The sequence below is a fragment of the Natrix helvetica genome (genome assembly GCF_964273705.1).
Source record: "Natrix helvetica genome assembly, chromosome: Z".
In the NCBI taxonomy this organism is placed as follows: Eukaryota; Metazoa; Chordata; class Lepidosauria; order Squamata; family Natricidae; genus Natrix; species Natrix helvetica.
The window spans coordinates 98805319-98948674 of record NC_138554.1 but is presented as its reverse complement, the minus strand read 5'-3'; the positions used below and the strand labels follow the sequence as shown (position 1 = coordinate 98948674).

At 40.4% G+C, this 143356-nt stretch overlaps 10 protein-coding genes and 1 long non-coding RNA gene across 28 annotated transcripts; 1 reads left to right on the top strand and 10 right to left on the bottom strand.

Annotated features, from left to right (window-relative positions):
* Positions 1–24064: 24064 nt before the first annotated feature.
* On the bottom strand, positions 24065–27174 carry HOXA1 (homeobox A1; the record flags this gene model as incomplete). Its single annotated transcript, XM_081931978.1, has 2 exons — positions 24065–26026; positions 26523–27174. 2 exons carry the CDS (start codon positions 27172–27174, stop codon positions 25671–25673), a joined length of 1008 nt encoding a protein of 335 aa, XP_081788104.1. The 3' UTR covers positions 24065–25670.
* A 4868-nt stretch (positions 27175–32042) lies between these two features.
* HOXA2 (homeobox A2) lies at positions 32043–33941 on the bottom strand (the record flags this gene model as incomplete). Its single annotated transcript, XM_081933399.1, has 2 exons — positions 33529–33941; positions 32043–32815 (listed from the first exon to the last, which is right to left on the bottom strand). The coding sequence occupies exons 1-2, from the start codon at positions 33905–33907 to the stop codon at positions 32043–32045; spliced, it is 1152 nt and encodes a 383-aa protein (XP_081789525.1). The 5' UTR covers positions 33908–33941.
* Positions 33942–35351: 1410 nt separating this feature from the next.
* Positions 35352–38764, top strand: LOC309381996. The gene is made up of 2 exons (XR_014173609.1): positions 35352–37069; positions 37925–38764. It is a non-coding gene; the product is annotated as an uncharacterized lncRNA (long non-coding RNA).
* Positions 37077–61024, bottom strand: HOXA3 (homeobox A3). Of its 13 annotated transcripts, none has more exons than XM_081933388.1 (4): positions 60973–61024; positions 56071–56152; positions 42932–43538; positions 37077–40402 (listed from the first exon to the last, which is right to left on the bottom strand). In XM_081933388.1, the coding sequence occupies exons 3-4, from the start codon at positions 43419–43421 to the stop codon at positions 39639–39641; spliced, it is 1254 nt and encodes a 417-aa protein (XP_081789514.1). In that variant the 5' UTR covers positions 43422–43538; positions 56071–56152; positions 60973–61024; the 3' UTR covers positions 37077–39638. The 13 variants fall into 13 exon arrangements, with proteins under 13 accessions (XP_081789514.1, XP_081789516.1, XP_081789509.1 ...); XM_081933390.1 differs by lacking the exon at positions 60973–61024 and adding an exon at positions 58019–58076; XM_081933383.1 differs by lacking the exon at positions 60973–61024 and adding an exon at positions 57877–58055.
* Positions 61025–61066: 42 nt separating this feature from the next.
* Positions 61067–81208, bottom strand: HOXA5 (homeobox A5). 4 transcript variants are annotated; one of them, XM_081933407.1, is made up of 4 exons: positions 79467–81208; positions 78224–78314; positions 76175–76271; positions 61067–61151 (listed from the first exon to the last, which is right to left on the bottom strand). In XM_081933407.1, exons 1-3 carry the CDS (start codon positions 80128–80130, stop codon positions 76190–76192), a joined length of 837 nt encoding a protein of 278 aa, XP_081789533.1. In that variant the 5' UTR covers positions 80131–81208; the 3' UTR covers positions 61067–61151; positions 76175–76189. The 4 variants fall into 4 exon arrangements, with proteins under 4 accessions (XP_081789533.1, XP_081789532.1, XP_081789531.1 ...); XM_081933406.1 differs by lacking the exon at positions 61067–61151 and adding an exon at positions 69065–69190; XM_081933405.1 differs by lacking the exon at positions 61067–61151 and having other exon boundaries at positions 75620–76271.
* Positions 62287–65159, bottom strand: HOXA4 (homeobox A4). 2 transcript variants are annotated; one of them, XR_014173545.1, is made up of 3 exons: positions 64426–65159; positions 62778–63954; positions 62288–62730 (listed from the first exon to the last, which is right to left on the bottom strand). XR_014173545.1 is itself a non-coding variant. In XM_081932280.1 (2 exons), exons 1-2 carry the CDS (start codon positions 65036–65038, stop codon positions 63623–63625), a joined length of 945 nt encoding a protein of 314 aa, XP_081788406.1. In that variant the 5' UTR covers positions 65039–65159; the 3' UTR covers positions 62287–63622. The 2 variants fall into 2 exon arrangements, 1 of the variants encoding a protein (XP_081788406.1); XM_081932280.1 differs by having other exon boundaries at positions 62287–63954.
* Positions 81206–84931, bottom strand: HOXA6 (homeobox A6). The gene is made up of 2 exons (XM_081933411.1): positions 84051–84931; positions 81206–82638 (listed from the first exon to the last, which is right to left on the bottom strand). Exons 1-2 carry the CDS (start codon positions 84508–84510, stop codon positions 82379–82381), a joined length of 720 nt encoding a protein of 239 aa, XP_081789537.1. The 5' UTR covers positions 84511–84931; the 3' UTR covers positions 81206–82378.
* Positions 84932–91102: 6171 nt separating this feature from the next.
* Positions 91103–93610, bottom strand: HOXA7 (homeobox A7). The gene is given in 3 exon segments (XM_081933415.1): positions 91103–91957; positions 93131–93517; positions 93520–93610. Coding segments are annotated over 3 exon segments (750 nt in total). The 5' UTR covers positions 93584–93610; the 3' UTR covers positions 91103–91658.
* A 6907-nt stretch (positions 93611–100517) lies between these two features.
* Positions 100518–137552, bottom strand: HOXA9 (homeobox A9). Of its 2 annotated transcripts, none has more exons than XM_081933408.1 (3): positions 137518–137552; positions 103137–103723; positions 100518–102004 (listed from the first exon to the last, which is right to left on the bottom strand). In XM_081933408.1, exons 2-3 carry the CDS (start codon positions 103669–103671, stop codon positions 101766–101768), a joined length of 774 nt encoding a protein of 257 aa, XP_081789534.1. In that variant the 5' UTR covers positions 103672–103723; positions 137518–137552; the 3' UTR covers positions 100518–101765. The 2 variants fall into 2 exon arrangements, with proteins under 2 accessions (XP_081789534.1, XP_081789535.1); XM_081933409.1 differs by lacking the exon at positions 137518–137552 and adding an exon at positions 110250–110358 and having other exon boundaries at positions 103137–103706.
* On the bottom strand, positions 110711–114975 carry HOXA10 (homeobox A10; the record flags this gene model as incomplete). Its single annotated transcript, XM_081933398.1, has 2 exons — positions 110711–112358; positions 114003–114975. 2 exons carry the CDS (start codon positions 114973–114975, stop codon positions 112084–112086), a joined length of 1248 nt encoding a protein of 415 aa, XP_081789524.1. The 3' UTR covers positions 110711–112083.
* Positions 124986–129112, bottom strand: HOXA11 (homeobox A11). Its single transcript, XM_081932987.1, is given in 3 exon segments — positions 124986–126459; positions 128168–128895; positions 128897–129112. Coding segments are annotated over 3 exon segments (981 nt in total). The 5' UTR covers positions 128917–129112; the 3' UTR covers positions 124986–126226.
* Positions 137553–143356: the final 5804 nt, after the last annotated feature.

Here is a 143356-nt window from a genome sequence, read left to right as displayed (position 1 = left end):
GGTTTTTAAATATAACAGAAGACCGTGGATGCATAAATGAATGTTCCAATAAGGCAGTAAAACATGGCTTTGGGGAACCAGAATTACGTAGAGTTTTTGCAGCTGAAATGACCAGTTATGCATTTTCTTTGCTTTGGTGTATGAAAACAAGCAAAACAAAACTAATTCATATAAAATGATTTTTAAAAAGGAATTTTATTATTTCCATGGGTTGTTTCTAAATAGCTACTTCCTGACTTACTTTTCTATATTTGGGAAATGTCACGGTATGAAAAGGAAAAGAAAGAAAATCATTTGGTGATTGACAGACCTATCTTCTAATCACTGGGAATGGTTTACTAGCACATCTCCAGTTCCTGGCTTAAAGAAGGATGTGTAATCTCATAAACTGGTTTTGTGCATGCCTTTTGTTAATCTGACCTTATCTGAACATTTGTGTGATGTCAGTAAAACAAGAGATTAGAGTTTCAGTACTTGCCTGATTTTTTTTAATCTTCTCCATTAACTTGTTTGTCTTTTAGATGAAATTCCTCTTTTTCAAATCTAATAAACTGCTTCTTATCCTAATTCTTCCTATAGAAACTGTTCCAGTATTGTACACATTATATATTAGTCTATATTGCATCTTAATTTTATTATATCATAAATGCTAATTTTTATCACTTATTTAGGTATATTTAGGCTCTTATTCCTAATCTTAATCTTAATCCTTAGATTAAAGCTATTTTCTGAATCAAACCATGTTCATTCTTGTACATTTTAAACATTTACTATATTATATATATATTTGTTTTAGAGTCTTCTGTTTGTGTATAAACCTCATTTTATATTAATCATTAAATCAAACTTTATGTTCTTCAAATTAGCTCAGGCAATTTCCTAAATGATACAATTCTGTCAATCTTAATTGACAGAATATTTAGTATTCTAAAATTCTAATATTTAGAATTTTATTTCAATTGACAAGATACAATGTAAATTAGCTTCATACTATTTTGATTCTGCTGTATTATAGCAATAAGAAAAGCAACAATGTTAAACACAGGTATTCTTTCCAATATAAAGTATTAGTTTTCCATTACTGAATAAATTTTTAAAAGTAATGTTTTATTTATTTAACTGAATTAAAATAAAATAACATACGATCAGTGAGTGAGCTAATTAAGATATCAAGAATGCTTTAATCAGATATATATAGACTCACATAAACATATATGCTTGTTTAGTGGATCTGATTCAAATTGTGATCCAGGTTGGGCCATTGCAGCTAAAATATATGGACCAAGTTTAAAAAATCTTATTTTTATAACAAATTAAATATTAAATGTTTTGAAATAACATTTAATATTTAATTTGTTTATTTGCTTAATTTGAAATAAATAATCAAAAACATTTTGACAGATCACTCATAGATGTTTACTAGTAATAGCTATTGAAGTAATAACAATATTAAATACATTGCTCTTTTCCTTCTGTTGAATTTAGATTACCCCAAAAAAGTAGAGGCAAGCAAGGGACCATACTAAAATTGTGAATTATTGATAATTCATGTCTCTCTACTATGTTGCTAAACATGCTTACACCAAAAAAAAAACCATGTGGAAGATAGAGGCCCTGGATCATGTTGATCAATACCAATAAAACATTACTCACTCACTTTGAACCAGTCTTGATTTTCCTGTCTAACTTATTTCACAGTGTTTGAGAGGTTAGGATTTTGCTGATTAGATAGATTTGTTATAGAAATGGCTGGTTATTATATATTGTTATGTAAAAGTAAACAAATGGAAGCTGTATGTTATTATCTTACGCTACTAAAAGAATCGGAAGTCAATGCTTTTCCTCCCCCCTCCCCCCCACTTTTGTACTACACTTTCCCATTTTCCCATGTTGCAGTTTGATAAACTAATGAAAAATTTGGAACTGGAAAAAAAAGATAAGCAGGCATCTCAGCATTTAGAAGAAAAGTAGCATGGGTGGGAGGGAGGGAGAGAATAATAAATGACAGACAGAACATATCTTTGTATCTGAAATAAACTTGCACAAAATAAGAATCTAGAAGAGGGCTGGGTAACCTTTTGATGACTGGAGGCCATTCTCTATTATTGGAGGAGCTGAGGCAGCAACTGGGAAGGTGATGATACTTCACACCCTTGCCTGGAGCCTGGATGTTTTAGGGTTTTTCCAGGGTGATGGGTGAAGTAGTGAGGGAGGAGTGGGTGTTTATTTTTTATTTTTTTGATGCTGCTGCTGCTGCTATTTTTCACCCTCTTCAGTCTATTGGAGGCTTAGGCTGCAGTTCTCAATTCCCACTTAAATTATTTCTGGTGACATTCAGAAAAGCCATTTTGAAAATCTGATTTTCCAGCATGCCCCCACCCAAGAGTGATTAGCAACCCCATTTGCTGACTTCTTTATATGGTGTTATTGTTTCCCAATGTGGTCTATTTCTGCATTTCTGTTTTTTTTGGCTTCTTTTTCTGCATGCCATCTAGAACTGTTTTGGTAATTGAGGTAGCTGACAAATTGATTAAATAAAATATAAATAAATGAGGAAAGCATATTGCCCACTTCAGCAACTGTACTGATGAAATTGGATGGCACAATCAGAAGGAATTCTGTGGGTCATGCAAAAGAGTTGGGTGCCACATGAAAATGTGTCTGCACCAACTTCACCATTCTATGAGTATTTCCCTGAGGTCCGTATTGCTTAAGGCAGTGGTGTCCAAACTTGGGAACTTTAAGACTTGTGGACTTCCCAAGTTTGGACACCCCTGGCTTAAGGCATCATTATAAAACCAGGTGTTCTTACCTATACCACATGCATGGTGGCAACCACTCTAAACTAGAGGCAGTTTCTGTCAGTGTGTAACTCCAGTTATTTAAAATCAACATCTTTAATCAGGAATCGGATCCATACTCGCAGGCAGGCTTATATTTAACAGGTTATGATTCCCCAAAATTGCTCACCGTTTGGGGGAATATGTTCAACCCACGTTCTAAAACTATTGTATGTGGTAAAAAAAATTCCAAACTCTCCATAGGCTCACATTTATTTTCTATCTGTTCTTAAGGTTGTTATCCAACAAGCCCAAATAACAAAATAACAAATAACAAAAACAGTTTTACCTTTCCTTCTTTTTTTCCTCTTCATTTTTTTCATTTTTGTTCCTTTCCCCCCTTCCTTTTTTTCTTTTCCTTTCTTTTCTTGAAATACCGAGAGAATGCTTATATTCCAGAGATGGGTTTCTGCCGGTTCAGCCCAGATCGGACCAACTGGTAGTGGTGGCAGTGGTGGGAGGCTCCGCCCACCCACCTGGATACATGTGCAGAAGCGGCGCGCACACATGCACAAGTGAACCAGTAGTTAAAAAAAAAATAGAAACCCACCACTGTTATATTCCTTTTATTCTCTTAGAATATCTACAAAATATATTGTTGACAAAGTACCTGATCTAGACAAAATGATACATTTGTCCATATCCTTCTTAGTTGACCTGTGCATTTGATCTTTATAATACAGCTAGAAAGAAATCCTGTATGTTAGATTGATTATTCCTGAGACATAATGAAGAAGTTGGTTGACCTAATAAATGTGATGTTTATTAATAAAAAGATACTTGGCTGCAGACTGTAATGAATTTCTGAATTTCCTAGATCAAAGTTTGATTGGCAGATTAATATGGTCTTCTTAGGAAGCTAATTAATTTTAAAGCAGAAGGCAACAGTTTTTCCAATAGCCTTTATTACATGGGTGCATTTTACTAAAACAAAGCAGTAGACAAGTCCTGCAGCTGTCTTCTCTTGCTCCTTGTTTTTGTGTGGTGTCTCTAAAAACAAGTTCCACTGCAATTTTAGCAGGACTCTGGCATGTTCATTAATATAAGTGATAAATTTCTGCATGGGCTTTGCGTTTTATGAGTACATGGCAGTAATGGTGTAATAAAGATTAATTATGGTAAGTTATGGTGCCTAAAATGTGTACCTTCAAGCTGTTAAATGTGTGAAAGGAGATCCATTATGACAACAATGGGCATATTACTCTCAATAGGGATTATCATTATTTGCCTGTTAAAATGTGTGCCCATATTATTACGATAAAGGCACTAAAAAATCCATTTTAAGCACTCATTAAAATGGGATCTTTGCTTAGAAAGATGCTCTATGCCTGCCTGTTGTAAGTACTAGTTTTGTGAGATGTTCTTATATATTTCTTGTTACTTTTAACATAAAATTCAATAAATGCTTGGATCAAACACAGTGTTAAAAATAAGTTCTTAATAATTTTTAATACAGAAAAATTCCAAATGCCATGATTTAAATCTAATCTCTAAGACTATGTCAAATATAATTAAAAACAAACAGACTATGATACATTTATTTCAAGATTACGCCATTTTGACATAACAAGCTAATTCTTGTAGATCAATCAGTAAGATAATCATACTAAAATTAGTTTTGAAATCAAAACTAATGTTTAAGATAGTTTAATTTGAGTCCAATTTATCATGTAATCCTTATTTATTTGAAAAAAGTCCCACTGAATTCAGTAGAGCTTAATTCTGGGTAAGTGGCAATAGGATTGTATCAGAGATGTGATATGGAACTGTTACTAAAGATATGTCAAGCCATTTGAAGAAATGTTTCATAACATGAGCAAATAGGCCTATCAAAAGGTTTAGTACACCCCTAGGTTTTTTTTACATAACATATGTTAAAAGGACTATTGATACTCATCTCCAAGAATCCTAAAAGTTAGGAGATTCTTTACACTTTAAGTATACCAAGTAAAGTAGTATATAAGTCTGAAATCTGAAACAATTTCTATTTTACTAAAAAGTGAGCATGGTCTTGTACCTAGAGTTCAATGCAAAGCATGTTCCATAAGAATGAATATGCTATGTTTTCTTCGCAGGGAGTCACATTTGGCCTCAAAGAGTATGCCACAATGCATTATCAAAAGTAGCAAATGAGTCTAGAACAAAAATAAATTGAATTTTATTTCAGTACCCTGGAAATGAAATTAAAAGTAAATCCATTATATATGATTTAATAATTTCTCTTTCTGAGATGATAGATAGATAGATAGATAGATAGATAGATAGATAGATAGATAGATAGATAGATAGATAGATAGATAGATAGATAGGTGAGTGGGTGGGTGGGTTGGGTGGGTGGGTGGGTGGACGGATGGACTGATGGACGTACGTACGTATTCATATACAATTTAATAACAATTTATAATATTCTCTGTGGCAGATAATTAAGGCTTTTCAGGACCACATTTAGTGCAAGATTGTGTGTTTATATAGCAATAGACAGTTGGGGAATAGTAATATGGAAAAATTAGATTAAAATGAGGCTTTGACTTTGGACTAATTGATAGGTGATGGAATGTATTTTTAACATGTTTTTATTGAGACAAATATCATCTATAGATGTAACTCAGTGGCAATATTTACAGCTACAATATTTATTAATAACATTGTTGGACTAGCAGCATTTTCGGCTTCTGAGATACTCAAAATACTAGAGCCACTAGTTAACATCTTTAATAAAACAAAACAAAAACTGATCTATTTGATATGCAAAAGTTAAGAGCTGAATGGAATAAAGAATTATAATATGCACTATGGGTATCATTTAAACAACATATACTGATAGCAGAATTTTTAGAAAGCATAATAGTTATATAATTGTATTAGAAATGAATGTGTGTGTTCATTACACACACACACACTTGCAAAGTGTTTGCCGTAACTAATTATATATACAATTATCACTGTTTAGTATAGCAACATATCATACTTTGTTTTTTTCTATTGTACTTTTTAACTTATTTGTAAGCAGTTGGTTTGCATTTTTATTACGTATGTGTTTTGATGTTTTATATCTTTTTTCTTTTTCTGTTATTATTTTAAAAGGCAATTTTAAAAACTAATCACTTTTATACTAGCTAGATTTGCAGGACACAGGGAGCTCTTTGCAGATTTTTTTTTTTCCATTTAGCTTGAAGAAAATGTTGACTTCTTTATATTAAGCTATTGTTTTTGGCACTATCTATAAGTTAAAAATTAGCTTCACTATTCAAGGAGAGGGGATACATTTCTGCAGCAAACCATGGCAAGATTTTAATGCTACCCACACGTCTGCATTTGACACAATTGTTATCCTCTCAAAGCTGTTCTAATGGCTCACATTCATTTCACAGTGTGAACCTATTTAATAAAGTCATTTTGATTTACTTCATATCTTTTTCTCTTTGGAAACAACTGGACCAAATCAAAATTAGCCTTACATACAGTATAAAGAAATCTTATCATACAAAGTTCTGGAAAAAAAAGGAAGGTGAACCAATCCCGATTTTTAATTATATTAATTATGAATGAAGGCAAATATATGTGTTCCAAGATAATAATGTGACATCAAAATTGGGCCAGTGACTGACCCAGATTCGATCTTGTATTAATTATGTACATGCTTGGGCATGCAGGATGAAGGATGTTACAGTTTTTAAATATGCGGTACAGATACATTTTTAAAGGCCTATTGTATTCATACTAGATTAAAAGAATATGAATTACACAAAAGAATGTATACATCAACCATTATAATCATGCTGCTTTATAGGGTGGGAGAATTATCATCAAATCAGGATAGACTTTGCAGGTATGTACTTAATCTTTTCCAACGATATGTAGTTCATCTTCCATAAACTACCAGAGCAAAGAGATTTGGAAGTTAAGTGAGGTTCCCATGTAAAGAGTTTTACATGATTTCCATCAGTATCTCTCTTGGAGTGGAAGAGAAATTTCTCTGTTTTCATATATTGTACACGTGAATATTCACAATTACACAATTATCTCTTATATAGTAATCAGTTATACGACTAAAAGAAAAGCCAGAGGTAAACCTCAATACAAAAAGGGAAAAGGAAATTTGGCCTGAGCTCTGGGCCATCCAGATTAAGGCAACAGTTTAAATTTAATAAATAAATAATTATTATTATTATTTTGTTATGCTTGTTTGGTAATTCAGAAGGGTATTTTGGGTTTTTTTTTAAAGAAATGATGTGTTGCTGCAATTCTATTACTTAACTATAAATTTAGCCCCATTTAATTCAATATATTCTTTGAGTAAACCTGCGTAGGACTAAAGTGAAGTCTTCTATGTGGATTGACAAGAAATTTGGTGGATCTCTTTGGACAATAAACATGGAGAATATTAGGCTGCAGGACAAAATGTTATAGGTTGATAAGACACAAACCATGGAAATAACAGAGAAAAGGAGGGGGTTTTTTTCACACTCATTTTCAGGGAATTCACATATGGATGCAGTAGTTAACGACAGGCATCTAGCCAAATCATGCCCTTGCTAATACTGCTGGCTTCAAAATGTAATTTTTATGTCACCTTCAAAAATTGTAGTACAGGACATATAAATATATATTTGGGACAAACTGCAGAGACTGACTGCGTTAATAGACCCTGATAACTAGTCAAAGCCACATGGGAAGGGAGAAGCCAAATGACAGATGTATGTCCATGTTAATTTATCATTGTGCATTATCCTGCTTATATACAATTGGGACTGAGATCCTTTGGTTTGGTCTAAGGTTTAAAATAAACACTTAACAATTGAGAATGTCTTCCGCATTTGGGAGGAAGAATACTTATTGTTAAATGAACTAAAGCAAAATAAATAAATAAAGCTGTGCCATTTGCTAGTCAAAATGAAATGAGATTCTGCCTTGTAGTCTTTCTCAGCTGTGATTGAATAATGTGTCTCTGCCTCCTGTCAGACATATGATACTTTATCCCATAATAGACCGAACTATCTTCTCACCAGCTGAGCTCAGGGTCATTCCCAGGTCAAGCTGGTTAAAGATGGCTGTCAACTCATTGCCAGAGTCACAAATGCACTTTAAATCACCTTTATCTCACTTAAAATGTTGATGCTTTCCAGCGATGACTATAGCCATTATCATAACATGGAGATGCAATTTAGAAGAACATTTCATGGAACCCCTGAAATCCTATGCTGAAGTCTGTTTATATAAAGTTCAGTATACCTCATGTTAGAGAAAATGCATGATAATATAAGTGCCAGTATCACTAACAAAACAGCTTATAGTACTTGCAGTATGCCAGAAAGAAGAGTGGGGGGAGGGAGATCCATTACAGTTTCTAGGTACATTATAAATGGCAAAGATGATTTTAAGAGGGAACAATGAGAGAAATCCATCTTTTTAAAGTGGAAAGTTAATTATTATTCCGACAAACATATGTGGTGGAAAGAATCATGGGAAGAGAAGACATTATTATCTCACTACTTTCACGGAATGTTTTCATTGTGATAAATTCTCTTTAGAACTGTGACTTCTCCAAACTCTATTTCTTAATTATAAATTTATGCATGCTTTATTGATATGTTTCTTGTCATTTTTGTTAGCAGTGTTAATTTGACATTTATTTATTGTATGTAAGAGCATCTAGGTTCCTGTACACATTTTGAAGTCCAGCTTACTGAATTCCATAGAAGCTGGCACAGGGTATAGTAGTGTCCACAGGTACAGTTAAAAAAATATCTCAAAATGCCGGTTATTATAGTGCAGTTGAAATTGTGTCCATTTTTTGTGTACATCAAAAACTTACTTTTTCAGTGGTAGTACTACACTCACCATTGCATGAGGGTACCACCCATAGGGAACTTGCTGGAGAATATACAGTATTCTAGAGAAATTCAGAGAAATATAAAGAAATCTTTTATCCAATTTTTGTCAACAAATTCACATGTTTTGAAAAGGTATTTCTGCCCAGCAAATATGCAGATATGTATATCTATACATGTAAATAGACACATTTACCTTTAAAAATGGGTAGGGCCAAGGCAAAACTTTAAATTGTTTTAAGAATTTAATATAATTTAATTAGAGTATACAGTAGTGTATATAATTTTGTGATATTTAATAATGTAATAGTAATAAATAATAATTTTAAATCAATGTGCAAATTCAGCCCTTGTCCTCTCATCCCCATTAGGGTTTCTGAAACAAAAGATTGCAATGACCATAGGAGCATCATGTGAATAAACAATCTGCCAGATTTACATCAGGAACATATAAACTAGCAACTCCTGGAGTTATTATTATGTACATTTTTATAGTCCCAATCAATACAAGCAAAGAGCAAGGCTTATGATATCTGTAGTCCAAAGGGAATGGGATCTCTATATTATCTGTTCCAGGTCTAAAAGACAGAAAAGTAAGTCCTGCAAGGTCCTAGATTAATTAATTATAACTTTCTTACCTATTTTATCCCTACCAGTAAAATATCATTCTATAATCCAACTTCTTTTTTAAAAATTGGACAAATACATTGATTTCAAATGCAAGCCTAGAATTAGGAAAACTCCAGTAAAAGTTTCTTCTTGGCTAGCCATTGTCTTTTAACTAAGAGAGTTTTGTGAAAATGAAGTGAAGAGAAAGCCAGAGAAATACCTCTGAGCTACTTCAAAGAAATGTTGGAAACATTCAACAAAATGTTGGAAAAAATAACAAAAATTGAAATAAATTGTTCCAATCTAAGTTTCTTTTCTATTTTATATTTCTTCTATCAGTTGTTTCCTAATGTCTTTTATTTTTTGTTTTGGTTCCATTGCTTAATTTAGCCTTTCCAATGCAGTTTCCTGTGTATATATGCACACATAAGATCGACCCAGAAACATTGCAAAATGTATATGCAGAGGTGGTATTCAGCAGGTTCTGACCAGTTCTGGAGAACCAGTAATGGAAATTTTGAGTAGTTCGGAGAACCAATAAATGCCACCTCTGACTGGCCCTGCCCCCATCTATTCTCTGCCTCCTGAGTCCCAGGTGATCAGAAGGAAATGAGGATTTTGCAGTAACCTTCCCTTGAAGTGAGGAGGGAATGGAGATTTTACAGTATCCGTCTCCTGGAGTGGGGTAGGAATGGAGATTTTACAGTATTCTTCCCCTGCCATGCCCACCAAGCCACAGCTATCAAGCCAAGCTCACTAAGCCACACCCATAGTAATAAAAATTCCACCTTTGTGTTCATGATATCTCAACTTTTTGAGAGAAAGAAGAAAATAGCACTTACAGTGTCCACTAACTTGCTTGTTCAACAAATTAATCCTATTCCATTTGATAACTGCCTTTTAAATCTTTTCAACAACAGTTTTCAATGACAATCTTTTCAACAATAACACATTAGAAAGGTCTTATTTAGACTACTGAAGATTCTTGGGCAAATACCAGTATCATGTTTACAACTGGACCCCAAAATTGGTCCTATATTATTAACAGCTTGATATTTTTTTGAGTTTCTTTTAATCATTTCTGTGTTTGCGTATTGGTCAGTGATGGCGAACCTTTTTCTTACGGTGTGCCAAAATTGTGCTATCGCGCCTGCATGTGTGCCCACACCAATTCAATCCTCCCTGCCCACCTGCATGTCCCCCCCCACTACATGCATGCACAACCCCTCCCCAGGCTCCAGAGGCTTTCCTGAAGCCTGGGGAGGGTAAAAACGGCCTCACCAGCCCTCTAGAGCGCTCCGGAAGCTGGAAACGGATCATTTCCAAACGTTTGGTTGGCCTGTTGAGGCCGTTTTTTGCCCTCCCCAGCCTCCGAAGGCTTTTCTAAAAAGCCAGAAGCAAAAACGGCCCTCTGAAAGGCCAAAAATCAGCTGGCAAGTACGCACATGTGCATCGGAACTGACTGCTGGAGTGCCAGCAAATATGGCTGCGTGTGCCACCTGTGGCATACATCATTGGTATACGTCCATTCCAAGGTTCAGAAATAGCAACAGCAATATTGTATAATTTAAAAAAAACAGGCTCAGAGCCTAGCTCAATGTCTGAAAATTTGGACAAAGATGTTCAGTCGGAAACTGAAAACAAAATACAAGCAAGACTATAACTGCCGTTCTCTCCATTTTTTTAACTGGCTTTCACACAAAGGCTGCAGAAGACTCCACCCAAACTCAGCTGGCATTAATTACTTTGTAGGAAGCAAGTTCTAGTCAGCAGGAATTCCTACCTTTTGATTAATCTCTATCCTCAAAAGTCTATCTCCTGAAGCTTTGCACTTCTCATTATTCAGAAATAATGTTGTTCTCATTGCCTTGAGGATTGAGGCTATCTTCAGGAAAGAAGCCTGTTTTTGAGGTTTTTTACTATTTCTGACGCTTTAAGAGAAATAGTCTATGGTTCCATAGGCTCCTCTTTCAGCCTGCCACCCCTCCTGCAATTTTCCTCTAAAAGGATTCATCTGATGAAGTCATAACACTGTACCTCAACCTGGTTGCTAAAATTTTCTTTCCTTCCCCAAAATGTATAGCATCCCTGCCCCTTGATTAATAATGGGCCTCCCTTTGAGCTATTCATTTTTTCTCCTTTATGTTAATTCCCCAGCTTATTGTTTTTACTGACATAACCTTGCTTCTGGGTTTCCTGTCCTTCAGAGGGCTGACATCAACTTCCATTCAATCCTCATCATGCTTTCCATTTCAAAAGATGACCCAAGAAACTTGAATAGTTCTGTCATTGGCCAAAAGTTTCATGCCACCATATTAGCTTCACTCATGAGTGGCAGGATCTCTATGCAGCACAGGCACAGCTGCATATAGAATGCTAGTCCTTGATGCGTTATGTTTTTATATAAGGGCAATGCATACATAAAGGAGTGCTGAACTATACCTGATTATTTATTATTTAGTCATTCATTCAATTATTCATTCATTCATTCATTCAATCCATATCAGTAAATGACTCGAGGAGCCTTACAATTCAAAAATTCATTACGTGTGTGTGTGTGTGTGTGTGTTACAAAAACTAAAAGCATTTTAAAACAATAAAAACATCCAGGATAAATATACATAGCAGCAAAGATACTTGGCCAGTTAGCAATTCAACCAGGAAACCAGGCCTTAACACACTTAGCACCCCAAGCACTGGAGCACAGCCAAGTTATTAGGGCCTTACAAAAGACTAACAAGTTTAGGGACATTCTAATCTCTGAAGGGTGGATGCTACATAGAGCAAGAACCACTGTGGAAAAAGTCTGTATTTTCATCCCTACTAGCCAACATTCTTTAGCTGAGGAGATCTGCAGCATGCTCATTCTGCTCTATCTAGTTGGATGGATACAGACTCTTGGACTCACGATTTTACACTAATGTGTCTTTTTATTTGTTTGTTTGATTGATTGATTTTTATCCTGCATTTGTTACCTAATAAGTAACTCGAGGCAATAAATACACCTAATACTCCTTCCTCCTCCTTTTTTCCCTACAACAACAATCCTATTCGGTGAGAGTGACTGGCCTAAAGTCACTCAGCCAGCTTTAATACCTAAGGAGGGACTAGAACTCACAGATTCCGGGTTTCTAGCCTGGTGCCTTAACCATTAGACAGAAGCACTTATGCATAGACTTCTTTATACAGATCTTTGCCTCAGATGTCAACACTAATGCGTGGATAACAGACTTGGATTCCTCGGGGAGTGACTTATCCTTGCAGTCCACTTTTACATGCCTTTGTATTTCTTTTCCTTATAGAAGAAGATCACTATAACAATTCTAATAGTAATATAGGGTTTTGTAAAAGAAATCAGAGTAAGTGAATGGAAGGAATTGTGAGAGGTGTGACAGGAAGAAATTAAATCACAGATTAATTTCAGCAGGCATTTGTTATACTCTATTAATGCTTAGAAAATATGGCTACCTTCTCTGCAAATAAATTAATCTTCGCCAGTTTTGAGTAGTTGCCCCAACATGTGAACTATATGCATTTATCAGGAAGCTCTACTAAGTCAATGGTCATTTTCTTTCCTTGCATTAAATGTGAATAAGATGTTAGTCTCAAATCTTGGCAGATCTAGCTAAAAAGCATTGTTGCTAGCAATGAGCCCTTCACAAGGTACAGTGTATGGTTAGATTTTTAAAAGCAATACTATTTTGTTTTCTAACACTGCATGCTTATGCCACAATTAAAAATAAGATTTCAAGATGTTGGGTATAAAATATATCTGCATAAATATAACAACAATTTTAAAAAACTTCAAAAAGTGACATAGTATCTGTAAGCCATTTTTATTTCTAAAAAATCTCTAAAATTAATTTTAAGAATACATATTATATCAAAGTAATGGCTTCTATTATAAAACAAGTTTATGATTTCTTTTTTGTAGTAATCAATATATAAAATTCATCTCAGGCAAAACTATTTCAGATCTAACTCTTTTCTAATGCACATCTATTAAAATTTCTCAGTAATAGCTAAAATGAATGAAAAAAATATATTGCATGTACATGCTAAATGTCAAATTAATGTTTTGTATTTCTGTCTATGATTCTATTTACCATTCCGTACATCCATCAGTCAATCAATTATAGATACATATGGCATTTCCTCCTATATAATAGTACAGTTTACAATGGAATTTGTATTGACAGACTAGATGTCATTTGCAATTACAAAGCTAAAATGGCCGGTGCATATATATGTTTTTATATATTTGTTTTATTTTTTATTGCTGCCATAATAAAAGTATTCTTTGGGCAAATGAATAAAAAACTGGATTCATCAACCATTGTATAAAGTAGCAGGTCTTCAAGAAGCTTCAAGTTAACTGAATAGCATGTCAGCCAGGATACTATCCATTCTTAGAAAGTTCTTTACATTTTGAGAGGTTATTTTAAGATCAATCCCATGTATTGAGAAGCACATCTGAAAATCAAATCTAAACATTATTTTTGCTATTGTATGTTATATATGTTGAGGGATCCATTAATTAAATAAGCAGCAGCAGCAGCAATAAATAAATTGACTCCCTTAATTTCATGACACTTGTTCTGGAGTTCATCTTTCTGATTTCTTTGTAGGAGCCTGTCAACTCTCATTCCACTATCAGGATCACTATGTCTAGATCATGACCTCCTCCAGTAAAATATATCTCCAGGGTTTGTGCCCTGGAGATCAAGCCCAGTAATCTGTTAATATACTGAGAAAATGTTTCTTTTTTTATACTGAAATCCCCAAATATGCAAAATTATAGTCTCCTTGGAGACAAATCAAGATGTTGTGCCTTGGAATGGCAATGGTATAAAATGGCACTCTCATGTACAGCTGTATTAACAGTATATTAACTGGCTTTCCCTAAGGTTACTCATACATTTACACAAAAAGACTTTCTAGTCACAGAAAATAGCTAGTTACATAGTGACACTTCCCAAAGTAGACAACACTTATTAAATTCTTGTTAGTTTAGTATGGGAAGGAAAAGTTGTCATACATTCCTAGGTTTTGAAGTGCGTGTGAATCTATTATTGGTCACATTTGGCAGAAGTCAGGAGGAGGAGGAGGAGGAGGAGGAGGAGGAGGAGGAGGAGGAGGAGGAGGAGGAGGAGAGGAGGAGTGGAGAGGAAGAATGTGCAGTGACACTGTGGACAGAAGTTCTATGGACCAATTTTTAAAAGTAAATTCCACTAATGTTGATTAAATTTACTTAGGTCTAAGAGGGTTATTTTCTAGTTCAGATACCCCCCCAAAAAAAAACCAACAACAAACAACAACAACAACCCTTTTGTATACATGCATTCAACATGTATGTGAAAAGGAATATGTTTTCTTTTCTCTTATAATTTTATTTTAAAAATTTCCTGCTCTTATAAAGAAACCATGCAAAATTAATGTCTGCTTATGGAGATTCTAAATGTTTTGCAGTATAAAGTTTAATGAAAGGCCAGCTTTTGATGTTTTGGAATTCATGAACCTGGAATTTATGTGTTGGACATTTTCCCGTACTCATAATACTCAGTTGCTCTGAAATACTTACCAATAGCAAAAATACCCAACCATTCAGAGGTGGGTTTCTCCTGGTTGAGCCTGGTTCGGCTGAATTGGTAGTGGCAGCGGCAGGAGGTTCCGTCCACCTGCTCGGATGCTTCTGTGCATGCGCAGAAGTGTTGCATGCATGCACGAGCACAAGAGAACTGGTAGTAAACTGGTTAGCAACCCACCACTGCAACCATTGCCATTGTTAACCTAGTCCTACATCCATCATTGGCAACATGGGTTTGCATTTTTCTGTATTTTTTCAAGTATTCTCAGTTTCATGGAAAAGAAAGGAGTTCTTTTTCTTTCCTCCAAAAGACAAGAAACTTCTAACTGCACATTTTACAGATACCATATTGTCCAGGAGGTACATGAAAATACTCTGTTCTTCATCATACAATCATCTCACATCTCTATGCTTCAACTGAAAGTCAAGAGAAAATGTAACTAGGAAATTCTTCCCCGTGAGCTTATTTAGATCAGACAACAGGAATAATCAGTGAGATAACAGAGATAGAATGATAAAAACCTGAAGACAATAGTAACAACGCCTTCCACCATTCCACAAGAGTAAGCCATACACACACACTGTGTTTCTTACTGGAAGAGTCTCACATGTTTTATCTCCTTAACAAGAAGCATTAGAATTTATTAGAAATAAACAAACCATTAGAAATAAATTCTAATGCTACTTGATAAAGAAATAAAACATGAAACTTCTCCACAAGGAATGACAGTAATTGTGAATTTATGTGAGAATTCACTGCATTTTACTTTCATGCTATAGGTATATATCACTGAAGCTAAAGAAAATCAAAACAATCTGTGGATGCATAAGTTTGAGACATTATTTCATCTCATATTTAATGGGTAGGCATTTGTCTGCTAGGAAATATTTTGTGAAGGAATTATTTTCATTCCCTTATTTCTGCCATATTTATAAATGCCATCTAAGGACTATTATTAACATTTAGATTTTTGTTATACTCCAGAATATTGTTTCAATTAATGCCTGATTTTTTTTTACTCCAGAAATATATCTATCTGTAAAGTTTCAAATTTGTCAAATTTGTCTTAACAAAAGAAACAATATTTTAACATGAACTATTAATTCCTGTCATATAGTAGATGACAATGAGTGACCTTGGGCCAGTCACTCTCTCTTTCAGCTCAACCCATCTGAAAGGCTTGTTGTGGGGAAAATAGGAGGAGGTAAAAGTATTGGGTATATTTGCTGCTTTGAATTATTTATTTTTAAAATAATAATAATGGTGGGATAAAAATAAATGAATAAATTGAATATCACTGCTGTTCAAATTCAGGATCAGCTTCTCTGTGCACCATTTCAGTATTGGCAGACAGCAATATCAATATCTACTGATAGCGGAGTGAGAGATGGTCATGTTCCAAAAGTATTATAGATAGCTTTGCTGAATTGCTCCACCTGGCTTTTCTTAATTCATGCCCTGCCAGAGCTGGAAGAAGACTGAAAATGAAGGAAGATGAACTGTGTGAAGAGAGATGCATCTTTGTTTAGTTGTAGTTTGATAGGAAATGATGAAAAACATCTGGGGTTATGAAAATGTCCAGTCCAAGTCTCTGTTTACTGAACTCTCTACAAATACCAGCATCTGTCACCAAGGAATCACAGAAGGGGTTTCTATCCTATCACAAGATCTTGATGGCATGTCCAAGAGCTTCTCCCTAGGGTGTTCAATTGGCTAAAGTATTGGTGAAAGAGAGCAAGAAAAGTGACTCCAGTTTAAGCAAAAAATATATTAATAGGATAAAGAAATATGAGAGATTGAGTAAGATGCTTTTTAAGAAGCTGCCAAGATTTTGGATAAACAGGATTTTGAAGGGAAGAAGAAAAGAAATGAAATGGATGCATGAAATATATATGAGGCATTTCACAACTACCATTTAAGTCAATATAATTTATATTCCCACATTAGATTCAATGCTAGTGCACAATACTATGTTCATGCTATACAAATTGTGTCTGGAGCATAGGGTAAACTATTATCTTTTTTAAAAGTTAAAAACAAGTTGGTTACTTCATATTTCTTGAGGTTTAGCAAAAGTACTTCAATCTATTCTTTTGAAAAGGGAAGTTACAAGTTCATCCTGGACAGTGCAGAGACAGTTATACTTCAGACTGGAATCACTTATCCTTTTTAACAATAAACCAGGAACATAGTAATAATATATCACTGCACTTTTAAACACAAACTGTATAAAACTAAATATACCACACAATAATAAAAATGTCAATTTTTTCCCTACGTGCCCACTTATCGCTACATCTCTCTTTAGCTTGTCTTTCAATGAGTTTTATTTAAAATAAAATTTGAGGAACCTCTGGACTTCCTCAACCCATATGGTTGGACTACAGTTTCAAAACATTGTCAAGGAAAGGGGAATTGTAGTCCAAGAACATCTCAGTCCATTCTTGTCTCTCAGATATATAGGTCTGCAATGTCCTTCTAGGCTCACAGCTACTACCAGAAAGGCAGATGGAAATTATATCCAGCAGGGGAGGGGGAGTTGCCTACTCCAGCTGATGCATAGATGTGGCCCTTTTTGGAGCAGGAGTAACTTGGCTACAGTGACTCCCTCCTTTATGATCAAATAGACTACAGGAATAAATCCTCCATGGACTTGATTTTGAAGAGTACTTGGAAATTACATTGGGTCCCAATGCAGCAGTTTCCCTACTGATTGGCTTTATCACTAGCATCATATTACCCCTCTTTTCCTGGCTTTGTATTAGCTATCAAGAAATTTTTTGGGGTGCAATTCCAAGTCTTGATATGGTTCTGCACCTGGGAATTTTCAAGATTGCCTTCAGCAGCTGGATTCAATCCATCCAAGAAATCCTGGAAGAAGCTGCTCTCACAGTACCCCATGCCCATGAAGTGAAGGGTGCTGAGCCCAGGAAGCATTACTTTTTATCTCATAGTAATTACATGATGGAAAAGTTTCCTTCTAGAGTTTTACTGGCTTCTTCTCTGATGGCTTCCAGAAATGTAAAGGTCAGACTCTCCCTGAAGGGCTCATGAGAATGACTATTTGTCATCTTCATTCAGACATTATTTGTTTTGGTGTATTTTTTTTATTCTGTGACTTCTTCTGAATTTTAGTATTTGTTGTAAGGTACCCTGTTTATAGGAGATTCAGAGGTTCTTTACCATCACCACTATCACTAATAACAGTCTATTTGGCCACTGAAATTTCATACCCAAATAGTTTCATCCCATCTCTTTTTAATTAATAGCAGAATGATGCTATTCCGCCTTCTCTACATTTGCAATGTAGACCTATGTAACCTGGAGATTTTGAGAAAAAGTAGATGTGGTGAAGAAGGGATTTAAACAAAGGTTCTCTGGAGATTGGCTTGCAAATGGGATCTCTTCACTCTTGTCAAACTATTGAAATGGAGGGGAGCAATATGCTGAAATCACTTTTTCAATTCTTTGTCTCTTACCTTTTACAGAAGTAATGATGGGGTTATCCCAAGGGCATATCTCTGCATCTAGGATTGGAAACCTGGATTACGTTTTTCCCTGCTCTTAATCTAGATTGCTTTCTGTGCCTGCTAAATGAGAATAGCAGGAAGGTTTTGCTCATAAGGTTTTTGTCAAAACCAATGATATAAAAGTTTTTGAATAAGAGCTATTAGAGAAGGGGGAGTGGAAGGAGCGGAGGGAGGAAGGAAGGGAAGGAAAGGTAGGAAGAGAATTCAAGGAAATGAGGCTGTCTGCCTGCCAATCGCAGCTATTAAATTCAAGGGCATTTTGTATTGATTTCTATCAGGCATTGATCGTCAAATTGAAGTACTAGCACAAACATAACGTAGAGCCTCTTGGTTTGGGAATTGTATAATGAGATTAGTCTGGAAGATTAACTTGAAAAGAGCGCCCTATTTGGGGAGGAAGTTTTTCAATATATTTCTTGGTCCCTCTTTTTAAACTAAGGCTTATCAAAGCAATGTTGTTTTTGCAAAAATTATAAAGTAATATATCAATAGGTGTCAGGGCGCTGTCCTTTTCTTATCAATAAAGACAAAGGACACACTATTCATGGATGCTGGAGGTTGATATTTCCTATTTCAATAGAATATAACTAGCCCCATGGAAAGCAAAGATATTAACTTCAAGACTGTTGGAATGTCAGATGATACACAGGTACCTGTTTTTGGGCTAAGCAGTTTACCGTCTACTAACCGCAAAAAACCCGGATTTTACTCGCGCTGAAAGCTTGTAAAACTGGATTAAACAGCCAAACAAGGTGCTAATCCTATACAAGTGCTATGTGAAGAATGAAGATGTTAGCCTGTTATTTTTGAAACATTTCTTTATTAGTTTAAGGAATAAACGAGTACACTTAATTTACAAATCTACAATAGACAACTTGGAAAAATAATAGCTCAGTATTTCCTGTTATCTTCTTCTTTTTTGGGTTGGTATTTAACAATCACTACAACTGGTTTATTTCTCATCCACAAAACAGATACAGCCAAATCAATATTTTAAGCCATTTTCTTTCCTTTTCAGTTTCATTCTCAGGAATTCCATTATTTAAGCTTCTAAGATTTTATATATACCAATCCCCATATTTTTTCCTGCAGCAATATCATTTAAAAAGAAAAAAATAGCATGCCATTTCATTTTGACTAATTAGTATTCTTGAAAATTCTCAGTTCTGGATTATAGAGAGGGCAGGAAAAACTCGCTTTATTGGAAATCAAGAAGAAAGCAAAGAGCTTAGAAACGTTGCCTAAAAATTAGATACGTCCGTGGATAAGGAAGAGGGGGAGAATTCTGTAAAGTAGCGACATTTTTACGGCTTTAATGTTATAGTTTGGGATCTAATGAGTATTGCTGTGATAACACACCAGTTTGGAGCAGAATTTGGTCTTCCGGATTATTTCCGAGTCCAACTCTTGACATAATAGACTTGTTTTTTTTTTTTCCAGCCATATGAAATTGATTCTGCTGAGCCCCAAAGGCTAGCTAGTTGCAAGAAGAAAGGTGAGAAACCGATTTCGTTCCGTGACAGTAAGGCGTTGGATAGTCGGGTGGTCAGCCTGGGTTAAAGATTTTAGGCATGCACTCTTTAGAGGCGTCGCACCAATCAAGCGTTTAGATATTATTTTGGGTCTTCTCCCGCTTCACTTTTCTCATCCCGCTTTTCCCCCCGCTTTCTCTAACACGCACGAACACACCCCATGCAATTTTCTTCTTTTCTATAGAAGGAGCCCCTTCCAATATTTTCCAGCGAAAGGAGCGTGATGGGTTCTACTTTTTTTTTTTTAATTTCCATTGCCTTGCCGAAATGTCCGTGTCGGTTCAGGCAGTTTTTTCCATCATGGAAACAAGCCCCAAGATAGTCAGACCTGGGTTAAATTAAATCCGGGCGTTAAAGATTTGGGCAAAGAGAGACTAAAGGCAGACCTCTATAACCGACAGAACTGACAGCGGCTCTACTCCCAATCCCTCGCCTCGCTTTCCCTCGGCCGCTCCCGAGCAAACGGAGCAGCTGGGCGGAATTAAAAAGCCAAAGATGGGCCTCGCAAGCAACTTGGAAGCCCCGATTCCAGTAGGCAGACCAACCTTCATCGGCGGAGCCCAAGTTTTTCCACCGAAGTCCTGCTTTTGAGATCAGGGAAAAGAGGACCTGGGAGAAATTCGGGTGCAAACCAGCTCTAGACTAAAAAAATTGAGATTTGAACCAAGGAAAACAGCTGCGGAGTATTAGACCACTGGAATGCTGGACGGACTGGAGGAAGACAATGGGAAAGTTACAGAGCTGTTGTTGATTTAATTGTACGACATACCCAGGCATGCTTACTCACCATTTAGTCATGTATATATTCTGTTCTTTTAAAAATACATCCAGATTCTCTGCTTATGTTATTGTTCCTTGTATTTTATTTTTATTCTTAAGGAGCTATTATTTTATAGATGAGTATTTATGTAAACAATTCACCCACCCACCCAAATATATTTGGTTAGTAACATAAATTTTGAAAACAACCTGTTTGAGACATTTTAGATCTGCCTCTGATTTTTAAGCTTAGAAACCAGGGAATGCTCCTCTCAAATAAGCATGCAAAGAAATATATTTATCTGTCTATCTCTTACCTGTTTATCTTGTAGATAGGTGTTTATTCTCTGGAGACTTTAAGCATTACTAGACCATTAGAATAAACATAACAATTAAATAATGTCAGAAAATGCAAAACACCAAGCTAAAATCTGATCATTTCTAGAAACTAATATGCTATAATAAAAGTTAGTCCCCCTCAAACGTGATCTGCCACTAGAAAGAGGCTAATAAATTCCAATTAAGAATGCATTTATGCAGTGATTAGCTGACCTCTGACCTCTGAAGAGTTGTTGCAATTAGCCACAACGTGCAGCACCTTCAAATGTTCGGTTTTTGTGGAATCCCACGGTCCCTTCCTCTAAGCTTCAGAACTCAAATTTGCTGGTGCGTGCATACACATACACACATTGTCCTGAACCCAGTCAAGCCAATGCACTTTAAGCACTAAAACATGAAAAACAAACAATTTCATATTCACAGGGTTGCAGATCCTGGTAGAAATGTTAAATTAAAAATAAAACTGCTTTAAGGCAACATTCTGCTAACATCAACGGGACTTTCTCTTCCCAGGAAAATAGTTTGCATTACATTGTTTATCTTTTTAAAAGATTCTGATGTAAAGAAATGGTGCGTCTTTCTCTTTCCCTCATTTTGAAAACTGCCATTTATTTTCACTAACACTGAGCCAAAACAAGAATACTGAGGAAAAAGACAAAAGAGAAGAGTAAGAAAGATGTTAGTTGAAGAGGATTTTTTTTGATGGTATTAAAATAAAGGTACAGTGAAACTGTTATATTAATGAAGGAAGAAAAAAAAACTGTGGAGGCACACATCTATATCTTTTCTGTGTATAAATAATTGTTGCCTTTAGCAGTGAGTGAGATAAACTGCTGGGATTCATTCTAAAGTGACCCATCACTGAATTCATTTCTGCTTGAACTTTCGGTGAACCTGAGATTAAACAGGGTGATCAGCTAAGCAGTTTGTTGTTTGCTGCTTTTTCAACAACGCTTTTCAGACTGAGTAAATATTGATTACTTTCAATCTGATTGCCTAGAGAAAAACATCTTTGTGCAGCATCTAAAACCAAATTTTTAGGATGAAAATCAAAAATAGGCTTCAGGTTTTCCTTTTAAGTAGCCACATTACCCAAAAGAAAGCCAAACCTAATTCATCCCAGTTGGATGAGCAAAGACAATTTTTTAAAAGAACTTCTCTCAATTTATTTACTGGAATACCATGGAAAGGTGAATGTGGATCTATCCCAAATTCTATCATCAATGAAGAAGAGGTGTAAATCAATTCATGAGTATTGATCAATTAATGGTTGAGACTAATCCATCAATTAACTGTATTACATGAATTCAGTTGTGTGGATTTCTATAAGCAGCAATGGACACTGAAAAGACCACTGACAAAAATTACACAAGTTCGGTTTTAGGTAAAATACACTTCCTACTTAGTCTAAAGGAAACTATTATCTTTATTGTCTAATGGATCAATTTTCTGACTCTCCACAGTCATATTAATGATTAGTCAATTAAATTCCTACACATTTCCTTGGGAGTAATATTGTGTGTGTGTGTGAGAGAGAGAGAGAGAGAGAGAGGGAGGGAGGGAGGGAGAGAGAGAGAGATGTCAGATATTCAAGTTGATTGATGGACTTTTTGATCAATAATCTCTAGAACAAACTTTGAAGATATCTGTGCCATTTTTTGGTGAAGATATTTTTTCTTCTTCTTCTATGGTTAATTGGCTTTCAGTCAGTTACATTAAAAGTTATGTATTTCAGATTTATTACTTATTTTCTGGAAAATTATACTCGGAGATTACTCAGAAATAAATGCCTTTAGGTGTACCTGGAAATGAATTATTTTAGTTTTCAAAGTAGACTTCATATAAAATGGCATTTGTTCCAATAAGTATTCTGGCTATTAACATCCTTCTACCAACCCCTCCTCCCCACCCTCACAGGACACCTCTGGAGCTGCTGAAAGGAGTTTTAAACCAGCTGATACCAAGCCCTTGATCTTCTCTTCCTGTCCTCTAGCTACCTTCAGAAAAGGCTGGAAAGAATCAGATGGTCCCTGAATTTTGCTATTCCCAGCCTTGAAAGGTTTCATTCACCCTCCCCATTGGCATGTAGATGCCACTTGAAAGCTTTTGGCAAATGCCATTTGTTTAGCTTTGAGGCCTTATCCTAATCAACAAAAGGGAAAAGTATAAGACAAGCAAGGAGGCCAAGAGGAGCTGAGGGGGAGGGGAGAGATAGAAGAGCCAAAGGTGAAAGGAGCTCCGGTCTCTTGCCTGCTTTGAAGTTGCCCAAAGTGGTAGAAGGCCTTGAGAAAAGGGGCTCAGCAAACCCTGGTTTTCCTCTTGCCCTGGCAATAGGCCTGAAGTGGCTGCAGATCAAGGCTTGCTTATGCTGATGTTGTGGGAGAAAGACAACCATTGGTGCTTGGGCCAGCCAAAATCTTATCTTCGGACTTCCAACCTCTCCTGCTTTATCTCTGGGGCAGGACTCCTAAAAGCCTCTTTAAGAAGCTGCAAGGCTTTTCCAATTAAATTCTAGCAACACATCTTTTTCAAACCAAAAGCAGCTACTGTAAAATGAAAACGATGTTTTGCACTCTTTCCATTTATGATTACCCCATACTTTTTAATGCTGCTAGTGACAGAAATCACAAAGAAAGGAAGGAAGTCCCTCCAGTGAATCAGCTCTACAGGTTTTTAATAAAAGGCCTGTTTTTTTTCCCCAGAGAGCACTTGACATCTTCACAAATAGTTTTTTCCCCAATGGCTGGGGGAATTTGGCCGGGGTTATAGGACCCCCCTGAGATGACACTCCCTGGGAAGAGTTTCTCTGCAAGAGGAGCAGCTCTTCAGCCGGCTGTTTTTGCCTGTTCCCAGCTTGTCCTCCAGTTTGTGCCTGGAAGATTGTTCTGGTAATTTAGAAAAAAGGAGGAGAAAGCTTTGCTTCTTGGGGTCCTCAGAGACAAGGAAATATAAATCCCTTCACTAGTTGCTTGGGATGCCAGGCAAGACCAGCTGAAGACAGCTTTGGCTTTTGAAGAGGACTTAGTTTACACATAGGTCAATATGCAGTTCGGGGTGAAAAGGTTAGCACTTGACCCAGGAAGCTCCCACCAGAGTGTTTCCAAAAAAGCTGAGATTTGGTTTATTGCCCTTCTTTTTCCTAGTAAAAGATCAGCCAATTCTCTCTAGGGTCTCCACTGATCTGGCTGGGTTTAATTTTGGGGGCGTGGAAGCTCGAAATGGCAAGAATTTGGCTTGCACCAAACATGGGAGAGAACTGATTGGTTAGCCTTCTCTTCCTAAGAAAGAACCAAAGCAAATAAGAGCCTGCTATAGGAGTATATTTATTACAGAGATTTCTAGGACCCGTAAAATCCTGCTCTGGATTCCATTCTCTTCCCCTCCCCCCAAACAGAATCTCAGAACCTTGAATGATTGTACAGAAAATATTAGAAGCACTCAATCACAAAAGACAACTGATAAAACTCAGTGTTAACGTAGTACACCAAAACTTTGTGCATCATGCAAAGTTCCGTACACAAATCACATGAACTATACATTCGTTTGGGCAAATTACCACATTCAGAAGTTCAGCTGAAAAATCTAAGGAAGGATAAATGGGAAATCGGGAGCAGGCCTGGTCTCTCCATTTTCTGCATAAGTTTTGGGTCAAGAATAATTCCATAGAGATTTTGGGAAAGAAAATAGTGGGCAGACCTTAATAAGCAAGGTTCCTTTTTTAAAAATCTAGTGCAATTTCAACATTCTTATCTAACTATTTTGAAGGAAGAATACTAGTCTATGATTTTTTTTTTGAGGTATCTGATTGAGTTGAACACATCTTTGATTATGACAACTTCACTTTTTGCTATAAAATCGAATCAAGTTTTGAGAACGCAACCACCCTGTTTTAAATTTATAATCAATCTAAACATTTCTAGAAAATCTGTAAAAAGATAAATCTCTTGAACAAAATATTTACAACCAACAACTCATACACACACGAAAAAAACCCCAAGTATATTAAATTAAAGCATGAACTTTTTAGAAGTCATGTAAACGCTTTCAATAGTGCATCTCTTTTTGGAACTGCGAACCTCTTTGCTTCTGCCATGGAGGAGAGCCTACATAAATGTTCTTTGGCAACTTCATTCTAGTCTATCAACATTTATCATTGTGGTAATCACTTTTTGACTTTTCTAGAGATGAGAGACACCTACATAAATCCTTGTACTGAGGAGAAAAAAGCCTGATGCTGAATTAAGGACACCCTAGGTCTCGAAATAAGACTGTGATCCTGAACTGTTGGGGCCTATTCCAGCCAAAATTAGCTTTTAGCTAAATCTCAGTGATATTATGCCACAAAGTCCCTTTCTATTATTTCTCTATCCCCTAACTCAGTAGTCCTGGATTATGCCCACTAATTTGGAAGAAGTTCCTGGGAAAACCAGTGAGATTTGCTTCCAACAAGTTTCAGTATGGGATGTCAATTGCTTGAGGGATGCAGTAAGAAAAGATTTGATCTGGAACACAATATGACAAGAGAAGGATGGGATGGAGGAGGGTCCCCCCTTCAGTCTTTACAAAAGTAGGGTTGGGACATTATCAACTACTCTAGGGCTGAACATAGGGGGCGGGAGTGAAGAATGAATAACTGTGGAGCTCAATTTGAGGTAGTCAGTGTATCTGAGGTAGAAGAAGTAGGAGAGGGGGTACATGGGGATGAGCTGGACTTTTCAGAGGAGTCCTCTGCCTTCTCTTCACTTCCTGTTGGAGTGGCTGGAGAGATGGGCAGCAAGCCCTCTTTCTCCCTCTTCTTCTGCTTCATCCTGCGGTTCTGGAACCAGATCTTGACCTGGGTTTCATTGAGTTGCAAAGAGGCTGCTATCTCTACCCTGCGTGCTCTTGTAAGATATTTGTTGAAGTGGAATTCTTTCTCCAGTTCCGTCAACTGCTTGGTGGTGAAATTGGTGCGAACTGTGTTGGGTTGACCAACATAACCATACTCTCCAGCTTTTCCTGAAGGAAAAAAAAAAGCAACAGCAGCCATAAGTCACACAAGCACATCTTGCTGCATAGAAGCTTGGATTCAAAGGCCTTAACTGAAAGGTGGTATTTATCAAGGCACGACTCCAGTAGTGGCTAGGGATAAAGGAAGATGCTTTCTGGGCCAATTCTATGCATGTTTACTCCAAAGCAAGGTCTATTTGAATCACTAGGAAATAACTTCATCATGCTTGGCTTCTGCATATCATCCTGCAAACCTTGCCTGAGCCATTTAGATAGGCCAGGCAAACCAGGTTGATCCAAAACCAATACGGGGCACATTCCTTTATCAGAGTCGCTCGCATTTAATAATTTAACATGGTGCGATGGCAGAATGTAATGTCCACCTGTTGCCTTTTGGACCCAAGTACCCCTTTCATTCTGATACCTAGGACAGCCAGGCCAGTCTGCAAAACAGCAGCTATTCAAAGTCTAGAGTGCCTTAACCACCCAGAAAATGAGGACTAACCTGTTTTAGGAGGGTTTCTCTTCACTTTCATCCAGTCGAAAGTCTGGGCTGGTGGAGAAACTTCCGAAGAAGGAGAAGTGCAGCTTTCTGGATGGGCGGAGTGGAGAGGAGACAAGGGGTGGCTGAAATTAGTGAGGGTTAAATTCTGCTGCTCCTCTCCGAAAGAGGGATGAATGTACTGAGTAGAACTGGTTGTGCCCCCACCATAACTCTGGGGATGCTGGACCATGGAGGAAGAGACATTTCCCGAGTAGAGAGTAGGAGCGCACGGGGAGTAGCCCCCGCTGATTTCCGCCTCTTGACTGAGTGGGTAATGGCCATAGCCTCCCGCAGTGAAGTTTTGCGCGCCATAGCCGGACCCGCAACTGGGGTGCGAGAAGGACATCCCCAAATTGGGGTGATGTTGATAGGTGGTACCAGCCTGGTGGTGGTGGGGATGGGGGCTTATCTGAACTCCCCTGCCCACCAGAAAGCGATCGTCCCCGTTGCAGCTGTTGGTGCTGACAGCGCACGACTGAAAAGTGGTTGTAATCCCATGGTCGGGGTGGTGGTGGTGGTGGTGGCGGTGATAGGCACGGGAGGCGCAAGTGGTGGGCTCGCCGTTGAGGATGGGCGGATAATCGAGGAAGGAATTCATCCTTGCCGTGTCCATCTATCACCGATTGACCGGCTCTTCGAAGTCCTGGGTGACCGTGCCAACTTTCTCACTTCCTCCATGGGGGCCAAAAGAAAAATGATATGAATGTACAGTGAGGCGGTGACCACGTGAGGGCGGCAGCCAATGATTGCTGCGGCTGCCAAAGTTGCCCTGTTCCTTCCTGGTGATGGATCACCCTGGCTGTGGCATTTAAATTCTGAGCGCCCCTTCATCAAGGTGACGCGCAGACACCGCCGCCGCCGCCTCCCTCCCTCCCACACTCTTCTCAGCCAGCGTGTTGGGTTTGGAGAGCTGGGCCGTCGAGCCAGTGTGCGCCCAAGCGCTCAACCTGGAGCAGCCGCCGCGGGAACAACAGCAGTAAGAACAGAAAGCACTGAGCGGCCGCCGGAGGGGGCTGCTCCAGCGTGGATTGAAGGACACAGAGACTGCAGGTAAGTAAAGGCGCTCGCCATCAAATCGGTTGCCGCTACTCCGGCACCTTCTCCTAGGTGTAGAACACCCGAGCTGGGGGCAACCTAAAGGCCCGGCTTTACAGGGAGAAGGCGGTTATCCGGGCAAGGGGCATCCGGCATCCGTTTCTCTTCGCTCGGGACGGTCCGAACCTGAGGCGAGCCAGCAAGAGTTAATGGCGCTTAGTCCAACCTCCCGCGGCTATTTGCATGGAAATAAGGCGCAACGCCATTGTTGTTGCCGCGGACGCGAGCTCTGAATACCTAAGAAGGGCGGCGACTGTGGGGAAGTAGGTGACTGAATTAAAAAGTTAAGGCTCTGGGCTTAGGCTGCGGGCTTCTGCTGATGTTTGACGCCGTTTGGTGCGGAAAGGAAGCGCTTACAAAGGCTGCCATTGGCAGCTATCTTCAGTTCAGCCCAGCTCAGCAGCTGAAGAGGCAGAGCGCCTGTGCAAACACTCGGCCTCCCCCCCCCCCCGCATCTCTTTCCCAGTTTTCGACTGCCTCTCTCTGCCAATCAAGCGCAGTCTCGCCTGCCTCTTCCTTCCCTCCTTTTCCCTCCCCATTGGCTGCACACTCGGTTTGAAAACACGAGACAGTGCAGGATGTTCTGTGAAATACCAACACTGATTAAAAGAAAAGAGACCGAGGGAAAGGGCTGAGAGGCGACAACGGGGGTCTGAGATTCATTTTCACTTAAGCTGATGTACATCTTTCGTTGTGGCAGAAGACGAGGAAAGCAAAAAGTCCATGCTCTACTTCTGTTTCCCATCCAACCGCACAAGTTTCTTCTTGGAAAGGTGCCATTAAAGTCACCGATATTTTTTTTCTGACTTTAGAACTGGGCCGAAGAGCTTAGCTATTTACTAAGTGGTTTGATAGGACTTTACTTTTATTTTATTTCTTTGTTTCTTTTTTGAAGAAAGAAGTTCTCACAGAGATTTTATATTATACAGAAAGGGACAAATTTAAGTGATAAAACAAGCATGAAAAAGGCCCTGGAACTTTTGCTTGGAAGAGACCGGCTGAAAGTATTAATGTTTGTGTGTATCTCTTTTCTAACTTCTGATAGTCTTATGAACAACTTACATTTATTAGCAACTCACTATTGTGCCAATTCTAAACAGTTAATGAGGTGGTATTACTTCACTTACATACCAGATTCCGTTCTAGTCATTATCTAATTAGATTGCTATTTTCTTTCCTTAAAAGCTATATCTCTAGGTTAGCTCTTCGGGTAACTTAATATTCCAATTTTGATCATTATGAAAGTTAGGACCCAGGAGATGTTGATCAAAATGTGAAGCTTATGCTAAAATCTAGCTATAAATCATATAAAGACACAATGTTTTTAGAAGAAGGTCTCTGGCATTTTTGCAAACAAGTAAATTCTGATATGCAGCCAGTTTTTTTTTTTTAAATCTCCTCTTTGATTGGAAGTTTATTGTCTACACTCAGTTCTCTTTCTTTTAGGAACAGAAGAACAAAGAAATATCACTTTAGAGTTTAGCAAACCATTTTCATAATTCACATTCACAGATCAATTATCAAAAGTTGCAAGCACATTCAGTGGATAATAACCAGATCAGTGAAGTTGGCATACAGTGTTGTTTACACTGTACGGTAACTGAAAAAAAGAAAATAGATATACAGAGATTTTATGTTTCCTGCTTAGAAAAACACAACCTTTGCTAATCAACTTTGAAAATAAAAACAATCTGTTTACTGTTTTCTGTTACACCAAATGACTGTTGGGACAGTTTTATTCTTGGCCCGATTTCTATCTACCCATCTGTTCTCTTCAGACGTTCTCTCCCTCCCTCCCTCTCCCCCCACTCCCTCCTTTCTATCCTTTCCTCTGCTTGCTGCTTGCTCCCTTCAATCCTCTCCCCTCTATTTCTCCGCCATTGTTCCAAAGAACTTTCTCCCTTTGTCAGGCTGTCTTTGCCCGAAAGCTTTGCATTCTGAGGCCAACACTACCGCCCCCCCCCCCCCACTTGCTTGCCAGAGTGCAGAAGGGGGCGAATTTAGAGAAAAGAAGCAGCTTGTCCCTTGCTGGGTTTCCAATTTGACTTTCGAACACGCGAGTTCCCTCCAAAACTTTCACTTCTCGGGACTTTTCCCAAGGTCCGATCCTTCTCCCCCCTTCGTCCCCATAGTTCCCTTTGTTGCGAGGCTGTTCTCCGTATTCTGAACGGAGCAAAGCCGTTTGTTGCGTTTATCGGATAGCTAAGGCACTCAAGAATTTCCCCGAAAACCTTTACATTCCGGAGTCACTGTTAGGATTTCTTTCCTCCCCTCTATCCCCCTTTTTGTGTATGTGAGAACTGTATGTCTCAGCATAGTTCTGGTCCCAAGGGAAAATCTGCTTAGGCTCTGGAGGCAATTGATTTGTGTCGAAAGCTTCTTTGTCAGTAGCATTGGAGGCTCCCCAAACTAACAGACCTGCTGGTCTATAAACTAAAACGAAAACACGATTCTTCAAAGAAAATGTTCTGCCCCGAAAGAGCGATCTTCGATCTTCGTGCTAGCTAGGCGGAGGAGGGAGGAGAGAGAAAGGGAAAGAAAGGGGATTCCCTGCCGCACCTGAAGCTTAGCCAAGCAGTTGTTTTAACAGAGCAATAAAAAATGAATTATGACTAGCCGCTTCCAAGCTTAATGGTTTTAGACGGGGATCCCCTACTCCAGCAAATACGTAAGAGGATTTTTATTTGTGCATGTGTTCCTGCAATTGATCTCTTTGATGACATTTTCATTCACAAAAAGCCTTTGATTTATGAGTTTAGGAAGAATTGCATCCAGTCCTTCCAGCTATTACCCACGCGGTTTTGCGTCACCCCACATAGATGGGTTGCAAAACAGGGAAGCAATCTGCCACCAAAATAAATGCAGCCGGAGCAGAAGGACTAGCAAATGCAAGCCTGTAAAGCCTGAATCATCCCCCCACCCTCTCTCCATATGCCTGTGTACCTACATAAACACACATACACATTCTTACCAAAAGGGAGAAAAAACGGGATAGTTCTTCATACATGCACACACACCAAGAAAAACAAACCCCATCTGCTAACACAGGCTCCTATCTTGTAGGACACAAAAGAACGCACATCAACCTGTATGAATGAATTAAATTAATCTGCACTAGAGGATGGACACACACACACACACACAACCACCACCACCACCACTTTCAATTTAAAGCACTTTTCGATTAGCCACTTCCATTTTTATGTGCTTTGGCAGGATAGAATAGCCGAAAGATCTTCTGAAATGTACACTTGTTAACCTAGTTCACTCAGACTGAGATTTGGTGAGAATGCCTTTTTCCCCACCTTCAGCGTGAGCTTTTGTCCTTTGAACCCAAATTTGAATCCATAATTTATATGCCTTGCAACAGTTTAATAACTAGCTTTTATCAAATGGCTTTTCTGATTTCCTCTCTCTTTTAGATTTCTTTTCTTGGGACCTTTGGAACACTGGGACTGAAATCCACCAGAAGTGTACCTTTTCTTGGTTTCTCCACACCAACATTTCTTTCCAAGACATGGTTCGCAAAAAGAATAAAGACAGTGACTTAATATAAATATACATTTTTATCTGTCTGCATAACTGCAGCAATCCTCCTAAGGAGCCCTTGCTTTTTTTCCTTTTGCAGAATATTTTTCTTTCATATATATATATATATGCGTGCAAGAGACAAACTCACAGTGTTTTTAATAGCTTTTAATAGCACTAAAGCAGTATTTTTGTGTATTTTAATTCTAGTATATGGTATGTATTAAACGGAGGAAATGCTTACTTTCTTTTTTAATAAGGTTCAAAGATATTCTAAATTATGGGAAGAATTGTAACAATGCCATTTTGGGGGATGGGGGACAAAAGGAGGTAAAAGATTTCAGCAGCTTCTTCCAATAAATGTTTTTCTCAAGAAAAAAAGAAGAGAGGTCTGTAACCAAATTTCTTGGCTTTATTTCAGACCAAAGGAGGGGAGGGGGCAACTTCTTGTGCTATACATGAAGAGAGAGAGAGAGAGAGAAAGAGAAAGAGAGATAAAATGGTGCTTGTAGTAAACAAGAATTTATTCTACCAAAAATACTTATGACAACGCACCCTAATGTAATACAAAAATAAAAAGAAAGTGAAGATATACATTTTATATGATCACTTTCTTTTACAGGCCATATATATTGCTTTCATAGTATGCTTTACCTAGTCACTTAGTATGTGACTAGGTAAAACTAAAATGCCATAGGGAAACGGCAAAGTAGTTCTCCAACATCAGATAGGAAAATACTAGCAAAGAGAAAGAAATCAGATCAAAGGGGGGGGGGAAGAGAAAATAAAAATTAAGGAGGGGGGGGCAAAAAGAAAAAAAGAAGGTATAACCCTTGGCGCATGAAGGTCTGTGCTTTCTCAGTAATTCAGGTGCTGCAAGTCAATTGTGGTGAGCGTATCTGAGAAAAAATCAAAGCTGTCGGCTGAAATATCTACAGGACTGTCGAGGGATCCTGGCAAACTGGGGGAGACAGCAGCGTCAGAAAGCTGTAGGCAGGAATCTGCAGAGAAAACGCTGAAGTCCTGCAAAGAAGGGACTTCCAGGGCCTCCGGACTGCCATTGTTCAGGGCAGCTGCACAGTTCTGGCCCATTGTTGAGAGGCAATTGGGAACAGTGGGTGACTGGTGCTGAAAATGTTTGAGATTTTTCTCATTGCTGGTTAAAGGCGAAACTGGAAAAGTTTGGGACCCTCCATTGTGGAGGCTTGGAGGCGCCTGCGGCTGAGCCAGGGCGTTCTGTTGAAAAGGGTAGCTTTCCCTGTCCAAAAGAGCGCCGGAGACATTGTTGAGGGCATGCTCAAAAAGAGATTTCTCCTCTTCCTCCTCCTCTTCCTCCTCTTCCTCCTCCTCTTCGGCTTTTTCGGGGTCCTCCAAGCCTTTACATTTCCCTTCGCTGTTCTGATTCTCCTTGCATTGGGTCTGTCTCTTGTGCTTCATCCGCCTATTTTGAAACCAGACTTTGACTTGCCTTTCGGTCAGATCTAGGAGAGCGGCGATCTCCACCCTCCTTGGTCTACAGAGGTACTTGTTGAAATGAAATTCCTTCTCCAGCTCCAAAAGCTGTGTGTTGGTGTACGCAGTTCTTAGTCTCCTGGAGCCCCCATTACCATTTTCTGAGCTCTCCAGAGATTCTGTTGACGAAGAAAACAACCACAGTTAGAAAGGACGTGTGTCATAGAGAGGGTGAGAGGTGGAAAATTTGCCCCAGCTGGTCCTTTTGAGGACACTCGAGTCTGGAAAGTGCTAGAGTGGTGCTGGTGGTGGGAAATCTCTGCCTCTCGCTCTCCTCTCCAGAGCGTAAAAATATCTCAACTGCAACAAAATGGCCGCTCCGCGAATGCAGTAAAGCCATTGTGTTGCCCCCTTGTGCGCCCGCTCTCCGGCACCCCTTTTCCCCTCAGCTCGAGGAACTGCTTCATCTCCATCTCCCAAACCTTCCCCTAGCCGAGCAAACGTTGATATTAGTCATACCACAAATTATAATTAATGCATCAGCTGCTTAGCTGAGCAAGAGTAATCTATCACTCTTCATTACTGTCAAGGATCCCAACTCTAGGACAGCGAGACAAGAGGAGGTCACCTCCAACTCAAATAAATCATCCCACGCTAAACAAGTTAGGGGGAAAGAAACTTTGCTTGGGGTGGGGGCGAAGGAGGGTTGGTGTTTCTGATGCTTTTGCCTGTGGATCCCACCGCCGGCTTCCTTCCTCAGGGTTCAGTGCCTGAGTTAGGAAGCCAACGCTCCAACAGAGAAGGCGAAGGCAGTGGGGAGGGTGGGGGAGAACAAACAAATCGTGGGGAAGCCTTGGGAAGCGGAATGGTGCAGCAAAGTCTTTCAACTGACCTTTGTGGCTCAGGCAAGCTGGTCCAGGGGCGGAGGCCGAAGCAGGCGGCGGCAGGGCGGTTTTCTTGGACGCCTTTTTCTCTTTCATCCAGGGGTACTCCGGAGGCTGGAGGGCGCCGGCTGGCACTGGGCTGCCGTTGTTGCCATTGGGGCTGTGCTTGGGGCGGCTGCCGCTGCTGTGGCGAGGGTGGCTGCCCGGTTTCAGGCTGGGGATGGTCTGCTCAAAAGGAGGAGGAATCAGTGTCGAGTGTGAAAGCGCCGAGTTCTTGATTGATGAACTTTGAAATGTATCACCGACAGGGGGAAAAGATGTCAGGCACTCAGCGAGCGATGGCTGACTATTGATAAAGCCAATCTCTCGCTCAAATTCGAAATTCATGGCCTTCAACTCGCAGCCCCCTTGGAGAAAAAGTTCCCTCTTATTTAGCGCTTCTGGGAGGGGGAGGGGGGAGCAAGGCCCAGGAAGGGGAGGGGGGGGAACCGAGAAAGAAAGAGAGAGAGAAAAAGGGGGAGACAGAAAGAAGGGAGAAAAAAATCATAGAAGATCGCTCGTGGGGTGTTTTTTTTCTAATTCACTGATTACAGCCGTATGGGGACCGTGCTACTATTAAACTATTGAATTCATGGAGACAAGGTTGAAATTGGACCGAATTGGCTGTCACATGATTGCCTCTGCCCAATGACAATTTGGGCTTTAATCAAAAGAAGCCACTGTCTGTTTGATTGATCCAAAAAAGTCGAGAAGGAACGCCTCATTGGGGCCGGAGAGGCATTATTTACACTTTTTTTTTTTTAGGAGGAGGCTTATCTCCGCTGCTCGTTCGCTCCCCTTTTGCCTCCTAATCTGAAATAATATCTGGGGCGAGTGGCTGTGCTTGTGTGAGTGTTTGTGTGCCTGCCTCTCTTGCGGTCGCCGCTTGGCCGTTCGTTCCTACCACCGCCGCTGCTCCTCTAGCCTCCGCGGCTCTGCTCACACTGTAGGGCTTCTGCCCCCTGCGCCCTCCCCTCTCATTGTTTGGAACTGTCAGGCAAGCGCTTCGCACCTCACAAATCATTTAAGCACCTCCAATCTGACGCCTTGAGTCATTAACAAAGTAATCCATTAATCTTCAAAGTTTTGACATTGCCGGCTCCGCATCTCAACCGCATCAGAAAGTTGCACCCGGCCTGGGTTGCCAAGCGTTGAGCCCTGCTTCAGATTTGCATTTTATTTGTATTTCTTCCCTTCACCACCAGTCCTAAAGAAATAAATAATTACTTCCTAAAATTAAAAACAAGCACCAGGACAAGGTGGGTTTTCCCACCCCTCCTCAAGACCTGGCATCTTTCTGCATTTCTCAGGGGGTGGGGGTGCTCCACTTTTATGAACGGTACAGTACAGAGAACAATTGGGGACCGATTTTGGCATGTATCCATTGTGTGGAAAGAATTTTCTCCAGGAACTTCGCTTCCATATGCAGAAGAGTAGAAGTCAGTCCAGCTGTGTCATGTACATATCTTGAGTTGGCTGGGCAGAACTGGATAGTACAATCATAGGCATTTCCATCAAACACCTAAATCATAGAAGTATGTTTCACAGAAATGCAGTCGATTTCAAGAACAAATCAAAGTATTAACACAAACGACATTGGAATCAGCTGACCCTGACTCACTGTTTCTCCTTAACCACAATAAAAATGGGTCAGGTAAGGAAGTAATCTTGATGGCGAAAGAAATTTAATATCAGTTTTAAAAATTATTATCAATCCTGTAGGAAAGAACTATAAAACGGATCCCCTTTCCAAATAAGATTGTTTGACCGACACCATTTTTGTTTGCTTTTCTTTCGATTTGCTCATTCAACAACGCTGAAGACTTGGACAGAATGATTCTTCAATCGCCTCAAATAAAACGGGAAATGAAAGGAGGGGGGCTGGAAACAATGGAAGGAACAGGGGGATTCAGTAACAAGGAACAGAAAAGGGTATTTCCTCTCCTCCAAAGCAAAAGATGCCAGGGAGAGAAGAGAAGAGAAGAGAAGAGAAGAGAAGAGAAGGGAAGGGAAGGGAAGGGAAGGGAAGAGAAGAGAAGAGAGAAGTATTCCTACGCATTTCAAGGACTCCCTATATGTCCCCCATTTTGAGATTTCGAGTTAGTGCTGAGAATTATTTACGATGGTTCAAATAATAAACTGATTGCTTCATCTTCTGATGAAGCACATCTGAGCAGAAGGAAAAGGAACAGCAGGCCTTTTCGTTTTTGAGTGAATCAGTCATCCCCCCCCCCACCTTCTCCAATATGGAAGGAAAGCTGGTGAGGGGGAGGGGTGAGATACTGTAATAATCTTAACATAAAATTCAGATGGAAATTGTTTAAGAATAGAGGGGGAGGAAAGAGGGTATATATGTTGTTGGGTTTGGGTTTTTTTTTTTAAAAAAAAATCTTGCTTTACTCCAAACAAAGCTCTGCTGAAATCTAGGCGTGATCAATCTTCTCGGCCAAAATGCCTTGACAGCTTCTGGCCCTTAAGAACACATTTCGAGCTTCATGCCCTTTCCTAGATGAAATGTGACTGAGCAAAGAAGAAGAAAGGTTGTTGAGGGGGAGGAAGAAACTCTAGTAAATAAGCAAGAGAGATGCTGCTGCATATTTTTTCCAAACGGATCCCACCTTACTCTACCCTCTCAATGAAGGGTAGAAACTTCAGCTTAACTCGCCTGGAAGACAGCCACAGGCCTAAGGATATTATTTCATTATTTATTTATGGAATATTGATGGTAACAGCAAGGCGTTGCTGGTGTGTGTGTGTGTGTGTGTGTGTGTCTGCGCGCGCCTGTGTGCGCCCCAGCTTCTGTATGTTATACCTAAAAGAACCCCATAAAGGAGGTAAGGCGAGCAAGGGAGGCGGCTGGGGCAATTCGGTTCACTGAGGCTTTGTTTGTTGAATTGGTGTGGGAAGGGATATTGGGAAGATTTTTGTTTTTATTTTCTGTAGGCTGGATTGTGGGTTTTCTTTTCTTTTCCAGTAGGCAATCTAATAGAAAAACTACCCGGAACAAAGAGCTTTTCTTCTCGGTTGTCTTTTTTAAAGTAGCAATTTTTATTCTTTTCTTACTTCTGTGTTTTCTGTAAGAACACACATTTTCTTCGTGCAGCTAAACTATATGCAGGATGAAGGGAAGGGATAAATAATTGTCTTTGAAATCAGATTGGAACACGGGGATGGGGGTGGTAACCCACTTCCTTTGTCTTATATACCTTCTTAAGGGTCAGTTTTTCTGTCCTCATAGCAGAGTTTTCTCTCTTTCTTTCCCCGTCAATGCCATAAATTCATGTAATGCATTTTTCCCTTCAATTAATTTTGAAAGGGGGGGGTTAACCCTTCAGTCCCTTTCTATTTAATCTTTTCCCAAAAGATAGAAGTTTCAAACTGATTCCTCCACTCTAATAATTATCTTTTAAATAGTTTTGCTTTTTCAATAGATTTGATTATTTCCTATTCAGCCTGGAGCCACACAGCTGCTAAGTATAGAGAAAAATGGTTCAGCGAAGATAAAATGCAGTAAGTATAGAATGCAAAATTAGAACGAGGAATTTATTATATTGCACAATCACTGGGCCCAGTTTTTCAGATACAGAGGAGAAGAAAGAAGAAAAATACCAGAGATATTTTATTTAGCGAAAAAATAAAGACCGATATAATATTTTAGAAAGGGAAACCAATATGATGGCAAATTTATTGAGATTAAACAAAATAACCAGATCATACGGTGGCATATCCCCCATATACATATACATATACATACTGAGGTCTTCCTAAACAAATTCAAGACAGGCGATGAACCCCATGTTAAAATTACATGTTTTCTATGTTTGGAAATAAAGGTGGGGGGAATGGTTCCCTCTATGGATTCTCCATGTTTGTTAGCACAGATGTATTTGAGGGACAGAAAGGATCTGGTAGGGCTGCATCAAACGCTTGTTTAGAAATTGTGTGTATGCGTATGTATTTATGAGTGGGAGGGATTCTATACATTCACCTATATTATATAAATTATTTTTTTCTATTCTCCACCCTCCCCCTCCCCCTAACCCTTTCTAGAAAGAATGAGAAAGATTGGGATGTGAAAGGAAATTAGATTAACAAGATGTGCGGGAATGATAACAATTCTGCAATTCCTGTAGCCAGAGAGGGGAAGCAGCCTAGTTGGTGTGGGGGAAAACTATAAGCTCTTTCAAAGCTGCCCAAGTCGCCTCGCGAACAGATTTATTGTTGCGGAATCCGTTTCTTCATTAATGGGATGATAAATTGTATCTGCCTGTAAACAAATGTGCTTTGAATCCATGCCATACCAAACATGAGCCCACACGCTCGTTTTAAGTCCACGGACTCTTAATTCAGTTTCGTTCTCTTTAGGAAAACAACAAGACTTGTCCACCACCGTTTCTCGATTGTCCATTTTGTCCCGTGGGGCAAAGTGTGCGGGTAAAACAACTCCGATCGTTTCTCCTCGCGCGGAGGCGAGAAGAAACCGAGAGCTTCCCCAGTCAACAGGGGAAAACAGCCTGCAGCCGGGCAGCCTGCGGCCTCCAGAGAAATGTTGAAGCACCTGAGCTTCTTCGTTCGAGGAAGAGGCTCCTTCAGAAACAGCCTTTGTTTCTCCCCCAGCTCGCTAGTCTTGGAGCAGAGTCCACCACTTTGAAGAGGAGAACAGCCGTGGACAAGACGAGAGACTGAGACCACCTACGACAAAAAAAAAAAAAAAAATCTGCAAAGAGAGATGCCGACAATCAGCCACGGTCAGAAATCGGGATCTTTTCCAGCTTGGAACAGTTTAAGCGCCCTGTATAGTGCGGCTCTTCTTTGGAGAGGTCGCCAGGCAAGCGCTGACTCAGGAAAATTACTCGGTGAATCTGTCTCTGGGTCTGGAGTCAAACGCGAACTACCGGAACGCTTGTTGGACCAGCCTTGATGGTGCTGGAGGAGGCATTGTTCGATATTAAGGCGACAGAGAAGCGCGCCTACCTTCTGGAAATACTTAAAATTTTGGCAGCTTTAAAAGTCCAGTCAGAAGGAAGAGAGGTCTTGGGGGGGATTTAAAAGCTTGACTGTGCATTTAAAACTCAGGGGGCTCAATCGTTCCTGATGTTCTTTTACTCGCTCCTTTTGTCTTTGGATTCGGACTGGAGGATGGCATTCAAATGATTTATCATAAATTTCTATTATTCAGAATAAAAGCTTTTATTTAGTAAGTTAGTTTTAAGAAGTGAGTGTATCCTTTTGAAAACAAAACCATGATCCTTTGTTATCAAATCCCAGTTTACCCGTTTTCTAATTAGATTATCTATATACCTCCATTACTTTTCTACTTTGATGTGTTGTTTTAGAGATTTTATTGCATTATTTCTTTTTTAAAAAAAATAAAAGAATTCTGGTTCCTTTTTCAAATGATATTCTCTTTGTATGCCATTGAACATACAGCCAGTCAATATTTCCTGAATACTCAGGGTAAAGAAGTTTATTTTTAATATCTTCATATATATAAATATGAACAGATGGGGATAAATAAAAAATTTAAACACTTAGATTATTCCAAAAAATATAAATAAATCTGAAAATTCACCAGCATACACACGATTAAAGACGTACACGTATTAATCATTTTGCTCAGGAGCCCCTGTCCAAGCGCCCTTTTTTCTTATTATCTAAAAGAAGTGCAATTAAAATAAAAAATGTTTCCCAGACGGGATTGATTTTGTACGAACAAATTCACATTTAAGAACTGTATAGAAAATTTGTTCATAATACCCTGTTTTGATAAAAGAGTCAAAGGTAAGAGTATAAAGCCTATGTATACTCTCAAAGCAAGATCACAAGGCAAGAGTTCAAGAAGATAAATATCCACTATTGAAACTAGAGAGCAATTCAAGCAACAAATATTGCTACGTCACATAAACTGGAAAACGCATTTTACCAAAAGGAAAACACATCAGAATAAAACCCAAAAGCAAATAAAACTGTTTGTATTGGGTAGCGCAGTGGGGGTGGATTAAAAGTTGGGTCCCCCCCTCCAATTTCTTTTAAAAAAACTTGGGAAGCTTTTAAGACTCACTGTATAATCAATGTTACATTACAGATGGGTCAATTTGGGTGCTTCCTGAATTCTTCCCTGAGAAGGATGGTGAGAAGTAAGATCTGTGTATGTTGGGTGCTGATCACAAGGTCCATGATGATGGTTGTTGCCCATTGCCCCACTATAGTCCATATTGGCGGAGGATGGATGAGGGAGATGAGTTAGCCCAAAGATAGATGGTCCTGAATTTCCCATGGTATCCACATAATTGCCCCCAACATAGACGGGGCTTCCCTGTATATGCGGATTGCCATAACCATTGCCTTGAAGAGAGTGAGGGTCATATTCAGGTGTCACTGCTGCAGTTCCGGCGTACCTCTTTTGAGGTGGAGGGCAGTTATTGATAGGAGCCGGATATGATGTAGTGATGCTGTAGGTATTCGGATGAGTCTTGCTGAAAGATGGCGGTGACTGGGGCTCATATGGAACACTGTTGACGAGGGAATGCATAGAATTCAGGTAGCCTCCAGCAGCTGGAGGGACAGGACTTCTGCTTGGGGATTGTCCTCCAGAAGAGGTCATCATGCCTTTGCCCTTCTGATCCTTTTTGTATTTCATCCTGCGATTCTGAAACCATATTTTGATTTGTCTTTCAGTGAGATTTAGGAGGTTAGCCATCTCTACCCTTCTTGGCCTGCAAAGGTATCTATTGAAGTGGAACTCCTTTTCCAGTTCTACCAGCTGGGCACTGGTGTAAGCTGTGCGAGCTCTTTTAGAAGAAGCTTGCCCTGGGGGGCTTTTATCACCAGCACAACTCTCACCTACATAAATCATACAAAGAACAAAATAAGTAGGATGATACCTAGCATACTATGACCAGAAATAATAATAAACTACTACTTGCTAAATTTGCAAGTATTCTGAGAGATCTAATGTTAGAATGGCTCACTCTGCCCAAACAAATAGCAAATGTATTTAAATGGAAGGAAGGCTGATCAAAGGCCATTTGCTGCCTGAGTCAAAGTACATGTGGTGTTCTTCCATTCATTGAACTATCCTGTGTTGAATCAATCATGATGAATGGTCAGTGTCTCCCTCATACTGAGGCTAGCAAGCTTTCATAAGAAGAGCACCGAGGCAACATTACTGATCCTTTCAAACCTAGGACCCTCCAAATATATGTCTTCTAATTTCTTATCCCCAGAATAGCTATTTGGAGTGAGGATTATAAGAATTGAAAACCATCAGGCTAGAGAATATTCTGATCTTTTCCCTCCCATTTTAATGATCTAGTAATAATTGCCTGAAGCAACCATTTCTAGAAAAGGAACCACGCAATCTTCAAAAACTACTAGAAATAACAGCTCCTCGGAAATGTAATTTTTACAAGAAAGATAAACAAGGCAGCTAATGATTGTCAGACTACTCTGCCTCAGCGCAAAACCGCAGAAATTCCGTGTTATTTGAGTTGGATTATTGTCAATAATATGGATATCTTATATCAGTAAAATCAAAATATAATCCTGATAGCAAACATTCATTCTCCCTCCACTTTCTTCTTAAGATAACCTCGGATACACACCTGCAGTAAAATATTTCCTGGCTTAAAGCCATTTTCAGCCCATTGAAAAGAATAGAATGAAATAAGAGATTTCAAGGCCAAATCTGTGATTGAGTTTAAAGGGATATACTGTTTGATGCCAAGAAGGGGCTTTGTATTACAAAGCCCATCAGGCTCAATTCTCTCAAGCAATTTAGAGATATAATGGGAGATGTAATCCAAAACAACTGGAGGACACTTTCTTCCCTACTCTTAAAGTGTAAACCTAGCCTGTCTTGATCGATTTTTAAATACATGTAAGGGTAAACTGTTTATTATTTATTTACTTAATTGTCCTGTGTCTATAGGGAGGGAGAATACTTGTCTATAGGGAGGGAGAATACTAAGGTGTTTTTAAAAATGCCCTGCACTTTTCTTCACATTAGCGAAGAAACCTCTGCTGAAGCTACTTTGATTATTAGAGGATAGTATTTTGGAAGATATAAGTTGTTCTTTCAAGTTTTATATGCTTAAGCTTAATTTATGTATCTAGGCTTCTGGCTATTGGACTTAATGATGAGATAAGGCTGCAGCCTAAAGCATATCTACCCAAAAGGCTTTGTAGCTGCTATTTCCAAATACAAGCATTTAGCATCTACTCTTAGTATTCTGATTGACGATAGATTCTGGTTTGGTAAACTAAGATATGTGTGTGTGTGGATAGATAGGTAGGTAGGCAGGCAGGGAGGGGGAGGGAGGGAGGGAGGGGGAGAGAGAGAGAGAGAGAGAGAGAGGGAGAGGGAGAGGGAGAGAGAGAGAGAGAGAGAGAGAGAGAGAGAGAGAGAGAGAGAGAAATATAGAACATAGAGCACTGAATATTTTAAATAATAAAGCCTGACTAGAGTTGATTTTACTCTGTGATAGCATTAGAAATGCATTGAGGAAAACATTTGCAAAAATGTTTAGAATCTACTTTCTCAGTCCAAGATAAATTGTGGAAGTAACGATAAGTAGAAGCCAAATGCCTGGGGAAAAAAGGACGCTAATACTTTTCTCATCGATTTGGGTTTACTTATGTAATAACACTGTAGATAAACACTGTAATCCACCCATAATGTATTTATGGACCTGACTGCAGAGTGCTAAAGAAACCTAAGCTTTGTTCCCATTCCTATAAGGCTGCCAGTCTGTGAGCTAAAATCAAAGGAGGTTATGAATATCAAACAAAGCATTGATCTTGACTGAAGATAATGATGAGCTATTTTATTCTCATTACGCTTCAGCAGGACTAGGTCGCTGGCTTATTGCTGGAATAGAATCAAGAAAAAAAAAGTGCTAACAGTGGTGGAAGAGAGGCCAGGGGCTTGTACATATCTGGCTCTGGTTTAATAGCTGCCAAAGAGGGAGAGGGAGAGGCTGCAGTATGGAATGTTGAAGATGATTCTAACAGGCATCCAAGCTTGAAAAGAGAGAAGCAAAGGGAACTTCACATTCTTTTTTCAGAGTTGAACAGAGGTCACCATCAAGCAAACTGAAGCCTCTCTCATCACCCGACTCTCTCGAGATGGGCTTGTGTGCGTATGCACAAATGAAATAAAATAATGCTTGTGATCTCAAGAGATTGTACAGGTTCAATTTCCCAGCAAAAACAGTGGGGAAGTTTCATCTCTTTCCTGACACCATGAAATACTTGGCAGGCAGGGCTCCCAAGAAGTTTAGCAGAACTTTGGAGAGTGGTGGATCAGCTGCTTGTGCTAGTAAACACTGAACCCTCCTGTTTTCTCCAGTTAACCCTCCCCTATTCCATTACCTGAACTGGAGCTGCTGTTTTTCTGCTTGGTGTTTTGCCGAGATTCTTTCATCCAGGGAAAGATTTGTTTGGACATGGTAGGGGAGTTCAGGATGGAGCTCTTTGTGGCATTGGCAGGGGTGCTGTTGGCAGTGGCATTTTGAGGTGGCGACACAGAGGGGGGAGGAGGAGGGGGCAGTGGTGGTGCCTGTTGGGTCGGAGGCTGTTGCTGGGGCTGTTCTGGTAGGGTTGGGGGCTGGAGAGACTGGCTGGGGATGGTTCTCATACAACTCTCGCTGATTTCATTGGCCTTGTGATGGGACACAGTGTTGTTGGTGCCGACGGGAGACTGCAAAGAACATGCAGGTCGATGGTACTCAGTTTCCACCAGCGCAGAAGCAGAAGGCGGAGGATATTGCTGCTGACTAGCATTGTAAGCGAAACCATTTGCTCCTTGGTAGGGATAGCCTCCATAGATCGCAGAGCTGTCGTAGTAGGTCGCTTTTTGCATTTCGTTGTTTCCCAATATTTATTTCATAAACTGACAGGGTCTTGACACCCTTAAAGAATAACATTGGCACCACTCTGTCACGTGACGTATCTCCTCCAATGGCCTCTCCTTGTAGACCTAGGGTGTAGGGAAAGCACAGGAGAGTGGAGAAATAGTACAAATCCATCTTACTTTCAATAGCTAAGTGACATGAAAGCCATAACAGAAAAAGTGGTCAGCAATATTTAGCAGCATGACTTGGCCTGAAGGCGAAGAGAATTTCTGTAAGAGGAGGGGGAGGGAGAAATAGAAAGAGATATGCAGAGATTTACTGGCAGCCCAGATTGTGTGGTTTACAGATCCAAGAGAAAGTAGAATTGGGTGATTTCTAATCACGCACACACTCACATCCACATGCAGGCTAAGAATTGTTTTATCTTTTCTCCCATAAAAAGGGCTCTGATCGATCACTGCAATAAATGGCCTCCAGATAAGAAAGAGGTTGGAGCAGATTGTTTTCCATAACTGATTTAAGACTATGAAGCGCTTCAAAGCACCACTTACGATTTCCTTTTGCTTTCCTTTCGAGCAATATCATATTGTTTCCCTTATTTATTGAAAGAAAAAGAAAATCTTGCTGTACTTTACTTAAAGGGTTGGATACAATGCCCTTTAAAGAAAAATCAATACATGCATCTTCAAGGCTCACCACGAAGAGTGACTCAACAATCCAGCGCTGGAGGGGTTCGAACTCATGAAATGTTGGCTAGGAAACCAAAAGGTTTGATAAATGGAACCCATAATGACCCTCGTGTGATGAAACTGCACAGTGGCTGGGGATATCCCGAGCTTTCTCTGTTTAATAATCAGCCAACTTCCTGCGCATAAATTAGCTTTAACTGCTGCCAGTTTAGACAGGGACACAAATCTGGCCTCTATCATCCAATAGTCTCCACATGTAGCAAACGGGTAACAGTCAGAAATTATCTTCCAGTTAGCGCTCCTTTGTGGGAAGTTTCAGGCCTGTCCCTTTGGTTGGTTGTGTCCTTGCAGGATCCCGGTCTAATTATTTGAGGGTGTATCAAACATGACATTATTACTATTATGGTTGGTTGCACAGTCAATCAGATGTTTTGAATTATTATTTTCCCCTTTCCCTCCTTCATGAATATATTCACGAATATCTGGAAAAAGGCACACCCGATAGTGTCCATCTCCATGACCACAGCTTGAACCTTCCTCCTAACTCAACCATAATAGGTTCTGTCGCTGAGATTGCAGTGTCATTTGATGTATGGAGGTCATTTGGATGCAGACAGAGGAATGGGTGCACAAAACCACAAACACTCTTACAAACCAGGCAAATATTTTTTGTTCACTCAACATTGTTTACCTGTCTGAGCAGAATCAGCTAGAGAAGAGGTTGGGTGGGATTTCAGAGGACTCCTTATCTGCAATTGAAGAACTTTTTACAGATCATCTGAACCGCCAGTTTAGAGCCTATCATTTCCATGCCTTCTCTCCAAAGTCCTCATATTCACACAAACATTCCCAACTCAAGTTCCAGTCAAAACAATGGGCTGCCAGGGTATTTTGCTGGAGGGATATATTACACACTATCACCTCACAAGCATACTCAAATTAATTGCAGGATTTCAGTTCACTCAAGTTTCTTTCAGAACAAGGCACACATGAGAGGCAGATTGATTTAATAAACCTCTTACAGATGGCAGATTCCTTCGACAAAGGATGAAGCTATCTTCTTTTTATTATTTGCTTGGTTTAAAAACAACAATCACGTCATTCAAAAGTTATAATAAACAACCTATATTGAAAAATATAGAAGATGAATTTCAGCTGTAGTTTAGGTTGGGTAGGAACTGGCTTCATCTGATTTAGGAGTAAATTTACTTTAAACTCCAGAACTTTACTTTGAATTTGACTGGGGAGCTTGAACGTTACTATCTGTTTTCAAACAACCCTTCTTAATTTCAGACTTCTAACACTTTTGCCTTTTTGTTGGGAGAGCGGGTAGGGTGGAAATGTTTATTTCGTTTTTTGAATTAAGAAATGTGAAACAATAAGATTCTGGCTTTTTCCTTTCTGCACTTTTTAGAAAAAACTCTTACAAGAGTTCTCCGAAGTCTCTTTTGCTTGTAAGTAGGGGGGGGGGGGAATGAGCAAAAGTGACTTTGGAGTGAGACCATTGGGTAGCCCCCTTCCTGCTTGTGGATAGTCAGTGCAAACAAAAAGCAGTTGACAACAATGCCCACAACAGAGGAAATGGCTTTTGTTTAAAGATTTAAAAAAAAATACACAGGTTCACATGTTATACAGAATTGTTTCACTAAAAGTAAATGCTTGTTTTAAGAGAATGAAAATATAGGAAAACCCAAAAAGCAGCCACTGAGGGAAACTTGTAGAAGCACTATTCCATCACCAAAAAGTCTGTTTGCAAACCCAATGACTTCAAAGTATGACTTCAAACTCATACTCGTACTTTCTAGTAATTACTTTCTAGTAATAGTGGATTATTTTGCCAACCTGTAGGCTGATGCCTGGTTGTTACTGTTGTTGTTTTATGGCATCTATCTGACACAAGTTTATTCCAAAAACTGTTCCCACTTGATTAAAAGCAACATACTTCTTGCACCCGTGGCCACGATGGCAATTTTACAGCTCAATCCTATTCCTATTCAGTTCAGAAGGAAGACCCATTATAACAAATGAGATTGGCTCTCTGAAAAGCCTGCATAGGATGGCAACTTTGGTTCAGGAATACTTGGGGGGAGGGGTGTATAAGAAAAAAGTGAGATCCGCACTTGGTGGAGAGGTCTTTCCCTGAAATCTCGGAAGCGGTGCAAAGTTTTCTTGGAAAGACTGATTTCCACCCACCAACACCCAGACAAAGAATCCAGCCTTCCAATCACCACTATATTGGCCCGATCCACAAGGCAAGGAAAATAAACGTGCATGCACAGGAGTTTCTGGAGTTCTTGCAGAGACTACCGGGTTGAATCCAAAATCACCAGTGTTCTCTTGAGCTGGCTAGCAGACCTGGGTACAAGTTTGGAGTCCTTTTTCTCTGCGCTTGTCTGGCTTACCCTTCTACCCACCCCTCCTGTAAATCGTGGTCCACGCGGGGGGGGAACCCTACTAACATTCCCCACCCACTTCCCCACTGCTGGCCTCCTCTCGGCGGCCGGAGATTTCCTGCCAGATAAAGAAAAGTTGAGGGGAGAGGGGCACCCGGCCTGAACTCGACGTGAAATGGTCTATCCGTCACTGCCTGGAAGGAAGCTCCAGCCTGTGAACTCTTCTTGAACCGAGATTTAAGTCTCTGGTCATAAATCAACCAGGACATAAACTCCGGCATTCACCACTGATAGCCGCGTATTTGGGGCTTGCTTACCTTAATTCTGACGACTGAGGCGGAAGCCAGTATTGGTCTTTGGAGGCTAAGCGACAGTCATTCCCTGCCAGCCCGGGGATCGGGCCCTCTCCCTTTAACCCCTCCGCCCTGAGAACTAAGTGCCTTCTGCCCCTCCGGGATGGGGAACAGTTTAAGTCACTTCTGCCAGGACGAGCCCAAGAATCAGAACCGGAGGCGCCTGCCTTCACCAGGAAGGGGACACCCAAGAAGGTCTTTCTTCAGCTTGCCTCTGATGAAGTGCCCCCCCCCCTGCCCTGTCCTTACCTCATTCCGGCCCCAACCTCCACGCCCTCCACCTCACCCCTGGGGCCGAGTGAGAGTCGTGCCTCGCTACCCTCGGACAAGTCTCTTCTAGACCGGATCACTGGGAAAAGGCAGAGGGCTGCCTGTGCAACCTTGCACGCCCAAGGGGGCGTTTGTTGGGAGAAAGGAGGCAGTTGCCTCGGGAAGTCCGGGGCAGGCAGGAGACATGGGGGGGGGGAGATGGAATGGATGGAGTGAGAAGAAAGAGGCAGTGAAAGAGTGAAGGGCCAGAGAGGCATTAGAGGCCAGGAAAATTATGCTAATCGAGACAAAGGATGTTCACAAAAAGGTCACCGCTCCCCCCCAGACCTTTGAGAGGGAGGGGGGAGGGAGGGGGGAGGGGGAGGGAGGGAGAGAGAGGGAGAAGGAGAGAGGGAGAAACACACACAAACATAAATTTCACACACCAGTATGGCAACAGTTTGATGAATAACATAGAGAATTCTGGACAGGTTCGGGAGACGGAAGGCATAGTTTAAAATCTGGAAGTATGCCACATATAGATAAACATTATCCCCACCTCCACCACACACAATAGTAAGTAGACTTCTGGTCTGCCTCATAATCCAGGGCGATCTCTACAGCTCTTTTAACGGGGAGGATTCAAACAATGTAGGTGACCGTCATCAGATGCCCACTTCCCCTCTTCTCCGGTTGTCCTTCCCTTAGGCAAACATTCACATGCACATCATCGAGGAAACAGCACAGCCATCCGTTTACAAAACAGCAGTTAATATTTAGGACAGAAGGAGAATCTGGCTCCGAGTTCAGCGGAAATCAGAAATAATGCCTGGATGGATAGCCAGTGAAATAAATTTGCCCGACTCCTTCCATGTCGATGGAACTAAATAATGATCAAGGTTCTAATTCCAAGTAACTGTAACTAAGCTCTAAGTAACTAAAGCAACCACTAATAAAGGCTAGGTGTAATTGCGAGGCTACATACCCCCAGGAATATTTTGGAAGTGCGAATATTTATTTGAAAATAAGAGGCACAATTTCTTAGTCAGCTGAAACATATCAAGACTTTCTAAAGCAAAGTCGGATTAATGACTTAGTCAGTCTCTTATTGCCTACCTCTCTTGTGTTTCAAATCACATTATTTAACAAATACTCACGGCCATAGGCATGCATGCTGCTCAGCACTGCTGTTTTGGTAACTTTGGTTTTCCTTTTTCTTCTTTCTCTTTCTCCGCTTCTCTTTCTCTCTTGTTCTTTTCACCTTTCTTTTTTCCACTTCTATTCCCCCTCCTCCTTCCCTTTCTGTACTTTCCGGCCATTCTCTTGTTCAATTAGTCTGACGTTTAAAATAACACCAGTAAGAAGGATAGTTTTAAATAACTTTTCTCCCCCCCATTCACGTGGAAGGGTGGGGTGGGGTATAAAGAGACCAAAACAGACAAAAAAATAAAAACAACAACAAAACCCAGGAGGTTTTAAACTGCCTCAGAAAATCAGCCAGTTGGCGCTGGAATAAGAGCTAAGTGCGATTTTGACAGGCCTTCGTTACCAAAGGTGTGGAAAATACAAAGAAGTTTCTTTAAATTGCACTGTCACCTTAAACCCCAAACAAAGCAGAACGGGGGAAAGGAGAGATTTATACATGCACGCACAAACATACACACGTACTTTCAGTTCAGGGTGGCCTCTTATGCATACCAATGGTTTTTGTCATTTATGGCGAGGCAAGATTTATAGCTTCTTGCGCCAAGCTGTAAACAGAGCTACCCAACAAAAAACACTTGCTTCTCAGAGCATATTGCGAGGACTCCACATGAAAGACAGAAAGCTGAGCTGCTGCGTAGGAGGTGGGTACGACAGCGGGGACCAAAATTCGCCGGTCAGCCGTTTTGCTATACCCCCTCCCTGCTTGGCAGTGGCGATGCAAAAAACCGCCGCTTTTGTCAACGATCAGCCCTATAGTTTTCTTCTGAAAAAATGCTGATATGACCTTTTTCCATCTCCCCACCCCCGCCACCTTTTGCCATCCCTCCACAAAAAAGAAAGAAGAAAGAAGGCCAATTATTTTGGTGGAGCTAGCAAAGAAAGTTCTCTCCAGAGAGAATTTGGGGAGAAAACTGGATGTTCAACCCACCAGTTTCTTCCCCCTATATATATATATATATATGCAGGCAACAGCCAGTATTTTGTTCACCTTGCTTAATTCTGAGTATATTTCACTAGGAAGGTGCCTGAATCAGCAAATACTAAAATCCCTCCCCTAGAAGGCAAATAAAGGTTCAAATAGGAAGGAGAATTTTCCAATATTCCAATAAAAGTATCAAATTAATAGGTGGCATTGTTCCTTTGGTCTTCCATTTATTAGTTTTATGGTTGGTAAAAGCTATCCCGTCCCCTTTGTCTCTTTCTTTAGCTCTACTGGACCTTCAGAATTTTGATTCTTGTTCTGGTTATTGAGTTTCTCCCTCGTTGCTACTACATTTTACAGGTACCTTTGCATTAATGCAATATCCCCTCTCTTATTGCCATGTAAAGAGCCAGACTCCGTTTAGATTCAAGCTGGACCAACTGGACTTAAAGCAATGTAAATCTAAATGGTTCAAGAGCCTCTTATTCTGAAGCAAGGTAGGGATGAGGGTTGTTCCTCAAAAACAAAAGCTACCTTGCATTTGCAAAGCAAAGTTTGGAAATAAATGTTTTCTCGCTAAGGAAAAAAAAAACCCAAGCAAGTTTCCTTATCAGCTCAGCAAATAGGAAATAGCATACCTTATTAAAAAGTGCATATGGGTGGGTGTAAGAAATAAAATAAACCAAAGCTCTGTAAGCAAGAAAATACTGGAAAGAGAAATATGATTCTAGATTCTTAAACTTCAGGTCAGCTAACGTTCCAAATCTACCAAATCTTTCCCTGGAAGGAATTATCATTAATTATATGGGACTTGTTTCCTGATATGGACAGCATTTTAAATCTTTTTCTACCTAGAAAGTAGAGTTTATCATATCAGCATCATTGATACCTGGGTCTCTATTTACTCAACTGTTCGCTTTTAAACTCCAGAGCACAAACACGGTCTCGGGATTGGGATTCATTATTTATGGCTGTTTTAACTGGGTCAAAATCTTCCGGAACTGGGCCATAAATCATACAAAATGATGACAAAATAATTGAGCCAAAATTAACGCTCTCCCCTTTCTTCGCAGCTGGGTCTGGTCCATGTAAAATCTAATTTTCTTTCCCTTGTCTAAAACAGCTACTTTTAAATACTATGAATTGCCAAATAATTCTGTTTAATTACACACTAACAGACAAATACTCAGAGATACATAATAAAGAGTTATGGGTGGTTAATTTTGCAGATATACTACAGACCTGCTTGTTTGGCAGATCAGAAAAGGAGAGTTAATTTATACTAAGTTACATATGTGTATGCATGTATGTTTCTCTCATATACATGCATATACAGAAAGATGCAGTCACACATATTCTGCTATTAAATATCCATACCATGTTGGTTAAAAAAAAGTTTTATTTTTGATACTTTAAATCTTTATGCATTTAAAATCGAACCCTAAGTTGAATAATTGCAATTGCCAATAAAAGAATGAGGAAAGCATAGAAGAGTGAAGGCGAGCATGCTGCTCCCAGCCCACTGGCAACATAAATCAACAGTCAGCACTCTGACCTTTAGCAATCCTGGGACTCAGTGGTGGATGCAATTTTATATAACATTTGTCCCCTTGTATAAAGCAAGGAGGGCATTCATGCCCTCTCTCTGTTCCATTTAGGGGGCAGTTCCTCCCATAATACGGAATGAATAAGTGGTTAGAATTTGGTGATAGGTAATGAAAACCTTTAGGAAAGACAGAGGAAGGCATGCTTCTGCTTTTGCTGCTTTCCAGAATCCTGTTCAAGCATATATAGCCCTGCAAAGAATCTCATTGATTATTATGGTGCGTGGATGGATGGATGCTTTTCTTTCATTCCCAGCGAGATGAGTGAAGATGCAAATGGAATGGGGGAGGGAGGAACACCTTACTTCTATACTGGATTGGTAAAGGTTTTCCTGGCACAGGCTAGGTGGGATATTGGTAAAAATAATATCACCATGCATCACAAATAAAATGGCAGCTAAATTGCATATATATCCTATTGAAGGCCCTCAGAAAGAAAGAAAGAAAGAAAGAAAGAAAGAAAGAAAGAAAGAAAGAAAGAAAGAAAGAAAGAGAAAGCACTTAGTTTCTGGCTATAATCACAGTTTCATGACATTGCTCAAAACACTCATGAAAATAATAATAATAATAATAATAATAATAATAATAATAATAATAATAATAATAATAATAATAATAATAATAATAATAATAATAATAATAATAATAATAATAATAATAATAATAATAATAATAATAATAATCAACATCAAAACAAGCCTCTCTTCTTCCTCCATATTTTGAGTTTTAAAAGGAACCTCTATAACATCTAGCAAAAAATAAAAACAAAAAGACCCAGTCTGGAACAATACGCAGGAATCGCAACCTTTTGAGTAGGGACAGCTTTCTGCTCATTGCAAAGCTCCCTTTCCCAACCTCGCAAGCCCAGCGAAACAAAGAGGAAGGCGAAGCGAACGGCTCTCCACAGCCCTCTTAAGCCTTTCCCCCCCGGACTTTTGCTTAGCCCCTCTGGAAGTCGCGCGCGCCCCAGGAACAATCAACGGAAATACCTTAAAATAAAATCCATCCTCTCTCTGTCTCCCTGTTTTTTGTTTTTTTGTTTTAACGAAGCATTTCGCCCTAACAGCCGGGCAATAATAACCTTTCCATCAGGATCAAGTGCGGTAGCCCAAACGGAGACTTCCCGAGAGTGATCGTAGCATTCGGGGGGCGGGGAAGGGGGACCGGCGATGGATAACAGAAAGCAGTCCTTGCTCTGAAAGGAAAGTGGGGAAGCGTAATCGCAGACGAAGCCAGTCCGGGTCTCCACTCCAAATGGCACAATAATGCGCTGTATTATGTGCTCACGTGGTCATACGTCAACTTAAATCCTTTTATTTGAAATCGGGAATCGCTGAAGGAATCAGGGCTGGAAGCGAGAGCCTCTGGTGTATGTGTGTACGCGCGCGCATATGTGAGTGTGTGCGCGCGAGGGAGAGACCGTGTGTTTGCTTTCCCTTCTTTCCTCTTTAAGCTTTAAGCAAGGGCATTTCAGAAGAGGGAGGGGAAAATCATGAGCTGGAGACGTTTATTATTATCCTCCCAACCCACATATTAAGATTTTTCCCCCATGTAAGTTTTAGAGGGAAGGTAAGAAGAATTATTTTCATCAAAGGCTAATCAGATGCCCAGTAGAATGAAACCTCTCTGGTGACCCTTCAGAGGTGGGGGGGGAGAGGAAGGGCACTGGGCACAAAGCAGATGAACTTCATCTGGATTTCTGCAGAGAAGTCCTTCAGACATCCCACATCCCAGCCTCTTCTGTAAGTCTATTGAGTGGGGCTTGCTCAACACCCACACGAAACACCAGAGTTTAAATTACTTGACAAAGGACATTATAATAGAAATTACTGGATAACTGTCCTTGTCCTGTTAATGGCCCAGGAGGTGGAGGAGGACAGCAGTTGCCTGCTGGAAGGTAGATCTAAATTTTACCAAAACTTTGGGCAGCCTCATTCAACTAGCACTTAGGCATTTCCTATGCAAATACTTGAGTGATGTGCAAAATTATAAGGTTCTATCTAGAGCAATGAAATGTTTAAGAAATAATAATAATAATATAACTGTCTAAGGACCAAAAACTTTGAAAACAAAGAGGAAGGACCATAAGACGACTTTTAAGTGAACTTAAGAAATTGTTTTGTTTTTGCTTTTGGACAATTTATTTCCATAGTGTCTTCTAACCTAGGAGGTGTTAAATACTTTTAATAATGAAGAAACAAGCTAGTTCTTCTATTAGGTCCACTTTGGTAGTTCTAATGGATAATTTCTACTTACCACGGCATTTCCTCTCAACTGAACCATGAGAATAAGCTCTTAGCCTTCTGCTTCTTTCAACACTCTGTCAAGCTGTTTCTCCTCTTTCCAGTCCCTCTCTTTGTTATGAATTTAAAATGTGTGAGAAAATGAAATTTACAGTCTCCACCAGTCTCCTCCAACTTATGGTTCAATTGTGAGTAATCCCACAACTTTCTTTAATTGTAAATTAATTTTAAGAGTGCTTGACTAAGAGATTGCTGGATATGGTTACACCAGGGCAAAAAAAACATGTTTAGCAACAATATGGAAGCACGTGAATTCAATATTTTTTTCCCCCAATTTGTCAGAGAATTCCCCAGTCAAAGATTGGATATTCAGCGTCTCTGACTCTTAGGAAAGATATTTTCAAACTGGCAAATAGGCATGTGTTGTCTTAAAAGGAGAACAAAAGTATTGCTAAAACACTGCAATTCTATGCATGTTTATTTGGGAACAAGTTGCATTTACTGTTGTGAAATCAGACTTCAGCAAGTTGCAAAAGCAAATTGACTGAAGTCAACAAAAGAATTTTTCTAAAACACATTTTCCTTGGAGGACATTTTCATGACTTTGTTTTCAGGTAAGTGTGCCTAGAATTAAACCCTCCAAAAAGCAGAACACAACCCTTTGACTGTTGCCTAAGTCTGCCATAAATTATAGTGCATTTGTACAACCTTAAAAGCTAGCATATGCTTTTCTACAGCACAACCATTGTTCAGAATTCTGCTGCCAAAAGCTAATCTGAAACCAAGAGCAACTTTCTGCTCTGAAGGGTTTTACAGGTTATATAAGGCAATGTTTCAGCCCAGTCAAGAGACCCTTTTGGACAACATGAAACTGTAATTAATGGTTAATGAGAAGAAATGCAGGAAAAAAGTCAACCTTTAGTTATAAGCAAACAGTTTTGCATGGAGTCAAAAGTGAAAAGAAATCTCCAAAGCAATCATGATTATCCAAAAGTTAAGGTGCAACTTCAATTTACAGGCCTACCTAGAAAATCTTCCTTTGATTTTCAAAGATCTAATTTCTCTGAATTTGTTGCTTGGTGCTGTATTAATGTGAAAACTGCTGTTGAACTATTAATTCATTGAAGACGTATGTGACTATTTAAAAAAAAAAAAAACATTCTAGGCATCTAGTTTTTTGTCTTTCTGATAGAAATTCACCATGATGTTTTTCTACCACCTCAAAGAGCTAGAGAGTTGAACACTTTAGGAGAGCTAAAAAAGTTACATTTATTTGGGGATACAGAGTGAAGATAAACTTGTTCATGCAGCTACAGAATCCAGGCTGGAGAAACATGTAACAGATCTGAGCTGGGATTCAAACAAACTTTTTGGGAAGAAAAAAGAGAAAGGCACTGATATCCTTGGTCACTGCTTTCCAAATAAATGGCTAAGATTTTTGGATCTAAGCATGATCAGTTCCTAATCTCTACTTGAGCTAAAACTATCAAGAGTAATCATATTCATATCTATTATACGTCCTACTGATTTCAGTAGGACTTCCTGTCAAATAAATATCTACAATACTGAAACCTTGGAGATTTTGTGTGTGTGTGTGTGTTGTGTGTTGGGGGGGGACGTGTGTATGTCAGGTATCTATTTACAATAAAATTATTTTTTTAACATCAGCCTTAACATTTTACATATAATATGTGTGGTATATGAGGCTAGTTTTTGTTTTTACCTTTAACTTTTACATTAACATTTATACCTAAAAAGAAACAAGATTCTATATTAAAGTATATAGCTGAGGTATGTTTGTGTGTTTGGGGGAGGGGGATTAGTTTTATAGTTCCATTTGCAGAATCTGTTCCAGCATTGGAAGAGATATGACTATTATTAGCTAACTGTACCTATTCAATTTTCTTATGAGAGAAATGTGGGGAAGGATAAATAAATTTTGTACCAATAAATAAATAAAGGGTTTTTTTTTATATATATAAAAAGTTAAGTTAGAACATTGAAAGTTGGGTCTGGAATGATGATGTATTAAATCTCAAGAACCTAAGTAATAAGCATCTTTAATTTTCTATCCTTCTAAATATTTTTATATTGAAATACAATATTTTATTTTGGAACAGCCCTCAAGATTCTAGGGCTTCTTTAAAAGGAAGAATCTGAACAAGCTATTATATCAGCATAACAAACCCTTGTAACATTATACTTTATGGCTATCTTTAAGCATGTACTAACCTAATTCTGCTTCAATTATGAGTAATTTTAGCAGACAATTCAAATAACCACCCACATACATTAGTCTGAAATCCTGGTGGAACAATCTTTTTAACATTGATAGAAATTTGAATGAAATGAGAATTTAAACTTTAACATCAAAAGTAGAGTACAACAAAGTTTTCAATCAATCCATTTTCATTGCATCCAAAGGCTTTCCAAGGAATTTTTAAAAAGTAAAAGTGATCCTCCACATTCCTAGAAGTATTATCAAGACTCATTGATAATATTCCCGCTTTTAAATATATATATCTAAAACTCTGTTCTTTCTCTCCTATATTAATGCAAAACATTCCAAAATTAGGTGACACTTTGAAAGAAAAAACACTATCAACAGTCCATCAGTGTAAACCTTTTAATGATCAACTTGGTCTTATATCTTGACACTCAACCCCCAATGCATATTCAATAATACCCCTTTACTTCTTTGGCTCTTTCCAGCCGGTGTGCAAAGCTGCCTGATTTGAATGGAGCTCAGAGAACTGCTCTTACTTAAGCTCTGTGTATTTCTTTGTTTAACAAGACGGGCATTCACTGACCAAGAAAGATGAATAGACCACAGTGAAGAAAATTCCAACCGATTTAGCTATTTATCAAACCCCAACTCTGCAGTTACCTCTCTAACAAGTCCTGGCAAACCAAGTCCTCTTCTCTGCAACATGAAACTATTTTAAACTGTTGTACAAGAGGTTTAATTTCCTCCCACCACCTCCAACAAGGTCCTTACCTCCTCGCCTTTCCAGCCACAGGACAGAATTGTTTCCAGTTTGTATACTGCTTTAAATCATATTTTCCCGTGCCCTGGAGTGCTGTAAAAAAAGAACAGGCAACAGATAAACTAACAATTAAACAGTATTGAAGTTATAGATATTAATTTCAAGTGAAGGGAAGGAACAGGACTGTTTAGCAACTTTAAAAGATACAATATTAGCAAAATCAACTTTTTTTAATTTTGCTTATAGAACAAACAAAGCAAAAGCATTAGTAAAAGGAAGTGGATAATAGTAATACCAATAGTGATGCTGTTTGCAACAGTATGGATGAAATTGAAAAATAGTTTTGCAATTCGTGACCTCTTGAATAGAATTCTTATCAGAAACATGTATTTGTTATGTGTCTGGGAAATCATTGCTTAGCATCATTTAGTCAAATAAAGCCATGAGATAATATCAACACTGATTCAGAATCAAGAATAATAATTTTTTAAAAGAGTGGGAAGTTGGAAACAGGAGAGTTAGAATAATTGTGTGTCTGTCTTCTGTGGGTCCCTTTCTAAAAATAGTGCATCGGGATAAGCTTATTGACCTCAACAGTAAGTTTTCTTCAACCATATTTAATCATGGGGTGTCTTATCCATATTTCCTCCTCTGGTTCTATCAGCAGCAGGTTTTAAAAGAAACATGCATGATCCTTCTTCACGTGGCTAGTAGAAGTGAGTGTCCAGTATTGGCCCATCTTTCTTTTGGAGGATCATTGCCGCGAATGTTTTTTTAAAAGGCCCTGTTCCATTTGGGAAAACGTTGTCCTATAGAATTTGGATTTCGGTAATTGGTTCCTTTGCCTAGAGGTAGAGTTTGGTAGGAAGTAATAAAATGTCATCTTTTGGGCTAAACATTCATTGAGAAAGAGAAAAGCAGCCATAGTAATTTATTGGAAGGGGGTGTATTTTTCCCCCCTGAACGAGCCTTGCTTTTTAGAATTGCCCATGGGTTGCATCAGATATATACTGCTAAACTGAGAGTACTCACGCGGCTTCGCCGGCTACTACAACATTGTCCTCCCTCCCCATTTTTCTACTATTTCCCCATTATCTCCTTTAAATAAATATTTTTAAAAAGCAAGCATCGCTTTCTAAAACCATCACATCAGTTTCCTGGTTTGGGTTGAACCCTCTTTCCCTTTGTACGTTTATTATTAAATATTCATTCCTGACCTCAGAAATTTAGGGTGTATTGGAGAACGATTAAATAGCACACCGTGAGATTTTAGGCTGCCAGAGCGGTTGGAAGGAGTCTTCTTCCCATCTCAAAAGTTGCGAAGTAGCCTCGGAGCTCTTACCGGAAGATGATAACTTCTCGTTATCCCCAAATCGACCCTTAATAGCGATATTTTCATTCCGTAGTAAATCGCTCGGCTTAACTAAGAGTTAGGAAGAATGCCTCCCTCCCAGACTTCAGTGTGGACTGCCACCCACCCTCATCTCCCTTCCCCTTTCTCACGGTGCTTGCTGCTCTCCCGTTTCTTGTTTGGCCCTGATGGAGAAGCCGGTAATTTATGAAGCCCTGGAAAATTTAGAGCCAGCCACCAAAATCCGCGGGGGCAGGCAACCTTCTCCAGGGAGAAATGAGGACCAGAAGCGAGGTATCACATCGATTTCGCCTCGCAGAAAAATGAATCGCCCGGATGGCAGAACTGACCGCTAAGCCGTTTGTCAGCGAAATTTCAACCTTTGGTAAAAACTGCTCCCCCGAAACAAGCCAGCTTCAAACAATGAACCTCGATCAAGGAGCAAGGCTGGTCCCTACGTACTTACCAAACCTCCTCAATCCCCCTCATTAAGAGGCTTAAAGACTCTTGCAAAGAGACATCAGAAAGGCTGGCGGGTAGGTTTGGCTTTGTTTTTTAACGAAAAGATTGTGGGGTGGAAGAGTTGTGAGTAAGAAAGAGGAAGCTACCATTCACTTCGGAAAGAATCACTTCGACGAGTGAGAACTGACGTCCACCGATTCATTGCTAGAGACCGGCATTAATTATTTAACCTGTCACGTGATGCCCCTCCACCACCACCACCCCACCCAGTCCCTCTTCCCAGATTAAAATTTCAATACTCCGAGAACAGAGGCAACACCTTTATCTATCCTAGCAGAAGCTTTTCGGTCGCTTATTGAGCCCTTCTCTCTGCTTTCTGGCAGTTTTCAGTTTTAGAAGAGGTCGTTTGGGCATCAATAATGCACAGGGTGGAGGGGGAGTATCAAACTAGGGGAGAATGAAATAACCAAACATGCTTCCCCGTCCCCCCCAAATCAGTCCCTGGGATTCGAATTTGTATTATCAGCTGCAGGTAGGGGCATAGTTGGGTTTTTGTTCCAGCCATGGCACTGTGATGGGAGTTCCAGATAGGCAGGCCCTTCCAAGAAAGGCTATCAAATGCTCCATAATTCCTTGTCTTATGGCATTTTTTGAGTGATATGGAAGGTGATGAAATCCGGATTAATTGTGCAGGAATATTATCACTCTTCTAGGAAGGGAAATGCTTCAACCTTTGATCAAATCCACAGAGAACACATGGAAGGCCAACATTCTCCTGAAATGTGGTATGAAAGGTATGAAACATTTTGGCCAGCAGATAACAACAACTCAAATTGCAACTAAGCTTCATTGGGCTGGAGCTGGACTAAGTTTTAGCAGGGTTATTTGTTTTATTTTCATTTATTTGTATCCTTTATTTTATTTTAAAAAATCCTTTATTATGTAAAATGTATTATTTTCCCAAATATCTAAAGACACTGAACATATCCAACACAACCTCCTCCTTCTATTTTCCCCACAACCACCACCCTGGGAGGTAGGTTGAGCTAGAGAGAATGACTTGCCTAGGAGTCAAGTCAAGCTCCTATTGCTTCAGGCCTATTCTGTGGGACACACACACACACACACACACACACACACACACACACACGGCCATAGACCATTTCAAGTCATCACTAGAGGAGTATCATTAATGAGAATAGGCTTTCTATCATTACAGTACAGCTGGACGATTCTAGAAGATGCTAAAATCAGTAGAGTGAAAATGGCTTTCTTTAACTGTTCTTAGGTCTGATTGCAGTTAATGAGACAAGTCAATCAATGTCTCCCCTATGTAATTTGAAACTAAATATATCCAATTTGTGGGAAACCATCCCACTGAATTCAGCTGGATTTCAGCATGATGTGGCTTATTTTGTACTAAAATCATACCAGGAAGAAGACACCTTGGCCTGTTGGTGGCCAGCAGGCTCAGCTGTGATCCAAGCATACATGATCTTAAAGAAGTGGTCTTGCATCCATTGTTGAAGGCTATTTATGGAATGGGGAGTATTAGATAGCAGCTTCAAACACATCTGCAAAATTCCACAGTGCTCAAAAATAGTTTCAACTTCCCTATTCCAACCAACATCCCTGGTTAGCCCATTCCCCATTTTAAGGAGAGTCAGATTTCCCCAAAAGCTGTATTTGCTGAAATCTAGAAAAACTTTCCACGACTTCTAACAAGGAAACTGGGTTCAAGAAAATCTGGAAGGCATTAGGCTAGAAAGGCTAAGCTAGAATTTCCCTATCATGTCCTTTCTCGATTGCTCTGTCTTGCAATGGAAAAGCCACGCAGTGCAGTCCTTCACCAGTCTCAACCAACCATACTCTTCTGTGCCTGTAATAAATCACAAGAGAAAGCTTCCCTTTCTTGTTTATTGGTCTTCCAGTTGGTTCACACTAAGGTTGCTTCATGTAATGGTGTCACTACGATATTGATCTTTGTGTATATTTCTGTGGAAAGCTAGCTAAGCAAACAAAAAACCACTTTTCTTTAATTTTTATTTAGGGGGAGGAAGAGGGCAAGAAGGGGAGACCCCTCCCCAAGTTAGCTTTGCAATTTTGGTGGATGGTATAAGTCAAGGACAGGAGTGGTGGGAGTGAGAATCGGTCCCAGAATTGATATAAGGTCAAAAGAGAGCAAACAAGATGGCAAGAATAGAAAGCCAGAAAAGAAATGGCCACACTTCCATGAATCTAACCTTTATTCCTGCTTGAAAAATAGAGACACCAGCAACAGGAAATACTCTTCAGCCTTCTTTTTCTCTCCCAATCCTTCCCCCCACCAGACCATGTACTTTAATTTTCTTGTGGCTAAAAGGACAGGCGATTTCTGATTTCTTGTGGCTAAAAGGACAGGGCATTTCTAGAGCCTGCATAGTTAGAACTTTTAAGGTTTTGCATGAATTCCACAGGCGATGATTAAATAAAATAAAAATAAACAAATCTCTGTGTCATCCCGCAAACTGAAGTGGAGAGAAGAAATAGGCTTCATTGCCCTGTTCTGCCTTGTGTGTGAGGCTTACATTGGACTGATTTTGGGAATGTCTTTCTCTTTCTTTTCTCCCCCATGTGCAGCATTAAAGAAACACTTGATTTTAGAATCCCCTTCCTTTATAAGAGGGCAAAGATGTTTGCACATATCTATGTATGTGTATGAGAGACAGAGAGGGAGGGGAGGAGACAAAAAAAAAAGAGAGAAGCACGTTTAAACCAAAGAATCAGATTAGAATGGATACTGCCTTTAAAGGTCAAGGGTTTGATTGGTCAGTCTGCTTCTTTAAAAAAACAATTAATGGGACAGAAAATGTGTCCTTTTGGTGAACTCTCCTCTTTGCCTTGGTACAATGACAGGACAATAGTAGGGTTTAAACTCCTACTCTGTAGTTTTTGGAACAATTGTAACATTAATTAGGCCAGCTAAAGTAGAAATCCAGGGCACTGCCATATAACAACACAACCTCTTCTGCTCCCCCATGCCTATCCTCATTCTCAAGTGCAACTACACATTTAAGTGACAATGTGGGAAAAGATCCATAGGATAATATTTTAAAATTACCTTGAACGGTGACAATCTGCCATATGTATTTTCCTGCCCGGTCCGATACTCCACCCTGAAAGCATACACCTTCAGGGTGCAGCCAAGCAACTGTGTCTTTTATACATGAACACATTTTCCCCAAGAAAATCCTTCGGTGTCTTCGCAGACCTTTTCCAAGAGAATGCCTTTCAGAATCGCTGTTGAATTACAAAGAAGTATTTATTGTAGGAGGTGATTAATGATTCTCAGTAAATTTGCTATTTTCAGCATGATTTCATTTCTCTTTTTTAAAAAACCATGGGGAAAGAGAGGATGGAGAGGATGGGGACACCCAGCATAAGTCCTGGGAAGTAAAAGAAGATCTGTAATCTTTTACTTAGGTAGCTGATTAAACACCTTGAAGATTCCTCTTCATTTGTAAGTTTCTGTAAATTAGCAGAAGAAAAATCTTCATGCCAAACACAGAGTTTAGACAAAGACACACAATATAAAGGAGGAGGGAAGCCTCCATGTTTTCTATGCCATTCTCTTCTATTTCATTGAAGAATTCAGGCCAAGCATGTCTTTCAGGTTTTAAATGGAGACCCAGTTTGGGCTGTTCTGTTGGCCTGAGATTTATTTTCATAATAATCTGACATTTTAATACTGTCAATATTGTGACCCTCCCCAGGTCAGAAGAATCCTCATATATTTGAGTTAAATTTTGCCACTTTTTCTCTGAGAATTCTGCAAAGGCCAGTGAAAGAAAACTAAAAGAAGACTAAGTTTCCTTGCACCACATACATTTGCCACCCACCAGGAAACTCTTGTTCTAAATGGCAATTAAGGCCTGAAAGTGTTTTGCTACTTAGAATACGATCTCAATCTAACTTTAAGTTGAAGGTTTTTATATATGTGAACACATTGTACAAATTATTAAAAATATCAGCTATCAAACTATTATATCAAGACCATCTCCCTGATGTGGTAGTTCACGGTCTGTCTGTCTTTCTGTCTCTCCCTCCCTCCCTCCCTCCCTCCCTCCATTGTTTAGCATTAAGGATGCCAATTTACTATAATCCAAGAAGTGGTGTGTTATTAAAACTGAAAGAAAAGTTGCCACCACTAACAAATAAACAAAAGAAAGATGCAGTTACAATATGGTGAAAAGTACGGCTAGTGTGGTAAGAATAATATTAATCATTTCCTCCAGTGTACTGAAGAGTCTCTATTTCTGGTTGCATAGTAGTGTAGTACTATGTAGTATAGTACTATATAGTATAGACACAAAAGATAAACTTCTGAACAAGAATGGAAAAAGATGGAATTGTTTTTTGCAGAATGGGTGGGTTTCGATAGGTATCACAGTTAATCTCAGTTGCCTACTTAAGAACATGAGTGTTACAAGTTGGGTACCTTAAAAACATCCTATTTAACCCATCATCCCAACTCCAGTCCAGTTTATTTCAATAGGACTTTCTCCCACCTCCTGTACTCATAGGGCCCTAAGACTCAGTCAGGTACTGTGTGAAAATCAGTGCTCTGAAAATCAGCATGACTTATTCCACCTAATATGCTTTGTGTTGATTCTGAATGATACTATTTGACTATAATACTAATACTAAGATTCAGCCTTTACTACCTGATGGCAAACCCAATCAATCAACATATCTACTTGTTTAAGACCAATCAAGTGTCAGCCAAAGCCCAGATCTTGGAAATGCATGATTCTGTCAATGGGTCTAGGGCTTTTAATTGTAATTTTATTTGTGTACAGAATATTCTTTATTAACAGCACTGGACATCATATGTGTGTGTGTGTGTGTATGTGTGTGTGTGTATACACACACACATACATACACACATATATACATATACATATATACATACACACACACACACACACACACACATATATATATATATATATATATATATATATATATATATATATTCATACATACATATATATACATACACACATACACAGATATACATACACACACAACACACTTTCACAAATGTGTACCTATAGAAGTCATATATTGTTCTTAGACATGGACTGTGATATGACATGAATATAGGCTGAGCTTTTAGAGTAACATTGGTTCATTTTTCTTAAAAATAATAAATGCAACATTAGGGAGACTATTATCACAACTGGAGCAAAACTACACTTTAAAAAAAGATTACTCTTGGTACATGGAAAACACTTTCTTCAGCCAGTTAGGGATGAGACTGTATGGTTGCTGAGTGTCCCCCACCCCCCACCCCACTAATTTCAAAATGACTTTAATGAAATCAGACCAGTTTACTTCTGCGTCTTCCAAAGGTGCAGGAACAAACATTTCACAGAACAACACAAGCCTAGGATTTACACACAAAGTCACTTATCAATACTATGTTGCCTCAAAACATTAATACAAAGAGTGTTTTTTAAACATTTGGTCCATCCAAAACTCCCATAAATTAAAAAAAAAATCATGGAGAGCAAGATGGGGACATATTTACAAAAGAGGAATACTGTCCAAAGCTTATTTACTTTTTGGTTTTTATCAACACGGATTTTTATTCTGCTGTTTCTACCCCTCAGTGCAATTGCTTGGTCCCCAGGCCAAAAGGAAAAAGAGGCAAGAATTGGAGAAGTGTTGGAGTTAGCAGTGTCTCTTTCCCCGCAAGAGTCTGGCCATCATAGTGAGGCTGAGTTTAAAGTGGCCCTGCTTCTGGGAGTTGGTGGGTGATGCTGGGCTGGAGGTTTGGCTGGCTGGTGGAGACCAGAATTGTTGGAGGAGCGCATCTTGGTGTTGGGCAATTTGTGATCCTTCTTCCACTTCATCCGCCTGTTCTGAAACCAGATCTTGACCTGCCGCTCAGACAGGCAGAGTGTGTGCGCGATCTCAATGCGTCGCCTCCTGGTCAGGTAGCGGTTAAAATGGAACTCCTTCTCCAGCTCCAGGACTTGTTGTCTTGTATAGGCAGTCCGAGATCTTTTGGGCTCCCCTCCATTGTAGCTGGGGCTGACTGAGCCGTCCACACATGCAGGTACACGCGCACACACCCAGATGCACAAAAGAAGAAGGCAAGGGAAGGTTATCATTATTGTGCCATAAATTCAATGCCACCGGGCTCCTTTTTAAAAAAAGGTTTCGCAGGCTCTTGACAAGAGGGACAATTAGGGATCGGTAAAAATGGTGATGGGCATTTGGACTCAAGGAAAACTCAAAGACCCACCGCCCAGAGCCACTGCCAGAGCTATTAAATTTATGGGGGCCATAATTGCTGTCTTAACAGTTTGGCATAGTAAATCTCTTGCTCAAGGGCTCCACCTACAAAAGGGGTATTCGTGTCTCCTTTCTTTCTGGGTTTCGCTTTAAAAATAGGAAATGTGCCCTCTCCCCAGCACTGCTATCCCCGATTCGAGTCCAGCCCTATCCCAGCCTCCGGGACTTAGGCGCGCTCAGTCTCAGATCCCTCTGGAGGAGGCCAACTCACCCGTGTTCACGTGGATTTTCTTCATCCAGGGGTACACCACCGGCGCCTCCTTCCCTTTGAGGCCTGGCGTGCTCTTTTCGGGCAAAAAGGAGCAGCCAGGACTACCCACGGAAGCTGCTCCCAGAGCTGCTTCGCAAGGACGCTGCTGGGACTGAGGCTGCGGGCCGTGGCCTTGAAGCAAGGGTTGGGAGGCCACTTGATGGCCCTTCGGGGCAGGAGCTGATGAAGCCGGCGGCAGCGGCGGCGCTGACAGGGGTGGCGACGCTCCGGGAGCTGGGTGCTCCTGCCTTTGGGTGGCGCTGAGGCTGTTGTAGTCGTAGGGAGACTCGGGGTAGTGGGGGGGCTGCGTGAGATACCGAGCCTCGGGGGTCTGCGGCGGCTGGTATCCCGGCTCTCTGCTCGGCCGCTGGTAGAAATCGGGAAGAGGCTGGCGCAGGTGCAGCTGCTGCAGTTTTTGCTGTTGCTGGGGATGATGGGGATGGGGGTGTTGGTGGGAGTGAGGAGGGTGGTAGTTATTCCCGCCGCCGCCGCCGCCGAGCTGCGAGTATTCTTCGCAAGGAGGGAACTTGGGTTCGATGTAGTTGGAGTTTATCAAAAACGAACTCATGGTCATTAATTTGTGAAGTGCAAAAATACTAATTTTTCTCGCGTTGTCGTTTTTCTGGGCTCCAGGAGGCCCCACCCACCTACCCCTTCCTCCTTCCTTCCTTCCCTCCCTCTCTTCCTCCTTGCCTCCTCCTCTCCCTCCCCCGCCGCTGTTGTCAAGTGCCTCCCGCCAAAGTTTGGGGCTCCACGCTCCCCCCCGCCCTTCTTCTGGAATTCCTACCCCAAAAGCTCAAAGCACACGCGCGAGCTCGGATACACACAGACGCGCGCTCAAACACACACACACACACACACACACACAAATTCAGACACACAAAGAGATACATACCATTGCCACCCCATCACCACCACCACCACTACCACCTGACCGACAGGGCCAATTGCTATGCCGTTGGCAGAGCCCGGATCAGGAAATAGAAGGAAGATTCGTTGAAGCAACGCAGGATCATCCTACGTGCGTTTTCCCCGCTCAGGGAACAAGGGGTGCATTCCGATTTTATGTGGTAAAATGAGGAACGAAGGACGGGTGGAAGGAAGGAATGTCTCCGAAAACAGCATCAGATCCGTTTTTAAGTTTTAAAGGACTACAGAAGGAGGTGACCCTAAAACGATTCAGCAAATGCAAGTTGCCAAGGGGTTTGTGGGTTCTGAAATCCTAGTTTAGTGGCTTAGGAGCCTTTCTTAAATCCAAGTTCTCTTAATCACAAATCGGCTGGCTTCAGGATGGTGGAAATTCAAGCAATAATCTGTAGAAGATCCCTTACCGTTTCTGTAATTTTTGGAGAGAAATTCATTAAAGAATTCCAGCAATTATGAGTTTGTCTGAAGATTTTAAGCCTGTATCCCATCAAGTGAAGAAAACAAAGGTGATCTATATTTAAGATTTATTGTTCTTGAATACAAGCTATGATGTGAGTGAGTGCGTGCACAGACACACACACACACAAACACACACGGAGGGATTTTAGCTATTGGAAAATTCGTTCTGCAGAAGTTGCTCTCCCCCACCCTGACACAACTGTACAAGCCTATCTTTATACATCTGTTTTTTCCCCTGGATCTATTCTTCTCCTGTTCTGTTTTGAAACAGAACCACATCAGCTAAAGATGAGAATGAATAGCATGATTTTATTCAGTGAATTTTGGAATATTTATAAAGAATAAAGAATGGTAGTAGAATGATCAATGGATTTATTAAATACTAAGAAACAAAGGCCAACTAATTGCAAGAAGCTACTTGTTTCCTTCCGACACTTCTCCAGGGCTTTCAGAAATGGTGTTTTTACTGTAATTTAGTTATTCTAAATACTCAACACCCTTTGGCAAATCTAGAGTGGCAGATCATTTCTTAGAGATGCAGATACAAAATGAAAGTTGATAGACAAAAACAAACAGAAATCCAATTAATTATAAGAGTAGTTAAGAAAGATGAAGTCATCCTGCAAATATTAATAAGGAAGCATAGAAATTCAAGAAGTTACCAGAAACAAATTTTCCTTGAAGCCCAGATGACTTTCTGTATCACCAAACCTAGTGACATTTTTTTAAAAAGTCTTTCGCAAATATGAAAACTATTGCCGTCACATGAGAGAAATGTTTTTATGTATTCTGCTGAAAGTTTTTAAATCTTTGCCATCACTGCTGAAAACAAGAGGAATAAGGAAGCCTATGCATAAACGGTGATATTCTAAATATGTTTAACCAACACATAAGCATAGTGAGGGGCCCTCTTCCTTTTCCTTACAATAGGACACCAAGCCTATGGCCATTTCCTTGAGAATAAATCATAATGAATCCATGGGAGTTTCTCATGAATGGACAGGTATACTGTGCCACAAAAACGATGCTGCTAAAATAAGATTCTAAAGTATCACACAGGTATACTTGTGTTCTACCCATTTTGTTTCTAGTTTGTCCCTGTTTTCATCAGATTTCTTAATCTGCAGGAGATGAGGGGTCAGTTACCCCTTTATTTCACTGCAAATGTAGATTTCTGTTATTATATTTACCTTCCATGATCTATGTGTGGATAAGTATAATGATTGCTTCCAAATTAAAATCTTCTAACCAAATATTTTGAGGTGGAATGGGGGCTACGCAGAGCTGTGTGTGCCCCAGTGTTACTCTTTCCTTAAGAGAATTTTATTACTAAGATTATTATATCTTTGTTGCATTTCCTACCTCATTTCCCCACTGCATCTTTTCTTTATCACCTGAACTCTGACCTATAAAACCAAAGACCAGGTTTTTAGCTAATACCAAAAATATGTCTTTTCTGTTAATGGGCACAGCAATCTCTCTTTTATCATCTCCAGCTGACTTTTTATGAAGCATTTTTTTTTTGCATGGTTTACCTGTGGAAGGTAGTCAGATGTAATTTCCTTGGGGTAGGCCATAAAACACTTGTAGGCATCAGAGGAGACCCCACCACTGGATCCCAAAGGGAAACAATTTTTTCCTGTCCCCCCCCCACGTTTATTTTATGGTTTAAAAAGGAGTGAGAGTGGTAGTGTAGATGTTGCCATCCAGGTTGGATATGGAGAGGGGAGATTAAATATTTCATTGCTACAAACAGGACTTGGGTTGAGTCTAAATAGTTAAGGCCCTGTCCCTGTGTGGGGGTCAAATTGGAACCGAAGCAAGTCTGCAGTTGCAATGAGCAACTCTGAACAGGAGAGTTTTTTTCTTGAAACAAAAGCCCCCACCCCCACCTCAGGACCTGAGGGTGACTAGAACTATTGAAAAACTAGGACTCCCAATAATAATAATAATAATAATAATAATAATAATAATAATAATAATAATAATAATAATAATAATAATAATAATAATAATAATAATATACTTGGTTGATACCTAGGACGTTGGCACAGCCCGTATCAAATATTAGCACCAGTCAATAGTATTTGTGATGCATTTTTTAATGTTCAGTTGACCGAGTTTCATGTTTTAATAATAATAATAATAATAATAATAATAATAATAATAATAATAATAATAATAATAATAATAATAATAATATTAATAATAATAATAATAATAATAATAATAATAATAATAATAATAATAATAATAATAATAATAATAATAATAATAAATATGAAGCAAATACCTTCTTTCTGTCTGCTGAATACACCATGTCCCAGGGACTGCTTAAGATTTGTGTTCCCGATTCTCTTCCCTTCACTGCCTTCCACTGGGTGCCTCCTTTTGCTTAACTCCACAAAAATAAAAATGGTTCTACTCTGCAAGCTCTGTAAATCTCCAAGGAGACCAAAGCTGATCAGCCGCTGTATGGTTCTCAGGCTAGGTGATTCTTTCCGATTCCAGAGATGGGCCTGTTCCTTGTCTTGATGGTTTCCCTATCATATCATAAACAAGAGCCGGGCCAAGACCACCGAGGATAATCTCTCCAGCAGCAGTTCACACATCCCCCGCCCCTATGTCTCCAGAGATTTATGCTCTGTTCTACAGGCACATATACTGGACCCAGAAACCTGGCCTAGCCAGCATTAAGCACCATCCTCTTCAGTAACACACACACACCCGTGCAGTCTTTTGGGGAGGTGAAGATGATTTCTCTGACAGAGAGCCTCCCTCACCTCCAGATCAAAAGTTCTAGCAGCAGTTGCTTTGAGCTAGTCTGGACTGGGGGATAATTTACTGAAATTAAAGAAGAAACGGATAAAAAGCTATAGGGTCTTTTCGCAAGATCGGAGGAGCAAAATTGCAGATTTATCTTCCTTTGATGGTCACTGCCTATAGAAGAGCAGTGTGCATCTGGAGCAAAAAAATACATGTACTCACACACACACACACACACACACACACACGTTTTGTCTTGCCACACATGCCTGGAAGAGAAGATGGCTGATCAACAAATTCAACACCGTGCCTTGCCACTGATTTGATGCATTTTTAGTATATTTAACCCAGCTTTCCTTGTTCAATACAACCCTGCCCCCAGTTTCAAAGTAACCGAAAAGTGACACTGGGCACATTTTGTTGCTTATTAATCTTACACATTGACAGTCTTTGTTAAATAACAAGGCGTGCCCTTCACCAAGCGACATTTTCATATTTGTTAGACAAGTTGACCTGAAGTTCACCTCGGCCTTGGACTTAGTTTTTTTTTTCCAGGAGATCTTCGAGGGTGTCCCTTTAAAAAAAAGGTGGGGAGGAGAAGGCTTTGGTTAAATCTTTTATTCCTAAATGGGAAAGACCCTGAAATTCTTCTAGGGCAAAAACGTAATATTTGTGAAATGTAGGGACTATATTTGCCTTTCACTTTCTAGAATAAAAAAAAAAGCTCATTAAAAAGAACTTCTTTGAAGCTCAGCATTTGACAGTTGGCTTTTGACACTGGAAGAAATGCTATCTGAACCCATACATCTATCTGTAAGAATTTTCATCATGAAACTTGACTGTTTCTGGTCTTTGTATTCCCTTAACAGTTATTCTTGAAAAGGAATCTGAGTGTGGAAGATACAGACAAGAGTCAGTGTGGTCTAGTGGTTAAGGCAGCAGGCTAAACAAACAAGACTGCAAGTTCTAGTCCCACTTTAGGCATGAAAGCGAGCTGGGTGACTTTGGGCTAGTCGTTCTCAGTCCAACTCACCTTACAGGGTTGTTGTTGAGTGGAAAATAGAAGGAGGAAGGAGTATTATGCATGTTCACGGCTTTGTATTATTTATAAAAATAATAAAGACAGAATAAAAAAATATTGAAAAGAAAGGCGCAGCAAAATTATTCCATGCAACCAGAAAAAATTGAGAATTAAGTTATCTTAATTGTGCCGACCTTGAGGGCTGGGGATTGGTGTTCATATGCAATATTCACGTAAAAATACACTCTGTCTTTTGTTCTAAGTTTATCTAAAGTAGCAAGAAAATAAAAAGCTTTTGAAATTGGTTTTCCCCCAAAAACAATTTGAAAAAAGAATGCTGAGAACTCCTGAAAACATCAATGTGTATTTGAAAAATTCCCTTTTCTTCAACACTTAAACTGATTGCCTTCAAATTCCACCTTAAGGCAAAAGTAGTGAAGAAAGGGGAAAGGCAGGTTTCCCACCTTTTACAAAGCTCTGATTCATTAAATTGTCATTTTAAAGAAAAAAGTCCAAAGACATCTACCATTTTCTGTGGGTAGAGAAACTATATTCAGCTTATATTCTGCCTTCCAGATTTTATGCTATGTACAGTTATCTGGAAATAGGGCCAGTGAATTCAAAAATACTACCAAATCTGGCAATCCTGAGATTTTTGGGAGGAAGGTGTGCTCCTTAGCTTTACACTCAGATGTTTTTAACAGCATTTTAACAGTGTTTTCTGATTATCTTCCCCTAAATTTAAGATATGGAAGAGAAAAAGAGAGATTGGAATTTTAGAAGAATTTCCAAGAAAAATACACCAAGAAGTATATCAAGAAAAAAAAATAGATGGTCAAATTTCTAGAAACTCAACACCTATGCAACCACTGCCTTATAACTAGAATAGTTTGTTCCTACAGAATACACTTTCTACTGTATTTGTATAGTGAAAATATGGATATATTTTGTTAAAAACTATTTTCTTCTTCTAGAAAGGACTTTTTACTATCTTTCTGTAATTGCATTTATACAGAACAACTTTTCCCAGATCCAAACCAAACCACCATATAAAGTTCAGCTTTGCTCCCTTGGTCAGAAGCTGCACTGAATTCAAAAAAGTTGCTCCTCGGTCAATATGTATAGATAGTAGTTTGCTCAGTCTTGCAGGGAAATGTTCTATACTCCTGTAGTAACTCATCTATTTGTGGCAACATATATAACACAGAAAATCTTCTGCAAAAATCTGAAATCAACAAATTGACGCTGTGTTAAAAAAAAATAACTTCATTTTAGCAGATTAAATAAACCCTTCCAACCGTCCATTTCTGCTTCTTGGAAGAAGAAAATTATTCTCTAAATGTAATACTAAATAAAAGTGTTTCACCAAAGGAAAATATGCGTGTTATATGTACACATTTTATGCATGTATAAAGTAATGCAAATATATTTTCTTACTAAAAATAAAATTATAAATTTGTTGCTTCAAGAGCAAACACCACATAGTATTCTAGATGTTTCACCCCCCAAATATTACTTAAAAACCCACTTATAACTGAACTGAGTAAGTTGTTTACAGTTCGCTATGTACTGAAACATAGAAAGTGCAATGCAATCTATACACTGCTAATCCTTTTTTTACACATTTATATGCATCAGTCTTCCTTGCTCCAAAAGGGACTTAAAAAGATAACTGATGAGTTTTTAAAGATAAATCTGTATTAGTCCAGCAAACAACTCAGATAAAAGCAGCTTTCTCTATCGTGACATCCTCTAAATGCATTTGGACAATTTTACCAATGATAGCTCAAAATTTCTGGAGGACACAGAATTAGGAAAAGCTGTATTCAAGGCACAAATATACAAAGGATAAAAGGAATTTTCATCGACCGTAGTTCTCTTCATGAAAGGTGCAACTCTGGATCATTAAAATAAATGGAAATTCTCCTGAACGAATTGGTTAGTATTTATTTGTACAGCACTCAGAAAGATATTTATGTCAGTGTATGCAGCTCACATGTATTTCTGCAGAAGAATGGAGCTATGTGTATCTTAGCATCATGTTCACCTGATTCAGGGAAAGTCTGTGCTTGATCATTGAAGATGAAATACAATGTGTATTCTTCTCTGAAAAGAGGAATTTTCTCTCCTTCCCTCATTAATTGAGGTCATTCAACCAAACACTAAAGTTCACCTGGAGTCCATACTGGGATCTGCACTTAACTCAAATATGTTTTATCTTTTGTGTTGATAGTCAAGATCTTGGCTATAACATTGACATCAAACTCTGTCTAGGCTGCCCATGACTAAGAGCAGCGCAAGGCGTAAACTTTTGACCCTCAACTTTTTGACCTGGAGTAGTTACGCCCTAATCACAAAGATATACAAAAGCAATGCAGCTTCTATCTCCTTAAAGAAGGATTAAGATCAGCAGCCTTCCTTTTCCCATTAAGCTTTCCTAAAGGATCTAGAGGGATGTGGTGTTCTTAAAAAGAAAGAAGAAAAAAGGAGAGGTCCTTAAAAAAGTATATCATTGTAAGCAAAACCTAAAATCACTTTCCAAAGACATTTTGCCACTGCTGAAAAAAAGCAGATTAAACTGAATGGAAGTGGTAGCCTCTGTGACAGGGGTAAACTACAGGCTCTGAAATATACTAGCCCAGGGTATAATATTAAAATATTAATCATTTTACCAAGTCTTTTTAATAGCAATAACAGAAACAACACACTGAAGAACTGATCCAGTGGATTTGTGAAGCCTTGTCCAAGGAAAAGCGAATTGGCGATGAACTTGGTCTAAAGCGAGCTCTGCTGGTGAGTCTCAGAGTGTGCAGATTTATCTTCCTTTCTGCATTTACTTAACCTAGCAATGAACTGCAAGGGCTGCCATTTATTATTCAGAGACAGACTTCACCTCGAGCAAGGACTGTTTCACAAAACTGCAATAATTACCCAATAACCTTCATAACAAATATTATTATTGAAAAGCCATTGTGGAAGATCGGGAACAGGATGAGAGGAGCAGATTCCAGGGATTCTGAAGAGACACACTTTTGCAAAAACACAGTATGATATACTTTTCTTTGTAATTATATTGCATTGACTGCATCTGTCTAAGCAAGAAAGATGTAGTTCTTTTCTCCCAGAGAAAACCTGCTTGTAAGAAATACTGAAACTGGCTACTTGGATTTTACAGAATCCAAAAAGGTCTACAATGTATATGGTCAGAATTAATAGAAAACTGCAAAGCTGAATTATATCTCCAAAAAAACAGTCTTGTTCTTTCAAGGGGAAGGGAATTTAGAAGTAAGGAGAAAGGTAAATAAGAAGATCTGATGCAGGAGCTCTAATTGCTAATCTTAGCATTAAACTGTTCAATAGAAACAGTAGAAAATATCAGCAGTATTTCTTTCACTTGCATAATGGAGCTAATATTTTTTTTTCATAAGGCTTTGAACAGAAGGTGCATGCTGATCCCATGTCATGTGAGTTTCAAAAGTCATATTTGTGCTTTCAGCAGAGGGGAAGTGCCATAGTTACCTTGCTAAAATCCAAAACACTGACTTGAGCTGATACAATTGAACTTTCTAACATCCATAAAGAACTTCTGATAAGGTGAAGGAAAAAAAAGTATTATTCTTACCATAAGAAAGTAAAATAGCAATGGCATTATTGTCATTTATGCAAATACACTTTTTTAATTTTAAAAATTTGATTTACAGTGTTCTATTTTGGAGTAATAAGTGTTTTGAGCAGATGAGTACATTTTGGACTGTTTATTCAACTTACTGCTCTGATATGGAATGACAGAAAGAGACTAAAATAAAATCATCATTTTGAGGGGGAAATGTTTTCTTCTCCTACACATGTTGCAATCCTCCCTTCGGAGTTAGGAGGCTGGTATAATTTAATTTTGTTTATTGTGACCTGCAGGCTAGTTTGCACAATCTCATTGAATTCAGGAGTATGCACTTTTAAGAAGAAATGTAGAGGGTCACTTATTAGTAGAGAACTTTGATAGAACTGTATATCTTTCCTGCTCTGTCTGTGAAATCAGTATGTTTATTCAGCCATCTTTCCACTGAGCAGTGTGTCCACTGAGTGGTTGTTAGTTCAGAAAATAACTAGATGTGGAAAAAGGAGCATTAACAAGAAAAAATCTGAACAACATTTAGCCTCTAAATCATGGAATTATGTTCCCTAATTGTAAATAGTCTTAAGGATGACTACCACATTTGGTTTTTAAGATCTCACTGTAAAAGGATTTCCTTCCTTGTGTGTGGGAATAAACATAGCAATAAAAAAAGAAACCCAAGACGAAAGAATTGGGCTAGTCTCCCCCTGACCCCAGCTGGCTTAAGCAGCATTTCTCTCCTGTATTTAAAACAGGGAAGCCCAGCAAAACTTTAACACAGCACATTTAAACTGAAGTAAATAATGCATTATGGCTTGAATAGTATTTTATGTGGAGAATTCTGCTTTTGGCATGAAAGGACCCTTTGCTTTTGAATGTGTAGGAAACCATCAGTAATCCTGTAGAGAGCAATGCTGGTTCAACTGAAAAGCTAGTTTCCTCTGAAAGTGGGATTGCAGACTTGTATTTTATATATATTTAAATTAAATCTGTATGGCCTTCCTCATTTTATTTTACTTAAGAAAACAAGCAGGGCTCAAAGGTAAAATAATGGTCCCCCCCCCCATTCTAAATCTTGCTAAATCTTGTTGAAAATTCAGCATATATTAACTACGCTAATTATGGCAGGCAGGAATCCCTGGATAAAACCGAGTTTGGGCTGGACGGGACACAAATAACAATATATTTTATACCATTAATTCTATTTCATATGAGTGTGAAGAGAGATCACATACATGCACGCACAATATAAATGACCCTGAGTGCCTATATTCATAATTAGAGTCAACTTAAAAATGATAGAATTTTCTAGATCTTCAAATATTTATTAATGCCTCCACAAAATCTGTGTCTTTTTAAAAATATCAGCCAGAAGAGGGCAAGATTCAATTATTTTACCAGATACCACTGAGATTTTAAGACTTATGCAAACTGCTTTTAATTCTGAATAATGTGCAGAAAGAAATTAAGACATAGAGAAGTGAAGCCTCATTTGACATTTAATTGAAATAAACCCCAATAGTCTAGTGTGACATATACTTTGACCAACAGCTGAATTATTATTAGCAAGAGTTTAGGAAGGGAATCTGTGAATTACCTCAGGTAATTCTTAGGTTTAAACCCCTTATTATAATGTAGATATCCTGTAGCTCCATCTCTTTAAATCCACTAAATCCTTGTTCACTTGCAAAATCATTTATTTTATTTTGTATATAAAATTGCTACTGTGTCCCCAGCAGTTGCTTTCCTAAATTTCTAGGAGTAGGAATTTTTAGGTTCTGCCTTCAGAAGGCAGGCAGGCAAGGGAAAGTTTAAAAAAAACCAATGTTCTTTCATGCTTTCTTTCAACCCTGGAAATTCAAAGACTTAGATCTAAATCCGGCCATAAACTTTATTGCTGTGCAATCACACTCTAGTGAGAAGTGTCTGCTTAAATAAAAAAAGGATGTTGAAATAAACAGGCAGCTGGGGGCCTACCCCAACAATTGCCAGCCAGTAAAATAGAGAAAGAAAACAGAGAGAAAAGAGAAAGGTAGCTAGCTACATAAATGGGCTTGTTTATTATGTCCTATAAACTTAAGAGACAGTTTTCAGTAATTTCCAGGGATATAATGGTATGCAGAATCTAAAGTTATGATCTATTTCCTCACATTGGAAGGAAAAACAGGAGAAGCAGGAGGAAGGTATAAAAAGAATGCATGATTGGAGTGAGCAATATGCAACATATGCTGTGTATACGGTGTACAAATATTAAGATCACAGAAAACGCAACAAATTGTGAACAGTATACAAGGTGCATGTGTGATTAATTCTGGAAGGCAGAGAAGACCCAAGAATCCAGTATTTAAAATCAACTAAAACACCTTTATTGTTATATGCAAATATTTCATCTAGATGAAAATATTCCAGACATGCCAATAACAATGGGGTTGTTGACTCTTCCAACAGGTTTATAGCCAAAACCATCTCCCCCCCCCCCCTCCAATTCTTTCTTTTTAAATTGGCCTGCGGACTCTTCTTCCCATAAATACAATTGATAGAAACAAACAAACAAAAACCTTTCATGGAGCAAAGGAAGTCATTATCATTTGCTTTAGCCAACGTAATTAAAGTTAGGCCTCAAAATCCATCTCTGCCAAAGACTCTTGTTCTGCTTTTCTTGCTTCAGACTGTAATGTTTGATTCGGGATTAAGATGAGAATAAAATTTGTTGCTCTTATATTTATCAGCTCAACTCCAGAAAAGTACAAATTATATAGGATTTGGAGCAGATTGGAAAACACCCTGTCTTTAAAGCAGCCCCTTGAAGCGATTATTGGACTATTTCAAAATACTGTCAGGTCCAAAAACAAGGAGTAAGGCAAAAGTATAGCCAAGTTCTCTACTGTAAAAACAAACTTAAGCAACTTGCGCACATAACTTACCTTGAGCGCTTTTTTTCACTGAGTATTTGAAAACTTGGGGAGAGATACTTCTGTACCTAAACCCTGACAATTTGAATGACCAGGAGGCGCACGTAGCCTGTAAGAGAGTCAAATGAAGTCCAGCGTCAGTGTTATTATATGTTATGTGGTATATAATGTTGGATGACAACTCCCCAGAACCATAAAACTTACTTTAATGGCACCACGTGACTTTTTATAGCCAGTGAGCCTATCTGTCTGTACTATGGATGATTTTACGATGTAATTCATAGACAAAACCCTATTCATTTGGTATCTAAATGTCATATAGCTGGAACTTGGGCTTATAAAGTTTACTGCTTTATAACTTTTAAGGGAAGATACCAATATACTTTGCCTGTAAATCCACAGATCTTTAGTTACTCTTAGGAACTCAGAAGCATTAACCATTCAAGCCCTGGGTTGGGTAAGTAATGTTACATTTCTAGCAAAATTAATTGTAGCAAAGCTAAACAAAGAAATACATATTTATTTGAGTTGATCTAAGTCTTTCCCCAATATCTGTTAAAATTGCACAAAGAGAAGTGTAATTCATGGTAGATTGTGTGTAAGAGTCTCTCTGCAAGATATCTGTAACTGTACACCAGTTAGCTTTTTGTTAGTTCCCTCTAGGAAGCTAAAGTTCTTAGAAATGAAGTTGAGAAAAGCAAATGCTTGTTTATATGTTTGTTTGTTTGTTTGTTTGTTTAGGAAAAAGAGTTAACAGTGTGGTATCTTCCTTCCCCCCAAAAAATGACACTTTTGTGTTTCTTATACAACATTCAACACAGAAAGCAATCTTTGCTCCAGTTTACAGGGGCTACAGTTTCGTCTCCAACTTTAGTCTCCAGACTAAATGTGGAGCAATATATGAGTCTCTGTAGGGTACAGACCAGCTCCCCCTCAAAAGGCAAAAGACAGTAGAAAGAAAAGGGGGAGATGATCCCTTATAAAAGAAAGTTTATTTTTCCAGTCAGTTAAAAAAAAAATCCACATTTCTTAAAAAAAAATCACATTTTTTTGTTCAAATAGCCAAACTTTGACTCTATTTGTAACTTTGTCCACAAACAAAACAAAAACAACAACACCCCCAACCCTTTTACTTTTCCGAAGCTGCGCTTAATAAAAGCCATTTTTAAGTGTTCGTGCAAAAAGTCATATACAAAGGCACAGCAAGGACATACTGTCTGGAATCACAGTTTTCGTCACAGATTCACTATTCACTACACGTTTGGACAAGTTCAGCTTGTTTCATTTTTTCACCTCTACAACAGCCATTAATGACACAGGAATTAGGTAGTATTTTTTTTCTGATTGGAAATCTTGGCCACAGCTTGGAGTTATACATACACTGACACGTTCAAACACACATGCATGGTTAAGCACAGCGAGGGCAACAACACAGAGAAAAAACACTGGGTTTAAACCAGACTGAGTGTGGGGTGCGGGAAGGAGGAAGGAAAGGAAGCCTCCTTTCCTTTTTTTTAGTGTTTGCGTAGGACTATTTTTTCCTGTTTTTACAGTTACTTCAAGTAACGCCACTTGCTTCATATAAATAAGTTAAAACATCTACATTAAAAAAAGACAAAGCTATTCAAGACAAAGAAATGCACAGGGAAGCCGATCTACTGTAACACGCCGCGCACTAGGGAGGCTCAATTAAACAGGCTCGTGATTATTAAGATACATCAGCAGAGGGTTGATTCGCCCTTTTAGGGAAGTTAAGCAAAGAGCAATTACTGACTGCGCCTACGCAGGGTCAGCATTTATATAATACTGTTGAATTGTTGTGGTGTTTCTGTACTTGTATTGTTTTTCCCTCTCTGGGATGGGGTGGGGGGATGGGGAGCGAAGCAGGGCTGGCATATCTCTTAAGGGCGAAAGGCTCCTCCTGCAGCTGCCATGCTCATGCTCTTCAGCTTGTTATCCTTTTTCCATTTCATGCGCCTGTTTTGGAACCAGATCTTGATTTGTCTCTCTGAGAGGCAAAGAGCATGTGCTATTTCAATCCTCCTCCTGCGGGTCAGGTACCTATTGAAGTGAAACTCTTTCTCCAGCTCCAAGGTCTGGTATCGGGTGTAAGCTGTCCGAGCCCTTTTCCCTTCGGGCCCCCCTATGTTGTCTGCAACAGGGGAAAAGAAAATAATAAGGGAACCGGTTTAGACTTTGGCAAAAGGGACATACCCTCCCCCTTCATTTTGGCTCCTTGCTGTCCATTTTTCTTTCCCTCAGATTTCTTTCGCTTGTATGTTGATTTGAGGGAAATACTCAACAAGTTCCTCCTTCTCTCCTCCTCCTCCTCAGTTTTTTTTCTCTCTGTCTGTCCTTCCCCACAACCCCTTTCCTCAAGTAATTCAAGCCTGGTGAAGTTTAAATAACCTCCGCTTTGATTCCCTTAATGAAAAGCTGATCAATTCAATTCCAGCCCGGAAGCTGGAGAGCACGCAGTTCGCTTGCTCAACTGTTCTTCAGCCAGGTCTCTACTTGTGTGTAAAGTTTTCTAAAGAACTTACTTCCCGGTTATCTACTTAAAAGAAAACTAACAAGCTCCCCCTCAGTCTGGTCCCAGACCAGGTCCACTTTTCATTTGAAACCCACTTGATTTGCCAGTCTGGCTGGAGGAGAAATTATTTCCATGCCGAGACTGAAGGGCTGCAGAACTAGCTTCCCTGAGACCCTTCACTCTAGGCTCCCCTAAGTTTCCCCTACTTTTCTCCCAGAGAAATCTCACCCTCCTGTCTCCACCCCCACCCACCCCCAAAACACTCACAAGCACGCACACACTATTTCCTCAACTTCTTTTGGGATATAATTAGTAACGGTGTTTTCACTGGACAATCTTCGCCATAAATTACCGAAGCTGACACGCACTATTCAAGCTGGTTCGCTCGCTCAGTCCCACCATTTCCATTCAAGCGCCCAGTCCTGGAGACCTGGAGAAGAGTCCTTAGGAGAGATTGTCTTACATTACCCAGATTTCCGTCCTCCACTGGCCTTCAGCTGCGCTGTCCTTTCTAAGGGGGCGAGGGTGGGAAGAGTTTGTGGCTTCCTCAAGAGAGAGAGAGACCCACCTGAACTAGAAGCTAGTCCGACAAACATGGGGCTCCCGTGCGAGAGAGGCGTGGAAGGAGAAGGAAGTTTCTTGTTCCCCACCTAGTTTCTTTTTTGGCCAACCTTGTGTCCCCTCGGTTCCCTGGCCCCTCTCCCCTCTCCCCCTCTGCCTCTAGACCTGCTTTATTAGGTTACATATAAAGAAAACCGGGCATGCTTTTACCATGGCTTATGTGAAGTTTTCTCATCCAGGGGTAGATCTGGGGCTGGGGAGCCTGTTGAGCTGTGTTTTGGTCGTTCTGCTGAGAGGTCGCCTGCTCGTTGTTGGCGGGAGGATCCTCCTGGGCGACCGGCGACGTGCTAAGCCCTTCTCTGCCCAGGTGGCTGGTGCTGGTGCTGGCGCTGCCGTTGCTGCTGGCGTTGCCGCCGGCGCTGGCGGTGCCGCTGGAGGTGGACGAAGTGCTGGTGGTCGAGTTAACGGTGGAGGTTTTCCCCCCACCGTGATGAGCGTCGCCGCTGACAGGCGAGGCGGCCACGGCGGCGCAAGGCAGCGACTCAGGCGGAGGCGAGTGAGCGGCCGCCGCCCGGTTGGCGTACCTGGCGTCGGGGGTGGCGGCGCTGGCGTTGGTGTTGGCGCTGGCGCTGGAGGGGTAACTGCCGCCGCGAGCCCTCTCTGTGGCCCCCCCTGGCGCAAAGTGGCTGGAAGCAGAGCGGGCGACGCTGAGGTCCATACCATTGTAGCCGTAGCCGCCGTACCTGCCGGAATGCATGCTGGCCGATTCCCTGAATTGCTCGCTCACGGCACTCGGATCTCCATAATTATGTAACGGGTACTCCGGGCCATTTGGATAGCGACCGCAAAATGAGTTTACAAAATAGGAGCTCATTTGTTGTTGTTGTTGGGGCTTGTTAGGGGTTTTTGTTGTTGTTGTTGTTGGCTTTTTTTTTTAATCGGGGGGCCTTGATTTGTGGCTCTTTGCTTCGTTTTTTGGTGCGTCTATAGCACCCTTGCACAATTTATGATGAATTATGGAAATGACTGGGACAAGTACTTGGTTCCCTCCTACGTAGGCACCCAAATATGGGGTACGACTTCATATCACGTGCTTTTGTTGTCCAGTCGTAAATCCTGCCTGATGACCTCTAGAGGTAAACTCGCGTACTAAATGGGGGAGTTGGGTGGATGCTAGAGTGCTTGGGCGCGCGCCTGGAGCGCGAGCCCGCTGCCAGCTCCTGACTGTCAGTCGGCCTCGTGCGCCACCCTCTGGAGACTTGTTAGAGTTTCACTTTTCTCAGCCCGGAGCTGCTTCAAGACTGAGGTCGAATTGGGGTTACAGCCCATTATAGCAAAATTATGACATCTCTCTCAGAGTCCCATTAGTAAGTAGCAATTGTTAGGGACCGTGGGTTTTATATTAAAACAAAAAACAAAAAAGGTTTTTTTTATTTTATATATAAAATAAACTAAATAAATTGGTATTATTTTATATATATATAAAATAAACTAATTTCAGCATAGATTTCTTCGGAATTTAGGGACCAAAATTAACAATTAAAAAAAACTGATTCAGAACACATAAGAAATAATGAATCTCTATAATAATAGTAACTGAGCAGCAACTTCAAGAGGAAGGAAGTATTGATATATTTTTAAAGCCAGTGCCAATTTTAAATTTGTATTCAACACAGATGTCCTGCAGTATTTTTTTTAAATATAATTCTTTAATGGGCTTTTAAAAGACACAGAGAAAGAGAAAATTCAGGAACATTTCAAGGCTTGCAAATTTTCTCAACCTCATAAATATAAGCATAGTGGTGTTGTTTAGTTAGGGAAATGTGAATTATTTATTATTATTATTATTATTATTATTATTATTATTATTATTATTATTATTATTATTATTATTATTATTATTATTATTATTATTATTATTATTATTATTATTATTATTATTAGTCAGATTTATAGTCCAGGTGCTATGCTTTTCATATTATTAAAATATAATATGCATGCTTCCATATGTACATAGTGGCACCAATGCACTATAATATAATTTCATGCTACTACTAAATAAAGCCTTCACCTGCACTTTCTAGCACACCACGAGTATGAAATAGCTGTATTCTTATTTAAATTTGGGGTGTCTTCTCTAAATATTTTTTTAAATTAAATGGGTAAAGAACACATCCATAACAACAGGATAAAGAAATTTTAAACTAGGATAATAGAAGAAGAAATTGAAAATACTTGATGATCAATTATATTAAATAATCACATGGATCCTAGTAATCTGCCCATCAACAAAAGCCTTCCTCCTTTTTCCCCACTCAATTTGCAGTATTTTTTTACCCTTTTAGAAAGGCTAATTATTATTTTTAAATCTATACTTTAGAAAAATTAAAATATACAGCAGATGATCAGCAAGGTTTTGGATTGTATTTCCCATCCCACCCATTATCTCTTTTGAAAATCCTAATTATGTTTTGGGAATTGTGCATACATGTAAACATTTCCTCTTCTTCTTTTCTTTGAACCACATGAGGATGCCATGTGCAACATCATTCAAATAAAGTCCCAGAGAAATCAATATTATTACAAACAAATGTGTCCAGGTCTGAGATGAAAAAGGGTAGAACAAAGCGCAACTATTTGTTTAAGTGAGTTAGCAAAAAAATACATGCAGAAGAAGGTCTCTATTTCTAGAATCCCTCTTTGGATCCAGGTCTGACCCTTTTTAATGCGGAGAAGCTGGACCATCAATTGGTAGTTTTATATACACTTTTTTATTTTTTTAAAAAAAGGAAATGAAGGCATTACTCATGTCAAAGGCATTTAAGCACCTAAATCTACAGAGCAGAAATCTGACTACTACCTTTTCTACTGTCAATAATGCTACTAATACAGAAATTCACAGTTTACTGAAAACATATATAGATAGATGTATAAATATGTATTTTAATTAAGCCTTTGGAAATATCTGCAAAACAACAACAACAAAAGAATAATAAACCAATGAATTTGTAGGGCTGTGTGTGTGTGTGTGTGTGTGTGTGTGTGTGTTTGTGTGTGAACTCGGAGGTATGGTGATGAAGGAAAAAGCTACTAATAGATGGTTTATTCTCTTAAGCATAATTTTACTCCCCTGATTTTTCCTCTGTTTCTTCTTCGCCAGGCTGGGTGGAATTGATCAATTTGCTTTCCTTTTTCCATTTCATCCGCCTGTTTTGAAACCAGATTTTAATCTGTCGTTCAGTTAGGCAAAGAGCGTTTGCAATCTCAATCCGACGCCTTCTGGTTAAATATCTGTTATAATGGAATTCTTTTTCTAACTCTAGCGTTTGGAACCTGGTGTAGGTTTGCCTGCCCCGTCTCCCATGCGTTCCATATACTGTACCTAGGGAAGCAAACATATATAACCGAGAATAAGCAGGCGTCCCGCCTTTCGGTTAACAAAGAAATCGGGGAAATCCTTGGAGCTATACTCCTTATTTACTCATGCTTTCTAATTTAAGAGACAAGCTCACGTTCTGGTGCTCACAGGATCAGGTATTTCGAAGTTATCTTTTAGTTTTTAATTTTATTTAAATTTTGGGATGGGGGGAACAGAATAATTCCTTTTTAATAACAGGAAGGGAGATTGTTTTCAATGTGGCCATTCCCCTTGGATGATATATGATTAGGCCCTGGTATAATGGGAGAGTTGTTTTTATGCTATGTTTTATGTCCTGACTTACAAGAGGATTTTGACGGTGTAATCAAATTGGAATATTTTTCAGTCACACTGATTTCCAAAGGAAGGAATTAGCCATCCTCCTTGTTAATTTTTTCCCATTTTAAACACATGAAATTTAAAGATGCTTGTCTTATCTTAACATTATCCTGTTAAGTTCAGTCAACTGACACCAGCACCTAAACAGATTTATTTGCAAGCCCCAATAAATGTAATAAAATCTATTTTGAAGCAAGTGTTTTTTTTAAAAGAACGTAGAATAAAAATAGAGTATAGAGGTAAATTAAATTACAGTATACTGCTTTAAAGGAAGGTCATTAATGCTTTAATGAGAATAGACTGAAACTCTCCAAAAGCTTTTGATTTTAATGCTTCACTGTTAAAATATCCTTAGACTTTCTAATTCCTCTGATAGAAGAACAAAGAATGACGTTCTGATACATTGAAACGGGGGAGGGGGGGTTGGCCATTGATCAAGTTTTCTTTCTTCCCACCCCCTCCACCCCATTAGATGATTTGTGTGCGCGCGTAGATATTACTAGGAACGTGGATTCAATAGCTCATTCTTACACACTAATGAGTGGGTGAAGGGAGGGGGAAGAGAACTCTCACAAATATATGGAGCAGTCAGAAGTCTTCCCTTGTATCACTCTTTGGCTCTGATAGAAAGAGAAGCTTCTCTGGTAATAATGATGAAGATGATGGTGAGCAGTTTAGCAACAGCAGCCACCCAGTTCTTAAGAAAATATTGATTTCTGAAGAGCGTTAGTAGTTATTTCCTTAAGATTTGCTTCGAGGTATGTGACACTGCAATGGCAGGCTTCATGTGCTGACTCAACCTTCAAAAGGCATTCCTTGTCAAGGTAGTCCTCCACCTGTCAGGTTGAAGGAGAACTTGAGAAAGAGTCTCACGTAATCCCTGGGCTTTGAACCTTCTCTACCTGTCCTAGACAGTCTGAAGATGGCCCATCTGAAAAAGTCCTTTCTTCCCAAGAAAGAAAGAGAGAATGGAAGCTCCCCTCCACCATCACCTCCGCAGCCCACCTCCCTATTTATGGTTACCTTTTATGACTTACCAGCACACGAATTCATCCTTTGCATCCAAGGGTAAACAGGGCTGATGTACTTCCGGTCGCTGTTTTCCTCGTTTAGGATTTTGGCTGCCCCGTTTTCGGGCTTGTACTGCTGATCAGAGGCAAAGCAGGGCAAGTAGTCCCCGGGGTTGCTGGCCCTTGGTTTGCCATTGCCGGAGGGCGAGGAGGCACCGCCCAGATCCTTGTCCGAGTAGAAGCAAGAGGCTCCATAATCATAGGCTGCCCGGTTGCAGGCGATGACCGTATTGGGGCTGGACTGTTGGAAGAAGCTAGGGGAGGAGTAGGGCTTCTCCTGCAGGCTGCCGGCCCCATAAGAAGCTGGGAAGTGCCTTAGAGCCTCGTAGCCAGCCGTGGGGTGATACAGGGGGATCTGCCCCAAGAAGGACTCTTGTCCATTCGACAAGCTTCCCGGGAAAGCGTGATTCACGAAATAGGAACTCATGGACGCTCCCCAGATCCCAGACCTTGATTTGTTGTGTATTAGTACATCTGGCTATAACTATTAGTAGTCATGCGAGTGGTTTGTTTCTGGATGGCCGAGCGCCAAAAGCGACAGCAGCAAATCGCACCAGCTGACGGCACGGCGACCAATGAGCGAGCGGCGGACGGCCTTCTCCCCTGGGATCCACCGCTACCGAGCCAGCAAAGTTCCAAACAACCCCCTCCCCCCCAGGCTCTCTCTCTCTCTCACACACACACACACCTCCGCTGCCGCCGAGCCTAGCAGATGGCAACTGGCCACCAGGCGCTCTCCTCGGTGCCAACACGGAGAACAGGGGTGCGGGGAGGAATTGCCCTCGGGTAACCTCGCCCCCCCGTGGAGGAAATGGGTGCTCGTCAGTCCATAGGTCGAGCGGGGTATTCTCCCCCCCCCCCCCCCAATGAAGGAATGACGCCAGGGAGAGACTCCCAGCGACGGGTACCTGACTGCTTACAGCAAAGAGGCACCCCCCGAAAACCTGTCTTGCAAAAACCGTAGTCTATCCAGGAGAAGCTTCCCCCCCTCCCTGTTCATTCACCCTCTTGCCAGGAGCTTACGGTCTCTGTCCCAGCTCAACCGCTGGGACGAAAGCAAAGGAACCGCGTGGTGTAGAGGCGGTGTCTAAGAAACGCTTAACTTGACAACCGCCTCCAAAAGGGATAATCTGCCTGTTTAGAAACAAACTGGCGAACAAGAGATTCGGTCTCAGTGAACCGTCTCCCCTCATGCCCGAGTCAAAAGCGATAAAACGAGGGAGCCCAAAGTATGTGGGAATATTTTCCAACACAACGTAAATGGGCAACTGACATCCAACCGAGTTGCGTGATTTTCCTTCCCTATTTCTAATTAAAGGTATGTATACGTGTGTGGGAGAGAGTGTGCATGCATCGACATCCTCAGAATGGCTTTAAAAAAAAATAACCCCAAAAATCCCTTCTTTTCAAGATGATCCAGACAATATAGTTCAGTTAATTTAATCCTCAAGTCTGAAGCGGACAGGAAACGGTGACTCTCCCGACACAATTGTTGTTGTTGCTACTCTTTATTTGTTGTCAGTGGGGGCATTCAAAGGAAACCCCTCTGAGGATGTTAGCTGCTGCTTTGAAGAGAGGAAATTATTCCAATAAAATTTTCCCCCTGTTGTTAGTCTTTTAACTCCCTAAATGATATCTTTGTAACTTCAGTCTGTTGTTATAATGAATCTCACAGGAAGGTGGGGAGCAATTAAGTCACCCCATCTTGAGACAGAAGACCAATAAAACCAAATTGAAAGAAAGAAAGAAAGAAAGAAAGAAAGAAAGAAAGAAAGTCAGCAGATACACACTTTTGAAATCTGCAAATTTAACAGTTATTTCAAAATACAATGGGAAAATAATTAGGCCTGAAGTATCAAGGGACTAAGAATTCTGGAAAGAAAGGAGGACTTTCATAAGGAGGCCGTCAATTTTTGAAATTATTTATGTTGAATCATCTCAGTCTTATTTCCTAGGAAATATGAATAAGATTAAAGCCAAGTATCTTCCTGTGTCAATTATTTCTGTCCTTTCTCAGGTGTTCTATTTTCTAAACGGCTACTCTTGGCTTGAAAACCTTAAGGTCTTTGGCCAGTTTGACTATTTTTTTTTTTTACATTTCCTGTCTTCAATTAGGGTATCTCTAAAACAGCAGTAAGTTAAAATAGCTGCTGTCACCATCATCACCCCCCTTTTTAGTGGCCAGTTTTCTTTTGGTCCTTTGGAGTTTCAGGAACCCTTCCAACAATGGATCTCCATCCCACCCCACTCACTCTCGCTAAATCAAGATCTATACATGTAATTTTTTTGGGGGGTGTTCGAGAAAATAGTCCCCAAAATGGAGAATAGTCATTACTGTATCAAAAATGAATTCTTTTAAAATATTTTACAATACGAGAAAGCGAGAGAAAGAAATGAGAGACACAGACACAGAGAATGATGGCTTATATATATGTATACAGTAATCATTGACATGCATAGAACCAAAGACTTATATAAATGGAAATATATTTGTTAAATTGTAAATGTATCTACATATAGCTTGACATAGTGCTTCTATTGATTGGTTCATTTTCATCATTTCTGTTCAATTGCCAACTTGTACAACTTTACAAAAATATAAATAGCTAGGAAAAACTGTAATTATTTGTAAATTTAATGCAATAAACAGGGAATTCTTCCTGAACAAGCACAGCAAGCATAATTCTATATAGAAGGGATAACATCTGAACCAATTACTGAACAACAACTAGAGCAAATTACAGAAGGAAAAAAATGGCCGTTGTCCAGGAAATGAAACTGTGCTAGGAGTACACTTCCCCCCCTCCATCTAGACATTTGGAGACACACATCTGTTAAACAGAAGTTTTGCCAAAGTCTGCATCTTCCCAGAGGAATCCAGACACATTCTCTGAGATATTTTCTTAATGAAGAAGCAAGGTAAATAACTTGGCCGGGCCCTTGAAAAACACCCAGCATAGCAGGTCAGACTTTAGAACTCTTTCAAATAACAACCTCCATTGATTTAAAACGTGTGACTACCATTTTAACAATGAGGGCCTCCCACTACCACGCTCCCCCCTCCTTTCATTCAATCCAAGCCATAAGTCAAACAAAGTTGGAACGTAGGTAGTGGGGGGAAAGGGCGGCAGCTCTATTTAAGTTTAAAAACTCCTTTTCTGTGAAGATGCAGTTACAAATTCTTATGTTCACGGAGGTAACGGAGAACCAAGATTTAGCCAACAAATTTAATCCAAACAGATCTCTCTGTCCGAACCATTGTTTAGGCGGGAAGTATATTAGCAACTCTCGGGATAAAGTCAGCGACTCTTGGTCGCCCAGCTGGAATTAGCGCAATCGTATTTTTTTCAGGGGTTCTTCGGCCTTTCCCTGCGTACATTTAAAATACAAAAATCGTCTGGGAAAGAAGAACAACATCTCCGCGTGTGGATATGCTCCACCAACGGTAAGCAACACATTCAGTCGTGATTTATTCGTCGGCTCTCTTTTAATTATTTATTTATGTACCTGGTGGCTGCCCCCGACTCTCTCGGCGTCTAGTACCTTTAAGGGCCACAGAGTGGCAGTACTGAGTAAAGTTCTCTCGCCGATAAATAATCCCACATTCACTGCAGCTGCAGTCAAGCAGATACTGCAATATAATATACACGTAATTCTTTTATCAGTTCGGAGAATGGGTTAGGAGGGGGTTGAAAACCTAACGGTATTTTTGTAATATTAAAGAAAATCTCTGACCATCCTCCACGGCGGATATAAATACACAAGAACAGACACATTTCAGTCGTACAATCAGAAATATTTCCCCCCTGAACAAATAGAAACCATCTCGATTTGGGTGAACCATGCACAATTGTCTCTATGAAAATATTTCACGAAGTATCACATTTTACCAGCTATTCCAGTTAAGATAATGTATCTTTTTTTCAATAAACAATGACCGAAAAGATTCCTTGAAGCATTTAATCCCGCTCACCACCTCAGCACTAATGACAAAGAGATGACAAGACAAAACAACAACAACAATAACAACAACAACAACAACAACAAAACAAATGTCCGTGTTCTTAAAACGCTGTCATATGTTCCTTGCCTCTCAGTCATGCACGTTAGCAACACCATAATATTGCGTTCAGGTTTTGCCTATAAAGGCATCACCGGAATTAATCGCCATCTAAAATCCCAAACACGTGAGGACCCGCCTCCGTCCACCAATTTATTTCCATTCATCGCAGACAAGTCAAAATAAACACAACCTCTTAATAGCTTCCACCGCAAATTAAATCTTTGCAACAACCAAACCAGCCCTCATAGATTAGACACTACCTTCGGGGGGGGGGGGGAGCTCCGAATCCAAAACCTTTCCCACGAATGAAGCCGTTTAGCGGAGGTTTCTGGAAACCCACCATGCTTTCCAAAGGCAGCCTTTTAACCCAGCCAATGGAACAGTGTCAGGATGACACTTGGAGCCCGGCGCTGATTTGTATGCGCTAGGCAAACTCCCGGAAGCTCCGGGTTGTATTGGTTCATTCTCACTCTGTGTGAATGAGGCAAATCAACCTTCTCTCCAGGCTAAGAGAGTCTCGGGCAGCGCGCAAGGCTGCTTCGTGTAACTAACTGGGTCTGCTTGCTCACGCTCTCCTCTGCGTTTCTCACCTTGTAGGTCCTGGTTGCCAGGAGCCTCTGCCACTTTGACAGCTGCCGCTTTGCACGCCGTGGAGACGAATGGCCTTCCTTTTGGTGCCAGAAGAAGCAGGAAATTAGCCAGGTTGCGAGTTGAAAATCTGCCACCCCGCAGCTTTGAATCCAAGACGCCACACCTTCCGGCTAAGGAGCTGGAAAATGCCATTCCGGACCTGCTTTCGAAGCGACCGCCTGTACCCAGTCTCCATCCACTCGACTCCCTTTTGACTTACAAAGGGCATAAGAAAACCCGGGTGGGTGGTTGAAAGGGGTGGTGGGGGTGGGGTGGGGCTGAAAAGGCAGAGAGATCCGAAGCAGGACAGAGCAGAGCAAAAGAATGCAGCTCTATTCTTGCCAGGGAAATTATAAAAAAGTTCATGTTCACGATTACCACCCACATGACCGCCCACAACCAATGGAGAACCCGAATCACTCGTAAAGTTGTATTGCAAAGTTGTAAATTTTCATAAACAACAACGGATTTATGGCCTTTTCCTCATCACTAAGAAAGAGGCAGGACTTAGAAAGGCGCCATTTTACCAGAGAGACGGTCCTAGATTTTTAAAGGACCCACCATTTGGACAATCCCCCCCCCCTTCCACTTTTTGCATTGGAATTATGCTAAATACATTTAGAGGCGAATAAAGTATCAGACGTTGGCCCTCTTTCCACATACGATTTTTTATTCTTTTCCTCCTTCCTTATAATTTCTATCTGGAAAGCATCCGCTTTACTTCAGGGTTTTATTTTAAAAAAAGAATGGGGTGGATAACGGACTGAAAGAACAAAAATAAGGACAATATCTCAGAAATATTTGAAGATGCACCACGGAAGGGAAGCTGTGTTTCTGTTACTTCTGTCTTCTTCCCCTATATTTAGCATATTCAGATCTCTGACCTGAGAATATCCATTTTGGCAATTGCATCCTATGCAAAATGTGGATTTATATTTAGGCAGGGAAGATGCATACCAGCCCCACATTGGAATTAAGGTTATGTGACGAAGCTGGAAGGAAGATATAATCCTAACTCAACTGACGTCAAATTCATGGAGCCAGTTGAGATGTCAAAGGAGAAAACAGGATCTATTTATCACTCTTGGTTCCAATGGAAGAAGCTACATATGAAATCTGTCAGGATTGTGCCCACAGAACCAAGCAACTTTCTACTTCTGTAACATTCTCCCACCTCTGCAATCACTTTGCAAATGAATTTGTGCTGCTGTTTTCTTCCAGGTAATGAAGGTACTGAGGGCATCATTCTTATTTCTTCAAGATATTTACTTGCTAATATGTCTTATTTTTCATTGTATGGATGCTGAACTGTAGGGCATATGCACCCATATATTCTTTGATTGAAAAAAAAAAACCCGCAATGCATTGTCATCAAGCATTTTTATTTCTGTGTAACATTAAACACTTGGGTGATACACAAAAGCAAACTTCAAAGATAATTCATACACACACACACACACACACACACACTTCCCTGCCCCTTCTAATTTTAACATGAAATACCTCAAGGTTCACAGTGTACAGAGCAGAAAAAAACACATTTGTAACATACATGTTATGAATAAAGATTAGCCAAAACTTTAATAGTGGAATTTATTTATACAGAAGTTTTTTAAAAATGTAATCATGCTACAAAGTTACCCAATTTAGTACAGGTTTTCCAGTTTATGATGGAGTTCAAGACAGAAGAAACAGGCAACGTTTCCAATGCACTGAAATGTAGGAAAGTTGCAGCCTTTTGTATTGAGCAAGTACAGAGTGAGGGAAGAAACTGGTGAAAGAGCAGGTGATGGTTGTTTAAATTCACTTAACTTCTTTTTTAAAATTGCATAAAGCACAATTAATGGACAAATTTCAAACAAAACACTGAATCAGCTTCAGGAGCACAATATGAAAGGAAAGATGCAGATTTTACAATGGATACAATCAGAATTTATCTCATAATATTCGGGCTAGCGAAGACTTGAGAAGAAAGCTAATATTGCAGCATATTTGACTTAATTTAATAACAGCCTTGCAATAAATATATTATGTCTTAAAAACTCTAAATTATATTCATCAGTACTCCGCACCAAATCTTTGACCCACGCAAGGCAGGCCTCACAGTTTCTGCTTGACAATATCCGATCCCACCAACACTGTTCTCGCCCCTTTCTCATTTATACAATACAATTTTGGTGGTAGGTAGGCGGAGTTACGAAATAGGTAGTTTTCAAAATAGGTAGTACGAATCATTGCAGTTGAGTGCAGTGGTTTATTATTTTTTTAAAGGATTTCTTCCCCCAACCCAACCCCTCCCCAGTTTTTTAAACAAATAAGCAGAAAGTCCAACCACTTAGAAGTATATAGAACTTTAGTGAAAAATTAGGTAGTCTGAAATTAAGCCTAGTGCACTTTTCCCTTTCAGATTTTTGGGATCTGTGCAGTCAGGTAGTTTATTTGGAAGCTAACTTAGTTGGGGCTCTTGCGCGCTCTCTCTCTCGCTCTTTCTCCCCCCTTTCGTGTGCAAAGAACGGGTAATCGTTGGGTTCATTTTCTTTTCACAAATATCAATAAAAATTAATAACTATGTTATTTATCACTTGTTAACATAAATGGTGAGCAGCTTGGATGCCCAAAGCCAATCTAGCCCAGATCCTGCAATTGGGGCAGAGGATAAAGACAGGGGATCTCTACAGGTAATGGAAGAGATCTACCCTGCTTGTCCTCTCCCCAGACTCTTATAGTGGAAATGGCCATAAAAAAAAAAAACATGGGTAGTTTTATGTTTATTTTGTTCTTAACAAAAAGAAAGAAAGCTTCAGGAGAGCGTTTACAGCTATCACGTGCAAACAGCATTTGAGAAGAAGCTCCAGCGAGACTTCTCCTCCTCCCGCTGGCATTTATTCTGCGTCTTCCTCCTCCTCCTCCTCTTCCTCCTCAACCTTTTCCACCGAGGTAGTGGCGGGTGCCGCCTCATTGGCGGCGGCCGCGCCTCCAGCGGCGTCCTCTTTATGCTCCTTCTTCCATTTCATGCGGCGGTTCTGAAACCAGATTTTGATCTGCCTCTCGGTCAAGCACAGGGCGTGAGCGATCTCTATCCTCCGCCGGCGGGTCAGGTAGCGGTTGAAGTGGAATTCTTTCTCCAGCTCCAGCGTTTGGTAACGGGTGTAAGTCTGACGCCCTCTCTTTCGATCTGGACCTAAAGGAAGGGGGAGAGAGAGGGGGGGGAGAGGGGGCGGAAACCATCTAAGTTAAGGCAGGAAAGGAAGAAAATCCACCTGAATAAAACCCAGAATTTACAAGCAAGTCGGAAGATAAATGGAATCAGTCATCCCCAGGCTCCATTTTTCCCCCCAGATACAATACTGGGCCGCCCCAAAGGCCATTGAGCCACGCGGGGTTTCTTCGTGAAAGTATCCCCTTAGTGAACCTCTACTTGAAAATAAACACAGTAAATAGTTTCTCCTCTCAGTTAGGATCTGACACTTCCAAAATAATTGGGCTGTGCTCCTCCATGCGGCTGCCTTTCTGACTGAAGTCACCTTCATGAAAAGTCTGGAGGTTAGTTTCTAAGGTTTTTAATCCTTAACCTCAAAGAAAAAATCCGAGACAGGCAAAATGGCTTAGCGGGACTCTGGCGAATATTAGGCACTGCCAGGGAGTCCAAGTCTTACCCGCAAACTCTATTCAATTTCATTTAAAATATTGCCTTCGTCTCCACACTTGCCCTCGTCTAGGGGAGGTCAGCGAGGTTTAGCTACACGAAGACCTTCTCTTCCCCCCCCCCACCTCCACGCCTGCCCATCTATAACAGGTCCATATTTTTCTGACAAGAAAATTCGAGAATAGTAGGGGGGGGGGAAATCACATATTTTAATCTAGTGCATGCAGGTGGCTTCTCAGTCGTTGCTGTCTCCTCCATCTCTGCCCACCGCCCCCATTCCCATCCGTGATTCCCCTTCTCTGCCGCTGCGGGCAGAGAAAGGCTCCCCATCGCCAGGCGTGCTCTCGGACCCATCCGCCACCTTCGCCTGTTTTCTCTTTGGCGTAGCCCGGAGTTCAGCCCGACTCTCCAGTCCCATCGTGAAGAGGAGTTAGATAAATTTACGAGGCTCGAACTCATTAATTGGGCAATAAAAAGTTTTATGAGGTTCATTTACATACAATGCCACAGGCTTTTGCGCAATGGCGCCTCTGCTCTAATTAAAAGCGAAGAGGCAGGCGCACTTTTGGCGAGAAAGTTTGCATGCGCCGCCTTGGCTCATCTGCCTGAGGTCGCGTAACATTCGCCCGCAGGTCGAGCTGTCCCATTTTATGTTTTTGAACAAGGCTTTTGGTCTTCCCCCGCCCGCTCCCCCCGCCTTCCCCATACCTGAAGACCTCATCCAGGGGTATATCCGGAAATTACTCTCAGCCTGGCTGTGCAGGTTGCTTTCCTCCGCTTTCTCACAGCTGGATTTGGTTAAGTCATTGCAGAGGACGGGAATGTTCTGATCAAAAGAGGAACAATGCAGGTTGTAGGTATCAGAGCCCAGGCTGTATCCGGAAGAAAACGGGGTTTGATATATGGCACTGTTCACATTGTACAAGGCAGGCATGGAGGAGGTGAATGCGCTAGCGCCTGGTCCATAGCCGCTTCTCTGGGAGTTGGTAGCAAAGGAGCAAGACGTAGGCTCCGCATTTTGGAAGAGAGAAGCAGCCCCCGTCGTATATTTGCTAAAAAGAGCGTTCACATAATACGAAGAACTCATAATTTTGACCGGTGATTTGTTGTCCGGTAGGCTTCGGTGTCGGTTTTACGAGGTAGCGTGATATATGATAACATTACACCCCCAGATTTACACCAAACCCCATTTTCTTTTGGACCAAGCTGCCTCCACCACGTGACCAGTCATATGACCTCATCCGCCAATCTGCTCCTGCATCACAGGTGGTAGAGATCAGGGAAGCGCACAAGGTCCCGTAATGGAAGGGAAGAGCATCACAGCCGCGCCTGGCGAATGACCGAAAGCAGCCGGCGCGTTCTTTCCCCCCAGGCGGGATGCCACATGGCCGGCGGTCCGCGAAAGGAGCCGGGGAGGTGCCAAGGAACGGGGCCGGCTGTGGCGAGGCAACTCGATCCCGGCGTTTGGAGAACGAAGGCCGGCCGTCTTCGCTTTCTCCCACCCTTCTCTTCCCCTTCTGCCAAGGGGGCTATAGGGGCGGCGAGTCCTCGCCCGTTTTCTTTAAATCTCCCCCTCCAGCCCCGAGGCAGAATCCTCCTTTCCGCTTGAATGAAACTACGGGCTGGATTTGGGATCCCCCTCCTTTAGTCTCTGTGCCGTTGGCAAGCCTTTTGCCGTATTCCATTCCGGAAGAAGAGCGCAGTTGGATCCACGCAACTACTCTTCTCATTAATATACCGTAGTCTCTCTCCCCCCCCCCCCTCCAACCTGCGCAGACACGGGCTTTCTTTCTGACTCCTGGCCGGCGGGGTTGTGAGCATTGGTAGACATCGACACAAGCGCAACTCCATCACCATGTTCCTGTTCTTTTCTTGTTTTTTTTTAAAAAAGGAAATAGCATCCCACATACGGTGGTCATTGAATCTCTCTGTGCGCGCGCGTCATATTGGTGGGTTTGTGAGATTCTGTCAAAATGGTTGCCCTTTCCATAGTGATAGCAGATTTCTTTGAAATACTGCCATTCTATATGGCAAAACACACACACACACACACACACACACACACACACACACACACTACTCTCCATTTCTCTTCCAAAAGGGCGGTGGGTTTGGGACGGATCCTAGCTTGTTTGCAAGCTTTTCAGAAAGGCCTGGTAAATATCTTCCAAGGCCTTTCATGTTTCTGATTTTGCACGCTATTCCAGTTAAGGCTGCATCAGAAGACTCGTTGCGGGAATTGCGACACACAGAAGCCCTTTATTAGACGACCTGCTTTGCCCAATAGCACAGCCCCGATTTTTTTTTAAACGTATTTGGAGTGACATAAAATAAACGGGTTTTCATAACCTTTGGGAAGGGAAATCTCCACGAATAAGGGATGAGGGTGTTGAAATGTATCCTTTTTAAAAGCCCTGCTTCTGCCCACCACCTCCGCTGACCAACATCTTCAAGAAACCCAAACCTTTGGAGACCTTCTATGTTTGGGAAAAGGCAGTTCCCCTGCCCACAGATGACAGACAACAGGATTCCTTAATTTTTTAAGAATCTGGGTGTCCCCTCCCCCCCCCCCGACACACACACACAGGCACATAAGCAACCGGGAGAAAGAAGGTGGCTCTTCTCCTGTTTCCTTCCCCAGCCCCCTTGGTCATAAAATGAATTTCCTCCCTTCCATGGAGACGTTTGCACAGAGGCATCTTTTACTACCCTGGTCTATTGCACATCATAAACTGGAAGGAAGACAATAGAATTGTCCCGGAAACTCTCCCCTCAAATTATGGAACTGCCTATCCTATGTCTACAAAGAGCCTCTCACGCTCTAGAAATGACACTGGTGATATTTCTCACGGAGCTTTGGGAGAGTACCACTACCACCCCAGCCAGTCCAGTAAAAAGACCCATAAAGGCCATCGCACAATAGAGCTGCGGAATGAAATGGGGATCCTAATAGTGTAATCATATGGATTCAGATATGAGGTCCTTTGCCCCTCCAGCCTTTAGCTTTTTAGGGGAAGAGAATCCGAAGCTGCTCTGCTTGGGCTCTTTTCGGCCCTACAGTTTTGACCCCACTCTTAAAATGGCTGTCAAAACCAAAGGAAGGCCAAGGGAGCCCCCCTGCCTACCCTTCCCATTCGCTTTCCTGGAAAAAAAATATTTTTGGAATCAAGCTAGCAACCCTATGCAAACCAATGGAAGAAGGAAGAAAGCAAAGCGAACCTGCAAAGGCAGTCGAGATCAAAGAAGCAGGCGGCCACCTCAACATTGAACTAATAAATGCCTCCCCGGGAACAATCCACAAGATGGACGGGGGGGGGGGGGAAGCGAAGGCAGCAAGCAGAAGCAACATTGAAGGCGCGGCTCCTGACCAGGCAGGCAAACCATGGCTTCGCAGATCCTCAAACTGGTTTAGGGACGTCCAAGCTAGTTTCTCATAGACTTAAAAATAAAAATTACCCCCCAAAAATGTTTTCTAAAGCCTTGAAGCGTTCGAAATTTTTTTCATAAGAATTGTATAGTAAGTGGGCACACAGGCTCCCGGCGCACCCTGAGGAAGGGACAGTTTTCTGACAAGACGAAATGACTAATTCTCTCTATACGAATTTATTCCCCCCCCCCCCATAAAATCTAAAGCACGTTGAAAATGAAGCTACTCGTTAGCCAGAATAGTATGGTTGTAACCCCGCCACCTCAATCTCTCTATTTCCATTTTAAGTCTTGTTCTGGCTCTGGCGTCCGATTGCGGAATTTTTCTCCAGTTCAAAGAGCAGATCCTCCTGTATGCTGCATTCTCTGCTTAGAAGGGCGCGCGCGCATACACACGCTCAGACACCCTAAAACGACCGTATAAACAATATATATATTGTTTATTGCATATCATTTATGCCTGTGATATTCAATGAAACCCCTACACCCACTATATTTTCTTCTATATGTAACGAGCCCCATGCCCTTCAAAAATAGTCTGCCCTATACGAAGAAGACGTAAATTGCTTTGTTATATGTTCTGATCAATCTTTGTTAAAGCGAAAGTGTGCGGCTTCAAAATATCTCCCAATTGCTAACGCTCTAAGTCTGCTTTCTGCATTAGGGAGCAAAATGGTTACTGATTCAGTTCGATTACAGCTTTGATTTTTGCTATTTGGCATATATGAGCTTCGCTCTCCTTAATTAGCGTTGTCTGCTTAATTAAAAGTTTGTATGAGTTACTTAACTTCCGTTTTGCATTTTACTACAGGTGAAGTGTGGTAGGATAACATCACCAGGTTATATTAAAGGTATTATCTTCTCGATAAGGATTACATACTTAACTGTGATAGGTCATAATCTGTTCATACAAATTTTATTTTCCACTAAGACTATTTATTAAATATAGATGTTGCATTCCCTTCATAGGCTTTCAATATTTTTAATGTCAGATATAATTGGCTGTTTTCCTTATGTGGATTCTTATTATAGCATTAAACCAGAGTGCTTTCCCTGCTTGGATCTTGAGTCTTCCTTCGCTGTGGCTCCGTAGTGATGGATTTCTATGTGCTCTTGTGGGTGTGAAGAAGACGTATATTTTCAACATTTCTCCAATAATATCACAATTTTCTTTCATTTTGATCTGATGCATTTATATTTCTTATATTCCGGAAACCTATTACAGATAAACATGAATTCCAGGCATTTAATTTTCAGAAGCCAGAATGTGCTCCCTGTTCAGCTGAAATGAGAACAAATGCAGACCTCCAGAGCAAAAGCTAAAAAGAGGTATTAATTTTTTTAACAGGGAAAAAAAACCTGAAAATGTAAGAAACAAAGAAAAAAGGTCCCAGAATAAAAAGTTACAGACCTTTCTACAGCCGGTGGTATGTCAGTTTGTGAGCATTTGCATAACATAATTAAATCAGATCCCACCGAGTCAAAATTGTTTAGGACAGAACAAAGCCCTTAATTGGAGAAAATACATCTGCTGGAAAATTCAGTGGCTGGTAAATAATTTTCAAATTAAAAATTAGTCGCTTTATTCTAGCAGTTCAGTTTGTGCAGCTTGGGGGGGGGGGAGCTCACAATTTCAAGGACAGCCTGCCCTCCAAAGCAAGGCAGAGTCACGTTTGGGGAATGTAAATGAGGCAGAGGAAAGATACCCTTGTGTTAGAAAAGAAGAATATTCACACCATAGAGAACTGCCTAAAATCCCTATTAAAAGGGGAGATTGTTTGATTGTGTTACGTTTTCTCCAGGGGAAAAATAATAATGATCTGTCTATTTGTTCCATTTGGAAGCATGGCCTTTAAGATCTTTCTTAAGGTTGCTTCTACCAATGATACAAGCTTTTAATCATCCACCGAGGCTTTCCGGGGATTTGAATCTTTGCAGCTGTAATATTCCTTTTATGCTTTCAGTAAAGATGATGCAGACTGCTTATGTTTCAATTCTACATACCTATTGGGGTGCGCCATTAAATGCTCCGTTAGAGAATGCTGATGGAATACAATGGCACACAATCACACCATCATAAGACCATCTTGGGCATATTTACTAGAAAGTAAACCGCACATTATTCAGTGAGGCTTACTTCATAGATCAGCTTGCTGCCTGGGTGGGATTGAGGAAATATAAATGATTGTAACCATGTGAATATATTTGCCTCCATGATTTATATTTGCATACAGATATTATTGTGCATATCAATTTGTGCATATCACAGCCAGTTAAATCATGGATTGATTCTTAGCACAAATGTATTTGTATTTTATTATAGGTTTAACAGTTGAAAATTTAATTTCCCCAAAGATGATACATACTTACATATATCCAAAGGGATAGAATCCAATTCAGCCTCTTTACTGAGCTGAAATGAGCCACTTTATATTGAAACATGTGTTTGTATAGATGTATCTGTATGTGTACTCATCTATAGATATGTGGATGCATATATGCACACACACACACACACACACACACACACACCACATATTACTGATGTCTGATGTCACAACACACAAAATCTGATCTTTGATACATTTTAAAAATAATATTAAAGGCTAATGGTTCGGATGGCTGAAATTAAGACTTACAATAAATGACATACTGATGAACAACTGGATTCAGTTTTAATCAAAAATGGCTTAAATTCCCACTGTTATATGAGAATCTGGTTTTGGCATGAATAAATCTGCATCCAACCTAGCATTGCTGCATTCCTTTCTAAGCGTTCAGATATTCATAAGGGTAAATAGGCAACGAACACTTTCTGTCCTTTGTTAAAATCCAATCAGCAGTTTCTAACCCCGCATATACAGGATGCTGCTTCCAGAATCTAGTCGACATTTTAGAATCTTCCTTTGGCGTTCAAAAACACCACTCTCGTTTTTCATGGAACAACACTGCCATCTGCTGTTCAGTTGTGGTCGGTGCAAATGATCGAAAAGGTTCAGGATCCTTACTAAAGCGTGAAAAACCGAGGTGCTCCCTGCACTGCAAATGTTTTAAATAATCTGCCTCGCGGTGCCTTGTTGACTATTATAGGAGAAGATCCCGGCGGCAAATTCATTATAGATAAACGTCCACCGTTCAAGCCTACATTCCAGAGGAAGGGAACTCATAAAGGCAGGCTATTTCCGCAGTCCGACTTTATCTGAAAGAGCCAGACAAAACAAATGAAAGGACTTTTGTAGAAAAACTAATTGCGGCTGGACAGTTGTAAACTCATTAAGTGCCGAATTCCAGACAGTTTGCAGACCCGCCGTTTATTAGCCCCTCCAAAGGCTGGTGCTTTGAAGTCGTGCCCGCCCCCCAGTCCACAACAACAGAGGGCGTCCCAGATCCCAAATTCTCGGGACAGACAGCAATTCCAGCTTCCTCGGCCCCCTCCAATTTCCTTTCCCGTCGCCAAAGCCGACCCCGTTTTTTTCCACTGGCTCAGAGATAAGTCCCAACTCTTTTTTTCCCCTTCGAAACAAACAAACAAAAAAAAAAAAACAGCCAGCCAGACCCCAGTCCCAGGCCAGTCTAAGGTGGGGTGGGGGGATTTTTACAGACCTTGAGACCTGGACGAGGTTCTTTCACCCGCCGGGCCCTTTGCACCTAGAAAGGGTTACAGCCGTCATTTTCTTTTATTATATGTTCCTGATAGCGTCTTTATCCCAGACTTATGAGTTGGGAGGGCGGCCTCGCGTTTTTAGCTTTGAAAGGAAGTGGGGCATTCGCAGAGTTTCTGATTTGTGGGCGACATCCTCTTCAGGTATTTTGTGGGATCAAAAACTTGATTCTAGGTCCCTTCTTCTGAGATTCACTTGGCATTCATCTCAGTATAATCCCTTGCCTTGCTTATTGGTTTGAGTGCAATCCCCATCCCACCACCACTTCACCCCACCCGTTCTCATATTTATTTGTTGAATTGCTAGCTACCTCCAGCAAGCTGTAACATTTTATGATCTGGGCTCAAACCACTATCTGAGTAATCCTATTAGAACCCGACTCTCCAGCTTATCAGAATAAGAGCTACCTTTTGCTATCTTTTATTGGAGACAAATGCCACACCTTGATTTGGGAGACTCTGTAAACGGAAATGCAAAGGGGGACCTTTCATAGAGGCAGCCCATTCCTCAGGAAGTTACAAAGTGATATTTCATGCCGGTGCTATGTAATTATTTGCCTCTGAGAAACAAGAGTTTTGATTTTGTGTGAGAGTTCAAAACGAAACCAATAAAAAAAGCAGCAATATTTTTGTCCTTGGAGAAGGCGGTTGCAAACAGCTGCTTGGTGTATTGTTTTGTTTTTAAATAAAACCTCAATTTGTATATGCATCATTAAAAATTATGGACTTCTAGCAAGCTGGCTAGTATTTTCAATAGTCCGTGGGGTGGCAGGGTTTTTAAATGCTGTGATGTCAGGAAAATGTTGCAGAGACCTATAGCGCGATTTCATTCATGAGTTCCTAATATTCAAGCGTGGAGTGAGTGCTATTAAAAGAGTAGGGATTTATTTTTGAATAATTGGGCTTAGAATCAAGGTTTTGCTGCTGGTTGCTCACCAGAATAGATGCCATCTATGGGCTGAGCTTGTGGAGCAGTGCCCATAATAATCTTAAAACAGCACAAAAATATAAAAGAATCAATATTTTTTTTTATTTAGCAAAAAAGTTAAATATCATTTTGGACAAAACTATTTGGTCAGTAAGCCACGAGGTAAGTTTTGCAAAATATACAAAGTGTAGCTTCTGCATAAACATAACTTTCAGGTTGTTAAAAAAATTAATACACATCTGCAATAACCAAAGGTAGTTTTTAGTGTATAATTTATTATCAATAAAATTAAATTTCATTACAATAGGAATCAAGTTATTTGATTAATCTTAAAACGTAAACCGTAGGTAGTAGTTACCTTTTTCACATATAGGTATAGCTCCGATATCTGAGAACTGCTCACGGGTGCAAAAACAATATTCAAGCTAATTTGATTATTAAGGGTTTCTTTCTTTAATATATAGATAATATATATACAACTGACGAAAACTGTACTATATATATAGATAGATAGATTGTGTGCATACTTAAATGATTGGTTTCAGAGGAACCAATAGGCTTCTTTTTATTCCAGATAATATTTGCTTTTCTTTTATGTTTAAAAGTTAGGATACGAAATGGATGGTTTATAATTTTTATCCCCGTACAATCCAAGATTAACTGTTCAATGGTACAGAAAAAAAAAAAAGACTCCGTCCTTACATTACAGAGCTATACTCTATGCAATCTTTATAATAAACAACCTGAGTTCAAATTGTATTCTAGCTTACACAATCACATCTGGTACAGCACCCAAGCACAAAAATTGAGTCACAAATATAATACCACAATAAAACACAGTGTTCAAGTATTACAGCAGACCTTTCTCTGCCGTGCGACAAGCAAATAAATTTAACTACTTCAACTAACCTACACAGTCCATAAAGAATTGTGCATTAAAAGGTAGTTTTCTTTCTCTTTCTTTCTTTCTTTTTCTTTTTCTTTCTTTTTTTTCTTTTTCTTTTTCCTTCTTGACAGGTAGATTTAGACAAATATCACCCTGGTGCGGCAATGTCCCTCCTTTGCTTTCCTATGAATAGAAAATGGGAAAAAGACGATACCTCCAAAATTAGCACCAGGACACAGTGGTCTTTCTGCATGCTGGCGAGGTACATTCAAGAGCTGAATTGGCCAAGGACAAACAACAATGAAAAAATAAAAATATGTGAGGCCTGGACACAGTTTCAGGATTGGAGGGGGGGAGGAGTTGCGTTGTGTGGCGCTGAAGGACCGCAGGGGGGGAGGGCGGATTTTGCTGTTTTGATACAGATTAAACCTGCCGTCTAGGATCATTCATCCTTTGCTCGATCTTTGTTAATTTTCTTCATTTTCATCCTACGATTCTGGAACCAGATTTTCACTTGTCTCTCGGTTAAATTCAGGAGCCTGGCCACTTCATACCTTCGGTCCCTGGTGAGATACATATTGAAGAGAAACTCTTTCTCCAACTCCAGTGTCTGGTGCTTGGTGTAAGGGCAACGCTTTTTCCTAGTGGATCTTGCATGTAACCAGTTTGCTGCTGGATTATCTGCAGGGAAACAACGGCTCAGGTTGAAGGAAGCAAAGACTTCCACACGCAAAAGTATATTTCTTTGCCTTCATCCCTACCAACTCTCACACAAAATATTGATAGTTTCTCGTATTTCTTTCACTGGGCAACAATGGGTTTCAAATTGGGACATAGGAGAGAGTCCTATGGAATTGCAGTAAAATGTCAGCACCCAGCTTCCCTCATATTGTTTATCCAAGGGTGTACTTTTAAAGTCGGCATTTCCGGCTTTCTCCCCACCTTGTCCTCATCTCCTTCCTCCTCACCTCCCCCCACCCACCCACCCACCCCCCAGCAATTAAAAAGATGGTGGTGAACAACCCATAAGAACAGATCGCCCATTGTGAATGTCTCTATTTCCTGACCTTCTCTGGTGTCTCCTCTGATTATAAGGGGACAAAAGAAGCTACCCACGTTTCAGCTTTTAAGGATAAACCTGACTTGCCTACTAACCAGATTTGTGGGTGTGATCCTTTCAAAAATCAGGAGAGGAAAGAAGATGACCCCCCCCCCCAATTGGGCATTCTTGGATTTGTGAGCTAAAGGAAATGGATTCACACCCAGTATTTTTGGATTTCCTTCCCTCACAGCTCCCTCTCCCTCCCCAGCCCCCCATCTCTCTTTCCTCCTGCCCCACCCGAATTTTCCAGCTATCCAGCTTTCTAGCGGAAGCCATAGCCAGGGAAAGCATACATGTGACACTCCCTTGCACACTGCATGCCTGAGGAAGGCAGCAGGCTGGAGCTGAGAATCAGACCATCTCTGTGAACGGTCTTCTCTACCAAGCCTACCGTGCCAGCAGGTTCCGAGAGAGAGGGAGAGGGGGAAGGGAGGAAAGGAAAGGAAAACAACGGCACGCACGCACACACATGCAGGGGTTCGCACACCCCCGTTCCAGGAAGCCTCAATACTTTCTACCCCTTTTCTGACTACAGAAACCCCCACCCACCCTACCTACCTATCCGCGCCCCCTCCCCCAATCCTTGCCGCATAGCTCAAGATGGATCCTGCCTCAGAAGCAGCCTCGGCAGACCCCTCTCGCTGCTCGGGTTGCCCTCCCTCTCTCCTTCTCTCCACAAGTCCAGCGGGGCCCTGCAGCAAGTGCACTTACTTGGGTCCAGCTGGGGTTTGTCTCCGTTTGCCTCGCTCTCGCCATTGTTTTCCGAGAATGCCCCGTCGTTGGCTGGCTTATCCCTATCAGCTGGAGGAGAACCACAAGCATAATCAGTCAGAGAGAGTGCGTGCGTGTCAAAGGTGGTACAGTCACCCCTCCTGGCCGTGAGCGGTTCAGGTTTAATGCCGTAATGCCTGCTGGCCGGCAAGCCGGGGAAAGACAAGGAAGCCGGCATCGGCTCCAGCCACGAACGCATGTACCTGCCGTCGGGTGGCTGGTGATGCACGTACGGGTGGTAGACGGCCGGCACATTGTTGGCGCTCGGCGGGTGCACGGCATTCCAGGAAGTGCTGAAGACGGACGCTTTCGACTGGAAGCTGCAGGGGGTGAACTCGGGGTGCTCGCCGAGGGTCGCCTGCCTGGCCGGCTGGCCCAGGGGGGCCGCGGCGTAGCGCGACTGCACCAGCTCCTCGGTCTCGTGGAGGAGGAACGAGTCCACGTAGTAGTTGCTGAGCGTCCCCGACGAAGACATCGCCAACCCCGGCCAAACCAAAGGAGAGGCGAGCCCTGGCGAAATTATGAAACTACAGATTTCATGTAACAACTTGGTCTTTGCGAAGTAGTACAGTCACCTAATAAGTTGAAGGCTGCCTGTCATCCCATTGGCTGCCGCGTGTCACGTGCCCGGGCAGCAGAACAATAAAGAATAAATCAGTCCGCAGGCTATTAATGGGTCAGTGTTTTCCAGCCATCATTTTTTATAGCAAAGCCATATGCTCTTTTTTTTTAATGCAAAGGAATAAGCAAGTTGTGGAGCAAAGTTTGCTTTAATTGTGGCCAAATGAGATAAAAAAGATCAGACTATTTTTTGAGGGGGGGTTCTGTTATGATCACTCTTTTTAAGTGGACTATTTTATATCATAATTAATCATTCCATCAATGGTTCTTGTTCCTTGGGAAAAGGGAAGAGAGCGAGAGAAAGAGGGCACCGCGCAGACATGCTGCTCTCCTTGTGATCGGAGACCTTCACATAAAATTATACAATCGTTTATGCCATAAAGAAAGAAAATAACATTGGCGGCAATCTGTATTTAAATACATATTTATTATATTTCATAAGGAGTTATTGTTCCGGGAGCCACGGGCTGTTATTAAGTCAGTAACTATGGGCATATTCATTTGCGTTGCTCTGTTTCACAGCCGTAAAAATTTACGAGTGCCTGGAAAGGTTAAATTATACTATTGTGTTTAGTTTGGAAACTCACTGTAAATAATAGCGCGCCGCAGAGTTCAGAGCTAACTGGGCTGGCAGGAAAAAGTCAAATCCAACCCTGGGCTCCTGAAAGGCGCTCCGCTCCCAACTTTGGGGCGCCCCAACAGCAAGGCAAGGCTCAGGAGCGATTTCCAGTCCCCAGCGAGACCCACAGTACTTCATTTAGAGGCGCCTCGGATGCGGATTTTTCCCCGACTCATAAGAGGGGCTGAGTCGCCGGAGCTCAAGCAGACTCAAGCTAAGGATTGCTTCCCCCCCCGCACCCACTAAAAACAACTTTTTTCAAGGGTGGGGGAAAATCTACCACATTATCTTTTCCCACTGAGGCTAAGTAACTTGCAGGTGTGTGGGAGGTTCTCTTGCTCTCTTTCGCACACACACACACACACAAATGCACCCACGCACCCACACACAAGCATTTGTGGCTGGCACCTTATTTCTGTGGCACTTCCGCAACCTTACCCGTGACATCTCCCTGTGTTCGTGGAAGAGAGGTATACTTCGGGGCTTTGGCAGTGGAAACAAACCAGCCAAGGACGCGTTTTTTAAATAAGAGAAATGAAAGGGGGTGGGGGAAAGAGGGCGAAAGGTAGAGAGAGAGAGAGAGAGCAAGAGAGCGCGCGTAAACTGAAGGGAAGACCCGGACTTTTTTTAACGGACGAAATAAAGACCCCCACCCTCGATCAAGTTGACTGCAAGGAGAATCCACGCCCTGAGATTTGTAAGCCTCTTCCAGAAGTGTTACAACACCTTCTCCTTAGGACGGCGCAAGCACGGAAAGGTTATGTGGGACGGATGTATTGTGCGCTTGGGAGATATTGTACTTATAGGCAAACACACACACACACACACAGAGGAAGAGGGAGAGAGAGGCATATATCTCACACGCGGGGGGAACATGCATATCGATCGCTTGGGATGTCTGCAGCATATATGTATGTATGTATAACGTCTGTGTCTTGCATCTATGGCTGATTCCTAAGAAGGAATGGAAACCATAAGGAGCCTCAGTCGTCAGGTTAAAGCATTTCCCCCATTGGGCTTTGAAAGAAGTATTTCAGTCCCAAACAACTGCAGTTTGGGGTACAAGTAGTTATTTCTTTTCTGGTATGCTCTGCGGCAGAACCTGGCACATCGGAACTGAGCGGAAGGTTACATCTTCTGGCGAAACGAAAAAGGTGATTCGGTCCTCAGATCAAGTCCAGTGTTGTGAATTAAAGTTAGGGCTAAATGCGGGGTGCCTGTGGCATTTCAATCCAGTATCTTCTCCGAAGGGTTCCTGCACTCTCTTTTCCCCCTCCCCTCCCCGTTAGGAGTTTTTGCTTTATTCTGTGGGTGAGTTTTTTTTTTTATGAGGAGGGGAACCTGTAACTTCAACAGTAAAAGGAAAGAAAAAGACAATCTCAACAATCTCTATATTTAAAAAAAAAATGCTTGGGGGGGGGGAATGCAGAGGGAGGGAGGTACCGCGTGCTGACTAAAGTCTTGTGTGAATAATCAGCACGGAAAAGAGAGAGTTCTTATTTGCTTTACATCGCCTCTCTGTTCTTTGCTCTTTTTGTAGAACCCACCAAGGCTAAAAGTTGTAACAAAAAATAATAATAATTAGCAGTCGCCTATGTATTTTTTTTAAACCTAAGATATTAAAATTATAATTTGTTACATATATGAAGAGTAAAAGTTTTAGGAGGGTGTTATTAGCCACTTCATCCCCAAAGTTATTTTAAAATCAGGTGAAGATTTTACTATAGTAAAACAATTGAACTCTATGGTTGTCTTAGCGAGAAACAGTCCTATAGGCCACAAGTGAATAAATGACTGAATCTATATATCTATAAATGCGTGTGTTTAATCTCTCTCTTCTATGCGTACACATATGTGATGTATATATGTGTGTGTGTGTGTGTCTTTGTGAATATATGCACATGGATGTTTTACATAATTTGTTTAAAATCTAAAGTTTGGTGTTGTGATGAGCTTCCCCTCCCTTAGAAGGAAAGAAAAATCTTCCTCAATGTATATATTGTACACTATGTTGCATTTTGGAAGCTACAGTTATTTATTTTATATTCATTTTTAAATGAGAACTTTTATAACAATTAAGTTATATTTATATTAAAAGAATAAAGTCTATATAAAGTATTTAAATGGAGACTGTGGAATAACTGTAATAAGAAATGTAGATAAAGGGGATATATTTCAATTTGAAATCACAGAAATGGGTAATGTACAACAAGGGATAAGCAAACACTTCCAATGTTATCTCCCTCGCATTCTTCCCTATGTCAAAATTTATTTCAAGAACATCTATATTTTTGCAACAATTCTTGTAACCAATCCATATAATTTAATATAATAACAATATAAAACATGATGAAACTGGTTACTTTGGTTATGCTTATAATTTTATCATTTAAGCAACTATTAAGTTATATTTAATGTGGTGCCCATCCACATAAGGAAGCTAATAGACTTTCTTTACCCTGAACAAAAACATTTGGTTTTTATTTTCAAGGAAGTGTATTTAGGCATGCAGACATTTAACATAATCCACTCATGTACAATATAGGGATTCACAGAGAGTATTTTGGATATTTATTCCTAATTCTGAAATATCAGTTCTCAGCAGGTGTGCACAGATTTTTTACTTAACATCTATGGGCCGTTTAAAATATCTACTAAATTTTAAAGATGAAATATTTGAATCTTCCCCCCAGAGAGAGCAAACAAAAGTTTTGAGTTATTGAGATCTGTTTCCTTCTTCTTTTTTCATAGAGTCTACGAATTAATAAAGACATTTCATAACCTTATTCCTTTTGCTTTCAAATACAGGCTAGATACCTCTATATTTAGGCTCTTGCTTCTGCCTCTCCACAGAGAGGGACAAGTCTGTATCTTCCACATCCACTCAAAAGCGCTTAGGATTTAGAGAAAGATTTGATAAGAGGCCCTTCACTATGGAATTGAAGAGGTTTTGAGATTTTGAGGACTATTACAAATAAATAATAACTTATCAAGAGAAAAAGTATAAGCTATATATACCAAGTATAGCTCTTGAATGTCATTGTGGGGGCCATGTCTGTTTATATATTTCATTAAAAAGTATAATTCTTAATTCAAAGTGTGTAATTTGCACAGACATATATTACATGAGTAGTTTTTTTGTGTATGTCTATATAGATATGTATATTTAGATGTGTGTTTGCAAGGTTCACCACCAACCTGGATAATATATAGGTTTTTTGGGGGGGGTGTGTGTGCACGTATACCTATCAGGTATACCAATGTATACCAATATATATAAAACACAAGCATGTATTTATAAACACACACTATATATAATATATAGTGCATATCTATTTATCTATCTAGAGTGTGTGTGTTTAATATATATATATATATATATATATATATATATATATATATATATATATATATATATATATATATATATATATATATATATATATATATATATATATATATATATATATAAACACACACACTCTAGATAGATAGATAGATAGATAGATAGATAGATAGATAGATAGATAGATAGATAGGGAGAGGGAGGGAGAGAGAGAGAGATAGAGAGATAGTGTGTGTGCTTTTTTTATATAAATACATGCCTGTGTTATAAGGGTGGCGGAAAGAAACCTTTGCTGCGAAACTTCTGAGCTTTTCGGTAATATTAAAAGAAGACACAAGTCTCAACTTTCAAACAAGGTAGGGGAAGACAAAATTGCAAAAATTGGATTTCCATCTCCAGGCCTCCTTTAATTTGCGTCTAAAATCTGAAAGGTATTTTTTAATTAAAAGTGGGATGAGACAAAACAGAGACCAAGAAACGTCCTATTTTTTCAAACCCCACGTCGTCCCGCCCGCTCCCCTATACCACCCCCCCCCCGGTACCCAAGAGAGAAGTCTTGTTCATTTACACTAGCGGTAAATAACGTGTGTGTGGGATGTAAACAAGACGGCGCAGCGCCTTCCTTCCGTCTCGCGGGGCTGCCGAACATAAAAAGGGAACGGGCCGGCACACCGCCTCAGCCCGAGCGAGGTCGCTGTTGCTTATGCCGCCTCACTGGAATGCAGGCGCCCCGACCCATTCCAATAATGATCGTAACCGAGGCCTTGCCAGCCCTGGAGAAATCTCTGCGTTCTCACCTCTCGGGGCCCTCTGTCTTCCTTCCACCTTGCTGAAGCGGCTGTCTGCGCTCGCGTGGGTGAGAACGCCCAAAATGCCACATTCCCCTACCCGCCTAAAAAAAAAAAAAAAAAAACCACAAAAAAACCGGTGGGCTGAATTGGGGAGGGGGCGAGAGGAACAGAAACTGCCACGCAAAGGGAGGGGGATGAGGATAGAAGAGTCGCTGTGGAAATCAGGGAGAGCCAGGAAGGCATCAAAGGGCGCGCGCGTTCCCGCGAGCACCTCTTTTAACGAAATGTAGCTTAGCACTGAAAATTGCTGTCAAATTTTCTTTCTTTCCTTCCCGTAAATAACAGAGAGTTTGAATTCGGTATTGCTGTGGGAAAGAAAGGCGGTAATATTTTCTCCCATTCGCAGCAGAGCCTGCAGTCAGGGCCACAATTACATTGCAAGGACAAGTAGCTCGAATGGATTCCTCGAACAGGAAAAGCATAATAATTATTTAATGCCCCTGACCTTGAGTAAAGGAATCTCGGAGTTGTGGAAAGGATCCCCTTTCAAACAGAAATAAAAATCCGAAGTCAACGGATGTTGCTTAGCCCTGAAGGTCTCTTCCATGCGGTTTTGTATTGGTTTTTTTAAAATGCCCCCTCCTCCACCTTGGTTTATTGGAAGCAGCATTTCGGCGCGCAGAAAGAAACAATGGCGTTGGGACTTGACGCCTCCAGGAGACAGCGTGGGGGGGTCTCCTCCCCCCCCCAGATTCCTTCGGTAGTTAAAGGCAATGCTTTTATCCTCCTTAAACGTCTGTTTGGGATTACACCCATTTGATGATTATAAACTGAAGTGATGAAGGCAGTTTCATGCTGCAGAGAGAGAAATGTTCAGCCTCAACAACGAGAAACTACCTAAATCACCGACCAGTTTTCAGCTTTCTAATTAACGGGGTTCCCCGTGGCCGCTTTCCTTTAAGCAAAAGAGCCCCGGTAGGGGATGGGATGAAAAAGAAAGAAAGAAGGGGGAAACCCCAGCCCAGTATATAAATAAATAAAAGCCTGTAGCCAAAGCCGAGCCTTCCTTGTGGTTCTCCTCCCCTTCTCCCACCAACAGCCCGCCATCTCCACTTACTAAACTTCTTTGTTATAAATATTAGGAATCTGACTGGCCATTTTTAATCGTTTCAGTAGAATGTTTAGAATATAAAGAGTATGCAATGGAAAGAACTGAAGGAAGAGTGGGGAGATAGGCCTTCAGTGATTAAAATGTTTTCCGTAAATAGTATTTTTTTTAAAAAAAGATCTAAAGTCTCTTAGGAGAAGGAGGAGGAGGAGGAGGAGGAGGAGGAGGAGGAGGAGGAGAAGAAGAAGAAGAAGAAGAAGAAGAAGAAGAAGAAGAAGAAGAAGAAGAAGAAGAAGAAGAAGAAGAAGAGAAGGAGGAGGATGAAATTATTGGCTGTAGGTTACTATTCAAATTCCCATCAACCTCACCCCACCCGCCTTCTTTACTTCTCTTTCTCCTCCCCACTTCCTGGATTCCATTGTTTCAATCTTAGACTTGATAGATATGGATTTATATAGAATCTTAAGATGACATTTTTGCCTAGTCACATCCTGCAGCCAGGTGAATCATGGCAGAAAACCTGCAATATAGGCGAGTGAAGTTTAAGATCCAAATTCTCATTGCTCACCTTTTCACGTTGTTTTCCATTAGTCCTTTTGGTTCTGCTTTGGAATTCATGCTCAGAGACTCTACTAGACTAACCGAGAGTCATACTTGTGAAATAGTGACAACAACAATGCCAATTCTCTACATTCAAAGATAAGATTCCCAGTTTGGTTCGTCTGTACAGCTCCTTGCTCAACTGTCCTCGTTCAACTGAAGCTACTTCTTCCTCTAAGATGGCTACAATCCAGATATGCTAGGAAGCCATAAAACTGAACAAAAGCTGACAAATCTTACTACATCATTCCTATATGGCTCTGGCATATTAAGACTGTCTACATTCAAGTTGATTTCTAAAGTGTGTATAGGCTTAGTCAACTATTCTTTATTGTAAAAGTTCACAAAAATTTAAAAGTAGAGTTCTGAGAATAAGCAGACACAAAAACAGATTATTATTATTATTATTAGATGGTGGTTGCTGTTGTTTTATGGAAACTCATTCCACATCTTTTCATGCTTTCAATAAAATATGAACAACATATCTGGAGTTTGGTTCATCTTTGTGCATAGCTGCATTAGGATATTTTTTATTGAACACTTGAGATAAGAGCAAGAAGTAAAGCTAGCATCTAAATAATGAAAAGAATACTTTGCTTCCAACTGTATTGGTATTTTAATAATATTAATTATTTTAATAATAATAGACATTTGTACATATCTATTTCATAGGGTTTTTTCTTCTCTTTGTACTTACACGCTTGATTTTTTTCAATGCGTGTAACTTCACAGTATCAAGGAAATAAGGGTTTTCTTCTTTGCTATCTCATACAGTCAGGAAATACTTCAGAGTGTGTGTATGTGTGTGTATATGCACATACATATATATACACACACACATACACACACACACACACACAAACATACATTTCTAGGTACAGAATAGGCAAAATCGGGGTCTTCCGCCCCCTCTCCATTCAATAAATGGTCTTTTGCATCTTTCTTTGTCTGTGCTTGTCAAACATAAGGAACAAATGGTTAAGAACCATTTATCTAAAACAAAAATTACCTACAACTAGGAAATGTAATAATTTAACCATTAAGGAACATAAAACTGTTCTTATCTTTCAAGAAAGGACAGGAGCAGTTTTTCTCTCTCTTTCCCCCACCCTCTCTTTCTCTCTCCTTCTTTTCCAAGAAAACTTTTAAAGCTGAAATATTAAACATTTGTAAAAATAAAGGAGTAAACAAAACAAAATAAAGGAGTGAACAGTTTTGGTTTCTTAAACAATATGACTTTTGTTTCTTTCCACAATAGCTGCTTAACATTGGCTAAACAAGAAAATAGTAATAATAATAATAATAATATCAAACCCGATCCATGTTTGGGGTGATGTGGTCAAATGTTTAAATGATTGAAAACTGCACTCAACCCCAGTTTGCAACATGTGGCATAGCTTAGCGGAGAGGTTCGGAATGCACCTTTCCTTTGGCTAGGTTTCTTTTCTGATTGCTTTTTGTTATATATTTTTTTTCTTTTTTAAAGGGGTAGGCTAGGAAAAGAGAATAGGCACATAGTGTTTGGGACATCCTATTTCTCAAGGGCCAGGGTCTCCAGAAGTGAGAACAGAAGAAGGGAAGTTCAGAAGGAATGCTGGGCTTGCCTTGTTATGGCTTTATCCCAACGAAATCAATTACAAAGAAGCTATGGGGAAGCTGAGAGCGGGATTAAAAGGTTCAGATCCACACAGGTGCCAATAGTCAAAGCCTGACCAGATGGGGTGGGGTGGGGTGAGCTGGGGTGGGGTGGGGTGCAGGATTGTATGGGCTGCTTTAGACATTCAAAGGTGTTCATAGATCCATCAGGAGAAACTGAAGTTGGCTGTGAGCTCCCGAATCCGATTCTCTCTGTTCATTTTCTTCAGCTTCATTCTGCGGTTCTGAAACCAGATTTTAACTTGTCTATCCGTGAGGTGGACGCTACGGCTGATTTCTAGACGACGCTCACGAGTCAGGTACATATTGAACAAAAACTCTTTCTCCAGCTCCAGCGTTTGGTGCTTGGTGTAAGGGCACCGCTTCTTTCTACCACTTTTCGCAGTTAGCCAGGTGGCTGCATTCTCTCCCTTCTGGCTGCCTAGTTTAAAAAAAAAAGTCAGCCAGGGACATTATCAAGGACACCAGGAAGGAACCGGGAATGATACTTGAGGACTAGGTCCTTACTGACCTTAAGTTTGTGGCAACAGCCCCAGCCATCTTTTTAAAGCCCATTTCGAAGGTCTTCCCTCTCTACCCACACCAGGGACAATCTGCACCCTCCTGCTTGATTTGCTTGCCTCTCAAGATCGCCTAAGCAAAGGCGGCCAGATTTTGGTATTGAAGCCAGCAAGGTATGCCAGTGACTTGTCTTTCCCTCAAACATTTCTCTTTCCAAAATAATAATAATATTTTTAAACCCCCCCCCCCATCTTCTTCCTAAGTGAAAAGACAGATGATGTGAAAATATAGCCCCATGAGTATACAGTGCTAAATTTAAATTTGCTCCACATTTGCTCCCCTTCTGAGATCATTTTCCCCCCAGCACAAATCTGTAACTCAGCTAAGGCTAGCTAAACCAGCTAAATAAATAAATAAAATCCCATAGCTGCATATTTGGGAATTGAAGCCGTTTAATTCAACAGGACATGCAAATCTGCATAGGATGACAAGATCAATTCCTCTTCCACAAATTAATTATATTTACATGGGTCGCCAGGAGATGATTAGCCACCTGGCATATTGAAAAAGAGGGATAGATGGTTCCTTAATATCTGCAGAGTTACAGATTATTATTTATTTTTTTAGGGAGGGTGAATGTCTTTTCCTTCTGGACTGAGGCTCAGTACAGAAACAGATTCTTGCATGTATTTGGATATGAGTAACATGGGTACACTTATCGTCATCGCTTTTCAGAATTATGAGCGATCAGTACTAAATGTCCTACTTTTTAAAAGTTTGGAGATATTCTTACTACTAATAGTACTACGTGGCTATTGTTATCACTTAGTGTTCCATTGCAGCAGGAATGCCTGCTGCACAAACTTTCTTCTCTGCATAAAAGGCATTGGAAAGAATGATCACAAGGCGCCCTTAAGGCAGTTCCCATTCATTGAAACGGCCCTTTGGACTTTTACCCTGGAAGAGTCCTTTAAGCCAGCAGGGACACTGGCAGGGCAGCCTACAGTCTAAACTGACCCTGCTGCCTGAGAGAATTTCAGCTCAACTAAATGCTCTGAGGAGGGGTCTGTAAAGGCATCCAAGATCGTAAACTAGAACTTAGGTTCTGAAGGGTTTTATTTATGGACGCTGACTTTTTGCTTACTTTGGCCTTTTAATGAACGTCTCTGTTATCTGTTCAGGCATTTCTGCACCATGGTGGGCCACGAAGGGCAGACTTGGGTGTGGTTTTTTTCCCCTTTCCCTTTTTCCCCCTCCCCCGAATGCTCTATTGTCCACCGCCAGTGCATTAAGGTTTGCACAATAAAATAAAAATAAGAAGAGATATGCACACGTGTTTGTCCTTTTTGTCTCTCCCTGGATAAGCTTTTTTCCTGACTATATGGCCTGGCTGTCTGGTATCTACAGTATCTCTGCATCAGTGCACAAAATCTGAGTGGCGCTTTGAGTAGGTTTGTCTACGCTGCCCTTCCTGGGGCTGCTGCTGGGCTGACCTGGCAAAAGCTATTTGGACGTGGAAGGGTTTAAAGCCCTTCCCCGCCTTCGGTGGATGAGGAATCCTTACCTAGGGTTTCTTTCTCGGAGAGAGGCTTACTGCTCTCCGAGGGGGCCGGCGACAGCTCTTCTGCGGTAGAAGAAGAAGCCTGCCCTTCTTCCTCTCCTCTCTGCGAATCCCCGGCCAAAGTGCTGGGTGGGGAAGAATCCTCGCTGTCTTTCTTGCCTTGCTCGGGCAACGAAGCGGCCAGAGGGAACGGCGGAGAAGACTCGAAGCTCACTTGGGGCTGCGGGGCAAACTGGGAAGCAGCCACCATTTGCCCTGGGTGCAGCAGCGGCGGCGGCGGCGGCGGCGGCTCCTGCTGTTGGTGGTGGTGGTGGTGTTGGTGGGAGCTGCTATAGCAGCTGCCGCTCTTGATTGTGCCATAGGCTTGAGACAAGCGGAAATAGCCCGGGACAGGCACCCCCGCCGCCACGTTATTCACGGCGCAGAGCTCTGCGCTTAGCCTCGGGAAAGGCGACAGGTCGGTGGCCGGTGCCTCTTTGCGGGCCTTGTCCGAGTCGTAGAGGCAGTAGGAGCTCTCCTCTTTAATGCTGGGAGCGAAGGAGCAGGAGGTCGCCTGTGGGCTTGTGGGCTCTTCAAGGCTGCAGGATCTCGGGGGATCTAGCCAGACCTCCATCCCTGACATGTAAGTGTGCGGAGTGGGGACCATGCTTGGCGGCGGCGGCGGAGGGGGCAGATCCTCGCTGCATTTGCTCAGGACCGGGAATAACCCGTAGCTTTGCAACCCGTACGGCAAATCGGACGCCTGTGGCAGGTAGACACCACCGTTGTTCGGGTAGTAGCTGCTGCCGCCGCCTCTTCCTCCTCCACCTCCTCCTACTGCAACTCCGCCGCCGCCGCCTCCCCCTCCTTCCCCTCTGCCTGAGGCTGAGCTGATCAAAGAGTCCACCAAAAAGGCGTTTGCAGCTGGGGTCTCCGAACATGCCATTTCCTTGGAATAATTTGGCGAAGAGAGCAGAGAGCCCTTCCTGGCTGACATTTCTTGTGCAAAACATGCTGAATATGATTAGAGATACCCCCACGCCACGGCGACTGCGTGCAGCCAATGGAAACCCAGCCTTCGTTCACAACCCCTCCCAGTTTGGTTTCGTAGGCGGCGAGCTGCTCTCCTGCCCACGTCTGAATGGCGCGTGTGCGTGCGTGCGTGCGTGTACTTGTAGTTGTGCACGGAGGTGCGTGGGTGGGTATGCATGTCTATAGATTTGAAAATATAACGTACCGAAGGTGATGTGTGGATGCGCGTGTGTCCTCGCATATATGCATGCATGTGTGAATATATGCACAAGGCATGTCTGGGGTTGTTCCACGCTCAGTAGGCCACGTCTTCACGTGGCTCCTTTTGCCAGTTCTCAGAGGGGGGGGGACAACATTCATGAGGTTATATAACGAAGGGCGAAGTGGCGGGAGGAGGAAAACAATGGAAAACGCCGGGTTTTAATGAGACTCATAATTTAGCGCGTTCTGGTCTATTAGCATATGCACTAATATAAAACAGCAAAGGCGTGAGCGAATTATTACGTCCTGTACATCAACAAGCCACCTGTAAGCTAACTGTTCAGCCTCTCCCCATCCCACTCTTTGCACAACTCGTGGCTGCCTTGACATTTCTGAAGCTCAAACAGGCTCATCAACTTTGGCGAGTCTCGAGTAGCTCTCGTAGCTCGCCGAGGCGTTAGTCTAGGTCGATGGTCATCTCAGCCTGGCCACCGCAAGTTGGAAGCCCGATCCAAGCTTATTAACAGTCAAGGTTTACTGATAATCGAGAAGACAGTCCACCCTCCTCCTCCGGCTTCTTAAGATACCAGCCGCAGCAATGCGGAGAATTCTCACACCTGTGTTTTACCTTCTTTCTCGCTGAGTCTAGCATACTACGTTAAGAAGTAAGAGATATTACTTATCAATACCTCTGCATAGGAGAAGCAGTTCACCCCCCCCCCACTTAGCAAAAAATATCACAGTACAAGCACCCAGTGTAGAATTACCCTACCACCAGCAAGATGAAGAGTTTAGGGTGTTTTTTTAAAGGTGATTCGATCCGTAATTGTCCATTAAACCAGAAGTCCAAATCGCAAGCTTAAACTAAAACCTTCTCATGAAAATGAAAAGAAGCAAAATCTGGAAAAACATCTCCACGCTCCTATTTTCTAGGAATCTCCCGCTCAGATTAAGGATTTTTCAAGGGTAGAGCCCTGACTTATATAAACAATATACATTTTTTCCCTAAATATCTGCATTTAGATAAGTCAGGCACCTCCTCTACTTTAAAAAAATGACCCTTTTTCATCCAGAAATGGTCAAAGCAAAACTGTTAAGACAATTCTGTACAGTCAATTTATAACTGTGATTGAAGGAATCGACAGTCAGCAGACGAGAGAGGGAGCCCAGCAGACAAGGGAGGTGGATTTTATGATGAAGAAGCACCGAGAAGACTCCAAAGGCTCCTCATTTGCTTAGCTTCTTGTGGTCTTGGGAGCCATGTAAACAAGGTCTGGAGCAAAGACCAACTCTCAAACGTTTTTGGCACCTTTGGGGGGGGGGGGCTTCCTTTCAAATGTTCTTCTTGTTTAGCGTAAAAAGGTTGTCAGCTTGTGCTTTAGTTCGCCGTGCTCCAAGCCATCCCATCTTTGGCAGCACTAACTGATACCCCGTCTCAGTTCCCAAGCGAGTCAGAAATAGTCTTTTGAACAATTCAATATAGTGCAGTCAATCTTTAGCTCAGTTCCGTTCTGGCATCTACCTCGCCTTCGCCCATAACGCCCTCCAAAATGCTAGGAATGCCAAGGAAATCGAGGAGGCCAGGAGAGGGGTTTCCTTTTCGGCCCAAGCCTTTGCCCGGAGGCTTCCTTACCCTTGCCCTCTCATCCTGCAGCACTTACCCTTGGCTTTCATAGGAGACACAAAGCTCCCCGAATGACTCGCCCTTCCCAACCCGGGGAGCAAGTGTGGCGATCTGCCAACGGCTCTCGGGGCTTCCTATCGGGCTTGTTGGGCCCACGGGAAGGAAATCGCCTTCTCCTCCTAAGAGCTTCCCCGCAGACAGGTCCCTTTGAAGTGGGAAGAAGAAGGCGGGCTAGCGGAGGAGAGTTTTCCGAAGGCGAGTAGAAATGGATGCCCCTCCTCAGGTTCCTGGTCTGTGCAGGGGAAGCCCGGAAGGGGGTTGTTGCAATTTTGCAGGACCATAAAATCTTTATGGAAAGACACAAAATCCCCTTCCCCCAACCCTCAACTGAGGCCAGTTTTCTCCACTAACTTCTTTCTCTCCCACCATTACCATCCAAGAACTGCACCCAGAGCTTCATAACTGAACCATGCAGGAAGAGCAACTCAGCAAAAAGGAGAAATACTTATCTCTCTTTTCAATCCACACCTTGAAGGAAGATTGTTTATATTTCTCCGGCCTCTCCTACACAGTTACCAGGCTGTTAATGTTAAAGGAGCATTATCAGATATTTAGAACAGTATCATTTCTTCCAAAATTAATAATTACAGACAGAACTGTTTTGTTGGATAGTATGTGGAAAAACTAGTACTGGTGAGCTAAACCTTGGACAGAAATAACGAAACAGATACTGCAATGCGACTTAACTGCAATCCAGGTTTTTCTCCTTCCCAAGACCTGGTTCCACTCAGAGGAGTCATAAGAAGAAATAGATAAATAATCTGCTTTGATCTTAATAGCCTGTTTCTCCTCTCTTTGTCAAACCCAACAGAAATGAGATGCGAAGGTCCAAATCCATCCCAAAAATGGTTTTCAAGTTTAACATTTAGTCTCCTCTCATGATTGTGGCTTTCATTAACTGCACACACTTAGTTGCAAAGAGGGAATTGCTGGGACGAAGAAGACAGCAGCATCCGCATTTGCCCTATCATTTCTAAACTAAAGAAAATGAGCACGATTCTAGAGATTTTGGAGTTTTCTGGATTATTAATCTAAGGCATAATTTATCACAGAGTGATGATGATGTTCGGCAGGCAAAAAAGAAGAAGGAGAAGGAGAAACAGACAGGGATGAGATTAGCGTCCAGATATATTAGGAGAATACATATCCCCAAACAAAGATAGTAATTCTGGCTGACTTGCTTTACTACAATCTGGATCTCGGTTTATCAGGAACACCCCGTTCCCCAAGATTGGGGAGATCAATCAGATCTTTGTCCCAGTTCAACAAGGCTCTGAGTCTGCCTTTAAGCTTCAATCCCATCAAGCTCAAGAAAAAGCAGGAAGAAGAGAAATGGGTAAGGATGGAATGCCTTTTTTTCCTCCACGGCTGTGATAGTTCACAGCATATTCCGGAATTGCATTTATGAGAGTTGTGGGCTCCTTTAATCCCAAGTACAGGGCAACAGCAACAAGACATTCAAGTTGCTTTTATTATGGCATGTTTTGGGAGCCAAATGCATGTCTTTGATGGTCAAGGCACTTTGGGTCTGATCCGAAGCCCAGAGAGGTCAACGATAAAAGGGGATAAGGGGCACATTGACTTAGGCTTTGGATCGGGTGAGAAGTGCCTGAATTCCTCCGTGAGACTTTTTTTTTTGGAATCACTAACAAGGCCAAGGCAAGGCAAAGAGCAAATTGCCTCGTCAAACCCAATGGAGTAAAACTAATAATGTGCAGTTGATTCTTAACTATAAAAGATAATGGTCAATTCTGGAGCAACTAAACTACTTTGGCGTGCATTGTGTTTAGTGGCCACATTTTAAGGTCTTAACAATGAGCCTTGAACATTAACCAGGGGTGATTGCATTTTTTTGGACCATTCTGTAACACATTCTATTTTCATCCTGCCAAGATGTTTGTCTAGGAGATTACGGCAGTTTGTGTATAAACAACTGAAAACAACCAGACAGTTCCACAACTAAGTGGAGCTAAAGGATTTGGACCAGTAAAATTACAAGCTCACATTTCAACCACCTAGCTGGAGTTACCAACGAATTGAAAGGGATCTGGAATCTATACAGGCCAAGCAGATGGATGGAAGCCACCCATACTGACTTCAGGCACTCAACCTTTCAAGAAATCAAGAGGAATATAATGGTCATGCTATGTTAGGCATTTTCTGAAATTAGACTTTAAAAGAAAACCTAGAAAAGCAAAAAAAAAAAAAAAAAGTTAAACTCCTAGGTGGATTTTTCATTTCCTTCCCCTTCCATTTTTCAGAAGAAGGAGGTGCTACCCACTTATTGTTTCCAAGAGTGATGGAAAAAATCATGGAAAGCAGCATTGTATGCTAATTAAATTGGGCTTTATATTTATGTGATGGGCAAATTGAGATTTCACGACTCAGTTTACAGGAAGTGAGTTAGAGAAGAAAGAAGAAAAAGTCTGGAATCTGAAGCCGTCTGCTTCCAAATTTATGGTCTCTGCCTATATTTCAAAAATCATAAATAAATTAATATGAGCAGTGCATCTTCTTTACTGTTGAAAGTATCAAGTTGTCAAAAAGATCACCACTACCAAGCCAGTTTTCCCTTTGGATGAACTCTCAAAAAGGTTTTTCTCCATTATGTGGCTGTTGGTGTTATTATGTTGTTGAATGTATCCCTTGACAGGAAAGGTGAAAATAACTAAAGTAATTTTCATTTTCTTTTTGAAGATCTGTCACACAAGAACGACTGACTATTTTTTTTTTTTTTAGAAAAATTAAAAGTGGAAATGAAGGTCAGGCTTGGGAGATTAATTTTCTTTAAAATGTGGTTTGTATTTGCACTTCAAATGTTTGGGGTTTTTTTGCCTGCTGGAATGCTTGTTGTTTGAAATTCCGCCTTCTGGAAATTATCTGGCTTCCATTGATATCAATGGGATATATTTGTGGTAAGAATCCTCTCTTTCAACCAAAACCAAGCCACACATGTGGATTTGTAAATTGGTTAACTGAATTTAGTGGCATGCCCTGCCACATTAAGACTATGCCTTTTTTTTTAAGCATATATTTATCCGGGGAAAATTTAGGCTGAAATCAACATAATCTTTCTTAAATCCACACTTTTTGGAGCAGGGACACAATGTTCATTATCTTTTTACATCTCAACTGTGGTGTAAATTCAAAGGAAGGCCTTTCTGAGATCCACAACAGAACCTCTGGATTGTAAGAAAATGATTCATGGCTGTAATTTTATACAGGATAACAGTAGTAAGGCAGGAATACCTTCTTTTGAATTCTGTGGGATTTCTGAAGAGATAGCAAATAGCTTCAGGTAATTATTTTCACAAATATCTCCAGGTAATTGTTTTCACAAATCCTCTATTACTTGCAGCCTGACTTTAATAAAAGTCATTAGCATTTCAACTCACAAATGACTTTTGGAAGGATATTGATTTCTGTGTTAGTGCAATATTAGTGGGTCATTCCCTCAAAAAGATTTAATCTAGGCAATGCCAGGTGTATTATAACTAAAATGATGAGTCCATTTTGTAGGTTTTTTTCCCCACTCCACAAATGATATTTGAGGTAAAGAAGCATGACAATTTCTAAATAAAATCATGATGCTTGTATTTCTAAGATGGTGTTCTTGTCAATAAATGTTTCAACACTTAATGCTGATTTGTTTCACTGGAAATTTAATGAGCTGATTGAATAAGGAAATGAAATATAAGTGGATAGAGAGAAACCATGCTTTATGTGGGTCTGTGCCTTATGTATTATACAGCAGAGCCATTGAAGTCCAGAGGGTTAGACTCTCGGTGTGTGTGTGTGTGTGTGTGTGTGTGTGTGTATTTGTTCAACTTTTATGGCGGCCCATTTGAAACAAGTAACTCTAGGCAGTGAACATTATAGTTAATTTATAAAATCAGATAAAATATGTATACAGAAGCTAAGAAAAATCATGATAAATATTAATATAACCAAAAAATGGGCTCTTAATATATTTGGGATCTCTTTATTGATTTGACTCTTAATTTAAGAATAATTAGTCTCTGTTATCAGCACCTTATAAATGCTTGTTTCTTTGTTTATATTTACAAAGTTGTCTCAGTTCATAGGGAGAGAAGAGGGTGTGTTATTTTGCCAACTCTGCAAAAAAAAACTGTAATATTTTTTACTGAAGTCCTTAAATGATCTTTTTTTTTTAAAAAATGCAATGTTTGGGAGATTGTAGCAGTCCCCTTGATTTATATATTTGTTCAAATTAAATGGAAAAAGGATCTGCCAGCATATATGCCCTTTATAATATTTTCTTTCTTGTTTGACAAGGCCAGATATTATTGCAATGCTATGAAATATAATAGAAGAGAAAATATTCAATCTGTGGACCATACAAAAAGAAGATAGCCTTTCAGTCATAATAAATTAAAAATAAAAACTTCTATTAGAGCAATATCCAAAGATTACAGTAAATGTAGAAGTTTTGGGGCCAGAAGAGAAAACTTTAAAAGAGCCATCTTATCCTTAAATTATTTTGGTGCCATTTTTCAAATGAAAATTTCTTACTCCAAGACAGGGGTATGCAAAGGAAGGTAATTTTCCAACTAGATTAGAAATTAAGGAATTGGGTTGAAGTTTTTGCCTGGGAATTTTCTCAATAGTTCTCTCAGTACTTGGTTTCCATGCAATATTGGTGACAATGGGTTGATTACCATCTTATTCATCCTCAGAGGTTTCAACTCCACATTTCAGAAATTTGGTTTCAAAGATTGGGATCAAGCACACATTTATTTCATCATATGACCAGAACATTTATTGCCTCATATGACCATCAGTTCCCTGCACATACCTAACTCTTCCTAATTTCATTACCTGGAAGTTTCAGAAGTCAAGATATTTCTTCTTCTTCTTTGGAATTTTCTTCCAAGGGAAATAATGGATTCTCAAACTCTATGGAACTAAATGGAAACCACAGCTTAAGTCTTAACTCATATATTGTAAGTTCAGGGAACTTTGTGTCTTTTAAATATCACTATAGCTTCTTTTTCAGAGTTCCATTTTCTAAAGACAAAATAGAATTAACATCACTGAGCTCTTAGTGTGTTTACCATGATTAAGATATAAGGCCATTAACTCTTTTTCCTCTTTGACTATGACTATACCCACTACAAATCAATAAATATAGATCGATATAGCTGTTTTAAATTCAACCTTTACTCAAAATCTGATTCAATGTGAAATGGGAAGGAAAAGGTGAAAGGGACACTTTTTTGACTTCTGATTAGATCAATTGCCAGCTTTTCCTAGTGGAGGGGAATAACTTTGCTTCTCTAAGAAAAAGATGTACAACAAGTATTGATGTTAATCAACTCTGTATATAGGAACCATCAAGTTAAAATAAGTAAACTACAAACAAAATCCAACAATGCCACCAGTGAGAACTGCTATTTTCATTGATCTAGCTGATAGATAGCAACTCTTTTCCTTACAAGCCTCAAGATTCATTATATCCATGGATCCATTTTTTTAAAAAAAATAAATTTGATTTATCTTATACCTTTTTACTTCTTCATGCACTAGAACCACAAAACCTTTGCAATATTTTCTGTAGTTGCTGCTTTCAAAGATTCAACCCTAAACTTCAAAATATTCCAAATCACAATTACAACCACGAATTTAATCATTGTCGGTTTCCAAAAGGTTAGAACATTTTAAAGATTTATTTCCCCGCAGAAAAGCTTTAGGTGTTAACTGAATTGCCTTAAAAGGCACACAGGCATACCTTGACAATTATTTCATTTTCTCCCCTTAATTTTCCCATTTAAACCCCAAAGAAATACTCACCTTTTTGACGTATTCTAACTCTGAAGCAGCAACTTTCTGAAATAACTTCTGGCCAACTTTTTAGTTCATGCTGAAGAAGTGAGCCATCAGATTCACCTTTTCTTTGCAAATAGGATCATGAAAAGGTGAAATAATATAATGTACAGCTCCCTGGATGTTTGGAGAACAAAGGCCAGAATATTCCTCCCCCTCCCCTCCCTGTGCGGCTTTGACATTGATCTGAAGAACGCCCTCTTGTGGCTGTCAGTAGAACAATTTAGCCAGCCAGTTTCAAAACAGTCTTCTTCAATAACATCAAAGCAATGTAGACAAGATCACCTTCCATATTTTAGATATTTCTATGAGTTAGTTATACATCCTTCCTCTCTCATGATCTAAATGGAAATTTTAAAAATGACTGCTTGCCCTAGAAATACGCACAGGATTTGTTTCTCCTCCATCTTCTTCTGCTTCTCCTTCTCCATATTTTTATCCTTCTCCTCCTTCCTTCTTTCTCTTCTTCTTCTTCCTTTCCTTTATGTCCTTCCACAAATAGAAAAACTCCATGACTCCTAGCTCTTGAATAACCAGTTAATTTTTAACTGGCAAAGGAAGTTGCTGGCGGGATGTTTATGGCCACCCCACTATTCTCTGCTTGTCTGTCTGCCTCTCTCCATCTATCTTTCTATCTCTGCCTTTTAAGAGTTGCATTCCTTTGTAGCATGTTAGCAAAATAAACAAGCAAGCAAGTTCCTTTCACTCCCTCTCCCCATCTTAATGCATTTCCTTTGACCAGACACTGTCTGGCTGGGTGGGGGTCACCAGCAAAAGTCCAGAGCCCTTCACCTCAAGTTTATGGGTGATGTCCAAAGCAATACAGAAGTTCAAAGCCAATAAACCTAGAGGGGTAAAATATGTACTTTCCTAATTGTGAATGGCAAGAAGAAAGGGGGAAATAAGGTTGAATAAGTTTTTGCTCAAAGGCACCGGGTGGGGTTTCAAAGGGGCAAGCTCTTAAACTGTGTAAGTAGCCTGTGCCTTATGGTGCTTTTGGATAGCTCACAAGAGGGATACCTCTTAGAGACAATTCTTTTCATCACATCTCATACAATATTGGCATATAAGCCCATCTCAATACCCTTTCAGATTCTGTCTGAGGCCCCTTTCAACTTCCAATTCTGGACTCAGGTGTTTGGTGCCTGGAACAAACAAGAACAAAGGACCACACACACACACACACACACACACACACACACTTGAGGTCTTGCAATGTGTTTCACATCTATGAACAAAAGAACTAAGTCTATAGCCTGCAATTATTTCAAGGCTGATTCTCCCCCCACCTCCACCTCCGCCCCTTTCTCTGCAATCCATTCAAACCTGGCCTGGTACCAGCGGCAGTCTTCCCACGCATTCATAAATACCAGACTTGATCTCCTGGCTTCTCAGAGCTCAGTACAACCAATAGGTGAGTGGGATTTCCACCAAAGCAATTAACTCAAAACTTATGTTTCAGATTTCCAGTATGGGTCAAAGAAGATCCACGAGTGCATCATAAATCTTTAAAAAAAAATCTGTAAATTTCTCACATGTTTATTTCCAATGTGCAGGATTCCACTGTACTTATGCAAGAAAAAGCTTTCCCATATTCAAAGAAAACGGTATATACATACAAAATATAAGTTTCCACCCCCCCCCCCAAACAGTGATAGAATCTAAAAGTATTGCAATTCATTAACCACAAGAGAAATTTTATCCATTCTGGAAGCAGTGTAAAAACAGCCTTGATAGTATACAGGTTAAACAAGAAAAGAAACATCTGAGACCTTCCAAGTGAAACAACCCACTTAAAATATTAGGAAAATGGCAACAAAACCATTTTAAATCATACAAGTCTTATAAAACACCATTATGGTATGAATCATACATTCAGATATGCTCAACAGTAAGTGACCTTTACAATAAAACACATATCCTTTGTAAACTGATAGAACTTTAAATAGCTTTCTTTCTGTTAAAACCATGTCTCTCTTCCCCCACACCCTTTTTTGTTCTTTCAGAGAAATATATATATATTTATATGTATATATGTATATATGTATGTATGTGTATGTATGTATGTGTATGTATGTATGTGTGTGTGTATATACACACACACACACACACACACATGTATGTATATATATATATATATATATATATATATATATATATATATATATATATATATATATATATATATATATATATATATATATATATATTGTACATTGTACATATTGTATGTGTATGTGTGTGTATATATATAATGTACAAGTATGTTTGTGTGTATATAGATGTACTTAGATATATATACACATATATACATATACATATATTTGTGTGTGTGCGTGTGTGTACGTGTAGATGTGTGCATATATACATATCCACACACACTCCAAAAACTCTTTATTTTTTAAATTTTGCTGCTTAACAGCAAAGTAGGACATATAAGGCTATAAGGCTATAAGATATGACAACAAATTCCCTCTATTTACATTGTTTGCCTTCTAGTGGGCCTTCTTATGAAACACTAGTGGTTTTCATTCTTTGATTTCAGTGCATTACACATATCTAAATTACAATTAAACATGGTATTTGATATTTGCCAAACTACTTTTTCAAATATATTTCTTGAAGAAAGTTTCTGGAACAGAAGTAAAAAAATTTCCCCTGTCTCATTTTAAACTTTTACCTTCTCATTTTAGAACTATTATTTTACTCTTTTGTCTTTTCTCCTCCCACACAGATTTAAGAAAGTTTTTATTCCCTTTTAGTATTTAAATATGGGCATACTGATTTGTCTCCTATATTTTTATTCATTAAAATTATATTTTACAAGCCTACCCATTTTGTCTTCTCAGTGATTGTTTCCTTACCATACATGGCAAATTATTACCTGAAGTTCTTTTGAAAGGAAATTGATTCTGTCTGAGGGGTAGGAATGTAATTGTGGAATAATAATTTGTCATTCAGGGAGACAAATAGATTGGTCAGGGATTGCCTAAGTAGAGATGGTAGGCGCTTGGGACATTTCCTTTTGAAGTTGTCCCCCAGCATGTATGATGCCCTGAGGAGTCTTCCCATGGATTTTCCATGGGAGGCAACATAGTTTTCCTTGGACCTTCCAATTAAGGTAACGTAGTTTTCAATCCACAACCACACCTTCAAGCCAGGAATTCGCTCCCGGCTTTTCACATGTGCTCACCCCTATTTGAAGAAGTTGTAGGGATACAATGGCTTTTGCAAAGGGTGGTCCAAGAGTTAAATGGATTCCACTTGATGTGTAAAGATGAAGGAAAACAGTTGAAAAGAAAACTCAGCCACAAAAAACAACAATAATTGGTCAATGTTGGAAGGTAGGGCAGAAAAACATCTTAGTTTTTCAGAGTCCTCGAAGCCTCTGCAACACCTCTTCCTTACTGGTAACCCTGTGGCTTGACCTTATCAAGAGTGACATCTGAATTTAATCTCATATAGAAAAACGCTACAAGGTTTAGCCTTAAAGTATTGGATTAGCTGAATAATACTGTAGTCGGTCCCTATTAATTTTTTTCTCTTTCATTCTTCTGTTTTGGAACCATATTTTTACTTGACGGTCGGTCAAGTTGAGCATTCGGGAGAGCTGAAGACGTTTCTCTTTGTTTATATAGACACTGAAGAAGAATTCCCTTTCTAATTCTCTAATCTGGTATTTGGTGTATGGACATCTCTTTTTACGGGTGCGTTGTCCACCTGTGGAACAAAACATAAAGGCAGAAGCCATTAAGTCTGGAATCAGATGTGGCTAGAGGGAGGACTGTTGCTAATATTGAATCAAGAGCATCCATATGTTTCTCTTCTAAGAAAGAAACTCTTGGCTCATTATTACTAAGCCTCATAATAGTGATGATCTCTCCTACTCAGCAGCTGTGTATATTAATTTCATCTTATCTTGGGGAAATAACTTGCAGGTGCTGCCTTAATCCAAAAAGACCTTTCTTTGAAACCCTGCTTCAAACAATAACACTACAAACTCTGCTCTGAACATGTTTGCTCAAGACTGGAGCTTTTGTGGTCTTGAGAATGCGCTGCCCAATTGGTCCTGAACGGTATTTTCTACCAAGAAGGTTTTACCTATGAAGAGCTTAACTGCTGTTTGTTATTCCAATGTAATGCTTTTACCACATTTCTACAATCGAAGCAATTAAAGCTTCCTGGGCCAGCTCTAACTTTAATCATTCTACTGAAATTCATGAGTCTTCCATAATTCATTAACTTTTGGATCTTCTGATTAAAATCTTAACGTTCATCTCTGAATTTACTTGCCTTGTCAACACATTATGTCATCAGGTTTTAAATCTGAAACTATTTCTGTTTTTGCATTGTCCTTTTTCTTTAATAACGATCTGAGACCACTGTCTCAGATAAGCACCTAGTTGACTGATTCTTACCAGGGGAACTTCCTATTTTATACTTTCAAAACCCCTATCCTGTCAAAAATTATCTTCCAATCTCGGCTGCACTCTTATGCAACTCCAGTTTCCCTTAAAACAGAGCTTTGTATTTTCTTTTGTCATCTTAACTTTGAAGGGATTAAATATAAATATTCAGGCCATTTTCACTTAAATAAGGACTTGTCAAGATTCCTTCTACTGCTCAGAGTTAGAAAGGTCTTTTCCACCCTCAGTGCTTGAAGAAAGTCTTCAAAGAGAGAAAAATATACATTAAAAAAAAATCAAGCTGTGACAGCCTGAAGGACAGTTGTGAGGAACCAATTGTTGAACACAAGGCAACATTTAGCTCAAACAGAGTTTAGGGGAAACTGATTCTTTTAAACAAAAGAGTTAGTTTTAACTAAAGTTGTTGCTCTTAATATATAGCTGCTGTTGCAGGTCCTCCCTCCATCTGTTAGACCCTGTTCTCCCGCAATCCATAAAATCTGAGATGGTTTTGAATCCAAGTATCTCATTAAGCTTTTAAGGATAACACACATGACTTTTATTATATGTGTGTAAGTATTTGTGTGTATTAATCGCAGGATTACATGGCTATCAAAGGGCTCTGAAATCTCCTTTTGAACAAATTTTACAGGCGAAAAATATGCATTATATTTTTTTTGGGGGGGGGGGGGGTTGAACAAGGAACTCCCCACCACTCTCTATTTAGTCCTTTGTTTAATGATTTAGGGAAAAATAACCACCTGAAGGCTGGGATAGTTTGAGGCTGGGTGGTGTTTTTTTTCTTTAAAGGCATCCATTGGCGGATGAGCATTTCACGGCCAATTTCAGTCCTCGCCACGTGATCTCACCCTTTACAACAAAGTTTTGTTGGGGGAAATCTAACGGCCCTTCATAAACCTCCTCTGCTTATAAAACAGCATATAAAAATTTAATAGCGGCGGTGCGCTAAGATTTCCAAGCCCCGTTCATAAAAAGCGCTAGGGCGCTGCCTTTATACGTACTGGAGCTGCTGGATTTCTCTTCGTTGTTGCCGGAAGACGAAGCGGGGCTGCTGCTGCTCTCGGCCCTTCTCCGCCTCTCCTTCACCCCCGCCGCCTCCCTGTCGCAGGCCGCCTCCGAACTCGACACCGCAGCTGCAGCTACTCCTGGGGCGGCGGGGGCTCCTGCGGGCGGCATCTTCTCCCCGGCGCTGCCCTTGTCGCCCGCGTAGTCCGGGTGGTTCTCCGCCGGGCCGTACGCCGTCTCGAAAAACTGGTCGAAAGCCTGGGGAAGCACCCCGTTTCTGCCCACCGTGCTATAGAAACTGGACGAGGCCGCAGCCGCGGCGGAGACTGCGGAGGTGGCCGGGTGGTGGTAGGCGCCGCCGGCCGCGGTCTTCCCGAACATTTCACCCCGGCTGGCGGCGGCGGCAGCGGCCACGGCGGCGGCGGCGGGCGGGAGGCAGTCCCGGTGCCTGAGTTCGTCGGCGGAGTAGCAGTGAGGGAGGCTGTTGCGGGGGTGCCACTTACTGGCCGGCTCCAGGGCATAGTCCCGGAAGGTCACCTCTCGGACGGGTGGCACCTGGGACAGGTTGGACGGATAGGAGTAGGGCACTGGGCGAGAAGACGGGCTCTGGGGCAGGAAGGAAGGGAGGCCGGAGAAGTCAGGGCCGGAAACGTAGTAGGTACAACTGGGCAAATACATATTCGAGGAGCAGGATACTCGCTCGTCCAAATCCATAACGTGGCTGGCTACCTCGGGTTCTCCGCATTAGCCGAGTTTACCATGACGCTCTAATGCAGCTGTCTCTTGGAAGTGAGCCGTGAAGTAAGAAATTGGGAGACGTAAAGCTGACGTGGAAAGCTTTCCCCTTCCTTAGCAGGGAGGCGCTGCTCACGTGACCAAATGTTAAAATTGACAAGCTATGAGTACGGGCCTTCTTCCTCTCCCCCACCCCTCCCCACCGCCCTCCTTTCTCCTTCTCCTCCTTGGGAGCCATCTCGAGAGAAGCAACAGATCGTCCCCTCGGGTCCCCAGGCGTTAAAAATAGAACAAAACACTGAAATGCAAAGGTTTAAATGCAGTTTTTATACCTATCTGACTTTTGAACGATGAATTTCCAAAAGAAGGAAAAAAGGAAGGGAAGGCGTGCGTACTGGGTCCCCCCCCCTCGTTAGATATCTCCCCCTTCTCCATTTAAGCTATCTAGACCCCATCCTGATGCAATGGAAACAGATATGGAAGCTGCAGAATCTTTGCTTCTCGCCCCTTCCTCTTTTTCCTCCCGGGTCTGAAGAAATGTCTTGTCTAGACATAACACACTCACACACACACACTCCTCACCACAGGCAGGTCTGCCTTATGGGGCGGCGCCGCTCGGCAACCTTTTTGGGTCTTCCTGAAAGGTTCCTCGATTAGATAATCCCTTAGACCTCCACGCTTTTCTGAAAGCCCGGGCCGGCCAGCGTGCGCCAGGGTCAAGTCTGCCCAGTGCTTTTCTTGCTAGACGCGGATGGCGCGCTGCTATTCCTGTTTACTTCCAAAGGAGCACGAGTGTCTTCCTTCTCGTGGGCAGTGGCGGATTAAGGCTCTCTGGTGTCCAGAGCACCGACAAATCTTGGTGCCCTCCTTCTTTGTACATACTGTACAAATCTTCATTTATTTATTTATTTTCTTTATCAACGTTGTAGTGGCTCCTTGGGCCTGGTGCCCTAAGCACGTGCTCAGTCTGCTTAATGGTTAATACACCACTGCTTGTGGGTACCTATTCACTTCAGCTAACTTGGGGATTTTTCACTCGGTCTTTGCTTCGGATGCTGAATGTGTACATTAAGTGTCTTTAACCAAAGTTTTCTTCTTCTTCTTCTTCTTCTTCTTCTTCTTCTTCTTCTTCTTCTTCTTCTTCTTCTTCTTCTTCTTCTTCTTCTTCTTCTTCTTCTTCTTCTTCTTTTCTCTCTCTCTCTCTCTTTCTCTCTCTCTCTCTCTCTCTCACACACACTCTCTCTCACTCTCTCACTCTCTTTCATCTTCCATATTCTTGATTTTTGCCCTGGCTTCCTATATCAAGAGGTCCTTTTGAGGCAGCAAGTGATCAGGAAAAGGATCTAATCTCAGAGAAAGAGCTGTCAGGTCGAACCACTCCTATCCGACCCTGGAAGCTGCGACTTTGAAATAAGAACTAGGTTTTGTCAACTGATTGAGGGAAAGTGGCATTTCAGACAGTTAGGAGATTTGCGTCCTCCCCCCCCCCCACCCTTCACCAGCCAGCGGAAAGGTCTTCAGAAGTAAGTGGTGCCCAGACCGAGTTGCTTATCAAGCTCAAAATTAACAGTAAAAAGAACATCCTTATATTTATTCAGAGCCAAAACAGACATAAATATTGCTATATAATACTCTTTTTGCAGGAAGAAAACATCGTACTTCTGTAGGCTGAATTATTCTGATGAAAAAGAAAATAAACTCTTTTTGGCTATAACTAATTAGAAACTCATGTGTGTGTGTATCTGTGCATTTATGTGTGTGTCTCTGTATCTGTCTCGTGTATGTCTAGCATAGAAAATTGATCTATCGCTGCTCTTCAGGCAACTGATTCTAAAATTACCAAGAAAATGGGGCAGATTTCCTAGTGGAAGCGTGATCCAGTCTTTGAAAATGAGGGGAAAGTAAAAGTGGAATTCTTGGTAGCGGAAATAATTATTCTCAATTCTTTTCTTCCCTCCTTGGAAAATAAACCTTGAAAAGCCTTACTCTGCATTCTGGGTGCTTAGGGTTTAATTGTTGGGACCGATTTGTTGTTTTTTTTTATTATTACAGAAGTAATTCTAACTGACTCAATAATATTGAGTTCTCGCAGAAAAATATCTTGATTGTTTATTTTCTTTACCTTTGATTTAAGTATGTCGAGTTGTAAATATCAATATTATCTAGTAAGTACTTAGTGGTGGAACACACTAATTTATTAGCATTAATGTTTATATACTTTTTAATGCTCCCCCTCTTTTCTTCTGCTCTCCCTTTTCTTTTCTTTTTTTACAAGGGTAACCCATCGCAAATCAACAGCTTTGGACATATCCCTTTAATGAACTCTTTATTTTGGATCGCTGGAATAACTTTTATGGGCCTTCAACGTTTGTAAACTGAACTTGAAATTATTAATTAATCTCCGTCTTTGTCACATTTGCCAAAAGAGTCGATGAAAATAGGAGATAAGGGTATCATCAAAGGACCGGTTACAGCTCGCTCGGGGTCTATGTGGGACTATAAAATGGTTTTATTTCTCCTCTCTCTCTTTCTCTCTCTCTCTCCCTTCCTCCCTCCTCCTCCTCCTCCTCCTTCTTCTTCTTCTCTCTTTCTCTCTCTCTCTCTCTCTCTCTCTCTCTCTCTCTCTCTCTCTCTCTCTCTCTCTCTGTGTGTGTGTGTTGGGGAGGCGGTTTACAGAAATATGCAACAGGGATGCTTGCCAAGTTGACTTCAACAGCAGCCTTCTTGCTTTTCCGTATTTTTTTCCCTTCTCAAGCAAAATACCTGCCTCTGAGTTCCTCCAACCTTTCCCATTCTTGATATAAAAACTGCATTTCTTCTCCTTTTCTGAAGGGTCTCTTTCCCCCTCCCAACTCCAGCGATAACAAAGGCGCCACCGTTGCACAGAGTCGCCCCGCCTCTGTTGCTCTATAGCAAACAGCTTCTTTGCCCTTGCAGGAGACGAGCATTTCAGGCGCGCTTGGAACCCGGCGCGTCTAGGAAGGGGTGAAAAACAGCTCTCAACTGACCTGGGCTTTTATAGCACTTTGGCAGTCAACTTCAGCTTGTCTCCAGCAGACGCGACTGAAAGCTGACCGAAAGCACCGCCTTCCTCGAAGCTTTCAAGAAACTGTCCTTTAGGGTATAGGGGCAACAGACCTGGAAGGCGAGCTCTATACAGTAATGGGAAGGGCACCTTTGGGCAGCCAAAGACCGTCTATGTATTCCTTTCAACAAAAGAGGAACGAAGACTCCGTCTCGGGGAGGCGATAAGGCAGAGAGGCGAAGGGGAGGTGGGGATTGAGAAAGATGAAGTGGAGAAAGTGGTTGCGGTGACCCGCAGCTCCAATCTCTGGTTCAGCTTGTTTCTTCTGGGCTTACGCAACTAGTGGGACGCTTGGAGATTTGGGGAAGGTGCATCCAAACGCAAGGCATAAAGAACTTCCCACTGAGCTTCCATACGGGTGGCAGGTTTCCTTGGAAGGAGTGCCGTCCAGCAGACTTCTTCGTTTCCTTCGTTGCCAGGTGAAAAGTAGCGAAGGAACGCCCAAACTTTTCCCAATAGTTAGCCAGCACCCCCAACCTAGTCTCCAAGGTTGTCTTTCTTCTGTTCCCCCCTCTCCCTTTTATTCCTCGCCCTTCTCCACACTATACGCAAGTTTATGAGGCCTCTCCTTGGAAAATGTGCCTGAGTTTTCATATACCTGGAGAATGGATGAGAAGAGCAAGGAAGGAGTAGAGAGCAGCGTCCCAATTTACTTCGCTGGAAACTAGGTCAATAAAGAGAGGCAATCCCGCTTAGAAAGAAAATTAACCGGGTTCTGTGTCCGAAGAGCGGCGGGGGGGGGGGGGCGATGCCTGAGAAAAAACGCTCTGGGGTTAAAAGATGCAGTGAATGGCAGTGGGGCGTTTAGGAAATTAAGAACGCTGATTATCCACACCCAAACTAAGTATTGCTGGAGAAATGTAGAATTTCTATTTGACTTTGAAAGAATACAAAAGGAACCTAATTAAAATATTTCCTTTGTTCTCTGTAATCTCCGATATCAAATTATTTTTTAAATGTCTAGCTATTTTCTTAATTAGAAGTGGCTTTAAAAATTAAGATTATGTCAGGTGATTAAACATGTCAGAGCATTCCATAGGAAACCTTTCCTTTTGAAGACAGCTATGTTTGCAACAAGTCGATGAAAATAAATTTGTTGCAACAGGTCTTCTATCTGCCATTCTATCTGCCATCTCATGGTGTTTTTTTTAACCTTTTGTTAATTTAGAGATTAAAATGCATGTGTACATTTCACACAGCTCTCTTAATGTCTATGGGATTTGCAATGTATTAGTTTCTGGATTTCTAAAAGTGCGACTTTTAAACAATGGGTACAAAGAGAAAGAGAAAAGTGCCATAATCGTTTGGGTATTAAAGCTGCCTCATGTTTCTTAAAAATTCATGTTCCTGATCCGCTTCCTCAAATGAAACTAGATCTTATCATTACTTATCATAGCTTAAATAATCAAATATTTTTAAAATGTCATATTTCTATTTTGTCATTTTCTCTCAGGATTTTCCTTAGATATTTTCATAGTATTGTTTACAAATTTATTGTTTTAAAATGACATATAAACTTCTCAAATATTTTCCTAAATAAGGATCTAATGGGATATTAGATGATTTGACTCTTCAGATGTGTTCTGAGTGTGGGGAGCGAAATGATTCTGCATGAGAATAAATGTTTAATAAGGTTGCATGTTTTGTTGTCCCCTACAACAAAAGTATTAATCAAAATATTTTTGGGAGAATAAGATGCTTAGTGTAATTCTAATGAAACTAAGTATAAATGCTCCTAAAATTAATTAATATAATTGAAAGATATTTAAATATTCTTAATAGCCACTAGTTTCCTCTGAAGGGTCTACTATTACCTCTCTCTCTCTCTCTCTCTCTCTCTCTCTCTCTCTCTCTCTCTCTCTCTGTGTGTGTGTGTGTGTGTATTACTGGTCACTCAAGAAACTTTCTTGGAAATATGTTTTATTTGTTCCCTCTTGTTGCTGATCATTGATTCTACACCAGTTAGAAAACATGAAGCCACATATGTCTAATCAGGAGTAAGTCCTATTGAGTTCAATAGGTTTCAAATTAGCACAGTACATATAATACTGAAGTTTAGATTGCATAGTTGATTATCCACATTAATTTTTTTTTACAAAACTACCCAAATTTGGGAAGTTTATTCCTACAAATATGAAATGCTGTTCCCATTTTTTTCCCTCTCCTGCCACAATCCCAATGAAAATATGGACCGGATAAATGCTAATTTCCAGCTACTGATGCAGGAGGCATTTAATTGCAGGCAAACTTGATTCTTTCAACCAGGCTTGGGAAAACAGTAATCTTTGTTTTGCCTCTACTTCATTTTTTATATCATCCCTCAAGTTTGAAAAACTTGTGCAAGTACATTCTTTACTTACTTAATTTCAAAATTAAATATTTTAAACCCGAAGTTAATTTTAAGTACTAGAAATAAAGTGAACTATTAAGTTTTTAATACAAAATTCCACGTCAGTTCTTTCTTACCCCTTTCCCAATGTTTTCATGGTAAAATTTAAGGTGTGAAATAATTAATGAAATAATTTTCATTTGAGGTTGCTCAATAGAAATCCTTCCTGCTCTCTCTCTCTCTCTTTCTCTCTCTCTCTCAATCCTGTACTAGGACTTTCTTTGATGAAGGAAAGTCTTTTGGCACTTCATTGTTCTATAGACTCTTTTCCACATTCAAGTGAAAGTTAACCAGCACCAACTGAATGAAAGTGTTAATACATACAACAGAACTTTCCTGGCTACAATAGTATATATCAAACCATGTTCACCCTTTACCTTTTTCAAAAGATCATGATATCTCAATTTCTGCCTTGTGAATGTGCTGCATTCAAACCCTAAAATCCAGAGTGGCCTCCAAATTAATTTTAAAAAACCATTTTACTGAGACATTTCTAAATAGAAATCCATGAATGGATTCTGCACCGAGTGGGATTTCACCACCACCACCACCACAACAACAACAACAACAAAATTAAAGGCTATAACTTTTCTGTCTCATTGAGGAGAGAAAAAAGCTGTTCCAAGTTTCTAAACAACCAAAACGATCAATGGACAACATTCCAAGTCTGACATATTTAGATGTATTGGCACAGGTGATGCCTTGAACTTGACCTCGGGTTTGTTAATCAAGGAAATTCATAAAAATAAAACTCTTTCCTGCAATTATTACATTTGTCTTAAAAACAAAATATAAAATAATGCCTTTTCTTTCTTTTTCCTCTTTTTCTCCAATAACTTTAGCAATGAAATTCTTATTTAATATCCAAAGTGAACCAGGATAATTCATTCTACTTATTGCAGCTGCAAGTGATTTTGCATTTTTTATTTAGAACCAACTCCCTATAAAATCCATACAAAATAATACAGATGCTTACTTAAACAGTTGCAGATGTGGGTTGCCAGTGATAATAACATTTTCCATTGTATTTTATTATATTTTATTTTTCTATAGTGCCAAGGAATCATACAAGAGTTTGCTTTCTTCAGTTCTACAAATTATTCTAAACATAATTTTACATATCTTGATATGAACCAAATAAATCACATATATCTTGTATCCAGTTTCTTAGTGATTCAGTAGTCTATATGTCAGAAAACATCTAGACACCCAAAATATATGCTTCAATGGTTCTTTTCCCAACTATACTAAACCACAAACCACAACATCTTATTAAAAGTTTTAAAACAGCTGCATTCCTATTGGGTCATTCAATCTTATGAACACTCCCCGATTTCCCTGAAATTCACTGTAAGAATTTAATGTAATAATGTTAAAACTGAGTTTCATGTTGAATAATAAGATTACTAATTAGACAAAGCCAGGTCTGCTGCTTGCTGCTTATTTATATTAATTGCGTTAAGAAGAGAAGAACAGTATTTTTTTCTATCTTCCTAAAGCAGTCTAGTATGGTTGATACGATCTGCAAATATTTTACTTTCAACATTAAACTTCCTTTCTATTTCCAGTCCAAAAACTAATTCTGGGCAGAAGTTAAAATGATACATAGTTATTACCTTTCTGTGTTATTTGCGTCAATGATTGGTATCATCATTATTATTTGCAGAATAGACGGATATAAATAAGTTCGGGTGGCAATAAATAATAGCTTTATGGCCAGTATGATGACAAATTATATCAGAGCTGCATTTCGCAGTGTCCACATCAGAAACAGGAGATAGAAAGCCAGATGAGATCCCTGCAAGGGAGCCATTTGGCTGAGTGGGAATGCAGGTAAAACCCCCTTCATGTCCTCCCATGTCCGTCTGGGCTAACTTCCACCACAAATAATTACTGGAGTGCTATATGGATAGTCTTAGAATTGAACTGGAATGCCATATAGCTTCATTTAGAGGGAGCATTCGTGCCTATCCAGATTATAATTTAGTCTGGAATACATTGGTTTAATTTAAAAAGAAGCCCTAGGTGGATCTGATGCGGCACTGGAAGACCACATATCCAGTGCCCATTTTTGGCCTTTTAGAGGATGAGCATCCTCTAATGATGCATTAGAATGTAATTCATCATTGATATCAGAAGTGTCTGAGAAATGACCAGAAGGATAAAACCAAATGGAGAGACTGCATTGATTTCTTCCTTTTTTTTTAGAGTCCATCTTCTCCTCCTTCCTGCCTTCATTTAGAAATACTTGTTTCCGTTCAGGTAAATTAGATTTAGCCAAACCAAAGCCATTTAATTCTTAGCCGCACAGCAAAGCAACTGGTATGTATAACCATGTCTGGCTGCTAATAGAAACACTTTAAAACTGCAAGTAGGCCCTGTGGGATACCCCACGAATTTCAAAGGAAATAAAGGATAATGATTAAAAGAAAAAATGATTAGGGTGGAAGTCTGACAAGGTTAAAAAAAACAACAACCCGAATGCTGCTCCAAGATAAATGATATGAGCAGCTGCAGGAAATGAACGGGTGCTCTTTCTCCTTTGGAAAAGCTTCCTTTCGCACGAGTCCACAGAAAAGAGGTTGGCTTATAAGGGGATGAAGTAAGTGCTGTTCCAAGGCCAAGTGGAAAATATTGCATGCATCATTAATTTCTGCCTGCTATGACACCTCCCCTTCCCTCTCCTAAATGCATTTTTGTTTATAAGCCAAGCCTGGAAAATTAACGTGGCTTTTCCCAATCTATTCTTATAAGGCTATTCCGTGCAAAATGGGTAAGTGGGGGTTTTCCCCCTGGGGGGGGGGAAGTAGGGAGTTTGAAGAGGATTCTTGTTGGAGAGGAATGCATCATCATCATCATCATCTGCAGGGCCTGCCTCAAACTGCCCTAACATATTTTCGAGATGTTTTACCGACCTGTTTGTGTCTTACAGGAGAAGGTGGCAAGGCTGTGAGAAAATCACACCGCACAGTACGATAAGACCGATACATAGAAAACTATTTTAAAGATAGTTTAAACGGCACCCCTGAGGCCTGGGTCGTCGTTTTGCCGCAGCGGAAAACCCCGCATCTGAATCGTCTTAGCCAAGCTACATTTATTCACACTCCGTGGCCGAAGGCTCACGTGTGTTTGCTTACCCAAGTCGCCAGGATCCAGTGCCGCGGCGCAAAACATCCGTGGAGAATTTGGCCGGTCGAGGAGAGAGAGCCTCCCTCCCCTTTTGAAGAACCGAAGTCGGTTCTGCAGGAGGGACGTGCCTGGACCGGTTCCGCCGACGCTCAGGAAGCCCGCGGCTCTCCGGTTCACTTTTCTGCTTGCCGCGAACTTGAGGCCAAACGTTCTCCAACCGCTCGGCTGGTTGGTGGCTCCTTTCCCCACTCCTGTTGCTGAAACAGCCGGCAGCGGAGATGATTAAGCAGAACGGAGTCCGGGAAATCATATTCACGGGTTATGTAATCCCACGGATCTCCTGTTTCTGTTCCCCTCCCCTTTCTTCCCGGTCTCGGTTTCGGTCTTGAAAGCATCCGCTGCTCTTTCCCTGGCGGGGCCCTCGGGCATTGCTTCCCCAAATCACCAGGGGTCAGCGTACAGTAATGACCATGAATCGCACGTCGTAGGACTTGACCTTTACTACGTCGAACGGGGCTCTTTTCCCCCGCTGCAGGAAGAGATGGGGAGGGAGAGGGAGGAGGGGAGGGGGAAGGAGGAGAAGGATGCTCTCTTTGGGGACCTCTCGTCGGAAACCAGGGGAAGGGAAGGCACCGTCCCTGAGTTTTCCTTAACGCCATATTTGGTCTACTTCACCACAGCGCCTGAAAATGTTCTTTCCTCCCACGCCAGAGCCTGTAAACTCAAGAATCATATGCCCTGCAATCCCAGGGAAGCAATCTAGAAAGGACTTCTGCTTTTCCAGAAAAAGGAGATTAAAAAGGAAATATAGACCAAGAGTGGGGTTAGAAGCCTCCATTCTTACTAGGTTCACCTGGCGTATTAATTTTCTCCCAAAAGAACTGACGGGGTGGCGGGGAGAACATAAGTCCAAATCAACAGTAAGGCTGGGTGGGAATGGGCTCCTTTGAGAGAGAGTTGCCAGAGCTCTCTGGGGACTTTCTCAACACTGCAGAATGAGCGCCTAGACTTCTGCCGTCCTAAGGTGCTTCTAAGGTCTCAAGTTCCTGGTAGGTTGTCCCCGTTAATGTCGTCCTTTGGGATGAAATTCATTCAGAGCCCTATGTTCACTTATGACATTTTTTTCCAAGAAAAAGTAGATGCACTTCCAAAGTTTAATTAAGATTTGGGGCTCACAAATTCACCTGCAGAGTTGTAGAACCTCTCTCTCTCTCTCTCTCTCTCTCTCTCTCTCTCTCTCTCTCTCTCTCTCTCTCTCTCTCTCTCTCTCTCTCTCTCTCTCTCTCTCTCTCTCCCTCCCTCCCTCCCTCCCTCCCTCCCTCCCTCCCTCTCTCCTTCCCCCCTCCCTCATCCCTTTTCTTCCCTTCCCTTCCTCCCTCCCTCCCCCGCTCTGTCATCCATCTATCCATACAAAACTTTTGTCCAGTAAAGTATAACGCTCCAGTGGAGGGCCAAATGCTAAATATTTGGGAATTAAAGTATATTTAAAGAAACTGTAAAAACCGCTCTCAGTTACATTTCTTCAAAAAAAAAAAAAAAGAAGTGCACTTGCTGAGCATTATTTTCTTTCAGTATAAAAATAAACAAATAAATTCAAATGTAAAATACTTTTCCCATGAGTTAAAATGCAGAGATAGTTTAAGGGTTCATTGTTTTTAAACAAATTGTGTGTTTTTAATAAAAAAATTTTTTTTCAAAGGCTTCTAAAATGATACTTTTAAGAAGGGAAGGGATTAGATATTCATGCCAGATTCCAGATAAATGGGAAGACTGTAATTTTCAAGAAGTTGTAGAAGTTGAGAGTTACCCAACCTGTTGAAACAATTTTCCTTCCAGCTATTAAACACCTTCCTGCTATAATACAATTGTTTATTCAACATTTATTTTATTTTCAAGTTAAGGAAAAAGTTGAACATTCTCTGTAGCTACAAATGTTTCCTTTGTGGATTGAGGAAAAAGTAGCAAAAGAAGAAACAAAGGATAGGAATTAGGTCAAGACTAAGTTCTTTGGAAATTGATCTTAATTCTATTTAGAATAAGGAGTGGAAAAATCTTAAATTTATAGATTACTCTGTATCAGTTTAACCACCTATATGAGAATTCACAACTATAGCACCTTATTTGGAAAATGATTCATGGGAATGGGCCATGAAGTCAAGATGTGTACCTGTGCTAGTGCACACATTTCATTAGTGTTATATGTACCTGTTAAAGCAGTACAACATGCATATTTTTGAGTCCAAATGAGAAGAAAAAAAGAAAAGATACAACTGCAGATTATATTCAGAAATATAAATGCTAGCATTTCATAGGTAAATTAAAATATTAACTGTTAGGAATTTTGTATCTCCCTCCACAGAAGATTAGGCATGTTCCTTATATAGGAAAATCAATAAATTCTTCTTAACAGGTCAAAACAAAGTTATGTGAAATATATATGTGTGTGCGCGCGCGCGCATGCACGTGTGCATGTGCATGCATGCACACGCACACGCACACACATATATACATAAAACTTGGTTTTGCAAATAACCTTTTCTACCAAACCTTGATGTTATTTTTGTTATTTGTTTGGAAGTTGTAGTTAAGTTGATCCCTGAATTGCATATGTAAGACCTTTGAACACAATGTGGTTAGTTGTGATCACATCTGGTTCACAGCCCCCAAATATTAATGTAACTTTTTCCAACCTGGTGCTCTTCAAATCTTGTAATTTTTATTAAATTAGAAATTCCATCATTCCCAGTTAGCAGATTAAAGGGCAACAGGTTGAAAAGTCAAACATTGGTGTAGAGCAGTGTTTCTCGGCCTTAATAAATTTAAGATTTCTGGATTTCAACTCCCCAGAATTCTGGGCATTGAAATCCAGACATGTTAAATTTGCTAAGATTGAGACACACTGGTATGGAGGCAGTAGAGTCTGTCTATTGAATACATACCATAATAGCAGAACTGTTTATATATCTGAGGCTGGAAAAAAATCATTCTGCACTTTGATCTTGCTTTTTGAAATTACTTAAAGGAGATATGCTGAGAAAGAAAAGCAATCTAGCTAGATTATTTACATGGATACTGGATTTATGTAAAAGGGCTTTCCCTCCCTTTAGCCTAAATTTCAGAGTATTATCAGGAACGGGCCATTAATTCAGTGCTTCAGAATTTTGTTAATGTGAAGTTATCATCAATGTTACAATGGAATTTTCCATATATTTTGCCCCTGAAATTACATGCTTCATAAGCAATTTTAATCAACAAGAAACCATAGAACTGAAGAATTGGTTGACTGGAAATCCCTTAGATTTTTTTATTAAACAGAAAAATATACATTCATGAACTGTGGTTTTCATGATTTAAAAAACTGGATAATAGGAAAAAGTGAGTTCTTTTGTAACTGTTACTTTTTTAAAAAAGTAAAAGTTAAAATTGTAAATATATTTGCTAAAGAAGAAATCAGAAGCTTCTTTTTTCTATTTCTTCCATCTCTCTTTCTGGACTTTTTTTTTTCTTTGCTTCTTTTGCTCTTTATTAGTTTGTGTTAGCTTTTTTGTTTTAATAAAATTTGTATCAAAAAGAAGCCACAAGAATTATATGATCCCAGATACAATCATGGAAAATTCATATATCCTCCCTCCTTTCCTCCATCTCCTCTCTCCCTCTCTCTCCTTTCTCTCCTCTCTCTCTTTCTCTCTCTTTCTTTCTCTTTGCTCTCTTTGTTTCTCTTTCTCTCTTCCCCACTCTCTCTGTGTGTAAAATCTGGAAACCACCCATTCAATCACAGACTGTCCATTTGTAGCAATTTTCCATCTAAATATATAGTATTTAAGTGTAGGAACAAAATGTGAGGAATGTTCAAGGTAGCAGGAGAAGGAAGAGAAGAGATTCCATCAAATTCTGAAATTTGAGAGTAACCTCTGAAGACTTCTGATAATTTCTTATAATAAATCTTGATGGGAAATTCAGTGATCAATACATGCTAATTGCCAAGCATCTGGATTTTTATCATGGAAGCATGGGGATGCTGCAACGGTTGTAAATGTGAAAAATCACTTTCAAAATGTGACAAGTCACTTTTTTCACTACCATTGTAATTTTGAATGGTCGCTGAATGAATGATTGTAAGTCGAGGATTACCTGTAGTGTGTAGTAGAAGAAAATATCTGTAGCCCAGAGGCTGAGCTCAGGAGTCCTTGGTGCTCTCTGAGCTGGTTGTTTATTTGCAGATGTTTCCTTACCCAAATAGGTAACATCTTCAGTGCTAGAAAGCAGTGGGGTCTTCTCTCTGTTTATATGCAGCACTTGTCCTGCTATATTGGAAGAGGCGTTGCATAGTAGGAAGCAAAACCTTTAGCTTGTTATATATAGTATGATGCATAACCTTTAGCATATATATCCTGTTGTATGGCATGTATTCCATATTTATTTTTACACTGCCCCCAAAGTTGCTGCATAAGGAGGATGGGCACTCTAAATATGATCAATCAATAAACATGTTGTATAGCATGTATACAATGTGCACCATGTGTAGTAGAATACCTATAATTTGACCTTTTCCCCTCTATAAGGAAACATGCAGTGGTGGGATTCTAATAATTTAACAACCGGTTCTCTGCCCTAATGACCAGCTGGGTAGATGAGACTTGGTGGTCATGTGACTGAGTGAGTGTGGCCAACTCAAAGTCACTCACGTCGATGGGCGCTTCAACTTAGCTGTTATAATGTAATAAGGGTTAACTGGAGAGACAGCAGGGCAATAAAGATTAGGCTAGAAACAACACCAAAGTGTTTCCTTCCTGCCTTCCTTACAGGATTAGCCTTGTAAAGTAGAAAAAAACAAAATGAGATTTCTTCCAACAACCAGTTCTCTGAACTGCTTAGAAAGTTAACAACCAGTTCTCCTGAATAGGTGCGAACTGGCTGAATCCCACCACTGGCAACATGTATTATATTTTCAGATATGCACTAGAAGGACAATGGTTTATCAATTGTGGAGTATTATAAGATATGTAAATTCCAGTCTGTATAACAAAGTCTCTAATAATGCCTAGTACACATTAAAAAGATAAAGGTTTCCCCTGTACAAACATGTCCAACTCTAGGGGGGTGATGCTCACTTCCATTTCCTATCTGAGGGAGCCAGCGTTTGTCCAAAGATGCCTCCATGGTCATGTTACCAACATGATTATAACCCAAGGTGCATGAAACTCTGTTTTCCACTGAAGTGGTATCAATTTATCCACTTGCATTTGCATGTTTTCAAACTGCTAGACTGTCAGGAACTGAGAATGGGAGCTCCCCATCACTTGGGATTTGGGTCCCAAACTGTCAACTTTCCAATTGACTTAATCTAGCTTCTTAACTGCTATAGACCTCATAGAATCCCCTTATAACCCAAATATGGATTATGTACAAATCACATTGCACACAAATAACAGTAGGCATGAACATGTAAACTGGTAATTATCCAGCAGACTTCTAACAGTTAACATCAGAAGCACTCTATCTGAGCTCTAGAAAAAAATATCTTCAGAAAACAATAGTTAAAATATCAGAACTGGAGGTTACAAATAGGAGCAATAGTCCTGAGAAGCACTAGGTACAACCACTTAGGCCTAGTTCTGGATACAGAGAGAACAGTTAGCACTTTATGCCCAAAATGGGAAGAGCTGGTTCTGCATCAGTTGCTATAGAAGGTGGTTAGGAATAATTCAAGGAATAATCTGGACTCACTTTGTCCTCTGAATAAAACCTTCGGCCATTCATGAGCTGATGTGCTTTCCACCAATCCTTTCCTTCAGCAGAAAATAATTCTAGCATGGCATTTGCTGTCCCCCAATGCCAATCCTCACC

Excerpts from the sequence above, each read along its gene's own strand:
- HOXA3 (XM_081933388.1), bottom strand. The coding sequence starts at position 43,421 with ATGCAAAAAGCGACCTACTACGACAGCTCTGCGATCTATGGAGGCTAT. Across the intron at positions 40,403-42,931 it reads AAACAGCAGCTCCAGTTCAG|GTGAGAGTTGTGCTGGTGAT; the intron begins GTAATGGAATAG and ends TGATTTATGTAG.
- HOXA4 (XM_081932280.1), bottom strand. The coding sequence starts at position 65,038 with ATGACCATGAGTTCGTTTTTGATAAACTCCAACTACATCGAACCCAAG. Across the intron at positions 63,955-64,425 it reads GAAAATCCACGTGAACACGG|TCAGCCCCAGCTACAATGGA; the intron begins GTGAGTTGGCCT and ends TGGACGGCTCAG.
- HOXA5 (XM_081933404.1), bottom strand. The coding sequence starts at position 80,130 with ATGAGCTCCTATTTTGTAAACTCATTTTGCGGTCGCTATCCAAATGGC. Across the intron at positions 78,315-79,466 it reads AAAACTTCACATAAGCCATG|ACAACATAGGGGGGCCCGAA; the intron begins GTAAAAGCATGC and ends CCCCTGTTGCAG.
- HOXA6 (XM_081933411.1), bottom strand. The coding sequence starts at position 84,510 with ATGAGTTCCTATTTCGTGAATCACGCTTTCCCGGGAAGCTTGTCGAAT. Across the intron at positions 82,639-84,050 it reads AAGGATGAATTCGTGTGCTG|GTACAGTATATGGAACGCAT; the intron begins GTAAGTCATAAA and ends TTGCTTCCCTAG.
- HOXA9 (XM_081933408.1), bottom strand. The coding sequence starts at position 103,671 with ATGTCTTCGTCGGGGACGCTCAGCAACTACTACGTGGACTCGTTCCTC. Across the intron at positions 102,005-103,136 it reads CAAACCCCAGCTGGACCCAA|ATAATCCAGCAGCAAACTGG; the intron begins GTAAGTGCACTT and ends GTTTCCCTGCAG.